The 144,179-nt window shown below is 41.2% G+C and overlaps 3 protein-coding genes across 3 annotated transcripts; 1 reads left to right on the forward strand and 2 right to left on the reverse strand.

Annotated features, from left to right (window-relative positions):
* Positions 1-13,155: 13,155 nt before the first annotated feature.
* On the reverse strand, positions 13,156-62,070 carry NOL10 (nucleolar protein 10). Its single transcript, XM_082758355.1, has 21 exons — positions 61,949-62,070; positions 61,417-61,462; positions 60,006-60,104; positions 59,051-59,128; positions 57,307-57,344; positions 55,448-55,584; positions 54,716-54,781; positions 53,181-53,241; positions 52,585-52,670; positions 52,157-52,235; positions 50,962-51,111; positions 48,586-48,652; positions 43,641-43,693; positions 27,079-27,205; positions 25,458-25,537; positions 25,238-25,336; positions 24,741-24,830; positions 22,363-22,536; positions 21,735-21,982; positions 16,460-16,562; positions 13,156-13,935 (listed from the first exon to the last, which is right to left on the reverse strand). The coding sequence occupies exons 1-21, from the start codon at positions 62,012-62,014 to the stop codon at positions 13,816-13,818; spliced, it is 2,067 nt and encodes a 688-aa protein (XP_082614481.1). The 5' UTR covers positions 62,015-62,070; the 3' UTR covers positions 13,156-13,815.
* Positions 62,071-67,112: 5,042 nt separating this feature from the next.
* Positions 67,113-86,889, forward strand: ATP6V1C2 (ATPase H+ transporting V1 subunit C2). The gene is made up of 13 exons (XM_082757426.1): positions 67,113-67,386; positions 67,543-67,701; positions 69,247-69,314; positions 73,934-74,019; positions 78,086-78,180; positions 78,891-78,982; positions 81,009-81,107; positions 82,836-82,904; positions 83,506-83,598; positions 84,017-84,110; positions 84,430-84,527; positions 84,648-84,777; positions 85,545-86,889. Exons 2-13 carry the CDS (start codon positions 67,573-67,575, stop codon positions 85,638-85,640), a joined length of 1,149 nt encoding a protein of 382 aa, XP_082613552.1. The 5' UTR covers positions 67,113-67,386; positions 67,543-67,572; the 3' UTR covers positions 85,641-86,889.
* A 154-nt stretch (positions 86,890-87,043) lies between these two features.
* PDIA6 (protein disulfide isomerase family A member 6) lies at positions 87,044-99,032 on the reverse strand. The gene is made up of 13 exons (XM_082757425.1): positions 98,958-99,032; positions 96,455-96,596; positions 96,075-96,132; positions 95,245-95,371; positions 94,647-94,753; positions 93,395-93,528; positions 92,863-92,977; positions 91,795-91,935; positions 90,471-90,555; positions 90,308-90,380; positions 89,109-89,267; positions 88,244-88,340; positions 87,044-87,530 (listed from the first exon to the last, which is right to left on the reverse strand). The coding sequence occupies exons 1-13, from the start codon at positions 98,989-98,991 to the stop codon at positions 87,462-87,464; spliced, it is 1,341 nt and encodes a 446-aa protein (XP_082613551.1). The 5' UTR covers positions 98,992-99,032; the 3' UTR covers positions 87,044-87,461.
* Between the last annotated feature and the right edge of the window lie 45,147 nt (positions 99,033-144,179).

Genomic DNA, 144,179 nt, shown 5'->3' on the forward strand with positions numbered 1-144,179 from the left:
CAACCACATCCTTTACGCTCCGTTTTTTTTTTGTGTGTGTTACACCTGGATTTCATGAAGGCAATAACAAACAAACCACCAAGCAAACAAAGCACACCACGCTCTCTAATCAGTTCAGAGGTTGTCAGCAATGGTTGAAAACAAGATGGAAATATTTTCAGTTGTTGCTCTGGTTTCAAGTGCGTTAGGATCTTGCCCCATATGAAAAGGAGAGAGATTGTGGTGCTGGAACATATTTATGGACTGCAGGGAGCTGTTTGCAATTATTACTTGTAGAACATACCTTAATGGAAGTACACTGAAGTGGTTTACCTGTGGTTCAAAGGCTGGGTGTTACTCATGCTTTACATGTGGTAGACTCTCTGAGGTTGACTTGGGCAGGAGCCATCGAACCCTTTTGACTGCTCAGCCTCATAACATTTGTGAGGCAGCCATGGAAGAAGCTTCATGCTTCTGCACAATAGCCAGCCAGGGCCTGGGATCTGTTTTGCCTCTGAGGAGGGATTTCCAGGCTTGGACGTTTGTGGATAGATGAAGCTCCGGCCTCCTGAATGCGGGGCCGATGAGCTGGACTGAAAGTCAGAGCCTCAGCTGTCCTCCTGTCAGTCCTACTCATCTGTGAATAATGGAGGACCACAGAGCAAGTCCCTAGGAGGAAAAAAAAAAGAAAAAAAAAGAAAAAAAAAAAAGGCTCACATAAATCTTCAGACAGTTTTAGAGAGGAGATGGGGGCAAATACAGAAATGCACTGGATGCTTGTACCTTTTCTTGCAGGTGGTGATTTTCAAATGCCAGTTCTTGCTATGTTCCTTGAGTAACTTGGGAGCTCAGTTACTCTCCATAACTGCAAATACGAAACTTGGTGGTTTTGTTTTGTTTTTGTTTTTTATCTTTTTCTCCCAGCACAGCCTGATGCCTGTTCATATTCAATGCTATCTACAAGGATTGGTTTCTTTTGCTGAGAGGGAGCGGGAGGGACACTCAGCCTGCAGTAGCTTCCCCACGGCATTGCCTCGGTAGGGATGAGACTGCCATCTCTCATGTAAGCCTGTTCCTGTTCTGTCCTTTCTCCCGTGGAAAGATCAGGGGTCAGATGCGTTGTGAAACTGCTCCTTAGGTGCTTCATCTAGGCCTTCGTCACCCGTGCTGTGACCTTATAACACCAGCTCAGGCCTGCAGGCGCAGTGCCTGCAATTCCCACCTCCCAGGGCTCAAAGCAACCTCCCTGTGCCACGTGCACCCCTGGGCTGGCTGCTGGTAGCACAGCAGACCAGCACAACGCCTACAGCCCCGGCTTATGGCTTAGCCTGGCTTTTGAGTCACATCCTGGCAAGTCTGCTCTGGTGCACTTCAGCCGTGTAATTCACCCTCGGCCCCCACAGGGAGAGTAACACTGGGAAGATTACACAAACCTTTATAGCCTTCCCCAGCACAGATGTAATGCTTTGGTGTTCTCCCAGCAGCATGCAAACACCCACAGACCACTGTCAGCTGCCCCACATGTAGGGAAGCATCTAAGAAACAGGACAAGGACAGAGTGATCTTTTTCTCAGACATGCTTCCAGCTTCAGGCAGTCACTGGTTTTGTCAGCTGGAGGTGGCATCCAGGTCTCAGAGTAAGCATCCAAGCATTTATCCCTGGTGAGCATATCTCACCCTTTTTAGGACTGCTAAATACATCTGACCTCATAACAGCCTAAAACAACCAACTCCACAGTGTGCCTATACGTCGGACACGCAAAGTCTCCATGCATTTGTTTTAAACTTGCTACCAGGTAATTTCATTTGATGGCACCCAGACATTACCTTATGAAGAATATTTAACAACAGTTTTGCATTCATCTTCTACAAAACATTCAAACTGTTTTATAGACTTCTATCGCACCTCCACTCAGCTGTCTTCATTTCTAAGCTAATTAGTCCCACACTCTGTAATCTGTACTTGCAAGGAAGCTCTTAATGTCTCTTATGAAATCCTTGTTTTAGTTCAGTTGTACCATACCCCTTCTTAAAGTTAGGTGACCAGAACTAAACATAACACCCAAGGTACAGTAGCACTGGGTATGTTTTTATATGGCACAATATTTTTTTTTATTCTCTTCCTCTTCTTTCATTTCCACTAACACTTGTCTATTGCTGAAATGAATGATTTCAGAGGATTTTCTCCAGTCACAATATCTTTGCTGGGTACCAATAACCAGTGTAGATCTCACTGCTGTGTCTCTGCAGCAAAGTATTTTCCTGCCCGTCTATATGACTCCTCAGAGCTGACACGCCACTCTCATGTCACAGCATGCCACAATGACAGCTGTCACCTTGCTTCCTCCCCACGTGTGCTGAATTCCCTTACAGCTCTTTGCGGTCTTCTTTGCTTTTGACTTTCCTGGGTGATAATTTATCTTCCCAAAGCACTTATAAATACAAGGAAGAGTACAGGGCTCCACACAGACCCCTGGGAAACCCCACTGCTCCCCTCCTTCTGGCAGGGAAATTGCCCATTTACTGTCACCCTTTCTTTCCTCTTATCTGTAACAACTTACTAACCCCCAGGAGGATCTTTCCTCTTACACCCCGTAACAGCTGAGAGAAACCAAGCCTAGTTTCCAAGCAAAAGGGAAAATGCTTCATTAATAGCTTTTCAGCAAACCAACTGCGCTGCACGATTTGCATGTTTACAGAAATGCCAGATATTGGGCAACTTCTGCACCGGGAGTCACCAAATGGTTTACAACTCCAGTCTGGAAAGGAGATGACTTAAACGGTTATGAAAGAAGCCTACAAAAAAAAAAAATAAAAAATATGAAAAACAAAACAAAACAAGAATGTTGTCACAAAGAGGACGTCAGTGAAACAGCTATCTTGCTATTCCCTCCAGTCCGGATGAGTGCACAGGAGCTAAGGCACAAGGGCACAAAACCCATACCCAGATAAATTTGTCCCCAGGAGAAATACTGCCGTAGAAATACTAATAGGTGACTATTAGTCAGAAACTGCTGCTGTATAAAGAAAGAAGTGTCACAACCTTTAGCAGATATGAACCACACCATAACAGTACACAGCTCAAAGTGTTGCAATAGTTCTTTAAAAGGTCACTGTAAGCCTGAAGCCCCGACCCATCCGAATCTGCAAGTGTTCATAGGGTTTTCCTCTCTCCCCAAGCACTCTGACTGTTTGCAGTCCCATCGCCCTTGTCTAATCCTATAACAATGTATGTGATCTTATGCGATCACCTACAGATACTGAGCCTGTTCCCCGGGGGAAAATTCAAAGCATTCTGCATATAAAACCCACACAATGGCATTTCAGACCCAATCTGTTACTGAGTGTGGCAGCATCTCGGTGAGTAGGTTCCATACAATTTCAAGGGCACAAGCCACAAAAAATAGACTCTGCTGATCTCCCTCAGCTCATGAGAAGTTCAAACAGAAGGAAAAAAAAAAGTAAATTGTTTTATTTATTTAAAAATATTTTTAAAGATTCTTTGAAAGAATCTTTTAAAGATTCTTTTAAAGATTCTCGGTGTGTACCTTCCTCGGTATTGTACCTTCTCAGACAAAGAGGTGTCTTTGGTTTAAATCCCTAGTAACAGCAACTGGAGCACAGAGATGTTTTGACAAATACCGTCCTTAATTAGATCACAAATTTCAGAGAGCAGGGAATGTACCTTCTTCTGCCTTCCGTGTAAGGCAGAACGCATTTGCATTTAACTGCTAGTAAATAACTCTCATGAAAATTTCGGCTGAATAGCATGAGCAATGACTCAGGGCCAAAACATGTCTTTGCTGCATTAGCAATAATCCCCACAACACGTTCAGAGGGCTGCCATGGTGGCCATGTAGGAAACAATCTCCTTGTGCCAGGCCTGATCATGGCTGGGGGCAACCACAATCTAGACAGCAATATCAGCATATACCCGTGCTGTTATGGTAAGGGGGACTTGTACATGAGGGTGCATTTCCTCTAAGCCCCTATTATTTGTTAATAAAGATTTCAGTGCCTTACTTCACCCTCTTCCCTCCTCTCCTGACCTAGGTTAGGTGTATGATATGCTGGCCTTTCAGGAAATCACAGCAAAGATGCTAAAAGTCTCATCCATGGGGACGGATGGAAATTTAATCTCTTTCCAGTGCCCAGACAGGGCTTTGAACAGAACTGCCCCATGGATTCAGAGAATTTTACCTTCCTCTTCTGGGATGCAGTCCTCATCTCATCTCCCATTTTGAGACCCAGTGTAGCACCTACGTTGAGAAGGAGTGTGAAGAGAGGGAACAGCAAAAGTCATACAGAGCCTCCAGTGTGGTCCTGCATCCTCCTTCCACTTCAGGAGATGATCTGCAACCAGGAACCGGGGCTGTGCAAAGCACACAACACACTTGAGCACAACTCCACCTCCAGCCTCTGCCCCAGAGTGGGAATCACAGGCTGCTCTGTTTGGGGACAGGCAGCTGCCACTGGAGCTCACCACACCAAGAGAGACATTTTCCCTTGTCCCACTGTGATATACTGTGGTCTGTGATCACCCAGACCCACGCACAATCAGTAAGGCAGGCAGTAACTTGCAGTTGTCAGAGTAAACGTGCAGCCAACACCATCTCGATGGCTTGGTGACAATGCCTTCAGTGACAACGTGGCCTGTGTCAAAGCAGCAGGATTGACCCCGATGTCTGGGGGCTGTGTAGGTGGAAAAGACAAGACCTGCAGTCATAATCAAAGCCTGAAGAAAAAGAATTGAGAAATAATTCAGGAACAGTTCAAAGCCCTGCATGTGGGATGAAAGCCGACTTAAGTTTAATGAATCTAAGAAATGATTCAGTAATAGTTCATCCTGTGCAATGGGATCCCTGTAATTAATGTAAGCAGCATCCACGAGAGCCAATACAAATTAAGTACTGGTCGCTCAAATTAATTCTCTGCCTTTGGGCAGCTTTAGTTTTGTGCCCAAGTTAAAAGTTTTAACTGAGAGAAAAGCGAGTCTTTCTTTGTGAGCACGGTCACTGTAGCTAGCTCTCACGGTATCTCGCCTCCCTGGTAAAAAACACACGCAATCTCTTCAAAATAACAGATTTTCCCTCTTTCAATGCTCTGAAATCCACATTGAAAAGGTGTGTCTAAAGACAGCTTTGCAATTGAAGAGCTCTCAAATTTCTTCCTTCATTTTGAGGCATGCATCACTGCATTGAGAGACTGACACTGAAATACCTCAGCATCGTTGCTCACCCTTGTTTATTTCTGTCCTTCCAACTTCAGGCTTATCCCTCCTTTCCCTGAGCCCAGTGGTCAGTTTTTCCCTACTTTGAGAGCCCACAATATTTATGTGAGGAAAATAACATCAGCTATGGACAGGTTCAGTTTAATGCTTCTCAGAGCAGCGATCAGCAATATTGCTTCAGGGAGTGGGTGGTACCTTTCTGAAACACTGAAGATATTTCTAGACACATTGGTCTCAAAATACACAGAGGTTTTGAAGGCTTTCAAGAAGGAGGAGGAAGACTGCTCAGAGAATGCACTGTAGGAAGGCCAGAAGCACTGGCCTTGCCAAGCTCTTCAGACAGCCTTGCTCTGAAGACTTCAGAGCTGTGGTCAAAGCAGGGATAAGTGCATGCTTTTAGGTTCAAACACTTTTGAACTCTGAGCAAGCCTAGAGGGCAGTCCAAGATCTGGAGAAATGCCTTAGCCAGGAGGCAGAAGTTGTGACCTAAGGGACTGCAACCTAATACAGTAGAAGTCTGTTGGCTGTAGGTGTACCTTACCCAGTGGCAGACTCTTAAGCCCATCTGCTTCTGCAGCCTGATTTAGATCTTGCTGTTATTTGGTTGGATGTCCTGAACGCGTTAGTCAGCGTGAACCTGAAGGAATGCATGGAAAGTAAGAGTTAGGGTTGACTCAAAGTCAGAAGCTCCAAAACTTCCTGTAGTCAAGACATTATTTCCAGTTAGCTCCTGTCAGTTCTCAACAAATCCTAGCTGCACTGAGGGAGAAAAAACAAACAAACAAAATAAACCATCAGCACTGTTGAGAAACTGGTTTGCTGTTAGGAGTCAGTAGCTAGCAGCATCTTGAAGAAATGAAGAGGTTATCTATCAAACTTGCTATTTTGCCCTCTGAATAGTATTCACTAAAGCCATTTTTGGCCAGCTGAAAGAAGTCAGGGAAACCTGTTGCTGACAGCTGCTGTTGGTCACTTTCTTGATGCTGTCAGTGTCAAACTATGCCCACCCAGAAGAAAGGGAAGATAGAAAGGGCTCAAACAGCTCAGCACTTCCATGGTCACAGGCTGGAGGCACTTCAGACTGCTGCTCCGCGCAGCACTCACTGACTGGTGATTAGATAGCGCCCAATTATCTAATCCCCAGAAACTCCACAGGTCAAGGGGAGGCGAGAGGGGAACAAACAAACAAACAAAACAAAAACAAAACATAAGAAAAAGGTTTGAAAGAAGTTGCATTATCATTTGGATCTGACCAACTCCAACAACCTTGTCATTTTGGTTGGAGGAATTTGGTGGGTTTTGCTGGGTTTTGTTTTTTTAAAGGACACCAATGCAAAAAGCAAAACAAAACAAAAAAAAAAAAAAATCCAAAACACACACACACACAAAAACCACACAAAATCCCAGAAAACAAACAAACAAGAAAGAAAACAAGGAAAGCAGAAAAGCATGAAAAACAACAAAGAAAACAAAAAAGAGAGCAGAAAAAATGCCAGAAAACAACAAAACAAAAAACAATTCTCCCAAAAACAACAAAAAAGGAAACAGAAAACAAACCAAAACACACACACAAAGAAAAAAAAAAAGAAAGAAAAAGAAAAGAAAAAAAATAAAACAGAAAACAAAAACAAGAACGGAGCAGGTCAGGACAAGATTCTACCCTCTAGGAGAAAATGGTGGTAAAATTAAAAGCTAGAAAGTCTTCACTGAAAACCAAAAAACAGAACAGGTTAGTTTCAGCCCTTGAAGCTTTGACAGTTGCATTGATAAGCTCTTTTCTGTTGGTGAGTGAGTTAAGAGAAAGATTTGGCCAGACCCCAGATGGTTTTCTAGTTCTCTCTCACTTCGTTCCCAGCTGCTCTATTTATGCTAGTCTTTTTTTTTTTCTTTCTTTTTTTTTTTTTTTTTTTTTTTTTTCCCCAGATTATCTCTTTCTATGAGAAATTCCTTTACTTTCATGGGGATTGGTGACTTCTTTGCTCTGCTTACCAAAATCTTCAGAGGCAAGGAGCAATAATAAATCTTGATAATAAATGAGGTGATGGGTCTACGGCTTCTTCGTGACCTGGATGAAACGTAAATCTCAGTAGAGGGCCAGACATCTACCCACTGCTGGATGTGCCTTTCTAGAAATCCCTTCAGTAGACATCACAAACACTTCACACAACAAGGGAGGCTAAGAAAGCTGCTCTGGAAATACACTGGAGCAAGCGATAACCAAGCCTGCTTGGTTATTTCACCCTTGGTTACACCGAGGTGCAGCGCTCCACTGGAACTTAAAATCCCCCTTGTTTGGCCACATTAAATAGCCCCCACATCTCACCCCCACATCCAAAATGCCACCGTTGATGTCAGCTTTCATTCCCACCACTCCAGGAAGGTCAAGTGCTTGCTGGACGCCCAAAATAGCCTCGTGTCTCATCTCTGCTCTGGAGCAGTTTCTGCCTCTGTCCAGTTTTGACTGGGGCCTCTCACGGTTCGGGAGACCGCACAGGGAAATAAAGAATTGCCTCCTTTGACTCCTCCTAAAATACCTTTCCCTAAACATATCGGTACTTCTAATTCCCCCCTTGACTGGCTAACCTACAGGTAATTTGGTGACACCCGTTGGCCGTGATGTTCCTCGCCCCCATCCGTACTTGCACAGCACGCCAGGCCCGGGCCTAGCGCTGGAGCACAACCCTCTCCTCTCTGCTTCCACGGGTGTTTCAGCTGCAGCAGCGCAGTTACCATGGCATCGTGCAAAAGAGATTTGTTGTAACAAGTCTGAAATATCTCGGATAGAGGATATTTATTTGCCGTGGAGATCTGTTTGAAAATATTGCCTCATGTTCTCAGCACAACCGTGTCATAGTCGTGTTGGGAAACCTCCCACGTGTATCTGGGAGAGGAGGAAAACAGAGTAGCTATGACAAGAGTATCACAAACTTCCCCCCGATCCATGTACTACAGACAAGATAATTACTTTTCACTACGCTGTCATTTGCATAAGAAGACAAAATACTTATACGTAAGCAAGTGGTGTATTATGACCCCCACTGCATGCACTTCACATGAGGTATAAAGCTGCAACATTTCAAAAGTTAAAATACATAAGAAAATACATTTATGGGAGAAACCTAAGTAAACGGTATGGATATAACATTCATTACTGAAATAAGATGGTGTATAATTGCTCTTCTGAATGTTGAACTTTCCGTGTAATTGTACATAATGTAATGTAATTGTACATGTATGTAATTGTAGATAATGCTCCAAGAGCTTGGCCCACTTCTACTAATGCAAAGTTCTTGAAAAATTATAACACGCAAACAACCCCACCCAGAACAGACAGACCCTTGCTAAAGTAGGTTAAAGTAGAGGTACAGAAACACACTGAGCAGAGATAGTGGAATTTTGGGGGGGGGTTCAAATGGCATTCCCCCTGCCTATCCCAAAAGACTTGTACAAGAGTGTACGCCAGCTGTCTGAACCCTCGCCATACACTTTGATGTCCCAGCACTCCAGATCTGAGTTCACACAAATCCATTCTGTCCACCAAGTGCCTATACACAACCCATCCACTACTGCCATTTTTAGCGTGCATTCTCAAAGCTGTCCTGTATCTGTACAAATTTTTACTAAAGCTCCTGATAATAACAGAAAAACCGTAGCGTAGATACAGGCACCCCCCAAGAAATAGCCAGATGTTAAAACTAGAGATAATAAGTAGGAGAGACAGAACAGCTTTGGCAGAAACCGCTGTAGGGAAGGGAAGGGTGGTTCCAGGAATTGGGAGTATAAATTTTGATTAGGGCTGGGCTGGTATTTCCCACTTCAACTGCCTAGTTTTTTCTTTAATGAGGAAATGGGATTTTCACTTTTGCCCCACTCCATGAGTGATTAAGCGGGAACAAGGACTTGCCTTCATCAGTAAGCTGACCGAAATGTCACTCGTAAAGCATGCCCACGCTAGGAACAGCGGTGTTTTAAACTCATTCCTGGTCTTGCTGTAAAGTGACTTAGACTTTAACTGAATGTCACAGAAAACGCAGCACTTCTCTCTGCAATTGCTTCTTCCAAACGGTGAGAGAAAAATGACTCTTTTCTGAAGAGCAGCTGTGTTTGGGGTCAATCTTCACTCCCTGCAAACACACTGGAAGCACTAAGCAAACAGAGAATAGAAGTTGAGATCCTGAAAAACAAGGTCAGCAGAAGATAGGCACAATTCTGAGTTTACACCACAAGCAGTATGGGTGATTCTTGTATAAGTGAATGAAAATCGCAATGACTGACTTTACTTCTGCTATGTGGGAATGGCAAACTAGTCTGTACCATAGGATGCTCACAAGTATTTCATACAGAAATGCCACTTTCAGTACAAACATGGGATAATGTGTGCTTCTTTATCAATAGAAATTTGCCAACAGGTCCCACATAGATTGTGGATCTGGGCCAGTTTCAAGAACAAAAGAGGAAGGAAGCTATACTAAAAGGCTGTTAACAGGAGCACAGTCATCAAAGGGAGGAAAGGGGCAGAGAGAGAGCCTAAATTATAGGTTGGGGAATGGGTGTGGAAATCAGCAATACCCAGTTTTATAGACAGAATGACTTCAGAACAGCGTAGCAAGGTTCACATTTATCCATCTGCAAAGTTTCTAAAATGTGGGCATTCCTTCTGCTCCAGTTGTGTAAACTACAAGCTTTGCTAAATCTATTTTCTGCAGGCTGTATTATAAATTGTTCTGTTTGGTGATACAACAGGACTGCTTCTTCAGGCTCATCACAGAGAGTCAGTTGTTGAGCAATCTGGGCTTTGAAACACGGAGATAATGATCAAGAGCCAACGTTTATTAATAGATTTATGTGCTTTCATTCAGCTTATAAAGCCCATACTTCCCAAGATCAGACAAAATATATTAGCTATGGACACCAGCCAAAAAAAGTATTTAATCTTTATGAAAGAGATAAAAAGATAAAACAGCCAGCGAGTGATGCAGTTGAAGGATGGGACAAAGGGGAAAAATGACGCCAGTTAACGCGGCATGCCTGTTCCTCATACCCCACAACCAGCAGCAGGATCACCAGGCTTGGGAGGTCCTCTCAAGTTCATCCCTTCCTCCTCCTCAGGCAGGCTCTGCTGTACCTCTGCGGACCTTGCGGCTGTTTAATCTGACATCGCAGATCTTTCAGGGGACACCACACAACCTCCCCAGGCAAGCTGTTCTGCTCCTTGCAGACACGTTTGAAAACCTGCCCTTTGAGTCTTTCTTCCTTGAATTCAAGTCTATGACTCTTTTTTTCCCATCTAGGCAAACATAAAGAACAAAAATATAAAAGGCTGATGTAAATGAAGGAGGAATACTTTGAAACCTGTTACACCCTCCCTCACAGCTCCTGAAGTTGGCAATTTCAAGTCATACCTACTTCGATGTCCATACATAAGCAAACAATGTGAGTATAAAAACGTGTAAATACATTTTACACATGTGCAATTATGCAGGGGAATATTTAAAATCATATTACACTATTTTGTTCAGATACTTAAAGAGGTGTGTGGTATAGTAAATTCTTTCACTTGTGTGTGTAAATCGGTGGATGCTCTCCATTTCAGAAAATACCAGCGGCCGGAACACAGCATGCTTCTTGGTTTGTTAATAGCATTTCCGACAGAAAATTACACAAGTAATTTTGTTTCTGTCTGTTCAATGACTAATAGCGTATCTGAAATAAATTATGTTACTTGTGGAATAAGAAAGTACTGCAGTATAGGTGACACTTCAGATTCAGATCTCTTGCTAGTACTTCACTCAAGTTTAACCACTAGCCAGAAATTTACTTAGAGTGAGCTTTTCTAAACCTGATCATCACCAAAAATTCCAGTACATATGAAAAAATCAGTGTTCCCACAACGCTACAGATCTTACCTTAGAGCAGGAACCTTAAATGTCAGAAAGGATCTCAGCAGCTGCTGAGCTTCTAGGAACGGCAATACCGGATCACTACTGGTCTGCTGGCTGGACCTCATTACTGCCAGCTCATGTGCCCTGCTGCTCATGGTCACTGCAATGATTTGATCATCCCTATTTCACTGAAAAACTCCTGCACTTGCATGCACATCAGGCAGCTGTGCACAGGCTACCAATAGCTTGCCAGAGTTCAAGTGCTGGACACACTGAAGAACCATGCCCAACTCTTAGCAAAATGCAAGCATATAACACTTCTGACTGAAGTATGCATAAAGAACACTGCCATTTTTCAAACATTTCATGAATTAAAGCTAGGAAATCCACTTCTCTGGGTATCACTGACTAATGAGCTGCTGGTTCATGGGAATTTTTTTTTTTCATTCATTCAATTCTTTTTTTTTTTTTTTTTCCTCTTTTTTCTGTTTTAGAGACATGCTGGTTATCCATATACCTCAATCAGAACAACGTCCCCTTCCTTCAGGAATATAGCTGCAGCAGGAAACTACTTTTGGCACAAAGACCTTTTACCTATGGACCTTCGGTACTACAAACCTATTTCTGGTTAATCCTCTCTGATCTTCCAAAATCTACATCAGCCACTGGTCATCTAGTAGAGCATGAATTCAGTGAGAGCTAAGATACAGATTGCAAAGAGCGTTGCATCTCCTGTGTCTCACACAGTTGCACTATTCCACCATGATATCATGCAAGCCCTGAGCAATCAAGTGCACTAATGAAGAAACTGTTGCATGAAGAATCATTCGCAAGGCAGATGCTCCTGGGCAAAGACAAGCAGAAGAATTTACAACCCAGTACAAGAGAGCACATCACAAGTGGTGAGTTTACGTATGCTATTCCTGAATATTCCAATTCTTGAGCCAACTCTAACATTCTCATACACAAATACCATCTGCGATCTCCAGTCTTCTAGGATTACTCCCAGGAATGGCTGGTATCCAATCCTCACACTTCTATCTCGAGTTAGCCTTGCATACTTCCATATTTGCTTCCTAAAATATTCTAATCACATTATCCTCATATCTTTCCTGGCATTTCACTCGTTATACCTAGTACACTTAAACACCATTTCATGTACTGGTTATACCTAGTACACTTAAACACCATATCCCAAACGTCTCTTATGGGAACTGAAGGATGATTGACAACCTCACTCCTTTAGGAAAATGGAACTAAATGTTGCACTAGTAAGAACTTTGTCACTTCACTTGGATTTCAAAGGTTTGAATGTCACCAAAAGACAAGATTCTGAGAAGAGGGATATACCCTCAACTGCACTGCATTTTCTCAGTGGCTAAATGAAAGTAAAAGTAATAAGGGTATTTCTTGATATACAGCATAGCTGAGACAGACACTGGAATAATAGATAGATCTGTGTTAAAACAGAAACCACAAGAAGCATACAGACAATGAAGAAATTTGAGATCTGGAGAAAAAAACTAGGTATTGAGAGTCTGTTCCCTTAGCTGAGTGAAAAGACAGAGGTGACAACTGCAATGCATATTTTAAAGAAGCAAATACCATGTGCAAAAGACATTTTAAAATTCAAAAATGCAATTACAACCAGAAGGAAAGTATTAAAGGAAGAATTAAGGAAAGAATTAAATCAGAGGGAAGGAAATAAATTCAACTGTGACCAATTACTCTATGTCTAATAGACAATCAACCTTGATTCAGAAAAAAAAACATCAGGCTATAAGAATGCAAGGTTTCCCCCTAACCAGTTAGGTTCAATTGTAACCACATAATTGTTACTTTTTTACCTACATTCTATGGTAAATACTGTCCAAGAGACCTGACCAAAATTAATAGTCTCTCTGGTTTATAAAGCAAAACATTTAAGAACCTCCAAGCCTCAAGGTAATTTACTGTGATGGGTAGATTCATTGATTTTTTCTGGATCCAAAGTTCAGTTTCTTGGATTTAGCAAAAAGACAATTTATAAAACCTTTGAAAAAACAATACACAAAGCTCTTTTAAGGTCAAAGGTAAAAATTAATTTATTTGCTCAAGTAGTGAACAACTCATGTAGATGAAGGGTTTGCGAGATTAAAAAAGTGTTCTTTTTAGCAACAAGCATTCTGTTGGTAATCAAGAAGACAACATAAAAACAATTATTTTCTTAACATATGTCCTAGGCAACCCAAGAACACAAAAGACAAAGTCACTTTTCAAAAAACAAGGTTGTATGTCATTCTTCAAGAAGCACAGAAGAAAAATTTGTTGTGCCCTTGTAAAGGTAAGTTTTAAGACAAAATAACTCACCCTTGACCTTGTATCTAAGAAGTTACAAATAAAGATTTCAGAAAGCAAAACCCCATATCTCTTAAGTTAAAAGACAGGCAGCTTCACTGTCTACATAAATTCGTATATCAAAAACATTCAGGGTTATACAATAACCAGTTGCTGTTGATTTTTGCACAAATACAGTTCACTCCAGAGTTTATAATATACCATAGTCATAGTGTCCCTTGGACAATGCTTATACTTTGGTAAGCTTCTCAATCATTTACCAAGACATCATCTACCAAGTTCTGTTTTCCGTTCATCAGTGTAAGAAAATACAATTACATTGCTATTGCAAAGTCCCTTTTTCAAATGAAAACTAAGAAAAAAATGTTCATTAAAAAATAACATAAATCAATGAAACCGTTGTCTTCTTCCACGTATACTCTTGAGGTGACCAGCAGAACGCCTAAGAGCTTTCCTCTCTTGACGATGCTGTTTCTCAGCTTCCTGCTGCTTCTTTTGCTGCTCTGACTGGAATATTGAAAGAAAAACAGACTAAGGTTCTTGCAAACTTACATATCAACTCATTGATCAAGTACTTTTATATCAAGTCAGACATTCTTGCAGGATATCTGGAAACGTTATTATAAACGGTCCCATGTTACCTTGTCTTATACTGTACCTACTGGTCTGGCTATCCCCTGACATTATCATTCAAAGTAAGTCAGAGTAAACGTCTAAGACAAAGATACTGAAAAGCACTGAATAAAATCACATATTTCAGATGAAAACCAATGTCTAACAATAGACTAAAATAACAATCCAGAATTTAGGTTTTAATGCCCTTAAGAAGGTAGACCAGAATTTCAGGCTATTTAGTCCCTACTCTGGTTAACTGGTATCACCACCTTTAATATTTGCACAGGAGTATTTTAAAGTGACAGACAGGACAATTAGTTATTTTTGCTGAAGCATACAGGTTCCCTGTGTTCTTAGCATTTCTTGGAAGTATTTGATATACTGTATACAATTCTAGAAACACTTTTCATAGGAAAATAATTGAAAATCTCTGCTCCAGTGGTACATGCTCTGCTAATGTTTTTTCTCTTCAAATATGCACTGAAAGGGTTTAATTTACATACTATGCAGATAAAAAGGCTCCTACAGCCATAAACGTCTCTTTTCTTGGGAAGACTAAGGCTTGTTTTCAAACTAAGCATAAACTGGAACTAGTAGACCTGAACTATCCACTCTCAGACAAGTGTCCACGCTATAAAATACTCCATCAATTAGAGTGATTTCCACTGTAGGTAGCAATAAACCCATGCCCATATTATGGCAATAAAAGCTAGTGGTCTGCAAACTTTTATTGACTCCTGTTTCCCCTGCAAGTAGGGATAAAGAAATCCACTATGTGAAAATGTAAGTGTTTTCTCTCTGTCCCTAGGTGTCATCTGAAACAGTCATGACAAATCTTAGTTAATGTTTCCTGATCCAGCTAGTATGCTGAAATTCAATGATCTCCATTTGCACATAAAGCATTGTTCCTCTGTACTGTAACTACTTGGGCAGTCTATAAAACTTTTTTTTTTTTTTTTTAATATATATTTAAAATCCTCTGAAAACTAAACCGCAAAATATCAATGACAAAAATTCATTGCAAGATCTGTCCATATACATTATCAGCAATGAATTAAAATACTCAAAGCTGTAGCATATCTGATGGAGTCATGTAAAATTGGCATTCTGAACAACTGCTATATCCACTCTCTTCCTCCTTACTCCCACCCAAATCTTCACAAAACTGTTAGCGAAAGATGATAGTTCATTGTTCACCACTGACTGCAAGAAATCTTGTGGCTCAGCACTTCCCCATTTAAAGCTGCTATGAGAGAGACTGCTTTAAAAGTCCCCAAAAGCCTATTTACTTAGCTGCAAGACACTAACATATCAGTTTCAGCAGTTGGTAAAATCCCCAGAACGGTTATCCTCCAGAGCACTGCAGAGGAACCTATAACTCATTTAACAGTCAGCACACTTTAAATTCCAGAAATACAGGAATCAAGCCCGGAAACAGTCAATAATCAAGTCAAGCAAGTGTTGTAGAACTATTCCAATAGATGTGGATATTTAAACATTTTATTCAGGTATACCTAAAGTGATCACTTAACTATTTTCTTGTATTATCAGTTTTACAGATGAGAAGAAAATTTGACCACTGGTAAGGAGAAATGTATTACAGTGCAAAAAAAAGCTTACTCGAAGAAAAACAAGTACATTTTGTCAACTGAAGTATCAATTAATAGGGACCTTCAGCTTCTATAACGTGTCCTTGGTTCAATTCTATAACTTTTTTTTTTTTTAAGCAAAAATTCCCGAAGTGTTCTACAACAGTAGCAGATGCACACATGGAATTCACCATTCCTGCACCACAGGGTGATCAGCTGTCAATGATCTAAAAAATACCTTAGGACAGGAAATAAAAACCCTTTGGAAAGGGTAGACAGGCAGCAGTCAACTACACATTTCCAGTGGAATTTGGCAAGTACAACAGGACCAGAGCTCATTCTTGTGATGTGTTACAAAGTTCAGTGACAAAAGCGGTTAGGAGCTCTGTCTTCATCATGCTGAGACAAAACAGCCCCATCAGCCAAGAGAAAGACTGTCACCTACAGCATCCCGATTGTGTTTGGACCTGCAAACCAAGATCTGATCAGTCCTGGCACTGATGTCAGGTAAGGTCACAAGCTTCTGATGATATGTCTGCGAATGAACTATTAAAAGATGGAAGCCAGTATTTTCCACTGGAACATAAGATTTTATGAGTGCTGCCTGAGTTATAAGGGTATAAGCACACCGAGTGCTACCGGAGGCTTTCATTCTCTTGGCAAGAAGCAGCAGAGTTGGCAGCATATAAAGAAACGAAGAGGGACATTTGTTTGACGGTTTTAAAGTTCCTGTTCCTTCATGCAAAAACTAAAGTTACTCGTGTATTATCTTAAAAGAAAAATAATAAAATAATAAAAAGTTATATATATATATATATATAGCTCACCTTCTTTAATCTGAATGTTGCCTGCTTGCTGCCTACTGTGGTATCAGAGACATTTAACGTGCCAAGTTTTTCTTCAAGCTTTAAACGATCTCCAAGAGTTTTCCTGCGGAGAATAATTAACATTAGTCCCTGTTCTTGCCATCTCTTTGCTACAATAAATGCTGATAATGCAGTCAAAACTAATCTCAGTTTCTCTGAAACCCTGAAATGCCATATGTCGAAAAAATAAGCGCTCAGTAAACAGAGAAGAAACACAAGCTCAAATCATTCCCTCCAGATACTGTTTATATAAATTTAAAAAATGTTTCTACTGAAAAGTTCATTGTCTTCTAAAAAAGCATCAGGCCTCTGGCTGAAAAAGAAACCACATCCTACTATTGCTATAGTTTTCTATGACATTTTAGAAAAAGTCAGGTATTCTGCTGCACTAACAGATATAAACAAAAAAAACTTTAAAGCATGATCTATCCAGTTTGCTTAATAACTTATAATTTCTGATTTGAGAAACACATTTGAGGGAAGGAGCTAATCTTGGCTATACATTAAAATTAATTCATCACAGAATGAATCATCACTTCACCGACAGAAACTACATAGCCCAATTAAAAATGATTATTCAGACACTGCGTCCCGTAACTGTATGATACAAAGTTTTCTAAATAAAAGAACAATGCAAACAAAGCCAGACTGATAAAAAAAAGAGAGAACCTGACCCCACAGTGCTCATCAGGGCACAGTGCTCATCAGTAACTCAGTTTCTCTGAGTTATTTGGTCTCAGGCACCAAATGTGACTTCAGTAAGGGGGTTGCAAATTGGAGCAGCCGAGGACTGAAGACCTCAAAGGACCTGAAGGACCTCCAGCGCAGGGGTGAGGCAGACATGGTTGATCCAGTCTTGCTAAATGCTATTTGTGGTTCCTACTGTAGCAAATCCTTTGTAATTTGGTGCCTACAAGCAGGCAAGGCTATGTGAGAACACAACATTGCTGGGAGGACCAAACTTACTCTGTGACACACTCAGAAAGCATTCACCTAACTGTAAATGAATTTAGATATTGAAAATTGAGATACTGCTATTAGTTAGATCTTCCTGAAGAGGGGTAAGAAACACTTTTTTTGGACAAGTTTTGAAGTGCATGTGTTAGCAGAATGCCAGCATATACAATTCTGCAACTTTTTACTTTAAGGGAATGGTGGAAAATAAATCATCATAAAAATACACATGATTAGCAGCCACCCAAAGTCAATGGAGTTTCTAATGATGAAAGGCTCACAGATCGTGCCCCATGTATGAAGCCTCTGAAGCCTGCAGAATTTTGGTTAATGAGCCATTTATGTAACAAAGACTCTTCAGATTAACAATGAAAAATTACTGTCAAGAATTACTTTATTTCTCATGACTAGGTACTTTGATTGTATTTTTTCTGTAGTATATTTTTCATTCAGTACATGTAAAAACTTGTTCCATCTGTGTGAATCGGGAAGACAAGCTAAGCCTTAGAGCTAACTATGGCAGAAGATCAGTCGCCGACATTGTGGTGGGATTTCTACAAGCAAGTGGAGTTCCATTTTTTCTCCCCTTTGAAAGTGCATCGGAGAAATATGGCTGCTACTCAGCAATTATTGAGCATTGACTGCCTAGATACTGCTTCAGTCAGGAGAAAAACTAAAACGAGAAGATATCAAGAAAATGCTTTTGGTTTGCAATTTTACAGAATAAAAGCAGGTATTGCTGTGCTTATCTGAAGATGTGCAGACCCAAATCACAGTGAATTGCACTCAAACTTACAATAGCTAGGGTCTTTTTTTCCTACATCATCCTCAACAAATTGATCCAATGGATTCCTTAAGAGTGTTACTCAAATCAACTTCTCCCACCCTTCAGTACAAAACCAAAAACTTAAAAAAAAAAAATCGGGCACTTATTTTTTCCTCCTTATAAAGCAAAAGAGAAGAGTTTTCCAGGACTTTTCCTTTCCTGCCATGATGCTTTAGCTGACTTTCCTAGATATTGCTATGTTTTTGTTGTCTTTTCTTGACTTTATTGCCCATCTCAGAAGATGTAAGCACTGATTTATACTTTACAAAGTACAGTTGCTACAGTTTTTAGTTTTGAAATGCTTTAACTTCACTTACAAACATTTTAAAGGGAAATCAAGAAAATCTAAAGAGCTCTTAGCACACTGATAAAAGCCCTCACCTTTTATGTATTCCTTTTAAGCTGTTAAGCAAGGAAATTATACAGAAAGTAAACAAATAAAAGTCTTGCATCTTTACTGGTACGTTCAGCAGGTTTTCACGTGTAAGCATAAGAACATAAAAGGGGGAAGAGAAAGGCAGACAGCTTTGAGACAAACTAAAACACAACAAACGCCTTAAGTTTTGCAGCTTTCCTGCGCAAAGAAACGTGTAGACTGCTGGTCTGCTAAGAAATTTATAGTATGCACCCCTGCTTTAGAAGTTGGGCTTGGAGCCGTGCTGAGTCAGGAACATGTCAAAAGCAACACCCAGTTTTATGTAAGTCATAAACTGTTTCCTCAGGTAGAACATTATACGATTAGAGAAAAAAAGAACATCTAGCCATTAAGTGCATAGTGAAGGTATTAAGGTACTTAATTACATTGGTCACAGACCATCATTCCATTGCTTGAATAAATCAAATCAAAGACAAACATGCCAGCCTCACCGGATTGTACATGCCACTACAGTCTTCCCAATTTTCCGTACATTAGGTGAATTAATTATTTTTTATGCTGACTATTTATCACTGAATAAGGCCGGCAGAAAACATTATTTAGTTTTTTTTTTTTTTTTAATCAAAAAATTCTACTGTGTAAAAGTGCTTAACAGAGCAGGTTAGTTCTCAACAGAGACTAAGTCATGATTCTGTAATCGTATCAGCTGTGCGGTACGACAAATGGACACCTGCTGTTAATTCTGAGTTTGCTCCCAGAATCTGAGGAGCATACGTAGTCAGAACAATGCTTGGACGAGCCCGAACGGCATCAGTGAGTACAGAAATTACTGCCAGAGCAAAAGAAAAGAAGGGGGAAAGACAATTCAGTGACAGCAACTCAAAGAAAAACAAAGGTGGGAGTCACATTTTTGTCATGCTGTTCTATCTTAAATCCCCCCTTCCCCCCCCAATTTTTAAACATTTTACATTACATCCCACCTGTGCTACTACTGCACTGAGGATACATGACCTAGGCAGCCCTAATTACACATCACATATTGCAAAATATTCTGCACAGAACCATGAATCTTAAGACAGATGCTCTCTTCCCTAAAAGGAATCTTTTAAAAGATCTTTCCACTGTTTATGTCATCACTGATATTCTTCCATCCACTGGACAAGACTGTGGTATTTGATTTCATTTTTTCCTAGCTGAAGCAATGATCTTTCTCCCACTGAACACCAGATGAAAGATTTAACTTCATTCTGTGTCATTATCATTTTTTTTCTAAATGCTTCTCTTCTTTATAGCTGTGTTGGCTTATATATCTGACTTACAGTATCCTTGCACATGTTTCTAACAAAATGAAATCTTAATATTTCAAACGAAGAGTCCTTGAGAATTTTGTTCAGAGGTCAGTAGCTCAATTTGATGAAAGAAGAGAGGAAACAGGCTGCAGCCATACTGCTTTAAAGGGAAGTATTTCAATGTCAATGAGAACGCTGCCATTTCACCACTCTTTCATGCTCCTTTCAAGTCACTTTATAACATGACTATGAATTTAATGTGAGAAATATCTTTATCCTAGGACATTTCCTAGGACAGCATCCACACTGGCTATTTTCCTTCTGACAAAGCAGAAGGACTGACAAAAGGAAAAAGCTACATCATCGTCTATAACATAGACAGAAAAATAATCAGAAGAACGCTAGAGAAATCTCAGCAAGCTAGAGTCCAGAATGAATGGGTATATTTACTCTAGGGAACATCAGAAAACCCTGTGTGTGTAAACATTTGCTGATAACAGTTAACATAAATATCACTTGCAGAACTACTAGAAAACTAGAACTATCCTATTTGTATTTAAAGGGATTTTACTGGTACAACATAGAAATCAGACTACTGTAGGAACAATGTACCAGTAATGCTCAGAGACCATATAATATGGTAACTCTAGTTAAAAGCTTGTACATTTAAGAGAAAGGCTGAATTTTATCATGTGTTTCTCTACCTATCTCTAGGAAAAGTCCATCATGAAACATCTAGGCTACATTATCAGTTCCTACTCACATAAAAAGCAGCCCCATTATATATGTTATTCACCTTGAACGTACCATTTTATTCTAAGTAAAAAAATAAAAGGCTATTATGGGATCCATCTAACACAGCAAGTTGTTTCCAATATTAGCCAAAATTCTGCTCTGCCTCCAATGTGCTGCAAGAACTTTGAACCTATTGTCCCTCAAGGTTTTAATGTTAGTGCCTACTCTCCAAATAATAAAAGCTATTAAATCTCATCTTCTGAAGGCCTAAACTCACCTCTGGAAAAAAAAATGTCAATGAGATTTACAGGCATTAAGCACCTCAAAGCCAAGTCCTTTAGTTTGCAAGCCTAAAGGTTAAGCGTGCCCTTTATGCAGTACCTAATTATTTCAGTTGATCAACAATTTAAAGAAATCCAAATAAGAAAACTGAGTCCATTTTTTTTCCTTTTGCATTGCAAAAATAAGAACAGTTAGACCTGACAACAAAAGGACAGCATATTTTACGAAAATTTCTGGATGCCATAAAAATACACAGACCAAATGATTTTTTCTTTTACTACCCGGAACCTGCCTCCAAACAGTGGCTGATCATGCAGTACTAGACAGCCTGGTAGAGGGTCAGCTCAAAAACATCCAGAATGTCAACCTCATATTGACATTGGTGGAGAAATATAACCAGTCTCAGAGACATCAGTGCTGTTATTTGTGTAAGCAGCACTGATCCTGAAAAAAACAAACAAACAAAAAAAACAAACAAAACAAAACAAAAAAAACACGGATGCCCAGATCAGGCTCAGAATACGAATCTCTTACTCATCTCATTTGCATTGTGTCTCTGGCATACTTAAAATGTTATATTTGTTTGGCAATAACTAAAACCTTTCAACAATTATGTCCCTCTAAGTCATATCCCTGAATCACCAGATGTGGCTTTATTAGTAAGTGCTTCCAAGACTATCATGCTAACTAACCAAAATGCCGCTGGCCTGCACTCTAGAGAAATACTTGAGAATCTTCCACCCCCAGATGTTAAAATAGGAATTTTAGTCTTACTTCATTAATTTTTGTTTTTTGGCAGAGTCTTTGAAGCTTCTGAATTCCTCTCCTTCTTTAATCTCGAAAAACTGAGGTTTTAGTAATGTTTGCTGATCCTCCTTGAACCTTTCCTGCCGCTTTACTTTTTCCTCTTGGCGTAGAAGCTTGCGCTGTTTCCTGACCTCTTCAACCCAACCTTTTTCATCATCTGAACTCTCAGAACTTTCTGCATCACTTGGTTTTCCTTCTGGTTCTTCCTCCTCTTCCTGCAGACAAAAATAGATTAAAATGAGAAATCATCAACTAATTTTCTTTTCAAACCATTTCTGCAGTGAGAGTACGTCAGCTTTTACTTAGATGCACTTGAAGAGATCCAAAACCTGAACAAAAGCACTAACAGCAAATGAAGCAGAAATATTATAAAAATTACCTCCACCTACATATTATATGTTTTTCAAACCTATATTCATGAAGACATACACCTGAAAACTTAGATATAATTTATAATATTATCCAACTAATTTAGCTGGTAAGACATTCGTGCATTGCCTTCTTCTTTCCTTCTTTCTAGGGTAAAAAAAAGCTAAACGAATGACATAAAGGTAAAAATATGTCTTTTTCATACACCAAAAGGAAAATATTTTACCTGTTCTTTTGCCTCCTGTTCCAGTAACAGCTTTAGTTTCTTCTTTCTTTTCTCACTTGTTTTAGAAACAAGTGGATTAAGTAGCCTGAATTCTTCACTCTGCTCATCTACCTGGAAATCTGGATTCTCAAACATGACTTTAAAGCGATCATCTTTGAGAAGGCTAGGCATATTCTGGAAAAGAATCGAAGCATGAGTTAGTTATAAAAAAAATATCAAAACAGACATTGGTAAAAAATACCTAACACCACTTTAATTAAACAAAACTCAAAAACTGAATGCAAAGTATCAGTTGCTTTATCCTTCCAGGTCACATAAATCAAGATTTATGGTTATTATACTTTATTACTTTCACAAAGATCAAATAAATATCATTCTAAGCAACCTGTAAGCAAGACAAGCACAGTACAGACACCATAAATACACAATTACTACTATTTCTGAGTTAATATATCTCATACATTCACAGCCAGCTAGTCTGGAGACATGTTGATATCCATTGACTAACCAGCAGTACCTCTGAGGCAAATACCCTGCCTGATGAGGATGACTCTACAGCACGTAAAACAAATTATCAGAGTAAACATGTCTTCATAAAATACTACTATTGTTTTACTGTAAATACGTAAGTATTTCTGTACATCTTATTACAATTTCTTCACTGCCCTCACATACAGAATGGAAAAGGCAGTTTCATTCATGCTGGAAATTAAAAGAACCCAATGTAAATTATGCTATTGTTGAGTTAAGAACAGTTCAAACTACAACTAATGTTCACATGAATACTTGTCGTTTCAGACAGTTGAATACATAGCTTTTTGCAGTAAAAGCTGATCTTATAATTTAACATTTCCAAACTTCTACTAGCACATTGAACACACCCCAGCATGATATGTTCATTGTTACCTACAAAGTAGGAAAAAAGATAGAGGAAACAAGTTTAAATTTCAAGTGCAGAAGCTGTTGCAAATGTGCGACTTGCAATCTCATTTGGAAGCTAGAAGCTCAATCTCAAAGCCAAAAATAAAGGGCTCTTCACAAGACTCCTAGAGCCATTTCAGGAAAATAATCAGACCACACATTTTAATGTACTCTTTTTAATGTACTTTGAGATGCCATCTATCTGTATTCCTACAAAAATCACCCTCCATTTATTGAACTCATTTCCACTCCAACACTGGCTTAGAAATCCTGCATTTAAGGTTTTACCACCACCTTCTTTTTTAGTAGTTCATGGTTCCTAACCATCTCAACCTTTCATTGGATGCCACATGAAGCTAATAGCTGCCTTTCATGACTTATAGAATGGTTTGGGTTGGAAAGAACCTTAAAGACCAGTTCCAACCCTCCTGCCATGGGCAGGGACACCTCCCACCAAACCAGGTTGCCCAAAGCTCCATCCAACCTGGTCCTGAACACCTCCAGGGATGGGGCTTCCACAGCTTCTCTGGGCAACCTGTTCCAGTGCCTCACCACCCTCTGAGTGAATAATTTCCTACTAACATCTAATCTAAAACTCCAATTTTGAGTTTTAAACCTCTTATCCTATCACTATCTGCCCATGTAAAAAGTTGCTCTCCATAGAAGCACTCTTTACGTACTGAAAGACCACAAATAAAGTCTCCCCAGAGACTTCTCTTCTCCAGGGTGAACAGCCCCCAGCTCTCTCAGCCTTCCATCACAGGAGAGATGCTCCAGCCCTCTGATCATCTTTGTGGCCCCCCTCTGGACCCACACTAACAGCCCCACATCTTTCTTGTGCTGGGGGCCCCAGATGTTGATGCAGTACTCCAGACAGGGCCTCACAAGGGCAGAGCAGAGGGGGACAATCATCTCCCTCCACCTGCTGGCCACTCCTCTGTGGATGAAACCCAGGATGCAGCTGGCCTTCTAGGCTGCAAGTGCACACTCATGGCTCACTCACATCGAGCCTTTTGTCCACCAGAACCCCCAAGTCCTTCTGTGCAGGGCTGCTCTCAATGAGTACTTCTCCCAGTCTGTACTCCTGCCTGGGATTGCCCCGACCCAGGTGCAGCACCTTGCACTAAAATGCTAACAAATGAAAAAAGTTTTTTTTTCTCTGAACAGCTTTGATATCAATTCTGCACTTAATTAGCTTCTGGACTCCTACAAGGCCCACCATCATCTTCAACAGGGCATATTTCAGCATTTAAAACTTTTAATACAGATGACAAGGTTATTACATGGCCTTTTTGGTACTCCAGCTACACAAGTCCACTTTACAGTCACCTAGTAAATATTTATGAGACAAGAAACAGAGTTCTGAATCCGTTTGGCCAGGTAACAATAAATTGGTAACTATAAGCATTATTATTTCTGTGTTCCTAGTTAGAGAAGACTTTAAAACAAAAACTTACCTTTTGCTTCCTTTTTCTGGTAAGCTGTTGTTCTTCTCCTTCTTCTTCAATCAGTTTGAGTGCAAGCTCTTTATTGACTTTTGGAAGTTTCTAAAGAATATAGATATAAAGAGAATACGTGTATAAACACAATGATATTTTTATGTATTTCTTTCCAGAGTATTGCATTTCAATGGCCTGAGTCGTTTAGTTTAATGGCAAGCAGAGACTGGAAGTTTTACCTCTGGGTTATCTGCTCAAGCAGCAAATGTGATGAGAGCTGCTCTTTTACAGTTTGATATCAGACTTTCTCATCTGTGGGATTCATATGCATGAGAATATTATGTTTCCATTCATAAAGTTCTATAAATTAATGCCAACTTTACTGTTTGTCTCTAACGATAAACAGAATCAAATCCTAAGCAATTACCTTTCTGAGATACACTTAAGAATATGCTATTTTTTATGTTTTTTATGAACAGTTCTTCCAGAGCATATTCATTGTTCCCAGGATTTACCTTCAGCTGTACTCTCTGTGCACGTGTTTCTTCTATCTTCTGTCTTATTTTCTCTCTTCTGTATTCTTCATAGGCAAAGGGGTTAGCCATCATTTTTGCCTTTGAACAAGCAGAAGGAAAAAATATATATCATTAATACATGATACTGTCCTCTATGTGGGAAAAAAAAAAGCACAACACATTTTATTAAGAGCAGCAGTTTACAAGCATCATTTTTTACCTTATGATAAAGTCTTATATCCATGAAAAAGCCATGCATATATGCTCTGAGCAGCGTCGATCCAATGAGATGCGCAAGGCCTGGGAAAAAAAAATTACAGAGGATTTCAAAGAGCTTTCACAGATAAAGATAAATTTCACTCCTATTCCAAGCTAGCCACTTCACTTACTCAGTTCAAGACAAACAAGCACTGCCAATGCAACACATTAATCTCTTTGATAGTCACATCCAGCACATCAAGACTAAGTAAAACTGCAAAAAATCAAGTTAGGCCAGCAAGAAATCCTAGCTACTTTGGAGCAACAAAATCCATTTTTGTTGTCATAATACATGTTACTGTGCACTTTTTATAGATGTCTACATGTTCTGTGCACCATAGGAAGTCTACAAAGAAAAAGTTTTGGTTTTTCTTTTTGGAAAGTCTGTACATGTTTGACAAGCACTTTTATTGTGTGGTATGCCGAAGTTATGAATGAAAGAATTTCGTCTTGGGTCCCTATCTTTGAAGAATCAATGTGCTGAAAGAAATACAGTACCACATCAGGTTATAAAACTGTCACCCTATGCCCTAACCGACAGTAAGAATGAAAATACTGAACAGTTGTCAAATTGTCCTTCCTTGTATCTTCACAAAATTCCAAAACTGAGAAAAAGGGAATCCTTTTATAGCAAAATATCCTCTACAGATCCCCAAATCTTTAGAAACTAAGAATTAAACCTATTCTAGAACTAAAGGGAAAAAAAAAAGAAGAGAGAGAGAGATAAAGTTCTGTGTATCTCAGAAAGCAAAGTTCTTATTTATTATAAACTGTTTCCAGGAAACAACCCTCCTGCATACTCCAAAATAAGAGTACTTCAGATAACGGGTGCTATACAAAGAACACTGATGTATGAAATGCAAAATATATCCCAAGATGGTTCTTCATTTGAAAGCTTGCACTCAGGGGGGAAGTGAATTTTACTACGTAATTGTGAATATTTACTGTGAAATTGTGAATATTTATTGTGAAAATTGTGAATTTAAAGCAGAAGAACTATTTCCAGTCAAGTCTCTGTGTTGATAATGCTACACTGCCTAATTCCCTTAAGTTTTGAATAGGGATCTATGGGCTACATTCAGACCACCTCCTTCAGAAGATCAGGCAGGTGTTCTGGAAGACCTCCTCCTTGTCCTGCCATATTCAGAGGTAAATGAATTAAACTGGAGTAAAACACTACAATCAAAATACATAGTGGAACGAAAAAGAATCAACTGCCTTGAGTCACACATGCTTACCCGCTCTGCTATGTCATTTTCAGTATTCTAGTTCCACGAAACCATTTTTCCATTAACCCTAGAATGGAGTTTTATTTTCTGGAAAATACTACCCTCAATTAGGGTATCCTTTGGCAGGTGAATCATTTTTCAACACAAACATCTAGTGTTGCACTGGTTGGGAACCAAGGAACAGAAAGTCATCAATCTGGTATACTAATAACCAAGACGACTGGAAGAAACTACTGCCAATGAATTTCAATCAGTTCTCTGCATTTCTTACTGATAAGTCACATCTGAACTAATAAACTTAGATGTGTGATAAAAAAACAAACAGAATAACCAAGTCAGCTAAAGAAATTTTACCTAAATTTTCAAGGTCTTTTCTGGTCACAAATTTGTAGTCATCGTAAACTGTGCTCTCTGGATTCTCTTCCAGTTCTTCAGTCAAGTTGTCCAAGAAGGAACACCATCTGGGGGCAGGTCCTAAAACCTGGGGATATTACAGAAAGGTACAAAATTGTATATAGATACACAAAAAAAAAACCAACACCTAATGTTAGGCTCTCAGCTGCTGTGCTGGAAGAATAAATAAATCTCCCTGAAATCAAATACACCTTAAGAACAACAGCAGTTAGAGAACACAATTAAATCTACTGCTTACATTACCAATAAGAAGTACTATCGATTATTTAAGTGTTCTTTTAACGTAGGTAATTTATTTGAGACCAACAATTTAGAGGTTTATATTCAACAGTTTCAAGTGATCCTAGTCGGACCAATTAATTTATTAAAAGCTCAGAGCTAAACATTATAGATATAATTAACAACGTAACTAATGGCACTAGATATCAACTAATCTGTACAGCACAGCTGGACCATGATCTCATTAGTTTACTACATGATCACATTAATTAAAATAAGTAGGGCAGAATAGGATTTTATACAGAACATTACAGGTATATTTCATGTACTTTTGTTCAAGGAAAAAATCCAGACTGTATGGACAATTAATGGGAAATATTAAAAAAAGATCGCATATTTCCACCATGAGGCAAAGGATTTATTTGAACAATATTACATTGCACTATCAACTTTCTTTTCCACATATGCTTCCTCCAACTTCCCAAGTCAATAATTACCTCCCTTAACTTTTCCCTCCTGCTGTTCTGATTGAAATTCCTCCCTGTCCTGATGCGCACTGACATACTCAACTGTTCCAGTATTATTATTTTAGTAGGTGAACTAGCTGAACGGAAAAATCCAACATTACATTTTTCTCTCCAGAGCAAATCAGCTAAGTTTTAGAATGCAAAGTGGCCAGTTAACTCCTGGAGTGGGACTTCTATTGAGGCTTCCACTTTGTTCGCTAAAAACTCATGTGAAAAACTCAAATCACAAAACAACAATACAAACAGCAATGGTTGCAACTCAAATCTAAGCGCCACACTTTCATATTAATAACAAAGCAGTCTAGAAATATTAAATGTGCTATTGTTTTTCATGCCATTGAAGAAACCAGCAATTGGTGCTTCATTACCAGATCACCAAAACATGAATGTATTAAGGGAATCATCTTTAAAGTTTACCCATTTTTGTGTTTTGGATGACAGTTTGCCCTTGTAAAAAGCAAAACAAAACAAGTCGCTTATTAACTATCAAAACTTTTCCTGTAATCGAATGTAAGTATAAATGTCTGCTGAAGATTATTAGAAATGAGATTAGAGAATCCTTGACTCACTTCCATTCCAATTAAATAAAAAGTTCCCCTTCATTCCATCTTGCTGACGCATTATGTAAAGATCTCTATCACTTCAATAAACTTTTTTCATCACTTCCATTTCTGTGGCACTATCTGTTCAAGCCTTGCACAGTGCACATTACTCATTAGAATTCAAACAACTGTAACCAATTAGGGTAATCCCCAGATGTGATCTTGACTGGTGTAAATCTTTAAAAAAAAAAAACAAAAAACAAACAAACAAAAAAAAAACCTTAAAGCAGAAGTCTCAGAAATAAGGAAAAAATGTTTCTCCACCTTTCAGCTGTAACCCCACTCACTGTTCATGCATACCTGTACTCAAAACCTGATACTAAGATTAAAACTTCTATGGCAAAATGTCAGTCAGTGATGAAACACCTAAAAGCTACATGACCTTAATTTTCTCTACGATGTATGAAGCAAGTTGCAGGACCACATCATAGAAAACAAGGGGGGAAAGTGAGATAATTAATGGAAAAAAAGCAGTGGCAGAATACCAGGAAAAAATATAGAGTTCTGCCATTTTTCAAATTTTGCATGTAAACTGACAAAAATGAAAACCCTACAGAGATGTTTCTGTAAGTTTTATTGCCTCGTTTCCCTCTCTCTCACCCTACTAAAACTTCTTGCCTACCTATTCCAGGACACCTCTAGGAAACCTCTAGGATTTTGCTTGGTATGTTAAAAGGGAACATCTTTTAAAGCTTAGGACAAAAATTAAAAATAAAAAAGGCAAGCGATACCAGACACAGTGCCAAAAATATCAACAAGAAATTTCTTTCCAATGTAACTGTAAATTCTTCACGGGCTTAAAATGCCACTGCATTTCAATTGCAGAGTGATCCACTACCAGCATACCCCGCCCTCATGAAACGCAAGGCTCTGCTGTCTCTGCACCCAGGTACAAGCTCCACAGCTCCAGGGATTTGTCTGTACCATGCCATCAGGTATGCAGCAGGCACTGGGAACACTGCCAGCTGACGCTGGTATGGTCACAGCATGCAGCATAGCATTTTGTAGGGGTATAAGTTTTAGGGAATGGCCTCAAGTTGTGCCGGGGGGGTTCAGGTTGGAAATGAGGAGACATTTCTTCTCAGAAAGAGCAGTCAGGCACTGGGACAAATTACCCAGGGAAGTGGTGGTGTCATGGTCCCTGGGGGTGTTCAAGGATAAGTTGGACATGTGGCTTAGGGACATGGTTTAGTGGGTGAGATTGGTGGTAGGGGAATGGTTGGACCAGGTGATCTTGGAGGTCTCTTCCAACCTTGATGATTCTATGATTAAATGTAGGCAATCGCATGCAACTCAACTGGCATTTACAGTATTTATAACATAACATATAGGTTTCTCTGCAAGTTTTAGAGAAGTTACGTATAGCTAGTGGGAAAATCATTACTAAATGAGTGCACATCTAAACTTGGCTCGCACTCAAATATTTATTCGGCTGAGAAGCCAGACATCATCATCAACAGTGATCAAAACAATATTTTCACTATTTTCCTTATGATTCCATTTTCAGCCGAATTACCACTTCTTGAAACAATCTCCGACAATTTCCAGTGAATGGCAAGACGACCGTCTTCAAAAATATTTTTGTCTATCACCAGAAGGGCCTGGCCTGGCAGCTGGAGCCAGCTGGCAGCAGGCCGGGTGGGATCGTTCCTGCTCTCCCTTCTCCTCTGTCTTCCTCCTGAAGGGTCTGGAGCTGTCTGGAGCTATCAGCTGTGCCAGGACCAAGGGGCAAGGATCCTCCACCACAGGGCCACGTATCCTGGCACCGTGTCGGGAGGCAAGGGTGGTGGGACAGGCCCAAGCACGAGACATGGAGCGCGACAGCCGGCCTGCTGCAGCCCCTCCTCAGCACAGGTGATGCAAATACCTTGCCCTTGCCTTTCACATGTTACACCAGACCACAGGAAGAACAGATGCAGATTTCTTAATTAATATTATCAGTATCACGACATCAACTGCCAAACTTTTGTTAGCACAGTATTAGAATGTCTTTATTTATTTACCATAGATGCAGAAGATGTACGATGAGTAACTGAGCATGTGACTCAGCTGAGTTTACAAGCTGCTAATATGGCCAAACTGTTCAGGAAAAGGAGGAAGAAAAAGCTGACAAATATTTTGAAAACTGCAAAATAAGTTCAAAGAACACCATTGTGTTCTGTTTTACAAGACTTTTACTTTAAAAGTCTTACAGCACCACATATCTTGCTCTGTGAAACATCGATTGTGCCTAATTCCTGAGCACTTCTGTAGAAAACCTTCTGTCATCATTCTGTATTTCCCCTGAAATTAATGAATGCTAGGACTAACTGGGTGTTATTACCAACCCACAACAGACGTTCCTTATCTTCAATCTGGAAGACCAGACAGCACTTGTCCACTTTTAACTTGCCACTCAACAATTTGTCAGCCAGCTCTGCAGAGCCACCAAAAGACTGGGTCTAATCCTGACTACCATTAAGCATGCAACCCACCCAACTTAAAAGCAGCCCAGGATGCTTAGCAGCTTCTACAGCCAGATACCACGAGATTTAAACGAAACAATTCTGAATTCACACACAAATGAGTATTGTTAAGCATCTCTTAAGGGACAAATTTGACAGAAGTGAACCAAACAGTTGGTCTTCTCTGAGAGTCAGAACAGGGTCCAAAATCCAAGTTTTCCAAGACATTAATGACTAAGCCCCTGGAAGACTTCATCCAAGGCAGTGATTAGCTCCTAAGTTGCAAATAAAAATGTCAAAAATGTTTTAAGAGTCAAACAGCAGAAACTCCTCCCAACTTTTATTGATGTACTCTAGCAATTAAAAACATGCAAAAATGCTATATATGCTGCCCAAATCAGATTTGAAATAACTCAATTAAATTTGCCAAGTTTAGATTGCCTAAATTCCCTCTGGAAGACTAACTTCATGTATGTGGACATCATTCAGGAGAACGCTTAGAGCTTCCAGAGAGGTTTTGTAAAGCAGAAACACTGGTTTCCTTAGCTCTGTAAGACAGCAACATGCAGTTTCACAGAAATTAGCAGTGTAAAGCTGTATCACTCCATACCTACAGGAATACAGTTACCAGCAAATAAATATGAGAATATGTTGTATCACTGCTCCTTCATAACAAAACTTCAAAGCCTTCTTTGAAAAATCTTGCAAGTGTTCATTGTGGTATCTTCTATGGATTTTAAGTTAGGCTGTAAGATCTCTACCAGGTAGCAAAAAGGGACTACTATCACTGCCATTCTTTCTGAATAATGTATATTACAACAAAAATGGCATGTATTTAAGGTCCTCGACAGAGCTCTGGTCACAATGTATTGTGTAAAATTACTAGTCAGATGATAATTTTAATAACCATATGGTATGATAGGAACTACCTAATGAGAAATAGTTTATGCTGAAAAGGGAATTACTGCATAGAAAGGAGGTTATAAGTGAAGTTCAAGGACTATCCTATTAAACATTTTCACTAACAACTGCCACAGATAGTGGGAAGATGCCTGTGAAATGTACAAACTGGCAGAAAAGAAGGGTCAAAATCTCTTAAGTGGAAAAAAAAAAAAAAAAGCTACCTTGAAAACTACAAAAGCTGCAAATCAGATGAAGTTTATAGCCAATTACTACCTGGTGTAGACAACAAAAAAAGAAAAAAAGTGATGCTGTCTGATCACAAGACAATAAAATTGTTTTAAAGCCACTGTAATAGTATAGGATACTTGATAATCAGTCAGGGGCAGTATCTTGTAGAACTCCAGGCAATCATGTTCAGGATCCATGAATGCCAAGCTTAATAAGCACACTGAAAAGCTACTGGGATGATATGCAAAGCAATAACGCTCACACAAGGTTATGTACTTGCAAAATTAAAACAGTTACACTGCAGGGTTAGCTGAACATCAGATGGATGTGAATGTCAAACAGTCTGTTAATGAAATATTGAGTAAAAAACAAATGACTGATTTTAAGATGAAATCTGACATATTCATGGAAAAGATTATGCAATCTGATTGCCTGTGATGTGATAGGCTGGGACTCCATGACCAACAAAGCTCCTCCATTCCTCTGTTACCATTAAAAAAAAAGCCTTAAATCAGTTTAACAAAGAAAAAATCTTTTCTAGATTATAATTTATAGAAATGGTATGTATTTTATACATATGACTCAGTGCTCTCACATATACATCTACCTGTAAGAGAGAGACAAAAGGAAAATATTTAAAATAAAATCGCACACAATCGTTTTACATTTTTAGCCAGACATTTGCTGGAGAAAGCAAATGCCCATCTGTGTGTACATATTCTCAGCTTCAATTATGCCATGTAAGAGGGAGATTACAGAAGGTCTAATGAGGGAGGAGAAGAAACTGGGTGATCCCCAGGGTGTGGGCAGTGATTGAAATGTGCAATTGTGTTTTCAACATAATTAGCTCCCTAATTGCACAGCCAGGTTTAATTAATGCAATTACATGAGTAATTAATTACTATTCATTTTAAGAGTACTGTTTTTAATGTTTTGTTCTCTAATTTTAAGAATTAGACAGATCTCAATATGTAAAAATTTTGAAAAGTTTCCATCACATGCATTGAAAAGGGAAGAGGAGAAAGAATATCTCCTTACACCTTCGTACAAGTCAAGGTTACATCAACGGCAACCCATAGCTCTCAAAACCCCGATGTATCATTTCCAGCTTGCAAATATGAAGAACTGCATCTCCATTCTTGTTTCTGGGCTTTATGGGCTTCAGGTACATCCAGGCCAACAACTTCAGGAAAGCCATGAGATTAGCTTGTGCTAGAAAAGAGCCTTGGGATGCCGTTACCTTGTTATGTTCCTGTCTACTACGTTTCCACATACAGTACATTTCCATTAGCAACCAGTGTGCTCCGAACAATTTGTGATTTTCAATATTCTTCTGACATTCCTTTCTATTCTTTTTCCCCTATGAACACTCTACAATCAACTCCAATTGTGCCCTGTTCATCTCATGAGTAATCCCATTTAATTTAGAAAGTAAAATTCTTTCATTTTCTAAATTAAATGGGTTTGGGGAATATACTCCAAACAAATCTCCCATATACTTTCATTTTTCTTAATTTCATGCTTTCATTCACCCTGTGGATTTGATGCTTTTACAGTAACTGAACTTCTCACTGGAGTACAGCTATGACCGAGAGACAGAATAGCACTTTTTTCCTTTCCAGTTTGTTACTAACAACAGCATTGCATTTGGTTTTAAGCCCACGCACTCATAAATTTCACTGAACTATACAACGAATTGGCTCCTTCCCTCATCCCAACTCCAGCACATCCAGACATTTTTGGCAGATTCACTAATCTGAGAGGTTGGTTTTCCTACCTTTCACCGTGCTATGGCAGCTGCCAAATCAACCACTTGGAGGTTTTACTCCTTAGAGAGCATGTTAAAGGAAGTGTTGCTTTTAAGATCTTTCCAGTGTTAAACAAAAACTGCTGCAGGAACTTGCACACATCTTCTAGGAATGAGATACTAAATCTTTCTGGTAGTTATCAGATAGTACATGTAAGTATTTCATTTTCTAATCCTAAACAGTCTAACTTTATAGGTGTTTTTGGTGTTCTTGTTTAATCTCATGTTGTCTGATCTGACAGATAGTAGTCACTTAACCAGCCACAGGCCTGTTCTCACTACCACTGTCTTCCCAGTGAAGCCACCACACCTTGTGAAGAAGGCAATAATCCTGTTGCTTGTAATGCTGAGGGACAAAAGCACCCTCCAGGATACGAATAGCAAATAAATTTTCAGCAAAGACGGACAAGTGCTCCTTAAAACTGTAAATGAAATCAATAATATTTCTCTTTCTCACTAGACAGGAAGAAAAAGGGATGCTTCTCAAGTCAGTTACCAGCAGTGGCATTAAGAGTTAAGCAGCCTAATGCTTTCATCAATATCCCTGTCATGTTCTGACATGCTGCCACACATAAAAGATAAACACTAGTCACTCTTGCTATGGATCTCTCTATTTCTCAAACTCGGTGTGCTTTTTTTAAGCTCTCGAGACAATTAGAGATAAGAAAGTTTGGTGTCAGAAGAATAATAAATAAAACTCGAAGTGCAAGAACCCACTACTTTCATTTTAAGTCACCTAATCTAATGAAGCTATGAGTGGCTTCTCAAAGCATGTGTTACAAAGCATGATCTGCTTCAAACTATTCCATAAATATCATCTGGAAACGCATCAGAAGTTTCCCCAAATTCCCCAGACACACCACCACCCCTGAACCCTGCCTGGTCAGAGAGCTGGATCAGCAAGCAAAGCTTGAACAAACTCCACGACCACCAGCAGGAACCGAGCCACCACCCTGAGCAGAAGGAAGCCTCCGACCACCAGCCGAGCGCTCCTGGCAGACTGAATCCCCGACACCTCGCTGGCACAGCACCGCTGAGTTTTCTTAACAGTGGAGAGAAAGTGAGCTTCAATATTCCTAAAGCTTAAAATCTGACAGCATGTTACAATCATCCCTTTTTAAAACCCATTTTTACCCTCTTCTCCCACAAGAATTCCTCCTGGATTCCAGGATTTTGAGAAATGTTCCACAGTCTGTGAAATGTTGAAGCTTCACTAACCAAAATACTTAAGGACTGCAGTAATTAGTATTACTTCCAAATTCACAGAAGAATGACAAATAGGAGTGCCCTCCACATTTTATATGAAGTCTAACAACAATAAAAAACCTAGCACAATATTCTTCAAATAATACAAACATCACAGAGCCCTCCCCCTCAATTTAAAGCTGTGATGGGGAGAGACAGGGCAGGTGGGAGACTTCACAGCTGCCCTGAAATTCTTTATTATTATTATTTATTATTATATTACAACAAGAAGGAGCTTCCAAGAAGGTCCTGCCTGTTCCAACAAGGTTAGAAACCTGCATCCCAAAATACAACAGCATCTCTTGCAACACTAAGGACACCGGCATGCAATGGACAGCACTCCCAAAACAAGGATGAGGGACACATACGTTGATTTTAGCATGTAATAGCCACGGATTGCAATCTAAATTAACAAGTTAGAAGAATTAAGAATAAGCTAGAAATGCAGAATCCTGGCAACCCATCTTGTCCACCTTTCTGACGGCACAGGAAACTTCCCAGTTGTTACCCTGCGTGGTCACTTGCCTCCCTTTTACGTCACTACAAACAGCTGGGCTCTTGTAATACAAGCCACATAACAAGTATTTTTATAGCATAAATATCTTTAAATGCATGAAAACAAAACTGACTGTACTGGGGTTAAGAAAATGACGTGGTAAGGAAATTTGAGGGGTGCTACAGGAAAAAAAAGCAATGGTGAGTCCAGCTGTACTTCTACCTTATGTAACAGACAAGCTACTGGGAATCCAGGAGTACATGAGGAAATTGCCTCTCGTGGCAGTTCAGCTGCTCTTTGCGGAGCTGGGAGCAAGGCTGCTCTGGGTGTTTACTCAGGAACGGGACGGCAGCTACCTGCTGGGAACGTGCAGCTCCTCCAGACAGAAAACGAAGATACCTTCGGCACAAACCAGTCCACTCTTTCCAGAGTTCTATTTCAGCACAAAGTTTTATTTAACTTCAGAAATGCTTTGATAGATATGTCCTACTCAAAGGAAATTATTTCAAAATGCTAGCTTTCATACATTTGATTGGCTTTATTTATCTATCAGCTTTGTGTGATAGAAATCACAAATCCTCACAGCTTTTAAACTATTTTTGTATAAAAAAAGTTTTAACACACACTTTGATTCACTAATAAGTGCATCCAGAGTATGACAAAAATAAACCACAATACGCTACTTTCAAAAAATATAATATTTAGTTGAAATTATCTCAGAGAAAATTCTCATATTTTGTCTTTTCTCAACTTATTTTTTTAATCTTTTAAAAAAGATTAAAGAAAACACATTAAAACCCCACTAATTCTTATGACACGCTGGCAGACCATAGTATAGTATAAAACTTCCTTCTCAGAAATTTTTATATATTTTTAACATTATTTGTGATATGGTGCTGTCCATTAAAGAAAACTGGACAAGTGCTGTCTATCATATTATCACCCAAAAGAGCAGTAAGCAGTGCCCATACTCCTTCATAATCTATTCATGTTGTTGAACTACTATACCAGCAGCACCAAAAACATCTCTGGCAAATGCTACAGGAAGATCAGAAATTGTTTTCCAATTATCACACGTTGGTGTTTTTCTTCTGCCTATGTGCAAAAAGCAGTCGTTTCTCTTAGCCAGCGCATGGGAAACGGAGGATATCCTTTGTTGGGAATAAGCCCAGTGTGTTATTTTTCAGTTTGAAAGTGTTTAGGTTAAAAGGAGGAAGCTCACATTTCTGTTTGTCAAGATAAACAATTTTTTTTCCTAAGCTTGTTAGTACTGTGAGATAATTGATGTATCATTCAGTAGACAGCCTTCTGTTTTATACTGTTTGCATGATTTTACGTATAAAGGATTAGAATGTCCTGAATGGAAAACCAGAAGGATGATACACTGAGACTCTGAAATAGCTTAAAGGCCAAAGACTCACTGAACTGTCTTTTTGTTAATGGAAAGTTTTTTCTTCCAACACCACTGTCCTTCACAGTCCCAAAGTGCAACTGTAATATGCGATGCCACAACATCTCTGTTTTCTAGTCATTTTGCAGTTTTCTTAAAAATAAATAAATAAAACTATGGTTAAGACCAACATTTCCCATTGTATGCCATAACTGTTGCATTTATATTTTACCTTTTTTTATAATCATTATTGTTTTTTAATTTTTACCCCAGGGAATTAAAGACAGTTTGGGGATAGAAAAAATCTCTTATCACAATTCAGTTTCATGGTTGTTTTCCACCTTACATAAAACTTCTGAGATAATGGTTACATTGAAGTAGATGAACAACTCTAAAAAATTCACCCTCACCATACAACCTTCAAGAAGACAGTTGAGGCAGCATTAATTCACAATGACCGAGTGCTGCCAGTAAGACATGAAAACATCCGAAAAGAAATCAAAATCTCACAGGCTAACACTAGCCTGTTCCATTACTGTCAAAATGCCAGTCACAAATACAATAAGAATGGCATTATGTACTTCAGAGCTTTTGCCATGCTGAGGCCAAAACTCAGGTTAGATGATTTTGATGCAACTCCAAGCTGCTCCCATGAACCACTTGAATGAGGGCTGCTGATACACAACATTGGTCTCAAGTCCAACCTGGGGGGAGGTGTTTGCCTCTAATCACATCCCCACCGTATGAAGACCCAACCAAGAAAGAAAGGACAAGTGTTAGCAGATAGATAGTTTTAGGCACTGGAATGGGCTGCCCAGGAAAGTGGTGGAGTCACCATCCCTGGAGGTCCATAAAAGACGTTTAGATGGAGAGCTGAGTGATATGGTTTAGTGGAGGACTTGTTAGTGTTAGGTCAGAGGCTGGACTAGCTGATCTTGGAGGTCTCTTCCAACCTAGATGATTCTGTGATTCTAAGATCCCAAAATAATGAAATGATGAGCAAGGAAGTCTTAGATTGCTAAAACTGTTGTGAAAGGCCATGACCATAGAGGTAAGTGTGGAACATGCCTCATATGAGAAACCTCAGACCTTTTAAGTGAAAAGCAACAGAATGTAAGGATAGATATTGAATGGTTACAACCCCTTGTACAGCACCAGCTGGTAGCACTGTCACCAGACTGACAAAATTTCTTCAGTCAATTCAGTCACATGTAGCAGCTAATCTGCAAACCTACAATCCAACCAAGCCATGTTCATCGTTAATTTACAATCCAGGATGGTCCCGAACTAGTATCAAAAGAGAAATGAATGAATTAAGGTATAAAACAGAACTGCCTTCATTTGCATTTGCCTCAGTACAAATTCCATCTACTGATTTGTTTCATCTAATATGAAGTACGTTAAATTTAAAGCATTTAATTAAAAAATAAAAACACACGAGCCAGTAGAATTTGGTGCCTTGATGTGGATCTGTGATTATGTTATCTCAGGTAACTACTAAGGGTACCTACAGGTTTGCCTACAGTTTTTAAAAATTGTTGTTTTTTCTCTAAAACTAAGTTTTGTTTCTTTTTTTTTTAAGGAATGTTAATTATTGAGGGCCATTCAATATAAAAGATGGTGATAAAGCATCATTAGTGTAGGCAAGTAGAGGACCTAAAAAAAGAATAAAAAATAATTTAAAACAGCACGTACGAAGGGAAAGTACCCCCAGTAATGGCTGGTTTAGCTGGAAAGCCACCCAATTTGATGAGGCCAAAGGTCATAAACATTTCTAGCAATAAAAAGATTGACACATCCAAAGAGGGTATTGGATTAGAAACCAGACCCTAACTATAAAGATATTCTTGGAGAAACTGAATCATTGAGCAGGCAAGAAGTACTTGCCCTTGAAACATTTCCACGTTCTAACTCCAACAGCCCTGAACTAGGAGAGCACCAGGGTATCAAATGATTTTCCAAAACCACCTGAAAAGAAGCCAGAGACGCTCCAGGATTTATTTTTTCTTAAAGAGCTTAATATCTTCCCTACACCAAAAGTACATTGCTTCTAGCCTCAACAGGGAGTTTTCTGCCAAGACTGCAGGAAAATAAAAAAACCATCCAGAACACAGAATATTACACTCAATTAATTACAGTCTTAATTGCTCTCTTCTTTTAACAGCCTAATGAATAGAGCAAGTTTCAGTTTCAGTATGTATATGTAGCCCAAAGTTTCAAGTCCAATAAAGGAGACAAGACTGGTTTGAAACGTCTGTGCTAAGATCAGACATGTTCCTGTAACCAGTAGTAAACACTCCGAATAAATAACGCATATGCCCCTTGCTTTCTTCCCAAAGGATCCAGGAGGTAAGATGTAGGCTTTTCTCTGTACAGCCAGGAAAGTGAACCTTACAAGTCATGGAAGCTGACAGCTTAGCTTAAATTTAGGAGAATCTGGCTCATTGTAGATCCCAGTCCACTGAACCACCTTGTGTCAGTGGAGCTTCTTCCTCTCCTCATTTCTTTGGGCAGAAGCTGGGTGCACTATTGACTCAACTGACGTTTCTGAGTCAGTAGTCTGAGAAGTATCCCAAGGCACACACAACTTTCATTTCAACCTTCCCGAGACACACTTCAAAGTGAGGTACCAGGAAGCCAGCTGGCAAGAGGCAGGCTCCAAATGTTTGCATAAACTGCAAGTTAACTATTAAACTATTGGCAAAGAGCCCAATTCTAGGCAGAGGCGCTTGCCCTCATTAAAGCCCAACAAAATAAAACAAAAACAAAGTCTCTAAGCTAAGCCACTCAAGATGTTACCTGTGTAAAACAAACATTTCATTTTAGCAGTCATTTTAACAATAAATTGGCCTTTTACTCACCCTTTGCACTGTGTACCTGCACAAGGCAATTTTTTGCTATTTAAAACCAAATCTGCTTGTCATTTCTAGCAAACCAAAAACCACCTTCTTTTCCCTCTAACAGTTTGCACACAAAAGGAACAACTGCTGTGATTTATTTATTTATTTTTTTTAAGAAAAGCATAGTTCTCTCAGACATTCCTAGTCTCGAATGTCATACCTATCTTGCTGAAAATCCTGCCGTGAAAGCTGAAGCATGCCATTTACAGACAATATTATGATAGCTGTTGTCAACTCCTTCATAATCTTGAAGTTCAAGAGACAGTCATTTTTTAGGCTTGCAATGGAAATTTAGCTTTGGCATGAACAATGGAGAGAACGGGCACATGTAGACAGATAATTCATTCAGACATGAGCTCAGTCAGAGCGTACTCCAAGCTAGCCAGACACAAGCCAGCTCCAGTTCAGAAGTCATAGAGCTGTGTTAGCACAGCACTGTGCCCACACTAATAAAACCTGCTGAGAGGCCGGGTATATTAGGCTGGGCACAGTCCTACGCTGTCTGGCCAACTTGAATCGAGGACAGAGGATTCTGGGTCTGTCTGCACCCATCCATGGGGATGCACACTCCTGTGCTGTAAGACTTCTGTGCACCTCTTCTACAACATATGGAAAAAAAAGAAAAAACAACAAAAAAACATTTCAAAGTAGAAGGGCTAGACTCCAGCACCATACATTCTTGAATTTAAGCATCTACCTCAGCCATCACCATGATACTGCTTTAAAAAGAAGACTTAAAAAAAAAAAAAAAAAAAAGAAGTAATCATTATTGGCACTACACGGCAGTAAGTGCTGGGGCCATCAAATTAATTCTGTTTACCCAAAAGCACTTCCAACAGCTCTGAAACACAACTGTCCTCCATAGCTGGAGCTTTTCCCTCAGGCATTTATTCTGTTGTGGAATAGAAGAACTGTAATTTAGTTCCTGTCAACATCTCAAAAAGCAAGGACACCTCTTAAGAGCTATTCATGTCTATTTCAAAGTAAACAAACAAATAGAAAATTAGGCAGTGCTTTGGAAAAATGGTGAATCCTAGTTCTTATGAGAAGCCAGAAAACTTTTCTGTGAAAAGAGATCAGGCAAAGCAGCAAATCATTAGCTCTTTAGTTTTGCTCCAAAACTGCACACAACTAAACTCATCTTTGTCTGTACAAAGGAAATTACTCAGAGTTCCAAGTACAGGAAGAAAATGTGTCTTAATAATCTACTGACATACAAACCAAAGGACAGGTGTGCATCTGAGCTCAAATAACTAGCCCAAAAGATCAAGGAATAGAAGCGTTAAAAGGAACACATTAATAACATTGAGTTTTTCTTAATAACAAATGCCCTGGAGCAGCTTAAGGCTGACACGACTTCTCGATTTTATACTTTCTTCATTTAAAAAGGAGATTAAAAAAAGCCAACAAAAACAGATTTAGCAAGCTACATACTTGATTTTTAGGAAATGCAGTAAGTAACCCTTCAATTATGCAATACTATTTGTGCCAGACCTTTCATTCTTGCAGGGCAGAATGAAAAAGGCAAACAGGGTAAACCAACAAGTTAGCAGAGTGTGAAACTTCTGTTTCAAAAATGTCTTCTACCTTTAGCTTTTCTATTGTCTAAAATTAATATTCCATGTTTTTATACTATCTGAAAATATTCACTTGCAATGAGCTATGGATTTTTGAATTAAAAAAATCATGCTGATACTTAACATGGCTTCAGCAGCCTTCAGATGTAAAGCCACTGACAGGAACTGCAGAAGTTCAGCTTATTCAAACGCCAGTTTTGCCTGGGTAGTACATTTAAAAATCAACTTTTAAAGTTCTCTTTATACACAACAGCATTAAAAAAAAAAAAAAAAAAAAAAAAGGAGAGAACTGTTACATATGTTTATGCTTTAGCATTCATCATCTGGGAATCAACCATGGGTCCATTTTTATGCTCATGTGTCACTGTGACCCTAAAGCCCATAAAAAGGTATGATTGAGAGAAGTTCAGGTGGACTCAGGTCATCAAAGAACACTAACAAAGGAATATAACATAATGTTGATTTTCATGGGAATAGCCTGTACTCCACAAAAATAATAGACAATGGTAGGCAATATTTCAGTTTGTAGTTAATGTCTGTTAAGTGCAATTTGAGATCTAAAATAATATTTATACTTCTTAGCTAAAAAACATTCAATATTCACAGAGCCTTCTACAAAAGTGAGGCTTGAAGAGAGCAAAAAAGAAGTATTTTCCATTTTGATTTATAGCATGTGCAAGAATATTCAAAATAATACTTGCTAGAACAAGTTCCTACAACACCCATTGCTGGTGACAAATCAAGTCTGAAATATTTTTTTGGCTCAGTGGCAATGCTGGATGTGTACCTCTGATGTGCTATACCAGTCAGGTTCATATATCATGCATACTTGCACAAAAAATCTCAATGCTCAATTTCCAGAGAGAAGCTGAACCGTAGGCTTAGTGACAGGAGGAATGCAGGTGGTTGTTTTTTTTTCTTCCATGTGAATTACTTAAATTCAGTAACCAGTCTATTCAAGTTTTACAAAATGAACAGACTTTGAAAATAAGGGAGTTTGTCTTCTCCAATCCCCTAATTAAAAGGGAGATAGATAAAGGCTTGGAGAGCTCTCCTTAAACTTTACAATGAACAAGATAAATAGAAACACTGTGTGTTCAGCTTCTAACTACAGCTAATACATGGTCTTAAATACAAAAATATTTGTTGTCCCTACTCCCGTTATCTCAAGCATGGAACAGCTTCAGTAAACAAAGTGGTTAGAAACGGGTTCAAGAAATTGACAGTTTCCATCTGAAAAACAACCGGATATAAATGAAACACAAAAACTTGGTGTATAAAAATGTACATTTCTTGGAATGCAAAAACTGATCTCTGCATCAGCTACTTATATAGTTTAAAATATTTTTCAAGTTTAATGAATTTTGCAGTTTTTCCAGAACGTGAATAAAGTGACTTATGGAGAGTTGCACACAATTTTTGAGTGCAGTCTGCTCTTCTGCCTGGAACATTTGCTTATATCCCCTAGTATTTATCTCCTTTCAGGCCATAACAAAATAGTGAGTGTAGTGTAGAACCAAAAACATAGCTAGAGAGAAATACAGGTGTAGTTTTCTGTGCAGCTCCCTAACACCAGAAGGCATGCTGATAAGTCTCCCTAAAACCAACCCACAGGAAGAAAACACATGCTTAATTGTTAAGCCTTTTGAGTGAAAAGCTTCTCAAGTGAAAAGCTCCAATTCAAGTAGGGCACTGAGCAGAAGCTACTCCAAAGAACCACACACAAAACCACACCATATTTCTTCATCAGGACAGAGAAAAATATTTAGTCCATGGTATACAGTGGCGTTAAAGACACTAATGAAATATTTTTCAACAAAGCAAAACTATCACCTCAAAAGCAAGCTATACAGTTTCCTTTTAGGAATCCTTTTCCCATTAGCTATCTAAAGCAATTTTTCCCCATCAAAGCTCTACCTGAACTTCCTACTGCCACTAACCAGTTTTGGAACTGGCAGGAAAAGACAAATCGAAAGCTTTTTTTTTTTAAATAATAATTTAGTATATAATATAAATAAGTTATGGCTAGCTTAACTTTATCATGAAAAGTCAGAGAATGTAGACAGGAATTTGCAGAAATCATTTTCAAACATGAAAACCTGACTGGCACCAACTTACTGACAGTTTTAAAAGAGCAGTATCAGCAACAATTTGTATTACTTACTGGCATGTAATAGATATTCATTTTAGGGGCTTCATTTGCAGTCATTAGCATTCCTAAAAAGAGATTTCCACATTAAAAAATGTTGGTCACAAGAAGATAATGTTACTTTATATAAATATGTATACACACAAACACACAAACTATTTAATTCACATGTAGTAGGTTTGTACACAGGACTAGGAAAGAAAAGCCTGATAGCACTGCAATTAATAAAGCTTAATTTCTTATATATTTGTGCCTTTTGTTCTCTATCTTAAAAAAAAGCTCAGCACAACTTAAACAACAAAGTTCTAACACCTGCAGACTGCCAATTTTCATAACAAATTTAAATAGTTCATCCCATAAAACTGTTTAGAACAAATCCAGGTAGTACTACTTAAAACCTACCTTGGGCATAAACCGGTGTTATTAACACAAGGGGGTTTTGGGGATTTGTTTTGCTTTGTTTTTAAACACACATCTATGGTCTAAACAATGTCATAAATCATAATATGGTTTGCTGCTTGCTTCGTATTTCATCTTGGAAATCAACAGTAGATTGTCAACACAAAACATGAGGCAGGATATTGTGGCATCAAATGCAAGTGATTATTAGCCAAGTGGAACAAATAAAATATGAAATATCTGTGAATATACCTAGGGAATGCTGTGAATACTCTGGATATAAAAGAACTATTGCAGAAATATTAAAGTCCACGGAATATCTGGAACTGTCACAAGACTAGGTATACACTCAAAATCAGAAACTCTCAGTTTCATTCTGCATGAGATCTTTGTAAGGACATTTGGCATATAATTTTATTTCAGCTTTGACTTTCCAGCATAGGTGATCACCATGTAATACAAGAAGATGCAGCACGAAGAAGAGAAGAGCAATCAAGTTAGATAACATTCTGATCCAGAAGTAACATATGCCATTGAGACTATGAATAATTGGGGCAGTTACCACATACCCAGAGGGCAGAAATATAATTTACACCCAACTAGAGGAACGCAATTAACATGGGTGGAGTAATCCTTCCTACCTAATCCTTTTTATTAAAAATACTCAATGCAGCTGGACTTTTAATGTCAGAAAAAAGGGGGCTTGCTTTCCTGGCAAAGCAAGAAATTTGTGAAAGCTTAGTCAGCAAACTGAGGCTTAAAACCAAACCTGGAAATGGTTACAGGCAGTTTAAGGAAAAAGCACGAATTCATAGTATATTTTGTTAAGTTTTGTGCTCCCTGAACTTATCAGCACTTTTGGTACTACTACAGGAGACAAAGCATTTCTCCATTGACTGCATATGAATCACTAGAGATAAAACGATAGAAATTAATTCTGCAGGTGCTTCAAAGATGACAGCAAAGGGAAAACCTCCTCTTTGGGAGTCTTCCACCAATAGCTGAACGCAGGAAAGTTGTCTTCAGAATTTCAGCACATGGGTGGGCGTATAGTAAGGGGAAATACAGAAACCAAAAAAGGAACAAGCCTGTGAAAGGAGAAGTCTACTGTGCACTCTTCATTGTTTCAGCTCATTAGTTCTAACCAATTTTTACAGGAAGGGAGACCACACCCTAATAAACTACACAGCAGTCTAGTGCGATTTCACTTAAAAGGGAAATAAATGAGAACTCTTCTATTACAGAAGCCATTTTACTAAGACCATATCTAGAAAGTGGTCAGTAATACAATATCATTCATTTGAAAAAATGAAAAAAATGGGGATGAAGCGGTAGTAAATGGGAGAGGATGTTTTAGAAAATGCAAAGCTTTTACTTGTAAAAAAAATAATTTATAATAATTGAAACAAATGATGTACAAATTTCTATACACTGAAAATGTTAAGTTGCAAAAGAGTTTGCTTCCCATAGAAGGCAATAGCACTGAAAATGGCTGCTAAAATAATTTAACTAAAAACAAAAATAAAGCAATGAAAAAAAAACAGAAACACAGCTACTGAAAAAGATTAATTCACATTATACTGATCCACATCTTACCATATTTCAGAATGTTGTTACAAAATGGTTTCACTTCTCCATTTTTTTTATTGCTTTCATAATTGAGACAACACAGCATTAAAACTGTTTCATTCAGCCAACATTTTTACGTAAAAAAAGGGCTGCAACTAATATGAGGTAGCAGCTACTTTGTTTTTTAAAACAAAACTGGAATATTACAACTATTCGAATAAAATTATAAATACAAGATGTAAAAGTAAAATATCTGCATGTACTAGATAGCTTTTCCTTAGGGGAAAACTGCTTTCTAAATGTAGGCTTAATGACTTCTGCTTTGTGACATTTCTGACATTATTCTCCTTAAGTCTGAAACAAGACCTGGGTGATTTTCATGAATCAACTTCTGAATTTTGACCCACATCAGTGAAATAAAGTTGGAAGAAGTGTTTTGTTCCATGCAGTGATGAACAGCAGAGCTGTTTTAAGTGAATGAAAGAGCATAAGGGAAAGATTAGGGTACAGGCTTTCTGAGCAGTAGTTTCACATGAAGTCTGAGCATAGACTGGGCAAAGGTCTTGGGATTTGCTGTGCCACGCCAGCTTCTGAACATCCCAGGGTGCCCTGAGTGCTGAGATCCCAGTGACAACACTGACCGACACCCATACTATCAATTAAATGCTATTTCCTTTCCTGCTTTCCTCAGCTGCAACATTGGTATTACTGGAAGTATTTTCTGATTTTCAGATGTTCAGATGTAATTATTCTTTACATTCTAAGTGTGCATGAGGTATCTTAAATTTTGTAGAAACAGTATTTATCATAAACATGAAGTGCACCACCTCTCACCTTGAATCTCTTCATTTTCACTGAAACACCTTCAAGTTTTTTCCCCTCTGCCTTCACAGGGTTATAAAATACAACCTAATTTTCATCCCACAACAGCTCTTAATAGAAGCCCTCAAGACTGCTCTCCCTTTAGACATGGTCAAAGAAGAAAGAACAGAAATCAAAACTGACTTATAAAGGAATACAGAACTGGAATGCAGAGTCCACATGACTGGGATCACACACACAGAAAACCAATGTCCCATAAGCAACTTTAAATAGACAGGTGCATTTAATTCTTTAATGTTATGAGATTCTTCCTGCAGTCACACAAAAATCATTTAAGCCTAAATCAGCACTTGAGGAAAATCTACATATCACAGAGACTGTAGAACATCCACAGTTGTGTAACATCCATCCTTATAGATGTTTAAACTTGGCTGATTATGACCTGAGCAACCTGACCAGACTTTGAAGTAGGACCTAACTTCAAAATTGGCCTTGCTTTGAGCAGAGAACATACAAGCCCCAGAAGTCCCTTCTAAATTTTGCTAAGATTCTAGATAACTTAGTTGTCTTTCCCTCCATGCCATGATCCCTTCGTTATTAACACCGCATGAATGTTCATTCACTCCAGGACTCATTTGGATCAAATCGCTAAGCTCAAAGGTGAAACCTGGATGAGATGCTAAATGTAATTCACTTCAATGACCTTTTTCTGTAGTGCTCTTCCTGGGGCCTCTGTGGAAGAGGGAGGACCAGGTTTGGGTACCCGTGTTGCACAGCCCACACTGTTACTACAGCTGCTCTCCAACACCCCCAGAAGAACTCGTGTACAATCAGAGCACACAAGATGCACCCTCAGCGCCATGCTGTAAGCTCCCTCTTTGGCAGGCTTCAATTTTTTGCCTAAAGTATTTCTGGCACATTAATCTGGGAAAAACAAATATATTAGATTGCTATTGATACACTATTGAAGGCTCAGGAAAAAACAAACAAACAAACAAAAAAAACAGTCCAAGTGCTAAGTACTGGAAGACTATTCTTTTTCAAAGGGGTGAATCTGAGCAGCATGGAAAGGGGCTAGTAATTTCACCAAGATCCTGCAGACCCTTACGTTGCTGCTGCTGCATAAAGTCAAAAAGGCTTACCTTCTCAGCAGAACTTAGTATTTAAGTTCTCATCTTACCAAAGAAAAAAAAAAAAAAAAAAAAAAAGACATTCTTAACTGAAGTTGGCAGAAAAGACAAGATAAGTTTTAACTCGTTAGAAATCTCACTTATCTACAATCTTGAAATTGAGCTGCTGGTATGAATCAAAGTCTAAGTCGCTCTGTCTTCACTGCTACCTCTCTGAAATTAAGATAATAGCAGAGTGCAACACAGGCATTCTCTGATCAAGAATTTTGTCCTCTGACATCTTAAAGGCCCTAATTTTTCTTTCATCTTATTTGGTGCTGCTTTCTAAACAGGAAATGGGTGTTGTATACTCCTTAAGAACTAAGCAACTAAAAGCTAAAAGTTTAGTGCAGTACACGCAAAAATATTTTACACAATACAACCACTACTGTGTGAAGTATTTTTTCCTCACTAAGTAGGATCTGGAAACTAGTTAAAAGTGGACCTCTTTTTTGACCTCAATACATGGTAGTACAATACACACCAAATTTGAGAAGTCCAAAAAAAAAAAAAAGCACGCAGATCTGTGCATTTAGAATTCTACACTTACAAATAAAAGTATTGCAGCTTAACCAGGGCACAGTAAGTACTATAACTAAAAAACAGGAAAGATCAAATGGCCATAAACATTTGTAAAAATTTGTAAACTCATTGTAAAGAGGTTTTTTCCTATCTCTAGAAAGCAAGCTCTAACTGATCTGGAGCTTAGCCTAGACAAAAGGCCAAAATTCCTTCTCTTATGAATGACTTCAGGTATTTGAAAGGGCAGAAGAGGTCAATCACTCAAGTGACAGCACAACAGCTTCCAACTGCAAAGGTCTTCGATTTAATAAAGATGAAGAGGAACCAATGACGCTAAATAGCATGTAACCGTTTTTCTTAGTTCTGTCATAAGGAGAAAAGTAGACTTAATTTGCATCGCCTAAATAAAAAAGCCACAGTTTGGGTTAACACACGCTTTCCCTTTTGAACTTAATAAGACATTAATATATCTAATGTACCTGAATTTGGATAAAGACAGACATCATTGATGTCATATTCTGGCTCCATTGAAGTAAAAATCTTCCCCTGTAATTGAAGGAAGATAATAGATTATAAAGAATTCCAAACAATGTAATTAAATTTAGTAAATATAAACATTATGAATAGCCATTACAGAAGCTAAGAAATATGATGGTATCAAGATGGCAGAGATTTTGCAGAACAATAAAATGTTATTAAAGCATCTGATCATAACATAGAAACCTTGTACTGTGTTCTGTCTCCTATCAGATCTCTTACAAGGGAGTGTTGTCTACTGCTTATCAAGGACACAGCAATGTACTGTGGCACCTCTGATTTCTTGGCTTACACTTCTGTGTTGAAAATTCAAGTCAGTTCAGCTTCATTTTATTTTATTTTATGTAAAAGGAGGATGAGGTCCATAAGTTCGTGGTACATTGCCAGTGTAACCCTCATTTTGTTCAAGTCTGAATGCGGTAGTTTTAAGTAATTCCATTTTGTTAAGTACATTAGCTGAAATGATGGATGGGGAGTGGAGTTTCATTCTGGAGCTTGGTTCTTCCACCCTGCCCATGTCTACCTAAAATGAAATATGGCTCAGCACTTTATTTGTAAATTACAAACTGAGTATTAAAGAGGTCTAAACACAAAATTATATAAAAATAATGTAAGCATCCACTGGGATGTAGCTTAGATCAGAAATGAAGTTTTAATGGTTATTTAAGAACATGGTATAAGCAAGAAACATATTTAAAAAACTTAAGAATTGGAACAGAGTCTGAAAAACCCAGACAAAATACAGGTGCTCTTGTAAGCCAAGATGCAAGACAGCCAGTTAAAGAAGTGTGTCTAACAACTGGGCCACAGAATCCGAAGCATGAGAGTACATGCCTACACGGTTCTAAATGAGGGACAGGAACAGAGCAAATTTTCATCCTATTCCTCTTTTCTCTTTCCCTGCAGCAATCCCACCTACCTTTCTGGGCCCTTCCTTTCCCTCCCAGTTATATGCTGTTACCCCACCCACCTCTGGTCTCTCCCCGATGATTAATAAGAGTCCTCCCCCACGCCAGTCTTAGCAGACAAAAGCCTCATACTCCCCACCCCAAGGCACGTCTCAGCATGGGGCTATTCTGGTATCAAAGCCATATGCTCTCCACCCCACAGTCTGCCTCTGCAGTTGGTTCCCAGCCAGAGATAGTCAAGAACCAACATCTGGGAGAGGTGGAGCCAGCTGGAACATACTCTAGGAAGGAGTCCAAAGCTATCTTTGCCTTCCAGCAGTAAGAAACCCTCCCTTTTCCCACTGCAGAGGCCACCTGACAAACCTTAGTGTTTCATTCTCAGAGAGGAAAATATCTATACCTAGGAAAATGAAGAGAGGCCACTGCAGATGTTTTAAATAATAACCAATAATTTATTTGCCCTTTAAAACAATAAAAAGTAACTGAAGAAAAGCTTACAAAAAAAACTGCTTGCGATCTCAGAAAAAGAGGCTGTTGAAAGTTCATGAAGAAATACAACAATAGAGAAATGACTGCCTGAAATAGTTAGAAAATAAGTGCCTCTAAACTACTATAACTGCTCCTGATATGTTACTGTTACATTACACAGCTAGAAAATCATAGATAGAGAATGGAGCAAGTTTTTGGGACTAGAATGATTAATGATAGTCCTGTAGACCAGACCAAATTACAGTGGTATTACTATGAATGTATAGGGTAACATATCTTGTGCAAGCTGCATTGATGGGGGACAAGAATAGCGTAAGGTAAGAAAAGAAAGTCTTAATCAGATCGCAACTTCACTTATAGGTGCAAAAGACAGGGATAAAGATATTGTCTATTGCAACATAATCCATTAATACAGCTTAATAAACATTGTAATTTGAAGCAGGTTTTATGCCTAGATACAAAATTTAAATAAATTTATGTGAAAACAAGCGGGACCTGATTTTAACAGTTCATAAACTGATCTACCTTTGAAGTTGCCCTTTTTTGAGCAGAGAACTGGAATGACCTCTGATGAAAAGTCAGAATCGGATGTTTCTAAGCACACTGAGAAACATACAAACTAGAGCAATGGCTAAGATACTTTGTGTTTAAGTCCCTCTATTGAAAGAAGCATCTTAAGCAGATATATAGTTTTTTGTTGTTGTTGTTTTTGTTTTTTTTAGCTGTTTGTATATCTTTACACCTGACAGGCTATTGAATACCTTCCCAGATACCAGCTTTTTTAGCCAGACAAGGCCAAATGCTATGTAAATTAGGACACATTAAAAACCCAGCTTCCCACCCTCAATTTCAGCCTCATTATTCAAGTTGCAGAAGAAAAAAAGTGAAAAAATCTGAATGCAGCAGCAGAGAAATACTTACTGTATCTTTGTTCCACATTTTTATGATTCGAGAATCTGCAGAGATAATTAAATCCAACTGATGCTGAAACTCAATTGACTTTATAGGCAGGCCATATTGGTGATCTTTGACTATTAATGGATTATTAGACCGGAGGTCATATAATAAAACCTTGAAGAATAAGAGACAGATTAAACTTACAATATTATAAGATCAAGAGGAAATCACACACACTAGGCCTTAACTAATGTTTTTGAGATGAGACATCTTGAGATGAGAAAAACAAATGAGATTTGTTTGCTTGTTTGTTTAAAAACATGGACAGGATCTCCATAAAAGAAATCATTTCAAGTTCTGAAAATGACTTATTAAGCGAGCCCTGCTTATTCTGACAATATATTTTAACTATGAAATACTTCAGTCTAGAAAAATTAAATACGAACTCAAGAATTTGCCATCTTTCTAAAGTCTTTTTAATTTCTATTGAAATTAAAATTGAAAAAAATGACTCTTTTCAAGACTCTTAGTATTTCTTAATTACTTGTATTTCACTTTTAGATTATTGTGTTATTCTTACTCACAAGATTAAAATTTTCAGATGCCCTTCTAGATTTTGTGAGTATCACTTTCACTCAGGAAAACACCACAGAATGCAATTATTCTTTTGAGAGAAATGGAGAGTACAGGCCATCTTTCAGAAACCTGTGTTTTTATCTCAAAAATTTCCTTTGCAACTTGAGAAAGACCTCAAATCTTTCATATGCCAAATATGAATACTAATAATTTGGGGGAAAAACAGTAGTTGAAAGACAATTAATTCTGCTTCTTCAGCCATCATCAAGATACAGCTTATATTTTGCATTGAGATGGCACTGGCAGAGTCTCTAAAAAAAAAAAAAAAAAAAAAAGTGCTGTAACTTCCTCACATAATTGACTGTTAAGTCAAAACTGCAGAATTCGAAGTTACCTAGGTTGGAGGTTGTGATGATTTTAAGCCAACCCTACGGTAATTCTAAAGAACAAGATAATCTGTTAAACTGCAAATTAATTTTGCCAATGACTATTGCTGCTCTACACGTGTAATTTATGGTCTTAGAAATACTTATCTTATTGTATATCTATATTGCATTAAGTGCACTCAACGTACAAGAGACCTGGACTGGCAACTGCAAGAAAAGGATCTTATAAGAACTGTTGCAGAAAAAGTTAAGTCTACCTGCCCAGTAGACGTTCCAACAGCCATTTTCAAAGCTCCATTAAATTTCAGCGCCGAAATAGATGGTAAACAATCTATCCTGCAAAGCACAATGCTTACAGTTAGACATTCTACCTGTAAGGATGCAAATACTTTAAATGTTAAAAATAGCTAAAGTAGTATCTGTAAATTAATTTATAGATACCACTCAAATACTACTTCAAGAAGCGAAATTGTTTCCATTCACAACTTGCACAGAAAATTAGTTATTGATCTGAGCAGTAATAGCTCAGTTTCTTTGTGACTAAAAAAACCCTCTATTCACACTATGAGAGATTTTGATGGAAAATGGGAACGGTTTCTAAAAGCAAAACTTAAAAAAAAAACAACAAACACACACATAAAATAAGAAATAGAAGAATGCACTTTGAAAGGTAGCCTTTACTCACTCTGTATCTGCTGTCACACTGCTTAAAGCACAATCCAGCAGCCCAACTCGATTTCTAGTTCTTGGATCCCAGCATTCCACTTTACCCTGAACAGATCAGAAAATATATTTCAAGCTTATGCAACAAATACCTGATATTGTGTTTGAATAAAATTATAAATTATTTCATCTATGAATAATTAATCAAATTTCCTAGTTTGACATGAGTTGTACTAATAAACACAGATTAAATATATGGAGCTTATATGCATTTAAACAAATGTGATCTGAATGAAAATGATTAATGCTAAATTTCCCCATAACTGGGTACAGAGGCTATCCAATTTCTACAGATAGCTATATTCTTAAGCAAGACAAAGCTATTTTTTCCTCATCTGCAAAATCTCACGCATCTCAGCAATGAAGACAGTTCCAAAATTGTACCTTCACCACACTCTAAAAAGTCATCTTGTTTAACAGATCTATACTTAACGCAGCAAATGAGATCAAATTAATTACGTAGGTTCCTGTTGTGATTTCTTCTTATCCTCATGCAAACTAATATTAAAGAGATACAAACACTGCTGCCCTTTTAATAAAAGGAATGCAAACATTTACCTCAGCTGTCCCTGTAGCAAACAAGAAGTGTACAGGATTTATGTCACAGACATTATTCTCTCTAAAACAGAAAAATAAGTAAGTTTAATGACCTCAGAATAATGTAACTAGAAAGATTTCTGTAATCACATATTGTTTAGCCCGGAGAAGCAAAAGCGGTGGGGGGAGGAGGGAGTACATGTGCGGATGGCAACCTAATAACAGATTCTCATACTTAAGAGGAGTTTATCAAGAATTCTGAGCTATCAGCAAAAATCAGAGACAGTGCTGATAACTTGAGATGGGTGAGGTTCCAACTGGATGTGAAGATAATATTTTTTATGCCTTGAGGATAATTAACTATTGGAATGAGCTGCCAAAAGAAGCTCTGGAATTTCTACACTCGGAGCCTTCAAGGCCTTGTGGGCAAACTCATTTCAATTCAGTGTTGACCAAGTCTTGAGTAGGGGACTTAAGACTCAGGTTCTTTCAAACCCAAATGATTCTACAATCCTCTGCCCATGCCCACCACCCACCACCACACCTTTATATATTGCTCTGCTCACTGTAGTCTTAAATGACTCAAGTACATCAGAAGGTCTTCCTGATGACATAAGTTAGAAGCACACATCTCCAACATATTCTGATGAACAGCCCGTCCTCTTCTCCCTCAACAGCTCAACATGGAGCCCTCTATTTCTCCAACAATTCTTTCAAAATACAAATATTTCTGATTATACTTCTCATCCCCCAAAAAATCCAAGTGTTCCTATTCCAAGACCTCCACCTATAACTCATCCAATTCCCCTGCCTAACAGCCTTTTCGCATCTTCAAGTTTCTTCTCCCTGATTCAGATTTCATGCTTGAAGACCTAGCTCACCTGCTCCAGGATTATCCCCCACACCCCTTTTTCTTTTTGCTGCTACTCAGTTTATACAGTAGAGCCTGCCCAAATACCTCTTCTTCCTGTAAGCTCTCCTACCCACTGAACACCAGCTGTTGCTCACCAACAAGCCACTTTTATCTTCTCAGGTCTCTACTTCTCATCTGCCTCTCCCCACACAAAAGAAGCCCAGCTGCTGCTACTGTCTGGTTTTCAAAAGTATCAGACACATGTTGGTGATATTAAATATATATATATATTTAAATATATATATATTTAATATCTTTGGGCTACTCCAAGAGCAGAAGGACAAAGACATGTCTGAGAAAGTACATACCCTGTGGGCAGATCTCTATATGACAACTAAATTGAGCAGTAATGGCAAAGTTTTAATGAAATGCTCTTAAGATCAAGTTATATAATACCTATTACATGTCTACATTAAGCAATTTTAATTGAGTTTTCTTCTGTGAATGTTTTAAAATGTAAAAACTTGAACAAAGAATTACAGAACATAAAATAAAGTCAAGCTAAGGCTCGGCATATGTTTCTTTTCAACTCTACAACACAGTTGGGAATATTCAGATACAGTAGAGATGGTGAGCATATTAGGAGTTTGGTTCCACCTGGTGGAAAGAAGACAGACGGATATGGTGCATTACAGACACTTACGAAGCATCAGTTTGCAGGGAGTTGAGAAACCTCCCTTGTTCCAGATTTAGCCTGAATACTTCAGAACTACGAAGAAAAAAAGAAATCACAATTACTCCTTTCCCTTACAAATACTGAAAAAAGGATAACATGTACGTTCACCAGTGCTATTTACTACTCCGCAGTACCCTATCAACTACTCTTTTGCCAGGAAAAGATGCATTAATCCCTTTTTTAACATCCTTAAATTTCCTACAGTTTGCATTACAGCTTGGATTACTAAAAGCTCTTCTCAAAATGAGATCTTCAAAGTTTGAAACAAATTTTATTTTTACTGTCTTCTCACAAATTCTGTTAATTATTTCATGTGATTGAAATGTGAAACATTGAAACAGTGAAACACTGTTTTACTCCTATTCTAACAGTAAGAAAAAGCTATGTTGGTTGTTTTATATCTCATTTTCCTTACTTAGATGTCAAACACTTTTAAAACAGTACACTGAATTGCAATTTTGTTAACAAAACAGCTAACAAATCATTAAAGGAATGAAAGTCTTAAAACAATGAAAAACTAAATTAATCTTAGACTTATACTTTTTTTTTTTTTTTTTTTTTTTTACATACACAATCTCTATTTGGAAAGAAATACTGCTTTTTCAATAACATTTTTAACTTTTCTAGTATTTTAATATTCATTCTGTTGTTGGAAAACATTCCTAACAAGTGAAACAAAACAATCTATGTAATCAATACCTTGCTCCTACAAAATACAGGTCACATGATGGATAATGATAAGAGAAATCTCTACCAAATTTTGGTATTCTTGTCCTGTAGTAATGGCCTTGTTGTGAATGAAACTCCACAAATCTGTCACACTGCAGGAAGACAATCTGAAAATAAAATAGAAAGAACTGAAACATACCAAAGCAGATGACAGCAACTCATAACACAACCTCAGATTTTTCCAAGCTCACGCAGGCTAGCCATAACCCAGTTAAATAATTTCCATTAAAATAATAGAATTAACTAGTGCTTCTTCATTCTCACCAACCACAGCAAAAGCTCCATTACCAAAGATATTACTCTCTCCTAAGTCTAAGACTTAGTCCAAGTCTAAATTTTAGGAAAGCACTGAGACGTTAACTGGTCTTATGGCTATCAACATGAATGAGAGCCAAGTGTGCTCTCACTGTGAAAATGCCAACAACCCTCAAAATGATACCTTAGGAGGTTAGTGGGAGCAGACGGGGGAGAATGTGTTTTCATTTCTCCACACAGTGCTCATTACAACAATTTATTCAGTGAATTTGTGGAACCTCAATGCTTGCAGTTTTTGAGATTACTGGCACAAGTCCTGCTTCAAGCATTAAATGAACTCTAGGTGTCCCCTACCAATAAATATTTTTTATATTTTTTATGAAGTACCATTCCCTATTTTTACCATGCTTAAAAAATTAAGACAGCTACTTCAAATTAATTTTATTTCTAGCTATTTAGTAAATTTCAGGAAAATGAAATTGAAGCTAAGGTTGTCAAGGCTTCAGTCTGCAATACAGTACCAATTTCAGTTTCAAAAAACACAGAAGCCTTACTGTTAGTAATAAGTCAAAAAGACTGCTGAACATGTTGAGAATACATTTCTCAGCCTCTCAAATAACTGTTTGGTCTTTACAACCAGAAACTTTATCCCACAGACAGGCAGGAGGTGACTCTACTGTACCAGTCACCTTCTTCATCCACTTGTGTTCACACACATTCTTGGGAAACTCACAGGGGAAAACTTTGAGAAGACCTGAGTTAGAAGGTTAGATGATAGTGCCTCTGATTAAATGAAAATTTTCATTATGACAAGCCTGTACCAATAATGCTAAGGTCTCTTCTAAGAAAAAAAAAAATACCATGACAAATTAAAAATGTCTTGTCCTAATGGAAACAGAAAAATTATGTGCTTAAATTGTGTATTTCATTTGGCACATAACACCTTGATGAATCAACAAAGCAAAGTTTAGAGGAGGAGGCAATCTGGTACAATGTTTCACAATTTTTGGATCCTGAACAAAATTTGAATTGATAACTATGAACCTGAAAAAGGCTAACCGTTCTAAGAATTCATCTGTTCCTTCCTGGTACAGAAGTTCATAAAAGAACACATTACTTTCTTCCAGTTTTTGCCTCATTCCTATGCTTATAATTATCATTTCTACAGCAAATCAATCTAACCCAGTGGTAGCTATTCTGTATCTCAAAAAAATAACAAACAGTATGTGGGCTACGGTCACAAGTGATTATAACTGAATGTTATCCTGACAAGAGAAACTAATTATGTTTTTCACATTAGTTTGGTTATAGGATAGATCGTTATACGAAGCTTTTCTCTACTGCAGACAAAAGACTTGAAAAGTGGTAAGGCAAATTATAATACAAAGAGGTAAAGAAAACAAAAAACATTTTAAAAGGTACAAAAAATGTTTATCCTGTTTGATTTGTGTTTGTTTTTTTAAAAAATCTGTTCCAAAAGTTCTTGATTGACTGCCTTTACTATATATGAAAATACATTTTAATATACATATTACACAATTTTCTCATTTATACATTGAAAACATTAAACATACCTTTGAGTAATCATCTGATAAAATCTCAAATGTAACCACTAGAGGAGAGAGCAAGAGAATTTCAAGTTAACTAAGTAAGCAAATTTATTTGCAAACATTGGCATATATCCTGAAAATATTTACACTTATTCTAACCTTTAGTCATATAAGTATTCCCCACAGGTGTCAATGCATAATACAGACATTGTGATAAAATCTTTAATTATATAACTTTATTTGCAAAATAAGTAGTTTCAGAAAACTTTAGAAACCTATGAAGCATCTTGTAATCTTTTTAGTCATTCTTGTACATTTGACATGTTCCTCAACACAATGCTCAGCCATGTATTTATTGGCTTGGGGAATGTTTAATGAAATGGTTTTGAGTGAGCATGTGGTCCATGGATCTTTGGTAAACTGTCAAAAATTATAAAAAAAAAAAAAATAAATAAAAAATAACGTGGGGTCAGATGTACAACATGCAGATCTGCAGACCTGACGTTTCTAAGGAGTCAGCTTCCACAGAAAAAGCTTAAAGGGTCCAAAATTTAATAGCTACTGTCTATGCTGAAGACCGCAACGTATTGAACTTTGCCTAGTTTTAAATAAGGTGGGTCAGGAACATTAGGGAGTAGCTGCTTCATCTAAACCGTTTCCATTTAAATGAGGTAACTCATTTAGGATTACCTGAAGTGACTCTATGCTACAATTCAAGCTAAACATACTTGACAGTGTAGAAGCCAGTTCAGAAAAATTAACTTCAAGCTCTAATTAACTGCAACAATTTACTACTACAGTGACTTCTCTTTCAAAGTGGGTCTCTCTTACCTCACCTTCCTCTCCCCAGCTTCTCCTACTGTCTCCCCTCATAGTACACTGTAGCACCTTCTCTTTACTCTACTAGACTCCTTACAGTACTGAGGCACCATTTAAGGAAACATTATCATGCCCTACTCCTCTTTTCCTGACCTAATTAAGGCAGTTTTCATTTTTATTTTATTTTTTTTACATCACATATCAAAGTCAGAGCAATTCCATTTCTCAGTAGAGATTCAGGTCTTCCTCTGTATTAGTCTTCTGCCATTGGTTTAACAACAAACAAAATCCTTCTCCAACACTATACACCCTAAAACTTCAAGCTTCAAAGCTGTAACAGCTCTACCTCCTCTCCTAGCCTAAGTTTCAGCAGATTCTCCCTTCTCATCCTCTAGATGACTCCTCGCTTTCACCACCACAGTTGTTCTCCCTCCAAAATACTCCCAAAAAGGGTGAAGTTAGGGCCTTCCGCATGCTGCCATTTAAGCCTTGTTTCAAAAAAAAATAAAATAAAATAAAATAAAAAAAAAACAAATAAAAGAAGACCAACCAATCAACCAAAAACCAACCAAAAAAACTACCCTCAGAAAGATTTCTCTGTTTCACAGAGGGAAGAAAAAAGATGTAGAACTGGACACTACCCAACCATCATAAGCACACAGCACTCCCCAAACAGAGCAGCCTTCAGCCACATTCACTCTCTGAGCCCCACGCTTACTGGCTCAGGGTAGATCTTACTCCTTTCATACAGCTCCAAGAGAGGAAGGAACTTTATAGAAAAAGAAGGAAAAATACAGAGATAAAGACTAGATGGGATTTTACTCTAAACTCCTGTGTTTCTCTGAAATATAATCTGTCCCCTCAGCACAGGGAGAGAAATTTGTATTGAAGTCCAACTTGAATTATATATGAAATACATCATGCACTAGCAGCCATAGCTTATACTAACCTTCAGCATCTAAACACCTTTCAAATTTCTGGGATAACTGATAGGTATCATAACAGCGGATCCTTGGCTTGTAAGTTCCTGAAAGAACAAATTGATCTTTAGTAAAACACTTAAACAAAAAGATAACATTAAAGTATGTATCAAACAAAAAACAAACAAAAAAAAACACCAAATAAACAAAACACTTATGCATACAGTCTTTAATGCACCTCAACTATGAATATTCTCATCTTAACAAGGCCTCAGCAACTGGAAAAACAATCCCTAAGGTTATATTTCCAAAAAGCCTGTTTGTTGTTTTTTTTTTTTTTTTTGCTTTGGTGTCTGAAAGTACTCTCTATGTACATTCTTGTACTGAATACGTCACACAGTACTTAGTAGTATCTTCCAGTAAATCTGCAAGATCAACTCTCCTTCTGCTATTAAATCCGACTAAAGTATTCATGTTAGGATCCTGCTCTGACAGTTATAAAATTTAGCATAACCTTCCATCCTTTAGAAAAAATACTCAAACAACAATGTTTAGAAGTTATTTAAGCAAGTTTATTAACACACAATAAAAATCACAGAATCATCTAGGTTGGAAGAGACCACGAAGATCACCTAGTCCAACCTCTGACCTAACACTAACAAGTCCTCCACTGAACCACATCAGTGAGTTAGGATATGTTAATTTGGATATGTAAGTTAGGATATATCCTAAATAATTTGGAACTTAGTGTTCAACTGTATTATAAATAGAAGGGTATCTGTATTCTAAAAATAAACCTTTCACAACATCACTATTAAGACATTCATTGTGTTACATCTTAAAAATAGGCTTCCAAAATCTATTCACAGCTCCATTTAAAGCAGTGAACTCCATCAATTTTACCTGAAATATTAAAATAATTCTGCATTAAAAAGTTTCTAGTACTTTTGGCCTCTGCTACAGAGGGACCCTCAGTTAACTCACCAACTGCCATAATATACTGTCCATCTCTTGATACCTTAATCTTTGTGCAAACTGTGGGCATTTCAAAGTCTTGAATAAGTTCAATTCTTCTACGGATATCTACAAAGAAAAGAAATATCAAAACATAAAATTATTTCAAAAGCTAGTACTATTGTATCGGTCCCAAAAACTGCAATGATTTTTTAGAAGCACATTGAGTTCACTGAACACAGGGAATATCTTTCAAGATCTTTCAAATGATACTTAAATATTCACCTTTACCACACACTATCAGGTAAACTTTATTATAAAGTTTGCTAACATCCAGAAGCAGGCTATCACCTTGCAAAACATGGTGTCTAATAGACATTCTGAGATGGTAATTAGGTTACAAATTGTGTAAAATATTAGTGAATGTGTATCACACATTCTACACAACAAAGATGTTGTATAATATATTCCATCATTGTGTTAAAACCATGCATTTTTTTTAATTTGTTTTATACCATGCTTCTTACAGTATGTAAATAGCCATATTTTACTTCGTATCACAGAATGTTAGGGCTTGGAAGGAACCTTGAAAGGCCACCTAGTCCAATCTCCTTGCCAGAGCAGGAATACCTATATCAGGTCACACAGGAACAGGTCCAGGCAAGTTTTGAATGTCTCCATAGAAGGAGACAATCCCCCTGGGCAGCCTGTTCTAGTGTTGTCACCCTCAACAAAAAAAACGTTTCGTCTCACATTTAAGCGAAACCTCCTATGTACCAGCTTGCACCCACTGCCCCTCATCTTATCATCAGATGTCAGTGAGAAGAGCCTGGCTCCATCCCCCTGATGCTCACTCTTTACATATTTATAAACATAAATAATGTCACCCCTCTGTCTTCTCCAAGCTAAGGAGACCCAGCTCCCTCAGCCTTTCCTCATAAGGGAGAGATGTTCTGTTCCCTTAATCATCCTCATGGCTCTGTGCTGGACTGTCTCAAGCAGTTCCCTCTCCTTCTTGAGCTAAGGGGCCCAGAACTGGACACAATATTCCAGATAACAATATGACATAACAAAATTCCATATAACAAGTTTAGCCTAAAACGACGAAGTTCCTGCACTCTAATAAAATGCATGAAGGAGCATACAGTCGGAGGTTATCATGAACTATACATGGAATGCATCCATCACATTCCATGTATCTCTACAATCTCTCAATATTTAATGCCAGAAACGTAAAACAATAGCAGTAATGCTCTATTCACACAGTACTACATAGGATGCTGAAGTATGGCCTTCTAACATTACCTATAGCTTTATATTTGCACTGATTAAAATGAGCTCTGCATGAATGTCCTGTATTTGTTAACTGCCTGCTTCTGGCCTTGCATGGCATTTATGTGCCACCTCGTACTGCTGAGGACCAAGTGACGGAGAAACTCACCCACATCTTTCTTCTGTAACGCTCTTTTCTTCCTGTCCGAGAGCCACTGTACAGAAACACGTAAATCACTGTTAAGTTTATCACATGTAATGGGCACAGAGAACTATTAAAGCCTATCACATTGGAAAAAGTAGGAAGTTTAGGATCTGTCTGGAACATGAGGCTTTGTTTTTTTTTAACTATATTAAAAAAACTAGTAGTAAGTTTAATCATTACTAAAGACACTTTAAAAAACAGTGTTTTAGAGGCTGTAGAACAGCACACCTAAAGTGAGAGCCACACGTGTTCAAACTGTACTTTAACACATGAAACATTTAAAACCGTTTTTCAGCTACACATCCTCCCCGTTCCACACAAGAGGGTCAGGCCAGGCTTGCGAGCCGCTTTAGGACGAAACATCACCCCAAATATTTCCGCAGCACGGGGGCCAGCAGCTCGAGGGGTCACAGCGGGCCTCGGCCCCCTCACGGCGGGCGGCGAGCGCAGCCCTGCCCGCCGCGGGGCGGCCCCTGGGGAGCGGCCCCTCGCTCACCTCCGGGAGGCTCCTGCCGGCGCTCAGGCTGTAGATCTTCACCTCGTTGAGGCTAGAGACCTGCATGGCGACGGCCTCGCACGCCTCTTCCTCCCGGCTGGAGGGGAAGCGGAAAGCGGCTGGCTTTCCGGGCTGCCGCTTTAACCCGGCAGCAGTGCGCCGTGAGGCGGGCGCTGCTGAGGGGACGGGGGTGGTGTGGTGTGGTGTGGCGGCTGTGCTGCGCCACAGCTCGTAGAGGGGGAGTGGGGACGTTCACAGCCCGCCCCGAGGTGTAGATAAGTTGTCACTGGGTGAGGGAGGTGTTAGGCAAAATCCCATTTTATAACCTTAACGCTTAGCGCCTGCTGTCTGCCCGAAGTGTGGCCATTCCTCACAGCCAAATGGCAGAGGTAGGAGCAGCCTGTGCAGACGCGGCTGAGGAGGTTGATTTTCTTGCCCTACAGCGAACCCTGCCCACTGTCGATGAAAATCAATCAATCAGAATTTGGTTGAGCAGCATCTTGCCAGCAAACATAAAAATAAAATAAAATAAAATAAAAAATTGTTAGTGCTTTGTACCATCACCGTCTGAATAAGACTGGACACGCAAACGTCCTACCATTCCTATTTTAGTTTACAAGAACAGCTAAGACAGAAATTATATGTATCTAATTTGTATATTTTCTAGAAACAAAATCACAACTGAGCTTGTATCACAACAACACAATTCTGCTACAAGTTGCAACGACTGAGTTTGTGTCACAACAAGGCATAATTCTGCTACAAGTTATAAACTGAAGCTGTGTCAAATAAATCTTTTGTATGATATTCCCTGGATGATGTATTTCAACGACAGTACCAATTTCTTGACTAGAAGAAACTCTTCTGCTTCATATCATTAGAGGGTCTTACAGCTGAGATTCACACAAGATCAACACACCAAAATATAGGTGTTTGTGTGGGTGCTAAGCTCCTGCTTCAGAGAGCTAAGTCTTCATAGACTTCACATCTTCATAAATCTTCAAGTCTTCATAGTCTTCAGAGAGCTAAGTCTTCTTAAATGTGGGTTGTCTAAAGGCATTTGAGATGCCGCATGGTATCCAAGACACCTAGATAGTGTTGGCACAAGACCTATGGAAATCCCATGCCCTTTGCAGCATGAGCTTGAGGCCAGGCAGGTCGTGCAAGGACATCTCAAATGGCACTAGAAGCTCACACCTGACTCATCCCTAGTGAGTGCAGTTAATGATGCCTGAGGAGCAATGTAGCACGTTAGCCACCAGGTGTCTACTTCGGGGTGAGCTCAATCTTTTTTCTAGGTTCTACTGTCTAATAACTTAGACCATCACTAGCTGAGAAATCTGAGCATGGCCGGTCACACATTTGAGACATTTTATAAAGTTTAAAGGTAAAAGATCAACTAGAATGTGGACTATTAAAGTTTCAGTCCAGATAATTTTGGAGCAGCAGATCTGTGTGTTACAGATAAGTTCAAAAAAATCAAAATCTGAATGATGCGGTTGAAGCTTTGATTAAACTTTTTGCTTCATATGTACAATGAATCTTTCTTGTATGTAGTAATCATATACTTTCAGATTTTTAGTTCAATTAATATAGGTGAGTAGTTAGGTGTGCTGACTGCAAATAGGTGTGAGAGCTTTCAACTAGGAGCAAATAATTTCTCTTGGTTGCTTTTTGTTTGTTTGTTTGTTTTGTTGTTGTTTTTCTCTTCTTTTCTGGTTTCAAAATCTATTGTGGACATTACCTTGTGACATACAAGATACAGTGGTGTTCTGGAATGTTATTGTGATAAGCAAACTGAAAGGGATCTTTGCTTATTTTATTGGTAACTAGACAATATCCATTCAGTATATAAATGCATAGAGCTAAGGAATTATGATAGAGAAATATTTTGCACGTTAATCCTAAAATAAGTGGAAATGTTTTCATTTAAATAACAGTATTTTACTATCTACTATCAAGTCATTTTAAGAGTTCCTTCACTGAGATATTTGAGACTAATTTAAATACATTACTACTGTAATACACTTGCAGGACTAGGAAATAGGATTTTAAAAGATTCTTTTTAAGCAGAGGAAAAAAAAAAAAGACATTACTGGAAGACTATGCAGGTAATGTATATAGTAGCTGTATAAATTGTTTTATAGAGAACAACAGCTCTGTGGTTGCTGTTTTGCAAGACAAAACATAAGCTTTTCCATTAAGATCAATGTCATAACTGTCTAGGTAATTAAGTTTGATTACCTGTTAGAGAAATTTGTCTGGGGAGATATTTCAAATAAGGTATTAATGCTTTTAATGACTATTTGGAGGCTGTGTTTTGCACACTAGTGTGACATATGAAGAAGTACTCATAAACATAGAGAAAGGCAAAGTCACACAAAGCTTCCTTGCATTGATGGATCAAAGGGAACAGAAAGACACATGATGATCACAAGGGAATGAAGTGGCTTTGAGGTCACATGGCACAGCACGCAGTCCGAGCTAGGGAAATGGCAGGGGACACAGGAGCTGCCATAGCCGTGCTAGCAGCGGTATGCAGCACACTCCTATATCCCATGGTAGGAGCTATGTTGCTGCGTGATCCTTCCTTCCACCACCTTCACTGCTGCTTCATCCAGAACTGAAAAATTTATAATGGAGGGTGGGGGGAGATTAAGAAGTCAGAATAAAAGTGGAAAAAGTGATAATATAAAACATTCAGTTCTATTTTGCTTAGGCATTAATATCATGTTTCCTTGAAAATTTCCTACCAAATCAATAAGTAGCATAATATTTTTCATTATAATAAAAGGAACCAAGGTGAATGTGAAACTATAAGAAACAAAAAAGTGACATTGCTACAACAGAAACATTTAGGAATAAAATAGTTTGAACTGTAGAATCCATAAATCTGACAACCCTTCAGCTTGGATGTTACCTTATTCACTATAATATCCATGCATACAGAAGTATCCTCAAAAGCTAACACCACTACAGCAAACAGCATTTCTCATCTGTTAGCACTGGTGTCAGCTGACACAATTCTAACCTTAAGAAGCTTATGAGAATATAGCTTTTCTAAAATTAATCATGCAAAGCATTCCTGTGGCTTGAGACTACAGCTAGGATCCAATGCAAGCTCTGTACTTGGTTTGAAATGGGAAGGGGCTGAAGAACTGCCTTACCCAGATGATGTGGTTTACTAAACTTTTACACCTTTCAGACCACTATTCTGTAGGTTGTACAGGATAGTATAGGATGTACATACCTGAACTAACTAGTTTTCATTATTAAAATTAAATGTACAGTCCAAAGAAACAACAACAAAAAAAGATTATTTTTTTTTTAAATCAGTTTATTTAAATGACAGACATGGCTTTTTTTTTTTTTTTTTTTAATAACTTCACTGAAGTCCTTTTGCTGTGCCCTAGGGAACACCATGTTTGTAAAGAGCTAGAATAATCACAATCATGAACAGTGAATTTTTAATTTCCCTAGACAGGAAAAAGAATAAACCAAAGAAGCAAGCAGACAAAGTGAAACGGTGGCTATTTCAACTGCAAGTCTTTGTGTTTCTTTTTGGAAAGCTGTTAGTAAAGACTCTCCTCCTCCACACAAATATTTCTTTTTATATACCACTAAAAATGTTAAAAAGAAGCAAGGGAGGATGAATCCTGATGGTATATCTTGCCTAATGTAAAGAACCTATAAACCTTAACTCTGAACTGTTAGTTACCTGAAGTGTGATTTAGATGGAATGAATCTATCCAAGTCTAAGACTACAGACTTGTCCAAATCTAGGACTTCTCCCATGAGGTGCTTCTACCTAATGCCAGAGATACTTGAACCCATTATGGGTCTTCATTAGGGTAATTGCAAGCATCAAGAGGTCTGAGTTTGTGCATGATCAGAACTGCCAGAACCAAGCAATGCAAACCCCTTGGTTTAGGACAGATCGTGTGAAAAAACAAGGGCCATCCTTCTAAAATTCAATTTCTTGTGGGTCTTCATTTACATTTGGTACATAGGAACATGAATAGGTCCAGAGGAAAATGCACTATCTTCTAAAGAAAGTAAAACACCAACTACAGGTTTTTGGAACAAGTTGCCCAGGTAGGTAAAGTCACTGTCCCTGGGGGTGTTCAAGGAAAGGTTGGACGTGGTGCTTAGGGACATGGTGTAGTGGGTGACATTGGTGGTAGGAGGATGGTTGGACCAGGTGATCTTGGAGGTCTTTTCCAACCTTAATGATTCTGTGATTGTACAGGAAAGCTTACCCAAGTGACAGCACAGTGATTAGAGCACTCAGTCAGATGATGAGAACTGGATGCACCATAGGAGGGGGCTGAATCCCCATCTTCAGAGGTGCCCCTCACAGGCAGCTACTCAGGTATTTAGGTGCTCCTTTCCTTTAGAGCACGTCTAGTTTAAAAGGGTCTCCAGAACATTACTTCAGATGAGCTACAAAGCATTCCCAAGATCTCAGGCAAATTTAAGGTAATTTATGACAAACTTAAGACTGAGGACTAAAAGCCACGACTGTATTTTGCCAGCGAAGCATCACCTAGCAGCCTGCATGAGCATTTGCTATGTAAACCACCCAGGGCAGCCCCAGAAACAGAAGCTGCCTCAGAATTTAATTATTCCAAGTCCTTCCGGCTCTCTCAAGTCGTTTTTTATTGAAAGCGAGTGACAGCCGCGTTGTGTCTCTGGGTTTAAAAGCGCCGAGGCCTCTGTCAACAGGGCCCCCCCTGCGCTGCCTCGCCTCAGCTTCCCGCCGGGCCCGGCACTGCCTCAGCGAGCATGTCCGCGCCCGCCCCGGGCAGCGGGTGAGGAGATGGGCACGGTGAGGGGGGACACGGGGCAGGAGGAGAAGGAGGAGGACATGGGTGAGGAGGTGGGCACGGGTGAGGACACGGGTGAAGAGGTGGGCACGGTGGGAGTGGAGCCCCGGAGAGGCGCCCGGGGGAAGAACCGGAGGTCTCCGTGTGCGGTTTGTGCTTCTCTGATCTATTCACAGAGTAACAGCGGCATAGCTGTCCGCCAGTGGTTTTTGTAACTGTTTTCTGTCTTATTCTGCTGACAGCATCTCTGCTCATCTTCCTCCTGCTCCTTCCTGTCCAGCTGGAAAGGAAAACGCAGGGAGAGCGATATTCCAGCGGTGCCTTTTGCAGCCTCCAAGTTGAGCAGCCTTTCTACATCTCGTTCCCACATCTGCCTACGGGTGCCCGAAGAAGTGAGAGGCAATACTGATCAAACACAAGTCCTGCATGGTGTTCGGCCGTCAGTGAAGTCCACAAACTCTGCGACGATGGAGACTGTGCTCAGCGATGCGAGTGGACTGGCATGGGAGGGACGAGGGGAGGAGGAAGCTTCAGCTCCTCGTCCAGAAGCTGGAGGGAACAGCCCTGAGAAAGGAGGAACTGCTGCGCTCCCTCTCTGACATTGTGCAGAAGGTCGTGTTCCAGTTCAGTCTGAGGCATAGGGTGACTCACTGTACTCGTGTTTCAAAAAAAATAATCAGTAATTCACCCTAGCTCTGTCAGTTCTTAGGGAAGAGCACGTTCTATGTGGGACTTTGTTAGCCTCTTACCTGCCTTGTGTTTCTACAGTGACCAGGAGTGAAGGGAAAATATCAGAGCATGTCGGAGTTCTGGCTAATTTCTGCCCCAGGAGATAAAACAAATCTGCAGGCATGGGAGAGAATGAATACGGTGACACTGAAATCCAACTTGTCCAGCAACAGCAAGTTCCATATTCCGGACTTAAAGGTAAGTGGGGAAGCGGTTTGGGTATGGGTGATGAAACAGCCCCAGGCAGGACTAGAGACTTCTGTGGGATTTTTCATTTGGGACAATGTGCAGAGAGCTGAAGAGGATTGCGACTGGGGAATGAGTTGTGTTCAGTCAATTAAAAACTGATCAGAAAGGAACAGGAGTTGTTTTGCTTGAAGCTGACTTTTGTCAGCTTCAGTATGTGTAAGGAGTGAAGGTGACCAGTTAAATAACTAATGTGTTGCATTTGGCGTACCATTTTCTTCCAGCTGTGACAACCATATAGCATTGTACATCTTGGATCACTAATGCACAGGGAGTAGTGAAGTATCTAGAACCATGCCAGTAAGACCGCTGACAGAGAAGACAGTGCTATAATGCACATTTCTCTATGGGAAATAGATGTGTGTGGATATTCAGCTACATTAACAGCTTCATAGGAACATATAAATAGGGAGAGTATTAATCCTTGATTTTATTATGTCTTTGCCTCATTTAATCCTTCTTTTATAAGATTTGCACCTTATTTTTTTTCACTTGTGGCTGTGAAAAGTCCGAATATGCTTCATTAAAGTTAGTGGAGCTACAACAGATGTAGAACTTGATTCCCTGGGGAGCTGCCATCGCCCATCACTTATAAAGCTACACTTAGTCCAGGATCTGGCTTTAATCCAGAAAGATTGTTAATGGTTATAATTTGAGCTATTTCTGTTACATAAGGATGCAAGTGAAAGGGGATTGTGGCCTCTTCTCAAGTAAATAACCTACTGAATTAGCACATGAATGCTGCAGACTGGAGGTGCTGCTTTTTACACGTGCTCAGAAATTGCTATGATTTTACCTTCTGTGTGCCTTACAGTCACCAACTCAGCCAGCGTTGGTGAGAGTCCATTAATGTTAAAGAAAATGTTTGCAGCATCTGAAGATGCTAATTGTTCTATGTAAAATTTGTTTCTTTGTTCCTTTTTTCCTTCAGCTTGACCCTTTGTAATGTTGAGCTGACAAAAGTGCAAGAAAAGGTTCGGCAATATATTGTAATGCCATACAATCACATCCTAAATGTAGGATTGTGACAGTGACAGAGTCACACAAAAAGCAGATGTTGGTGTAGGAGGAAATGGCTTTGTGAGAGACTTAGTTCTTGCAATTAGGAAAGAATGAGAATGAAGAACCTCTTGAATACATACTGCTTTGCTTGGTTCTCTCAGTACATCAGACTTGTATGTATGTTGGGCATGTTTCTACCTAGCATTTTATCAGGAAAAAGGCCAATATGTTCTACAAGATCATTCAGGAATGAAAACAGGAAGGAAAACATTGATGTATGATCTTGAGATGTCATATACAGCTTTTCCTTTATTGAAAAAGGCTTTTTGTACCCTAGGCTTTGAGAAAAGGAATTGCTTCTATTTTCTACTGAGTGAATGAAATTCTGCAAAACTTTTGAATTCACACATGCTAAATACAAGTCAAAGTCCCTAAGAAAGCCAACGGAAGCCTTAGACTTGTGTATCTTTCACCTACTTCTCGTCTCTTACACAGGTGGGGACACTGGATGCTCTTGTTGGTCTGTCAGATGAGTTGGGAAAACTTGATAGCTTTGCTGAAAGGTAAAATAGATCTTATTTACTGCCTACAAATGAGAAACAGACATTGTTTTTATGGCATGGTATGTCCTTGTGTTCACCTCAGTCTGACTCAGTTTAACCCAGACTGCGACCTGACTAAAGTGGACAGGTTTGTTTAACCCTTCTGTCAATTGCCATAGAAAGGACTATTCCTTAAAACCTGGCTGCACGAAGTCAGTGGTACTTCTGTCTGTACAGTGATGTCTGAGTGGCAATACTAGGGAAGCTGTTTCTCAAAGGGAAACTGTTAAAAAATGTTTTTTCTTTATTTTATATTGTACAGCAACTTCCACGCTATCCAGAATCTCAAATTAATAAAATATTTAGATAATATGAAGCCCTCCCTGATTTTCTTTTTCCAGAATATTATTCTTGAGATTTCTCTTTTCCAACCAGATTTAGGAGTTCTAAGCAGTAAGTTCTCCTGAATGAAATCTGGGACTCCCCCTCTTAGCCTTTTAAACTCCCAAAACATTGACTGTTTGACTATTAATATCAAAATATTGACTGTTTGATACATGTTGTATCAAACCTGTTTATGCATAGACTTGTGGGATCTCCTTGCTGACCATCACCAAGTTTGCTGTTAGGGCCAAACTGACCTGGGTGTACAAAGGATAAAGAACAGCAAGCTGAGGAAATGACAGGGTTTGATATACTTCATGGCACAAAGTAGGCTTTGTTGAGGAAGCAATGAAAGTACAAGCTGCTGCTTCTCTTTTCTTTTCTAGCTTTGGAGGGATACCTCACATATTGCTGTGGTCTTGGCCACAGAGCCATATGTTAACTCTGAGGCTTTTTGCCTTTTATCCCCCAGCCAGGACTGATAAGGAGTTGCTTGTCTAAATATGCTTGGTACTTTTCATGAATTTTGTCTGTTGGATGCAAATGCTTACAGAGACACTGATATAAGCTGTTTACATCTATGTTAGGCAGTTTGGGTAAAAGTAAGTCTGCCAGAATGCATTTCTCCACAGGACAGTGTAACGATTTTACTGGTACTCGCAGCAGCACTGATTACGTTTGATCACCCTGGGTTACATGCAATTTTAATCTTTTTAGAATTGCTTTTTCAGGATTTTTTAGCAGGACAGAGCAGCTTAATAGTTAATTCATACATAAAACCTTCTCTGTTGCCACTCTGTCCATCTGGCAGGGAAAACTACCCTGAAGTCTCTGTAAACACGTCCAGGTCCCTGGTTCATACTGCAGGAGATTGTCTGTGCTGAAATGAAGTGGGAATGGGGGTAAATGGAGAGACCCAGTAGCAGCTGCCTATTCTAATGCAAGATTTCTCTATTCAGGGCAGCAGATAGCCAAGCAATTGTGTGATTCTGCTTTGAGGGTTGCAAAAATCATGCAGAATTGATTTTCAGAAGAGCTTAACTGATTCCAAACTTTGTACTGGAATAAGATTTCTGCAAAGCCTGCTGTAGGATCAGTGTATCACTGAGGATAGTTTATGTGACATATCATCATGAGCTTCTTAATCTCCCACTGTTACCTTTGTCTTAACTCTTCAGTGTAGCAAATAGCTCCTTGTTCAAGCTGAATGCCACTTTACTCCACAAATTGTCCCTTCAGTACCAGTAGTGACACTCACTATATGACATGCATATGCACTGAGCAAAGGAGGCAGTGAAACTTCTGCAGAGTAAGCTCCTGAGGTGAGGACTCTTCCTATTTGTCTTTGAGCTAACTAATCAAGAAGAAGCAATAAGATTTAAAAATAAGAAACATGCTTAAAAAATAAGAAAAATGAGTTAGAGGAGAGCAATAGCAGAGAACAATCAACACAAATGTACTGGAAGTCCAAAAGTGTTTATTGTTAAATAGATGCCAAAGGTCTGGAGTATAAACTGGGAGTCAAGGGTTAAAATGCCCAGTACTTGTACTTAGTGGAAGCAAATGGCATCCAGAGGGTTATGAGGCTGCTAAATGACCTGAGCATTTACATTCCTGCTCCTCTGTGGCAGCTAGCTACCTGCTGCACTGTTGCTAGATAAACAGAACTGCTCGTAAAGCCAGGCAGCACAAACCTGCCAGCGCTGCCTCCTGCCAGGACAGCAGAGAAGGGGCAAGAGTTTGCAGGATCTACTGTTTCCATGTACTTTTATTATTTATTTACATAGGAGGCGGAGTGTTTTTCCATGTCACCGTATGGTAGGTGCCGTGGTGCTCTCCAAAGCTGACATTCCCCTCCCTTACTCTTATCCAGGGGCTCTCCAGGATCCAACATCTGCAGAGCCTGAAATTGAAGGGCTTCTGCTGCCTGCAGCCTTTGGATACCTAGCTGCTAGTGCCAAATAATACACAGTATCATTTAAAGACTGATAAACTTTTCTTTTTTAATTAAGTAATTACATTGCAGCATTTTCACAAGCAAAATGTGTGTTTTTTCCAAGCTATAATAATAAACTACAGGGAGTTATTTTTACAGGTTTTCTCTCTACAGGTTTTTATTACTACTTTTTAAAGGCAGTCTAGTTGAAACCCTCTCCTTTTATAACACAGCATTTGAAGGTGATATTTGCTCAAGGTGAGACTCACCTGATCAAATGGAGCGGTTTAAGGGCTGCTTGTTAAAGCTGTGCGCTGCTGGATGCTGCTGTAGCTAATGGGGCTTCTCCAGGGGTCTGATTCCTCTCGCTTGCCTCAGCCATCAGTGGCACACAGGGTGTGCTCTCTTTCATTGCCCAGGGAATGTATTAAGTGAGTGAGGCCCAGCTGCCTTTCCCGGGATGGAAGGCAAGGTGCAGAGACCAAGCTGCGACAGGAGAACATCTCTCTAGCCCAGCTTGTTCTGGCCATACCCTGCCTGAGGGGACCCTGCAGCACATGGGCTGGAAGGGCAGGGAGCCTTGGCTGGGCAACTAGAGCTGTAGGGTGCACAAAAGCACATACCTGCCCCACCATCAGTCTCTAAGGTGAGAGACCAAAGCTGTCGGTCTCCCAGCTATCAGGTTAGCCACCAGCTGCACTCACCTGTAATTAAAACACTTCAGTCCCCTTGGAAAAGTTACTGGTTTATGTGCTTTCACGTTGGCTGCTTTCTCTGTTACATGCCCAGCCTCCTGCTGTGCGTTGTTTTCCTCCAAGTTCCTTTGGGCTCTCTGGACATCAGGAAGGAGCTGAAAACCAGCTGCATCTGCCAGCTGAAAATTGCAGAAGTATTTGGCAAGGTGGCAGCTGACACAGAACGGCTTGGTGGGTCCCTGCACTCTCCCCTCAGCCCGAGTGTGGGCAAAACAGTTCTCCACCAGCAGCTCTCAGCCTGCATGGGGTCCCTAAGTGGCTGCAGCTGGACAGTAAAAACCAGGGCAGCCCTTAAAGGGCTGTGAGCTGGTAGAGATTCCCCCCAAGGAATGGGGCAGCTCTGTTTGGTGCACCAAGCCTAGACTCTGAGCTGCTCCTGTCTGGTGTCATGAGAACAGCAGCAATTCTGCCCACTGTGTTTTTGGCAGCATCAGCAGTCTCTGATCTTTCCTCCCTGTCACAGGACTAGAAAACCTTTCCAGAAACTGTGAGCTTGTTCCCAGGAAGGGAGGTGGGAGAAATCTTTACCTCTGTGAATTCCTTCTTTTAAATGCCCTGTAAATTAGCTTTGCAACACATCAGAGAATCATTATCTCTGATACTTTCATAATATCTGTACCTGAAATCCCTTTCCTTAGCTCTTGAAAGCCACAGGATGTCTCAAGACACACTGTCATTTAATGTCACCACCCCGTGGTCCACTTCATGTCTCTGCGAATGTCATGATCAGGCGGTCAATTTTTAGCTGTTGCTTTGTTTACGAGGAGTAGTAAACCCGGTACTGTTAGGGAACTGAAGGCCAAATTCTGAGAATAGTTCTGAGTACAGAAAGATACAGAAACAACCAGAAATGCAGTTTGGCCTTTATGACAGAGGTACTTTGTCTGGGATCAAATGATTCAATTCTACCGCTGAAGGGATGTGATGACACTTTTTTTTTTTTTTTTTTTTAATAAACTGTCTAGAGAAAAATCTTCAGAAGGAGATTTGTCCAAATCACTGCTCAGAATCAAAGGAGGATTTGAAGCTTGTTCTCACACATCTTAAAGCAATGTCTTGTCCACCATGCTAAAGAGAGGGGACAGAGTCCCCTAAAGAAGAGGAATAAGATGGAAATTCTCACTGTCAAAGAGAACATCTTTGTTTTCTCCTGAGTACCTAGTCAGAACCTTATTTCAGCAACCACAAGGGTTTATTCAGCATCCTGTGGACCATGTTTTCAAGCAGGGCTAGACTGGATGGTTCTGTGTGTAGTCTTGTCACTCCATCACTTTCAGAGCTGTAAACATGGGTTTCATGTCTTGTGGTTTCTGCTCTAAGTATCATGACTTACAGTGTATTTTTAGGAAGTCTAGAGCACTGGGAAGAAGATATTATCTATGTGTTTACAGAAATCAGTGTATTTTAGTTCTGCTATATGCCACAGGTTGTTTATTATCATTTTTATTGCAAATTGACCTGCCTTGCTTCAGAGTTTTGTTGGAGTATCTCCATGTTTATCAGATCATTGTTGTAACTATTTTATGTTGTTTCTTCACTAACAATGTTTCTCTGTTACACTGAAGCGTAATAAAGAAAATAGCCCAGTATATAGGAGAAGTCATGGAGGACTCCAAAGATAAAGTCCAGGAGAATCTTCTGGCCAATGGAGGTAGGTGCTGTGAATGGGGATATCTTAACGTTAACGCTTTGGTGCTACTGGTATTTGCTTCAGGATGTGAACACCTAGAATTGAAACACTCACACATTAGAAAGGACAACAATCAGGGATACTTTTTAAGAACATATCTGGCCAGATCCCTTTTTTTTTTACTTCTCAAAGTTAAGAGAAGCTTTATCCAGTTCCAGCTTCGCTTCCTGCTTCCAGGACAGTATTAAGCAGCTGGTACCCCTTTGTGGAATAAACGTTTTTAGCACCAGAGCTAAGGAATGAAGAGCAGAGAAGGAGATATCCTCCTTCATTCCTAAAATGGCCAAGCATCTTTTTGTGGCCTTCATGGACCGGATCACTTTCAGGCAGATAAATTGTATTCTATACAGCAGCATGGCATCTATGAGTGTTTTGCTTTCCCTCCCTCAGTGCTGGGATAGATCCCGTGCTCTGTTAACCATGGATTTCTGACACCACAAGTGGACATTTGAGGCCCTGGCTCCAAAACATGACACACTTCATCTCCTGGGGAGTTAGGAGTTGGTTGTGAGCAGCAAGACCAGAAACACCATGTTATACTCAGTGCTGCAGTTACAACCAAAGCCTGAGCAGTTTCCTACACTGATAACTTGGCATATGTAGGTTCTGTAGTGGAGCTGTGATGCTGTTCAGCAGCTGGGTGGGTGAGGACTTCCCAGGCCAGCACAGGCAGCAGGACATGAGGACTTTGGTTTCCCTTCTGATGTCCTGCCCTGGCTGGCAGCTGTTGCACAGCAGAGAAGAAGACCATGCAGTGACAGCAAGGACACTTCTGACGTGATGAATTTGGAGCCCACTGCTTCACTGCATGCTCCCCTGCATTGTCTCTAAGTACTCAGTGTGGTGTTTTTGTGACCTCCAAGAACTTATTTCCTCACCTTATCCCATAGTATGCTACTCAAGGCCCTAAAGGGAACTTGTGTTAAGGACAAAGTTAACACTCAGGAACAGATCTCTACGCATTTTGTTAGACCCTGAGTGGGTTTCAGAGCTGCTGCAGAGCATGTTCTTCCCAAGCCATCCTGTATTTGTGAAGCTGGACATGTTACACGTGCTACATACAGGCTTGTAGAGTGACTGTCAGACAAGAAAGCTAACAGCACACACCCCATCACCCTTCGATTGTCTGCAGTGCTGTACTTCAAATCTGTATGAGTAAAGGATAAAAGGGGAAAGTTCTTTTAGAAATGTCCTTTGTGCATGAAATGAGACTGACATTTAATGTGTGCAACTATGTAACAAGTACAATAATCCCACTTATTACCTTACAGGGCTAAAGGATAAAATGAAATGTCTGAAAAGTATGTTGAGAATCACTGGTTGCAGTGGTGTTACAAGCATGCATCTGTGTGTAGTAGTGCTAGAAACGAGTCCTGGTCTGGTTGTAGAGATACAGTGATCAGGTTACGATGGATTTCTCAAGTAACAACCTCGTAGCTTGATCACGATATCCCTATGACTTGAGAAACATCAGGTTCAACTTATTTCCTTTGTTTCCTCTTTTCACACCCTTTTCCTTTCCTGTCAGCTCTGCATGTGCTGTAATAGAGGGATGTGGAAATTATTTGCGTATGTTACTAGTTTCTGTCCTTTGGTCAGCCAAGTGAGTCACATCATAGAACTCTTCGAAAATTACTCACTGCTTCTTAAAAAAAAAAAAAAAAAAAAAAAAAAGAATAAATTTTAATATACAAATATATATATCTAGGATTCCCCTAATAGAATCCCATGTCATTCCTCATAAGCAGCAGCAATACTGCTGTAAGAATCCTCCCTTCCCCCTTTCTGGTTAACAAAAGGACCCCAAAAAAAGGTCACAAAATCAGAAACAAAATCATAAGACGTGATTTCTTGCTGTCTTGTCCCATTTCAGACAATTAGACGGTCCAAACTGAGGTTTAGTTTTTCAGTTATACCGTACAAATGGTCAGGTTTTAGCTCTGATGTATGTTGCTGACAGCAGTTGGGTCCACCAGGTGGTTAAAATGTTGGCTGTGTGTAGCAGTTGTCCGATTAGATTTGTGTGAAGGAAAATGAAAATACCAGAAACACAGCACTTTTGGTTAAATGAGCACACACACTGCATTCCAGCGGGCGACAACTGGAAGCAGTCACTTGGAGATGTCTCTCTCATAGAAGAAAAACTTGGATTTGTGTATATGGGAAATTTTGTTATATCATGATAGCAGGAGGTTCTTTTTTGCTTATTGACCATCAAAAATGTGAAATGTAAGTAAAGCTTTTCTTAAAAGATCTAGAGCAAATTCTGTTCCAACTGTAGTAACGCTGACCCAGAAATAACTTTAAAATTTGGTTAGTCATGGAATTACTCCATTTATAATGAGCTCAAAACTGAAATGGACAAAAAAAAAAAAAAAAAAAAAAAAAAAAAAAAAAAGGAGTAACAATTTTGAAGAATCCAGCATTTTTGGGGAAAGCTGTTCAAGTTGCTGCCTAGAGCTGGGTGAGTGAAGCAGAGTTGGGAAGAACTCAGCCTGCAGGGTTCCTGGGCAGCCGTGAGCACTCTGGGGAGGAGGCATCTCTCCTCTCCTAAGTGCTCCTGTGAACTTCAGGTGTTTTGACCCCCCTGCCTCCTCTCTGGAGGTCTGAGCAAGCACTGCCCGAGGATGAGGCGTGCAGCAGCCCTGCTGCAGCTTTGCCCTATTCCTGCACGCTCCCTGTGCTGGAGGATTTGCCAGCTCCTGGTCAGATGTTGGCAGGAGGGACCTTCGCCTCCTGACTCCTGTGCTTTGGACGTGTGGGAGATTTACAGCTGTGGTTCGCAAAGAAAGGGAGGGAGAAGGTGGTCGTGCCAACGCTCTCTGCCTCCTGGGCAGTTTGTCCTTTGATAAGAAGCTGGTTTCCTCCTAATGTAAGACTTTCCATGCTTCAGAAATCTAATAGGGTAAGCTGACTCTGTTGTGGGGTGAGAGAAGCCCGTGGAAAGGATAGAGCTCTCCTGCCAGGGTGTTCGATGTCACGCAAGGCAGGGCAGCACCCCCAGCCTGGCAGTAAAGCAGTTAAACACCTTTCCACATTCCTCCTCGTGCATCTCAATTCATACAGCATTCCTCTCACCCTGGAAGTCCATCCCACAAGAAACTGTGCTCAGACCTCGCTGTGGGAGTGAGTTAACTCTGGGCAAGGCACCAAAGAGCACTGAGCAGCCCCAGCGTGCCCCTCCTTCCCTTAGCACCTTGGTCCTATTCTGCTTCCCATCTCCCCAGAGCAGCTGCCCAGATATTCTCCATCCTTGTGGGTGTGGAAGGAAGCCCATCCTGCAGCTGACAACACCTCTGGCTTCTTTGTCTAGCCACTGAGACTGGGATCCTAAGGGCTCCCAGGACTCAGCGTAGGTGAGGAGTTGTCTGAATTCATGAGCTGCTGGAGGAGAATTTTAACGTGGTGCCGTAATGCGCCAAGCTTAATGTCCTGAGGTTAGGGAGCCTTGGATTTCAGAAGTGAAGCAGTGCCATCCTACTCTAGGGGACATCCTATGCATCATTTCCCCTTAATTCTGGAAGATGCCAGGGCTCCTAGCGGTCCGAGGGTGTCTTGTTTTGGAGGGCTGCATGCACACAGGGCTTTGCTGTGAATTTCTGATGTATGGTGCAGTGGCTAGACATTTATTTGGATTTATCCACGTAGAAAAACTCCGTATGGCTTTGTGTGAGATGGGGAGCTTTGTGGGCACAGTGAGGGAGGAATTCCCCATCACATCTGGATCGCTTTGATTTCTAGTGAGAGTTTGCCTGGATCATGGATAGGCAACATCAGCTATGCCCTGAATATCTGTGTTCAAACTCTCAGTAACCCGTTTCTTATTTTGGGGGTGTTGATTAGATTGAACACACGATTTGTGCAGATTTGATCAAATTTCTGTGAGGATTTAGAGCTGAGCCGCTGGTTCACAGCCATCTCTAATGCTAATTAAAAGTCACGTGTAGGGTATAGCGAGGGAAGACCCCAATTCTTATTACTTAATTTGGTAAGCTGTCAGCTTTAATGCATTTCTTTGTATTTTCAGTTGACCTCATTAGCTACCTGACCCGGTTTGAATGGGACATGGCCAAATATCCCATAAAGCAGCCGCTGAAGAATATTTTGGAAGCATTATCAAAGGTAAATTGTACTCCAGGTTACAAGAAGATATTAGAAAGGGGAATTGTGTCTTCTGACAGTTTTTGGTCCCTTCCATCGTGGCAGTCTGTGAATTTTGCCTTCGGTGCAAAACAGGAGCAGGCTCAGAAGCACACTCAGATGCATGAAATCAGTTAATTTAATTGCTACTGCAATAACAGGGATCAAATATTTATATAAAATAAGTATCTAAACTTATGACATAAACATATGGCACTTTATCAGATTTACTAGGACATATTGATATGCTTTCTGTGTTTTAGTCCCGTTATTGTAATATTTTATTGCTTTATGTAACTAATATTATTCTCCATGTCAGTTTTCTTGTGAAATCACTGGCTTTACCTTAAATCAAACACACTGCTGGTCAGACGAGTTGCTTACACTGCCAGCCTATTCAGGAAGGAGTGATCTGTTGTTTGAAGTAGATAACAAATGGAATGGTGAACTAGCTCCTTAGGTACACCCATGATACACACAGTAACAGCTAACAAAATCCTTCTGGCTGCAGGGTCCGTTGCCACAGGGCACCTGCAGAACCCAGAAGTGATGTGGGTTCCCTCTCGGCCGTGATCAGCTGGTTGGTGGGGGGCTGACAGCTCTGTCCCCTCGCCACTGTGCAGAGGTGGAAGGAGGAGCAGGAGGACAATGCCTAAAGCACCTGATTGACTCTCAGTTTTTTATTGTTCTAGCAAATGACTCAAATAGAAACAGACCTGAAGACCCGATCAGCTGCATACAACAACATTAAAGGAAATTTGCAGAACCTGGAGAAAAAAACTGTGTAAGTATAGCATGTGCCTGTTCACCTCTGGAGTGCTGCATGGCTCAGGAGAGGACAGTTCATGCCCACGTCCACTTCTGTCCAGCGGGCCACGTGTGTTCTGATGGGAGCAAATTTAGTGCCTGGCTTTGGGCCATGCTGAGCATCCACAGCTGCAGGGGAAGCTGAGGGGTAGCTGATGTGATCAGCCTGTCTTAAAATCAGCTCATGGGAGACTGAAGTTCCTAATATGATTTTGTTAGCAGGGGGAGCAAACAGTCTTGGGAAAGGGTCAAAACTGAATGCCACTGTATTGCTCTGATGAGATTTCAGGGAGTCAGAAATTAGATCATCTGAGTCAACTGGCAGATTCCTTTGCAACACAGAGCTCTTTCCTAGGGGAGCTCTGCAAATGCTTTTCAGAAAGTCAACTACAATATTCGAGGCAAAAGCATTTATTTTCCTTCCCTGCTGTGCCTACTAGCATCCCACTTTCATTTTTCTTCTCTTTATTTCATTCTGCTGGTCCAGACAAAGGCTAGCAGAATTCTACAAGTCTCTGCCAGGGCTTCTCTCTCCTGCCTTCAGTTGATTATGATCTTTGCCTATGTGCTACTACCTGAATTTTGCTGCTACCAAAATTGCTGTTAATCTGGATTTTCTCTAGGGCAAGTCAGGCACCAACTCAGTTAAACCCAACCAGAAGCCATAGAAAAAAGTACTTCCAGGTGGTGGTTCAGAACATTTGTCAAAAAATGTGTCTGTCCCTCACGGAGACCTACTCAGCATGGGGACCGTGGTGTCCCCAAGGGTCAGAAGAGCCCTATCACAGTTGCAGGCCTCGGCTGTGTTTGTGTCCTGTGCCACACCACTGCCAGCCAACCCCACTGGCCTGTGCTTCCAGCTTGGTATGGATGGTGTTAGAAGCGTTTGTCTTGGGCTGCGTAATCGTGGACAGGATGCACTAATGAGACAACAAGCTCTCATTTTCCTTTTCTTGTCTTCTCAGCCTGCTCCTGCAGCATCTCTCCAGCTCCACAACTCCCAGGTCAGGTTAAATCCCAGGAGAGAGGCAGCTGCTCTGTGTGGGCAATGTGAGCAGTGCCGGACCTAGAGCAAAGGGGTGAGGGACAGGAGCTGAGACCTCATGTTCCAGGCACTTCCTCTCAGTGCTGCCCACCTTTGAATGCTGGTGCCTCTGTGTACACTGGTGCCAGCTAGCTTGGGATTAACAAGCATCTAGTAAGTTGTTACTGGCCAGTTCATGTTCCAACTGGCACAGCAACCTCAGCTCCAAAACTACTGGCTCAGGTCCTTCTTCACGCCTGCCCAGTGGAGGAGGGAGGGAGCTGCTCTCTTCCCTCTGGTTCTTACCAGCCATGTCCAGCCTAGTCGCATGCATGTAGTAGGTGTGCAGCCCCGTGGGGTCTCAGGTGATCAACAGGGCTGTGAGCAGGCAGCTCCTGCAGGCCCCGCAGCACCTGTGCACGAGATTTCTGTCTCCACTATCCTTCAGCTGGAGGGAATCTCCCTGTGCTGCTGAGAGGGGCAGTTTGTTCTCCACCGTCCAGGTTTGCTTGGATGGCTTAGGTCAGAACTGACATCGCTCGCTGTGTCTGACACACGGCCCCACAAGCAGCCTTGAGAAAAGCAGGTGCCTCCTGCAAGGTGTGGTGCTGCCTGGCAGAGGGGTGGCAGCTTCAGAGGAGCACTTTCCAACCACCTACACCCTCGCTATAAAAACAGTGACAGCAGCATGGTGTCATTTCACATAGAGGAAAAGGATAAACTAGTGCTAGTTGATGACATTCTGGAATTAGCATTAGTTTTTTTTTTTTTTTTTTTTTTTATTATTAAATACAATAAAGATAAATGAACGGCCACTTTAGAAGCACAGATGTGTCCTTCAGGCACCGCAATCCTGATGATTTTCTACCCCAGTGTGCACTGTTGGCAACCATACTTACAGCATGATACCTCCAGCATGCTGCTGCTGGGTTCCTGCTAATGTTCTTTTTTTTTCTTTTCTTTGTTTTGTTCACTTTAGGGGAAACCTGCTGACCCGGACCCTAGCAGACATTGTGCATAAAGAAGACTTTGTTCTGAACTCTGAGTACCTCATCACGCTGCTGGTCGTAGTACCAAAGTAAGGCAATAGCGTGGGCACGTGCGCTCAGGTGCGGCGTTGAGTTTTGGGCCTAAATGCTGGATCCAGGCAATACTGGATCAGGGTGGGGAAGCTGATCCTCACCATGTCTGAGGAATGGGTGGATTTCTTAGCAAAGAGAATGGTTTCTGCCAAGGGTGATGCTGGCACGAAAGAGAGAAACAAGGACGGCTCCAAAGTCAGAGCAGGACAGAAGTGGGATGTAGGTTTTTAGCTGTTACAGAGCAGGTTCTCAAACAGCCTCCTGCTAGGAACAGTAGGAGTTAAAAAATAAAAATAAAATAAATAAATAAACAGAAGAACAGATTTTTACTGGAGCTTAGCCAGTTTATAAAAGGAATTAGACCTGCCATACTCACAGGGCCTCTGCTGGTCATGTAGTTGTTAGTACCTGCGTGTAGGATGGTTGCTGTCACCACCAGTTGTGAAGGTACAAGACGTCCTTCTTAGAAGCCTACACAGAACTTGTCCTCTCAGTATAACCCTATTCCGACACACACACACGGTACCATCATTTTTCTGTCTGTGAAAAACACGTTATGAAAAGCTGTTTGAAGTAAGTTTGTTGAGTTTATTATTGGCGAGTTCTTTCAGATTCCTCCTATAAACAGATGTCTCGCTTTGCAAGCTCACCCTTCCCTTGACCCCGTTCTCTGAGTGCTGGCTCTTGCCATGTTTCCAGCATAGCACCAGATCAGCTCTGGGCCTGCGCTCACAAGATGTACTGCACCTGCCCACGGACCAGAGGCATCATGCGTGGAGGTCCTGGAGCATGGGACACTGTGACAGCCTGTACATGTGTGCCAAGAGCCTCGTTCTTCCCACCTTCAGCTTCCTGCTTCAGACCCTTTCTCATCCCAAGACACTATATGAGAATTGAGGGTGCAACAGTGGAAAAACATCTCTCTAGCTGATGACTAGGACAGGAAAGGAGAGAAGACTGGTCAATAGCCAGCTGAATGTGAGCCAGCAGTGTGGTCAAGTGGCCAAGAAGGCCAACAACATCCTGGCTTGTATCAGAAATAGTTTGGCCAGCAGGACTAGGGAAGTGATTGTCCCCCTGTACTCAGCTTTGGTGAGGCCATGCCTGAAATGTGTTCAGTTTTGGGCCCCTCACTACAAGAAGGACATTGAGGTGCTGGAGCATGCCAAAGAAGGGCAGTGAAGCTGGTGAAGGGTCTAGAGAACAAGTCTTACAAGGAGCTGTTGGGGTTGTTTAGCTTGGAGAAGAAAAGGTTTAGGGGAGACCTTACTGTACTTCACAATTACCTTAAAGAGATTGTAGCAAGGTGGGAATCTGGCTCTTCTCCCAAGCACCAGGTGATAAGAGGAGGAGGAATGGCCTCAAGTTGTACCAGGGGAGGTTTAGGTTGGATTTTAGGAGACATTTCTTCACTGAAAGGGCTGTGCAGCATTGGAGCAGGCTGCCTAGGGAAGTGGTTGAGTCGCCATCCCTGGAAGTCTTCAAGTATAGAGTTAGAACTTAGCAGCATGATTTAGTACTGGAATTTAGGTTACAGGTTGGACCAGATGACCTTAGAGGTCTTTTCCAACCTGACTGATTCTATGATTCTAAGAAGCTTTATGTGTTTTTATCACATAACCCAGCTCCTACTCCAAATCATTACCGTAATTAGCTATGATTATCAATACATTTGCTTTCTAGTATATAGTATTTATTTACTCTACCTCATCTTGTGCTCAAAGGTCAAGCTACATACAGTGGCAGAAGACGTATGAATCCCTCTCTGATATGGTAGTGCCTCGCTCCACCAAGTAAGTGAAATTCTGAATTAAGGTCCTGGCTGGCTTCAGAGATCCCTGACGTTCCTCAAATTGTTCAGGAATGACTTGTCTAACACATGAGCTCCATGTTAACATATAGATTTGCCCAATCTCATTTGAAATCAGAAATTACACCATTGAAGGAAAGTAGAGGTGAAAGAAAAAAATAAAACAACTCTTTTTTTCTCTGCAATTAGCATGTGGTTCCCTTTTCCACTAATCTAGTTCTTTCCACGTGCAGTACGCACATGAGCAATGAGCCAGGTCTTTTGCTTGTTGTATAACAGAGACAAAAAACTAGTTACAATAATCCAGGCACAATTCAGAAACATGTAATCACGTACATCTTTATAAAAAAATATATATGTTTTACGGAGATCAAACAGTACTTTTCCATCTGTAATTGTTTTCTGCAGTAGAATAGAATAATCCAGTGTACTGCCATTTGCATTATCCTTTCACCTGGAATAAATAATCCTGTAAGTAATACTGTTCAGTATCATAAGTGAAAGAAAGAACTGCAAAAGGAAGGTGAAGAAAGCACAAGAGGTTTGCAATGTCGAATCACAGCAGCTGTTTCTCCCTCCCACAGGATGATCGCTGAGGATGCTGAGGGAGGACTCTTCACTGTGACACTATTTAGAAAAGTGATGGATGACTTCAAGGCTAAAGCTAGAGAGAACAGGTAGGCAGTCACGGATTGAGAGGCACATCAGGCTAACAAACGGATGATGAGGGTAAAGACACTTGTTCTCTGTGCAGTACAGCTGAAAGCATTGCTGTTTTTTAGGACTTTACTGTTTGGGCTGCTGCTGGCCCTGAAGCCACTGAGAAGGCAGTGGGAAGGGAAGGAGCTGTGACTAGTTCGAGCAATTCTTTGAACACCGAACTGCAGATCCTGGAATTGTTCTGACTGCTCTCCTGCTACTGGCAGCAGGAAGTTTGCTTTCTGGGAGTGACTTCAGCTCCTGCCCTCCAGATACTTTAGATGGCTCAGTGGCTAGCACCTTTAAACATACCAATCCTGCTTCTCCAGATGCAAAAGAAATGTGTGTTTATTGCTTGGACTAGGGCTTGTGAGAGCAAATGTCACTCAATTGCAGGTTCATGGTTCGAGAATTTTATTTTGATGAGAAGGAACTGAAATGTGAAAAGGAAGAGCTGATGAAATTAGCTTCTGATAAGAAACAGCAATACGTAAGTAGCACATCGAGTTGATGGTGCATGTATTTAGGCCCCTGGTGTTGGTGTGTGTAAGGATCTCACTCAGAAATGGTTTTATAGTTCCAGCAGATTCCTGCGAGCTCTATCTAGCACCAAGAGCTCTATCTAAAACCAAGGCACAGGACAGATAACAGAATTTGCCCAAGGTTACTCAAGCTTCTGATAAGCTGGGAGCCAATAATGGGTTGCCTGAGAACTACCTCAGCAGCCCGTGGTGGGTTCGATGGTGTTAGCTATGGAGCAGCTTCAGGGAGTGAAGGGCATCACAGTACCACTACGTTTGTCCTCATAGGGCCCTCTGCTGCGCTGGCTGAAAGTGAACTTCAGTGAAGCATTCGTGGCTTGGATTCACGTGAAAGCCTTGAGGGTTTTCGTCGAATCTGTCCTGAGGTAAGCGGGCAGTGCTGGCAGAGGTTCCTGGAGAAGTCAGAGCGTGCAGCCCCACAGAAGGGCGGGGGTGGAAAGCTGTGCCCCCCTGGGAAATGACCCCGTGTGTTGGTGTGTCCCAAGGTATGGCCTCCCGGTGAACTTCCAAGCGATGTTGCTGCAGCCAAATAGGAAGTCCGTAAAGCGCCTGAGGGATGTCCTGAACGCGGTCTTCAAACACCTGGATGAAGTCGCAGCAGCAAGTATAATGGATGTGCGTATTTAGGCTACAACTGCACGTGCTGTAGGGTTCAGTCAGGATCCCTGCTGACAGCTGTAACCTCCGGTGGCTACAGAATGGCTTGGGGCATCGGGCAGGGGCAGGTTATCGTGGAGATGTGCAGTGTAGTTTCCATTGAAGCAGCCACCATTAACAGCTACCAGGCTGAAACTGGTCTGCTCAGTTACGGCAGTTTCTTCAGGTGAAAAGCTTCACGCCTTCTGTAAGCTTTCAGATCAACACAACAGCAGTAATTCAAAATGAACCCTAGGACTGTGACAGCTCCCTGGCCAGTAAGTGGCTGCCACTGACTAAACTTCTCAACCTGGGCCTTCAGCAGGCAGCAGTACTTGCTTTCTCCCTCCCCACATCTTAAGTGCATAAAGGATTTAGGATAAACCAGTGGAAACCCCATGGCTTAAAGCCAATAGCTTAGAACTGCCTAAGACCAGGCAGGCATAAGAGTCCCAGTGCACGAAACAAGGAGAAAGAAATATACTGTTTTAGAGATGAAGCACCACGAAATGCTGCAATGCACATTTATGAAGTTACAAACAAGCATCAACTCTCAATGCTGACGGCATTAGACAGCCTAAAAATACCAAGCAAACATCAGATTGTGTGTGAAGTCCCAGTGTTAAGCACAGCAAGTGCAAGACTCCATTCCCCCTAAGAAAGTGAAGTACAAAAAGCAATCCAGGTTAGCTTGGAACAGTGCAACGCTTTCTTTACTGGTACTGAAGTCATGTTTTCTTTTGCAGCCTGGCATGGACATCCCTGGCTTACAACTGAGCAATCAGGAGTACTATCCTTATGTCTATTTCAAGATTGACCTCAGCCTTCTTGACTGCAGTTAAAAAGAAACAAATCACTCAAGCTTAACCTATTCAGGACCCTAATGTTATAATAAAAGAATCGTTAGCTGCTGAAAGTCAAATTAAAACGCAGAAGCTGTAGCAGGATAACCACACAAGATTTTCCTAACACTTCCACTAAGGTTTAAGCAACTTCAGTATAAACACCTTTTGTTCATAGTGTTACAGAAATGTATTTCTGAGGCAGGCGGAACTACGGTAGTATTTATTATTTTGTTGGGAAGTTACAAAGATGGAGTCTCTACTGGACTGGAAATAAAACAGTTTTAAATGTGTGGTGGCTGATGGATCTATTAGGCATGTACAGTCCTGGTACTGCAACAACAACTTAACAGGAAAAAAAAGCATCAAAGCAGAACGCCATTTTTTTTTCCATATAATTTAACAAAAGTACTTAAGAAAACTTGCCAGGATTGCTTTGAACCTTACTGTGATCTGATTTACAATCCCAAGCACTCCCAAATGTAGTTTTTGCCAAGTTAAAATATGTCAGTTAGAAAATGTCATTAGGAGAGCTCATGTGCTAGGACGACTTGAGCTGGAGCACAGCTCCTGCCCCACATCAGTGGTTGTTATTACTGGCTGCCAGCAGTTACTACATCGACTTTCAGAGGAATGAGCTAAGGGCAATCCCTTACAGACACCACTGGATCACAAATATCCACATTTTAAGTTATTTACTTGAAAGGATGGGAACTTTCAGTTCCTTCACTTGGTACTTATAAACAAGCTGATCACATGAGGGTCACTCTACTACTGACACACGAGACATGGAGAGCAATGTAATGTAATAGTGTCTTTATTAAAAAAAAAAGCAGCAGTAACTATACCCATGCCCAATCCTGTTTCCTCTTGCAAGGAAATTGCTGTTTCAAATCCAAACAGTGCCAGATGGGAAGTGAAGAAATATCAGATCCAACCTGCTGGAGACAGCACCTTGGTTTTTCACTTTTAGCACCTCATGTCCTAAAATGGGATTAACTTCACTGCTAGTCCTGGGGAAAAAAAAAAAAAAAAAAAAAAAAAAAGAGTACCAAAGAGTACCAGCTCCCAGCTCAGCAGCAATTTCTAGTGGATGGTGTCTCCCACTGCAGCAGCAACACAATTTCCATTGTACTAACAATCATATGATGTCTGGCACAAAGAAAGAGAAACCCCCTGAGAAAGAATAGAAAAAGGAAGACTAATGAGCATTTAAACTAAGATTGTCTCTCTAACCAAGCTTGAGGACAAACTGCCAAGACCTTTCGCAGCGAGGAGGTATGGTTTAGGACTCCCTCATTCTCCAGGCTCTCTTCTGCCATTCATTTTTCAAGAGTCACCCAAAACAGGATAGCTTTTACCATGTGCACCTCTGTCACTCTGTACAAGACTAACACTGTGTGTCAAAAATATCGTTTTATTCTTTACTTGAAACAGAAGCTGACCAGGTTCCACCTCCATGGAAAAGAAAAAAAAAAATCACATTTAAAATTGGTTACACTAACAGCCTTCAGGAACACTCAAACAGCACACCATCAACAAAATAAACCCCAAGATGTTTCAGAGAAAAAAAAAATCCATGTTGTCCTCAAAATATTTGTTACACAGAATACAATCAAGTTTACTGGTTATGACAATTCATAGAATTTCTGCAATGTTTTCTTGAGTTGCGTACAGTTCACTGCTGCAGTGCATCACGTAGCACAGTGTGTCGTGCGCTACTTCTCCATAAAAAGGCCACTGGAATATCCATCTGAATGGGAACCAGGTTGCAAACTGCTGCGCAAACTCTCCCAAGAAAAGAAGTCTCCTGAAGATCTCTCACAGCTCATCTTTATCCCAGTCATCCAGATCCACATCACTGAGATCTATATCATCTTCAACTGGAAGCTGTGAAAATGCGAAAAAGCCAGAATTCTGAGCAAATGTTTGTCAACACACAACACCAAAACATTACTGACTTTGATTCTTTCTTCATCCTCAATATAAAGCTCCCTCCTGTTATTTTTCATTCCTAAGAGCTCAGTGGTATTAAGCAATGGATAACTGATCAAAATTTAGACTAGAAAAAGAACTTTTTCTACTAATTATATATACTCCAGATAAAGTCAAATACAAATAGACCATGTAACAGAACTACTACCATAGCCTATATTTTAATTGACCATTTAATTGACCATTAAATTGACCAAAGCATGGTAGTAACTGATTTTTACAGCAGCGTTGAACTTTAAACAAGAACACAGTCACTGTGTGGGGCTAACAAACTTTCCAACATTAAGGTCAACACATCGCTTAACCAAAATCTCCACAACGTTTGGGTCTTGCAGGCATACATGCCTTCCTTACTCAGTATGGGCAGTAAAATGTTTCAGTCTCAAGTAACTGAACTTTTAGATTGCATCCTAGTAGCTTGACAGAAGTGCCATGTTCGTGTCAGACAATCAACCTGCTGCCTGTTTTCCCATGATCTAAATCCTGCCACCAGACCACCAAGATCATTCTTATTAAAAAACAATTTTCACACTACTAGTTCTTACTCTGCCCAGTTGCTTCTGAACCTTGCAAAGCATCAGCACTTTTACAGAGAGAGCTTTTCTTACCTCACCATCTTTGCCATCCCAAGGTTCAACTGTGTAAATTTTAGGGAAAGCTCCGCCACCCACTGGTGCTGTTGAGCCGCGACCAACAGACAGTTCCCTGAGATGAGACAAGTAAAAATTAATTTTAAGAATTTTCTCCAGTCTCCATCCACCTGAACAGTCTGGTTCAACCCTACCTTAGAACAGCTCGAGACCAAGTTTCTTTTAAGTGGACTCTTAAGCTTCTGCTGGCTGCAAGGGCTACAAAACCAGCTCCTGCTGTGAAGCACCCCATCCTGCACTTGCTAGTTTATGCTTGCTTTAAAGGCTTAACGTTAAAAAGCTGAAGAGCTGATCAATCCTTTTGCATTTTCAGGGACAAATCAGATGTGGCACAGGACCAGAAAGATGACTAGCAATAGGCAAAACCTCAAGAACCTCAACAGCACTGATTGAGATTCATTTATATAGTTGTGAAATGACACTGCTAGCAATTCCCAAATTAGGAACTTCCCAATTACTAATGATTAACCAGATCTCGCCATTTCAATTAAACAGCATTGATTACCACATCCCAATTTACCAGTTTATTAGAGAAACAGAATTTTTCAAGATCGGAGTTCACTTCTGTTTTCAAGCTATTTTCAAAAGTCTTTGCAAAACTACCAATAAATTCTAAACAGCCAACTTCCTAACAGTACCTGTCACACAAATGTAGACTGCTTTAGTAATTGCAATCCCACTGAAATCATTCCCTTTCTCCAGTGAATGCCTTTTATATTTAACTGTGCAAGTTTCATCTCATCCGTGACAGCCTGATTTTGGTCCAGAGAGACACAGCACCGGATATCCAAAGATTTGCCTCACTTAAATAAAGATTTAATACCTGAGAAACTCGTTGATCCCTTGCTCACTGAACGATCCCTTCAGAAGGGCAAATTTCATCTTCCGAGCATTTATAGCTGCCATTGCTGGATACCCAAAGCCTCCAATCCCCAAAGAGCTCTCAAGGTCTGGCTGAGCGCTTGCTTCTGTCCACAGCCACCTGGAGGAAAACATAAGATAATTCGTAATTAAAAATAAGTATTGCCCTTGTTTTAGAGTCACACACACCCTGCAGAGTTTGCACTGGGTTCTGAACTGCCCTCAACAGCATCAACCCATCCCTAGTTGTTATTCCAGTCAGCAGGGAGTATTGGGGTCCCAGATTTGAACCACCAAACAGAAGGAAGCCCCTCCTGAACAGCCCAGCCCCAGTCCCAGCTATTTTCTGGTGAATCAGAACAGCCACCTAAGCCATTCCAAGGCAAGAACAACACTACCAGCCTGAACAAGCAGCTGCACCTATAATAAGCAATGTTTAAAATGGCTCAAGTCACAGGTCTCAAACATGACAAAGTGCTGCCTAGGTACCACTGTAGATTTCTTGCCAAAGACTGGATAAACAACCATTCACCCAGTATTATTTCCTCACTGGTCAGGACTCAGTTCCCCTAATGCTTGACAAGTCTGCTGAGGATCCTTTGGAACCAGCTTATCTCAGCATTTCTCCTCCAGGCTTTCAAGCCGTTTTGCCCCTTTTTCACAGCAGTCAGTGTCAGAACAACTCTCACTTCCCAGAGAGGTCAACATGCACTCTAGAGAGGAGCAAAAAGGCTGAACCTGCTGGCCTGCTCCTTCAGGAACATGAAAACTGTTAGCAATTTATTTATTTTTTTTTTTTTTTGAGAATGCCAGGCACACTGACAGACTTAGCCATCAGCAAGACCCTGAAAGAGTCCAAAATATTGCCCCAAAGTACTGTAACATTCATGATAAGAGTATAACATGCTTAATCTGATTTATTAATGCTTGGATATCTCTTGTAAACGCAGGGCTTGAGAGATGCACAGAGACAAGAAAAATACAGCTGTTTATTCTAGTGACACAAGGCACCTCCAGCCCCAGCACAGTTAGTGAAATACCAGGATAGAGGATCCAGGAACAGCTCTCTGCAGATAAATCACTACCATACAAGATTCTCTCCCATTACCTCTAAAAATGCCCACATCTTTTCCAAAAACATGAGGCCACAATGCCACTCACCCCCACATCTTCTTTTTGTATTTTTCAGCCATTTTTAACATGACGTCCAGGTAAGAATTCCTCCCTGAAGCTCCTGTTTGTCAGACAGAATTAAAAATTAAACACACTTCTACGTGCGTTAAGGGACAAGTTCATATAGAAGACTGCTTGCTTGTATGTTTACCTGTGTCAAGAATATGAGGCAGGACAGAAATGATGCACAGCTGATGAGCATCACAGGTAGTCTTCAGAACATCCTCACTAATTATCTAGAAGACAGAGAGACACAAAGTCAACAGAAGACTTTTGATTACCCAGCTGTGTTTGCACTTCCCTCCAGCAACCACCGACTCCATCCTACCCAGTAATAAGCATCTGAAATAACACAAAAGCTTGCAAGCCCCACCTACTTCCCTGTCCCCCAAGGTAAGGCTAATTACAAAGAGTTCACAAAGCTTTCTGTTAAGACTTGGAGCAAATTAAGCAGTATCAAACAAGGCTTGGAGGGAACACAGTAAGATGCCACTTCTAGCTCAAAATTTGTGCCCTTAAACCAGGGCTTGTGTAAAACAAACCGCTGGTCTCACTGCAGGTCACCGCAGACTGCACACCCAAACATATGCCTGTGCCTGCAGTTCCCGTTCACACTGTTAGCATAAGGAGAGCCAGCAGGGAGCAGCATTTGCTAAACACAGGGAAATTTAGCTGACATTTGATGGAGCAATACCACTTCTGTTTGATCTACCACCTTAAAAAACAAAGGAATCAATACATTTATGCAGATCAGTGGTCACCGAACTTTGACTCCACACTCTATCAGTAAAAAATATGTTTTCAGCACACAGCCCCAATACACAACTAACATACACCTGCTATTGTACGAATACCCTATGCATATAATAAAGTATGCAAAGAATTGATATTAAAAAAGGATAAGGGTGAAATAAGCACTATTTAAGAATATGTATTTTTATTTATTTCATTAATTGTACAAAAGTTTTTCTTCCCATACCTCAATGTCTTAGCACACCCAGGGAGGTCCACATGCCCCACTCTGGAGACAACTGCTCTCGATCACCATTTCCATTCTACCCCCACCAAGCCAAAAGCAGAAATCACCATTCTGAGTGTAGAATCCTTTGGACCACAAGTTGGGTCAATTTTCATGCAACTCCTGAAGGAGAGCATACAGATGCTAAAACCCTACCGTCTTGTTCTTCACTCAGCTTTTCCTTCATTCCCCTAGAGGGTTCAGGCATAACGGTACCAGCGCTGTCAGTGCCTTCACTGTACCAATTCTGAGTCTTTTAGTGAACAGCGGATTCACAGTGAATTCACAGAATTAAAGAACCGAAAGCAAAGTGGTCAGAATTGTTATCCTTCACTATTTCTGTCTCAAAAATGGTACAGAAGCAGCATCCTGTTTTATTGACAGTCAACATAGTCCTCTGAAAACGCTACAAAGGTTATAATGGAAAAAGCAATTTGAAAAAAAAATGTAGAGGTACCTCCAAGAGCTCAGGTGGTGGTGCATTATCAGAAAACAGATCCAGAGCACGAGCAACAATATCAGATCTGGTTCTCCCACCATCATAATCAACAGGGTCTTCTCCTTTCTGGAAGATTTTAATTGTGGGAAATCCACGAATCTGCAAGAGAAGTTTAAGTCACCAACTCAGTAAATCTGGTCATCTGTGGTGGAAGGCATCGGCTACCCTGATGTATCCCAGATTAAGAAGAGATTTAACTTGTAGATGAATCAATTCTTGCAACATGTTACAACTGAACTTTAACAATTCTGTAGCTTCCTACTTATGCAACAACTCAAAATAGTACCTACTTGCTGAAATACCATTTCAAGTTTTAGGACTGATAAAGCAGCAAGGCTTTCCATCTCCCTTCAGAGATACCAAGCACTGCACGTTAATTACAGAAGGACTACCATAACCCTAGTCATTAGTTTCTCACACTTAAGTCTCTGGCAAAACAGCACTGTGCCTACATGGAAAAATCAAAAACATGAAAAAAAAAAAGACAGACAGACCTTAGGCTCCCTCCTGCTACGCTTCAAATACAATTTGTTCAGTGCTCTTGCTTATTGCCAGCCACGTACGCTTACTGGGAACCTAAGCAGCACACTGTAAGTTCCCTCACACCATATTAAAAATCAAGACTACCAGTTTGTTTGGGCCCACAGCAAACTGATCTGGGTCCCACTGGTGAAGTGATCCCTGGTAAGTGGCTCAAAGCCACCCGTGTGTGTTCTGGAGACACCCAGAAAACATACAGGTGTGAAAGGAGAGACCTCTCACTACAATGATAAGGCTATTCAGGATGCTATGGAAGTGAACAGCCTTCTTCATCAGCAACCAACAGGTTTCTTCCTTCCCTCTCACCCCTTTTACGTTGTTACTGATGTTCAGGAATGAATTCATTGTGTAAAAATTTTATGTGCCAACATTTTTAGAACAAAACATCTAAGTGGTGCCAGGCTGCAATCAGTTTGGTAAGACCGAAGGGAAATCTGACTTACTAGGGACGGAAAGGAAATGATAACCACTGCCCGGCACACTCACCCCATACCGGCTCGCCAGCATCTGATTGACTGTCGCGTCTACCGCAGCCAACTTTACTTTCCCCTTGGTTTGTTCTTTCACCTCAGTGGCAGCAGCTGCCCATTCTGGCTCCAGACTGAAAAACAACAGATTATCAGTGCTCAAAGTCCTCTCAGGGTTAGAGAAAGCATACCACATTCCAAAAGTATGGAGCATACATCACACAGAGGGAAAATAAAAACCTGCAGGACAAGACAGCCAGCTGGATTATTAAAAGTTAGACTCAAATCCTCCATCTGAAGGAGCGAAGAGGTTAATCAAACTTCTGGATCTCCTTCCCGCTGGTAACTGGGAGTTTACTGCTAAGGGAGAGAGCAGCCAGAACAGCATCAAAGGTGCTCTATGCTGGAGAAGCCCACACATTTTTGATGAAAACACCTTATAGGTATATCAGAAGTGTGTTTTTCTAAAGTCCCTTTCAGGGACCTAAGGGTATTGCACATAAATGAGCACTAATGGGAACCAAACCGTCAAAACAAACAAACTCATTTACTTTTTGCAGTGCCCACACCACGGGGCATAAAACTCCACCATCCACACATCGTCGCTGTTTATGACGTTCTTATCAAAGCTGTCGTCAGTCAGCTCAATCACGTCCTTCTTGTCTCCACCTCCGCTCTCTCTGCTCTGTGAGAAACAAACAGACCCTCACATAAGCAGCAGCCAAAATGGGCTTCCCACACAAGCTCTCCCACCTCATGCTGCACCAAGCGCTCTTTATTTGAGTTCGATACAAACCAGGCAGCGTTAGGTCATACAACTTTCCCATTTTAGAACTGACAACAAATATACGCAGCCTATTCCCATGGCACTTTGAAGAAACAGCAAGAAAATCTTCTATTAAAAACAGCTTTTGGGTCAAACTGACTAACAGGAACACGTGGGAATGCTTCCCAAGTTCTTCACACCCAGATCAGTCCAGGAATGAAGGGCTCTCCTCCACAACCCACCTGGGCCACCTCTGTGCCCTGCTTCTGTACAGAAGATGCCAGTGGGACACACACCCCACGGTGCAGCCCACCCAAACCTTGTATCTGGCCAACCTGAGGATGTCAAGAGACTTACTCGATGATTTAGAAATTGTAGGATGAGTGAGAAGTGTTTCAATTTACCTTCACGGAGAAATCCAGCAAGACAACTACAGCAGAACGTTACCAAATTTAAGAACAAGGAAAAAAAAAAACACTAGCTTAGACTTGGACCAGGCAAGGGTGGCCCCAGTGCCAAGCAGGCTCCAACACCACCTTAATCCCTCGTTAAGGTAACAGCAAATCCTCCTGGAAGGCATTTCCAAGCATACCAAGGACACAAAAAGGTCACTCACTAGTAGTCAGGTTTACTATAGAAAAGCCACACTGCCCAACCTGACAGCTTCCTCTGAGGGCTGCCCAGTTTGGTGGATAAGGACACAGCAGTGGATGGTCCCTGTCTTCACCTCCTAAGGCTTCTGACACAGTTTCCACTAATATCCTCCTTCAGGAACTCATAAAAGTGTCAGTTTGATAAGGAGACAGTGAGCTGCACTGCAAATAGGCTGAACTGCTGCAGTCTGTCCAAGAAATCCATTTATAAGCATGAAAAAATGTTTCTACTGCGTGGGTGGTCAAACACTGGCACAGGTTGCCCAGGGAGTGCAGTCTCTGTGGAGCCCCTGTCCTCAGAAATACTCAAAACAGGGGGCACAACCCCAGCCTCCTGCCCTGGACAGCCTCCAGCTCAAAGCACAGCCACGTTTCCCCAAGTACCTGTCTCCCAGAACTATATCCTCCACTTCTGCCGCTGAGACGGTCTTTCACCAGGGACCGAAGAGCACTTAGGGCAGCATCAACGATGGCATCACTTGTCCTGCCACCTGTGACACGGCAAAACGAACGATTAGAACACCAAAAAGCCAGTCTAAAGCTGACTAAATTACAAATTTAAGGAACACATTCTTTCCCTAGGGTTCCTTAGGACAAGCAGGACTGGGCTGTGAGCAATACAGCACCAGTGGTGGGACGTTGTTGACTCACAACACAAGGATTCACTCTCGCTCTGCTTTTCAAACATCCTCCTTATCTGATGGAGGGGGTGACTGGGGTGAGTTCCACTGAACAGCAGGGAAGGAGAAATTTTCCGGAGCTGCCCATCAAGCTCCACCAACTAAGAACTGCTGATGGGACACCCAGCCTGAACTAAAATATGCACAACTCGGCCAGCAAATCCCACCCACCTGTCTCTCCCCGTTACTAAAAGCACTAGACAGGGAGGAACTGCAACACAAGACGGCACTAGCAGCTAGCACAATTACTGCATTCAGGGATGCTTTTAGCTGTGCAGCACACGAAACAGGATCACATTTACCCTGATAATCTTCTGCTTTGTTTTTGTTGGCTCCAAATATCTTGATAGTTGGAAACCCTCTGACGCCGTACTGTCCACCCAAGGACTGATGCTTATCTGCGTCTACTGCACCTACTTTCACTACGCCCTATGGAAGTAAAAACAAAAATTAAGGCAAGCTTTCAACAGTCATTTAACACATTTTGTACTCTGCACTTGCTGGAGACAGTTATTAGGAAGCTAAGAGAAGAGTCACTGAAAGCTGCTGTAACCCAAAAAGCATTAAACTAGGGAACACCTCTGATGCTCATTTCTTTCTTTATCCTAAGTTTTAAAGTTTTTTTCCCCCCCCTTAAAAAAAGGAATATGTATTTTATATAGGAAAGAGCTCAGCACATCACTGAATGACTAAGGTTTCTGTAATGAAAGAAAAACTCATCACCAACAGCTTACAAAGCTGTGTTCAAATACTCAGTTCACCCTGTTCCTGTATTTCAGTAGCAGGGAACAGGACAGCAAGGAAGAAAAGATGAACGTGCTATTTTGGGAGATGGCTGGATTCTACAGTCCTGTGGTGCTGTTAGAAGCAGACCTGGAAAACAGTAATGGAAACTTGCTGGGACAAAATTGACTTGCTTCCTTCTACAATTGAATGGCTTTTTAGAAAAAGTGAACTTTTAAGTGCCTGTGTGTCACCTTTTATGGGCTACTTCCACAGCAGGACAAGTGTAATTGAAGGGCTACGATTCAGGGTATTTCCATTCTGCCACCACGTTTCCAAGCAAGATGAAAAACAGACAGATTCTCCTCAGTCCTCTGCCGCAAGTGCATTTGTGAAAAGTTAAACTTACTTTTAATGCTGTTGCGGCTTTCTTCCACTCAGGGGTTAGTCTTTGACAGTGACCACACCTTTTAGAAGGAAAAAAAAAAAATAATAATATTCATTCAGATTGCAGAACTATTTGATGAAGCAGAAAGCAGCCTTGTTGGGTTTGCAAAACAAAAGATTTCTACCCGTGAAGAGGTGAAGGGGCTATGCCACATCACATAATTGATCAGACAACTTTAAAAAAGCCAAAACCCTCCATATATATATATTATACAGATACATATACATACATACACACACTGCTCTCACAAGCTACCTGGCTTTCCAAATATATGTAAATGTGAGCACCAAAATCCAGATTTACACACAGTCCCATCTGATTACATCTGATGTAATTCTCACCATGGGGCGTAGAACTCGACGAGCCACAGGCTGTCGCTCTGAATGACCTCCTTGTTGAAGTTGGTTGGTGTTAGCTCTATCACATCGTCGCTGGCCGAGTACAGACCGTTAACTGCCAGGAACAATGTGCAGCTCACTGTGCCTAGAACGAAAAGCAAAGCAATCAGCATTCCCACAGACCATTTATGGCACTCCTGTTTCCATGACTAAATCATCTCCCCTCCCCTAAGCAAGCTTTCACGTCAGCAGAAAAAAAAAAAAGGGGGGGGGGGTGGTGAGGAACTCCGGCCTCACCAGACGAAAGAGAAATAAAGGCAACATATGCAGTCTCCCTCCCCAGTTAAATCACAGTTTAAGAGGATCATGTAATATATTCTCCGTGCCTACAGCACGGGGGACTCCTGCTAAGCTGAGGATCTCCAGAGAACATTCAGTCAAAGCTGCAACCCTAACTTCTGCTGGTACCAGACAGGCAGGACTTCCATGTGGACCCCCAAGATCGGCTACAATTCCTTCTCAGTTTTCTCATAGGACCTCCTAAGCCAACTGCCCGCACCTCTGTTAAAACATTTCTTACTTCTGGTCACTTCTGTATCTTATTATTACTTGAGGCTTTCCAAGTAAAACCTCACAATCCTTCCTTCTACCTTGTCTGAGGATTAAGACCTGACTTTATGAGAGACAAGCATCTTTGTAAAAAAGTCCATAAAGCAGAAGATTTTCTTAACCCACCAAAGTCTCAGGGGAGTAAAAGCTCAGACACTGAAGTCGGAACTAATGAAAAAATAGTTAGCTTTTTTTGCAAGTGGTTAATAACTCGCATGGCAAGCTGCACCTTGTCTCTCTTCAAAACTGAAGATATGGCTCAGTGATGCAAAACTCTGCAGCACACGGCACACAGACTGCACAGCATCACCTACGCTTTAACAGTCCTGCTCGAAAAAAGGCAGTTTCATTATGTGTAGTCTGCAGATGAGAGAAGCAGAAAGAAAAAACATCTTTCAGATTGCTCAGCCAGAGGTCAGGGCTGAATCACCCCACAGCAAGCCAGCACCTCACCCAGCGCTCCACGCCCCCTCCTAACAGGCTCTTCTAGCCCTCTTTTAGGGTGATCCCAGCTGGTTTCCACCACCGGATTTCCCTGTTATATGGGCTCTGTCCCTTCAGTTTGCCCACACACAAGCAGCACTTCATCAGCACAGATCAAGCAGCTTCTAGGGCGATATGTGGCTGTCACAGCATGTTACGGTGCCCTACAGTAACAACTGCCGCCGGGGCAGAGTAAGAGCACAAGGATGCAAAACGGTACTTGAATGCCAAAGCCATTCCCAACAGAAACTCTTCACACAATGGAAAGAGATTATTAAAATTAACCCAGTGTATTTTATCATCACCCAAGAGACCTATGGCAAAATACATTCAGAAACCAAACAGAGCTCACCCAGCCATTTCTGTCAGCTCTCAGACACTTCAAATAGACAAGTTCTGCCTCATGCAAAAAATATGCCAAAGAGAGCTTACACAAGGTAGCACGTGGTAAAATTTACCTAGGCACATACCACTGCATTTTGATTTTTATTTTAACTCTGACCCATAAGCCAGCAGTATAGTTTTCCTTCCTATTGTGAAATATGCACAGTTTAATTCGTTTTTAGAAAATAAAAAGATTATTTTCCTACAATCCTTTAAGCCAGGAAAATGCGAACCTGGGATTGCCTGATTCTTAGGGGTAGAACCAACCTCAGATAATCTAATTTCAAAAGTTGTTCTCCAGTGTAAGCAAACTACACAGCCAGGAGCATTGTGAAACCAACCAAGGTGGCTCCACAATGCTATTACTTGTTCCCATCGAAAAGCCAAGCTCCAAGCCTGAGGAGCTGGGCAGGAAAGCTTTTGCTGAAGCTCGTCTTCGTGAACTCCCTCCTTAGGGACCTTCTGAGGCCCAAACTCACCCTGATAGGGCGAGAGCCTCCCCTCAGCGGCTGGGCATTACCTGCACCTTCAGCTCTTGTACACAGGGCTGCAATGGGGAGCGCTGAGCGGATTTAGGGATTTATTCAGCCCAGCAACAGCGGGAGCGGGAGAGGAAGCGCAGCTCCCCTGCGCCTCCTCCTTTTGGCTTCCATTAATTTCTTTCCTACAGTCCTTAAGCCCAACTCAGGGCAACCAGACAAGGTATAGACAAAGAAATATCCCAGAACAAGAAAACACAAACAGAAAAAAAACAAGTTACTGGAGACGAGAGTAGCTTTTAGAAGTAGAATAACATAATTCAAGCATTTTTTTCCTGCTGCCTGGGCTCCTATCACGCCCCCAACCCCTCCCCGGACCCCCCCCACCACCTGGAGCCCCCGTAATGGCGGCCGGAGCCCCCCTCAGACCGCCCGGGGCCCCCGAAATGGCGGCCGGGGGCTCCCCGAAATGGCGGCGGGGGGCGCGCAAAATGGCGGCCCCCCCGCTCCCCTCAGCGCCTTCCCGCCCTTCCCCGGCGCGCGGCTCCTACCCCACCAGAGGCGGCCCGCGGCGCGCGCCCCCATGGCTGCCCCCTGCTCCCTCCGCCGCCGCCGCCGCTCCTCAGGGCAAGCCCCGCCCACTCCCCCACCGCCTGTCCCCGCCGTGGCCGCCGCTGATTGGCGGAGCGGGCGCGGGCGCACTCGGCGCAGCCAATAGGGGGAAGCCGCGTCGGGAGGAGCTGGGGTGAGGGAGGCTGGGCGGGGCGGGGTGGGGCGGGGCGGAGGCCGAGGGGAGATGTCCTCCCTGCCCGCCCCCGGAGTCGGCCCCGTGGTGGGGCTGCCTCCGCCCTGCAGAGCGGGGAGAGGGGGCGTGGGGCTCGGTATAGGCCGGGAGTAGAGGCTAAAGCAGCCCGTGTTGTCCCGTTTGTAGAGCCTCGCCGTGAGGCGAAATCTCACGGAATGTTGAGCCCAAGTGGCTTTCTTGTGAAAAGCAGACTCAACAAAACGTTCTCTGCAAGCCACAAGCTTGTGTGTAAAAGTTCAAATAAAAGTAGAAAGTCACACAATCATGCAGAATTGTAGGTGTTGGAAGGGACCTCCGGAGACCATCAGGTCCAACCCCCCTGCCAAAGCAGGTTCCCTAGAGCAGGCTGCCCAGGCAGACGTCCAGACGGGCCTTGAATATCTCCAGAGAAGGAGACCCCACAGCCTCCCTGGACAGCCTGTCCCAGTGCTCCGTCACCCTCACCGTGAAGAAGTTCTTCCGCATGTTGGTGCGGAACTGCCTGGGCTCCATTTTGTGGCCATTGCCCCTTGTCCTGTCCCCACAAACCACTGAGAAGAGGTTGGCCAAGTCCCTCTGTCTCCCACACCTCAGGTATTTATACACATTGAGGAGATCCCCTCTCAGTCTTCACAGAATCACAGAATTTATAGGTTAGAAGAGACCTCAAGATCATCCAACCTCTGACCTAACACTAGCAGTCCCCAATTAACCATATCCCTAAGCTCTACATCTAAACGTCTTTTAAAGACTTCCAGGGATGGTGACTCCGCCACTTCCCTGGGCAGCCTGTTCCAGTGCCTCACAACCCTTTCAGTGAAGAAGTTCTTCCTAACATTCAACCTAAAACTCCCCTGGCACAATGTAAGCCCATTCCCCTTGTCCTGTCACCAGGCACGTGGGAGAACAGGCCAACCCCCACCTCGCTACAGCCTCCTTTAAGGTACCTGTAGAGAGCAATAAGGTCGCCCCTGAGCCTCCTCTTCTCCAGGCTGAACAAGCCCAGCTCCCTCAGCTGCTCCTCGTAGGACTTGTTCTCCAGGCCCCTCACCAGCTTCGTCGCCCTTCTCTGCACCCGCTCAAGCACCTCCATGTCCTTCTTGTAGCGAGGGGCCCAAAACTGAACACAGTACTCGAGGTGCGGCCTCACCAGAGCTGAGTACAGGGGGACGATCACCTCCCTAGCCCTGCTGGTCACACTGTTCCTGATACAAGCCAGGATGCCGTTGGCCTTCTTGGCCACCTGAGCACACTGCTGGCTCATATTCAGCCGACTATCCACCATCATTCCCAGGTCCTTTTCTGCCTGGCAGCTCTCCAACCATTCCTCTCCCAGTCTGTAGCTCTGCTTGGGGTTATTGCGCCCCAGGTGCAGGACCCGGCACTTGGCCTTGTTAAACTTCATGCAGTTGACCTCAGCCCATCGGTGCAGCCTATCCAGATCCTCCTGCAGAGCTTTCCTACCCTCAAGCAGATCGACACACGCACCTAACTTGGTGTCATCTGCGAACTTACTGAGGGTGCACTCGATGCCCTCGTCCAGATCATCAATGAAGATATTAAAGAGGACTGGCCCCAGCACCGAGCCCTGGGGAACGCCACTAGTGACTGGCCTCCAACTGGACTCGACTCCATTTACCATGACTCTTTAGGCCCGGCTATCCAGCCAGTTTCTAACCCAACGAAGCGTGCGCCAGTCCAAGCAGACCCAGGTCGCTCAGTCTTTCCTCATAGGGAAGATGCTCCAGGCCCCGTATCATCTTTGTGGCCCTCCGCTGGGCTCTTTCCAGGACATCCCTGTCTTTTTTTGTACCAGGGAGCCCAGAACTGGGCTCCATCTAACTCTTACCTGCAGGCGATATTCAACACTTAAGTTGTGCCAGGGGAGGTTTAGGTTGGAAATGAGGAGACATTTCTTCTCAGAAAGAGCCGTCAGGCATTGGAAGGAAGGTGGTGGAGTCACCGTCCCTGGGGGGTTCAAGGAAAGGTTGGACGTGGTGCTTAGGGACATGGTTTAGTGGGTGACGTTGGTGGTGGGGGGTGGTTGGACCAGGTGATCTTGGAGGTCTCTTCCAACCTTAATGATTCTAAAGCCGGTGAAAATAAATACCTGATTAATGATATAACAGTAATTCTGTTTATTATAGTAAGTAGATTGATATCATTAATTTGTGATGATGACAAGATTCACAGTGATTAATCTACTGCATATTCAAGTTGCTAAATCTTAGCATAAATCGGGCAGCTTTAAAATTTAAAGTTTCATTCATCAACATATGTGGTTAGTAAGGATCTCACCCTCCAGGAGTAACCTTGAGAGGCATCCCTCCCTGCCCAAGGGGAGATCACTGCAGCCCACTGCTTCAGCAAGGAGACTTCAAATTAGGCTTTCTTTCGCTGCCATACTTACAAGGGAAAATGTTTGGCTTGTAGTCAAGCTTACCATATTGCTCTCGACCTCATACAATTCATTATTTCACCATTTAGGATTTCAGTGGTCACTTGCTCTAGGGCTGCGCCCCCCTTTGCTCATGATCATGGCTATGAGCATTCACCAGGTGCTCTGTTATTCATGAGCTGTCCAGGCTAAGGAATGGTCACATCGAGGCCTACTGTGGTTCATGGATGCTCCATGTATCCTTGGCATAGACTATCTTAGAAGAGGATACTGCAAGGACCCAAAAGGGTTCCGGTGGGCTTTTGGTATTGCTGCCTTAGAGACAGAGGGCATTAAACAATTATCTACCTTGCCTGGTCTCTCAGAGGACCCCTCTGTTGTGGGGTTGCTGAGGGTCGAAGAACAGCAAGTGCCAATTGCTACCACAACTGTGCACCGGCGGCAATATCGCACCAACCGAGACTCCCTGATTCCCATCCATAAGCTAATTCGTCAATTGGAGAGCCAAGGAGTGATCAGCAAGACTCATTCACCTTTCAATAGTCCCATATGGCCAGTGCGAAAGTCTAATGGCGAGTGGAGACTAACAGTGGACTATCGCGGCCTGAACGAAGTCACGCCACCACTGAGTGCTGCAGTGCCGGACATGCTGGAACTTCAGTATGAACTTGAATCGAAGGCAGCCAAGTGGTACGCCACAATTGATATCGCTAATGCATTTTTCTCCATCCCTCTAGCAGCAGAGTGCAGGCCACAATTTGCCTTCACTTGGAGGGGAGTCCAATATACTTGGAATAGGCTGCCCCAGGGGTGGAAACACAGCCCTACCATTTGCCATGGGCTGATCCAGTCTGCACTAGAGCAGGGGGAAGCTCCTGAACACCTGCAGTACATCGATGACATTATTGTGTGGGGTGACACAGCAGAGGAAGTTTTCGAGAAAGGGAAGAAAATAGTCCAAATCCTTCTGAAAGCCGGTTTTGCCATAAAACAAAATAAAGTCAAAGGACCTGCACGGGAGATCCAGTTTTTAGGAATAAAATGGCAAGATGGATGTCGTCAAATCCCAATGGATGTGATCAACAAAATAACAGCTATGTCTCCACCAACTAACAAAAAAGAAACACAGACTTTCCTAGGTGTTGTGGGGTTTTGGAGAATGCACATCCCAAATTACAGTCTGATTGTAAACCCACTCTACCAAGTAACTCGTAAGAAGAATGAGTTTGAATGGGGCCCTGAACAACGACAAGCCTTTGAACAAATCAAGCAGGAAATAGTCCATGCAGTAGCCCTTGGGCCAGTTCGAACAGGACCAGATGTAAAGAATGTGCTCTATACTGCAGCCGGGGAGAACGGCCCCACCTGGAGCCTCTGGCAGAAAGAACCTGGGGAAACTCGAGGTCGGCCTCTGGGGTTTTGGAGTCGGGGATACAGAGGATCTGAGGCCCGCTATACTCCAACTGAAAAGGAGATATTGGCAGCATATGAAGGAGTTCGATCTGCTTCGGAGGTGGTCGGTACTGAAGCGCAGCTCCTCCTAGCACCCCGATTACCGGTACTAGGCTGGATGTTCAAGGGAAGGGTCCCCTCTACGCATCATGCAACTGATGCTACATGGAGCAAGTGGGTTGCACTGATTACTCAGCGGGCTCGAATAGGAAACCCCAGTCGCCCAGGAATATTGGAAGTGATCATGGACTGGCCAGAAGGCAAATACTTTGGGATATCATCAGAGGAGGAGGTGGGTCGTGCTGAAGAAGCCCCACTGTACAACCAGTTGCCAGAGAATGAAAAGAAATATGCCCTGTTCACTGATGGGTCCTGTCGTATTGTGGGGAAGCATCGGAGATGGAAGGCTGCTGTATGGAGTCCTACGCGACGAGTTGCAGAAGCTGCTGAGGGAGAAGGTGAATCGAGTCAGTTTGCAGAAGTGAAAGCCATTCAGCTGGCTTTAGACATTGCTGAACGAGAAAAATGGCCAGTTCTCTATCTCTACACCGATTCATGGATGGTAGCAAATGCCCTGTGGGGATGGTTACAGCAATGGAAGCAAAACAACTGGCAGCGTAGGGGCAAACCTATCTGGGCTGCTGCATTGTGGCAAGATATTGCTGCTCGGGTAGAGAACCTGGCTGTGAAAGTACGCCACGTAGATGCTCATGTGCCCAAGAATCGGGCTACTGAAGAACATCAAAACAACCAGCAGGTGGATCAGGCTGCTAAGATTGAAGTAGCTCAGGTGGACCTGGATATACTTGGTGGGTGATGCAAAAGAACGGAGAGGTCCGGTGTGTACCTCAAGGAGATTTAATACTGGGTGAGAATAGCCCATGAACTGAATTGCACCATGTTAAATAGTATATTATACTGTATGTTATCACTACCATGATTACTATAGGTGACTAATTAGAATGTATGGAAAAGAGTGTAACCTGAGCATGACATAAATGGTATGGAATAAGGGGTGGATAGATGTCCTGGTTTCAGTTAGCACAGAATTAATTTTCTTCCTAGTAGCTGGTGGAATGCTGTGTTTTGGCTTAGAATGAGAAGAGTGCTGATAACACCCCGATGCTTTAATTGTTGCAGAGCAGTGCTTATACTAAGCCAAGGACATCTCAGCCTTTGCTCTGTCCTGCCAACGGGCAGGCTGGGGGGTGCAGTAAGAGCTGGGAGGGGACAGACCCAGGACAGGTGACCCAAACTAGCCAAAGGGGTATTCCATACCATCTGACGTCATGCTAAACAATATATAGGGGTGGCTAGCCGGGGGGAGGGGGCCGGACTGCTCGGGGTTAGGCTGGGCATCGGTCAGCGGGTGGTGAGCAATTGCATTGTGCATCACTTGTTTGTACATACTATTATTACTTTCGTATTATCACCATTGTATCATCATTATTATTATTGTTATTATTATTTTGTTATTTTTTTTTTCCTGTCTTATTAAACTGTCTTTATCTCAACTCACGGGCTTCACTTTCCATTTCTCTCCCCCGTCCCAGAGAGGGAGGGGGGAGGGTGAGCGAACGGCTGCGTGGTGTTTAGCTGCCGGTCGGGTTAAACCACGACAATAACCTAAGCAGGACTTATGTCAAGTGCAGGCATTGAGCGTATCCATCACAATCTGCTGTAGGCCAACAGAAAGAAAAGCAGGGAAGAGGAAGGCTGGTTCCTGCTGACATGAGCACTGTTTTAGTCTTCATAGCCTGTCTGCATCCAACAGAGACATGAAAAATTTAAGTCCAGCAGCACGATATTGATATAGCTAGTTTGTATGAAAAATCAGCATCCCGGTTCAGAAGCTCTGGAAACAACTGACTGAAAAAGCTGAATGTTTTTTCCCTAATGATTGCACACCGCAGGAGGGTATGTAGCCCGAGGCAATGTTGTTGGTGGGCATAGATCCAGATGAAGGCTTCTGCAGAGCTAAGATTCAGCCATTAAGTGAGCTGTGGATTTCTAGTGTAGTAGCAGCTAAACTTAATGTGCCATTGAAATAGTAAGTATCAGAAGTTGTATCTGAAGTGGTCTAAATTTTTGCCACATCGGCATGCCTGTCACACAAGTAGCACTTCTCAGTGCTATCAAGTCCTGCTTTTTAAGAGTGTGAAACTTAAGCACAGTGGTGAGAATAGGCAGCCATTATCAACAATCAAATTTTTCATGTATGGAGGAAGACAGATGCATGACATAACAACACTTTTAATCAGAATAGCTGCATAATATTGGCATCTTGACATTTTCAAGCATGTAAGGGCAGCCTGCAGAGCAGGCAGATGCATGTTTGTGATGATTCCTGTTTCTTAAGTTAACACATACCTCACCTCTTACTTTTATTACTCTGAATCTGTGTGAAAAAAACATTCATTTTAGGGCAGTTTTTTATATTGGCACCAAAATGTCTTTTCTTTACATGAGATGCTGGCTAATAAGTGAAAATAGCAGCCTTCTGCAGTCACTTCATTGGTCTGTAAATCGAACAAGAGCTGCTCTGCAGACCATCCATCCTACCGGGGGAGAAGTATTTATTTGAAGTTTTTCTTATATACCACCAGCATGATTAAAAAAGTAAATATGACACCTTGGGGCACTATACTACTAAGCTGTTAGTGTGACATTAGCTCCAGGAAAAAATAAAATAAAAAAAATTAAAGGATAGTTTTATGGCACATAGATACTGTCAGATAAAATTGATCTTGTTTGGCTATAACCAAGGTGTCTTTTGTCTATAAAAGATATAAAAGATCCTGAAGATACTGTAGTACATTTGGTAGTACATTTGATTTATTTATTTTTAATCAACATTGTGTGACAGTAAGTTGAATGTCTGTATTTCATTTGTTCAACAGTAAGTTGAACGGCCAACATTTCTGTAGTACTAAGAAGCATGTGTTGAAGTATCTATTGAAGTACCTATTGCCAAAAACAAAAAACACCCTTTTAACACATCTATATTTAATCTTTATCATCTATTTAATCTTTACAGACTTGGTAAATTCCTAGTGAATTTCTACAGGAAACAGTACACCAGCAGCTTTTCAACATTTTTATCTGGGTTCTGGAATTACACATAAGGTAGTGCTGAAAATGCCTGCATTAACACAAAAATTAGTAAAGTGGTAAATATTGGTGAAAACAGGACATGGATACAGGCTCTTTGATGAATATGCTGCATTCAGACACAATACATTAAGGGTTTTAGTTTGTGTGAGGCTTTTCTCCCTCAGAGAAGACAGAACACTCTCCAGTACTTGGATGGAGCCTCTGAAAGAGATTTCAGCGCTGTTTCTCCATTGCAGCATGAATTTCTACTGTGACAGTGCTGGTAATAAAGCTGATGTGATTCATGGCTACATAAAAAGGGGAATAAAGGAAAGATACTTTGTCTGCAGAGGTTCATGAGGCAAGTTATTGGGCCTATATTTAAAAATATATCCATAATTACAGGGGCAGGGTTAGAAGGGACTTTGCCAGTTTCCTGGGTCAGCACTGTGATACAGCAGCCCCTGTTCCACACCGGAGTCTGTGAGACCTCATGGATGCATCCACGGGTGCTGCAGGAGCCAGCAGATGCAAAACCTGAAATCAGGTCCCTGAGACATTAAACACAGTGTCTGAAGAAACACACACGGCTCCTGACTGGGAGAGCTGGCTGATGTTCTCTGTATGCACACAGGCTGCTGCTGTGTGCTGTGGTACGTGATCTGGTCGTACATCACACCAATGAATACACTTCCCCCCAAAAAACGACCTAGAGGATGCTTGTATCTGAAGTGCTGAGAAGCTGGGTTACCAGCTCAATTTTAGGCACCTCCCTGCCTCAAAGGTGTTTGAAATTTGTCAAAGTCTCTTCAGCCATCGTCACCATGAGCTTAACGTAAAATGATCTCAGTCTTTCCCAGGGATCAGTATGGTAGAAGTGGGGTGAAGTTAAAAGCCCCATGATTTTGAGCTGTGGAGAGCTTTTAAAAGTCCTCTGTAAAACCATGATTTTTTTCCAGTATAAACTAGTAAAAATTGTTGCAGACCTGTCTTTGGCAGGGTTACTGTGCTGTGGTCTGACCACTCTTGGTCATGGTAGAAAACCTGAACTTTACTGACACGGAAAGGCAGATTTAACTAACAGCTCTGCCTTTCTATCTTGGTTTTGGTTTATGCAAAATCTCATGTAGAGGTCACTGAAGCAAGTACCCACATAACACAAGCCTGGGTGCTACGTATCAGTGAATCCTTTTTTAGCTTTACAAGCTAAGCCCCAGCTGTGTTGCATGGATGTTTTGTCCTCCCTCCGTGCGATGTCCATGTAACACTTGTACAGACCAGATAGCAAGAGGATTAATGATAAAAAAATGTGAGAAATATTCTTGTATCCCATGGATATCTTGTATCCCATGGCAGATGCACATGGATATAAAGTGCAGGGATTCTGGCTTTACAAGTTTTGAGTGCCTCCTAACCCCAAATCTGAGACATAGTTGAGGGCTCCTGGAATGCAGTTTGCAGGAAAGCAAAGCTCACCCAAAGGAGCATTTTTCATTTGTGCTATTAGCATGCTTTTAATCTTGGTGGCCTTTAATTACTAGACAGAAGCTTTTACTGGAGACAGAAAAAAACGGGGGAAGCCTTAGAGCTAGAAAAAAGAGGTGGGGGTAAGGTAGCTGGCTTTGCTTCCAAAGAGGTGAGAAAGCTGCCACTAGGCCTCAGCAGCAACAATGGATGGAGCTTGAGACAAGCTCTTGTCTCCTTAATGAGGCTAATTTTCTGTTTAGGATGAGGCTGAGACAAGGGTTTGGAAGTTGGAAGAAAACCTTTTGCTGGGATAATTTAATACACATGACCAGAACTAACCACGTTTGAAGAAGGAGGGGAAGACGTGGAGGCAGCCAAAACGTTGAGGGGCCTTCACTAACTTTGTATTTGAGGCCTTCACTAACTTCACTAATATCTGTAGGTGTAGCCCTGCAAATATTCAGAGATTCAGCAGGTCCCAGGATTAGGTACTCAGGACGTGAGCTCACTTTGAGTTGAATATGTGTGTCGTTACAGGACAGGCCCTCTCTCCTCTTCCAGGAGCAAGGCGAAGCCAGGATATCTGCTGGAGCCCAGCACCCTTTCTGATTTTTGAACAAGCACTAAACCCTGCACATATCCCAGTAAAAGCCTCATATGAACATCCTTTGGAGAGCCTGCTGCTCCCAGCTCTCCCACCTGCCTGTCCTTGTGAACTGGGGGAAGGCACGCAGAGGGCAATGAGCACACGCAATCCACCCAGAGGTCTTGTTCCTACCTCAGACTCTGGCTGGCCTCGCCTGAATCCACACCAAAAAGGGAGCTGGGAGCAGTATGGGTTGGGCCATCACGTCATGGGAACTTTCCTGAGACATGGAGTGAGCCCTCAAATGTCTCCTTTCCCAGGGTATATCCTGATAACAAAGGGGCTGGATGGCAAAAGACACACACCGCTGTAGGAAGTCACCAAGAATTCAGCTGGGCCATGTGAGAAGCAGGGTGACTGCAGCATCCTTCGGAAGGATTCCCTCTGGCCTTCTCCAGATCCTGGTGTGGTGGGCTGTGCCTGCAGGGGGTCCATCCCCGGAGCTATGAAGCCTCTGCCACCCAGATGTCTGATGACACACCCACCCCTTTAAAATAACAACAAAAAAACGGTTCTTTTGGGAGATTCTACAAACAGTAAAAATTTGAATGGATTAAAAAAGTGACTGGGCAAAGTCATGGAAAGGAAATTCCTTCCCAACTAGCTGGCCATAAACTCTGTCTTGGAAAGTCCCCTAACCACATAATGATGGGGAGTGAGACTATTCTGGGAAAATGGCTCTATTTTTTGGTTTTATTAACTTCTTCCTCGATAGAGAGCTTGATGGCTTTTTGATCTGTTTTCATATTGCTGTTTTTGCGTTCTGAAATGCTTATCCATCTTTCATTAAGAAGTTGATTATTTGGGGAATGGAAGTGGCAAAAGCTCATGCAGGGCTCTAACCACCAAGTGTTCGTAATTTCTTAGCCTGAGGTGCTAATGGGAATCAAAAACTCCTCTGCTAGCTGAACGATGTATAAACCTGCATTTATTTTTGATGAAAAATTGAAATTGCTTTGTTAAAAAATGCCAATATGTTTAAAGTGTTGTAGAGAATGGCACCAAAGCAGTGGAGGTTTAGAAAGATGAAGTGGAATTACCCATTTCCTACATAATGAATAAACACTGAGTAGGTATCACAGAATCACAGAATCACAGAATTTTCTAGGTTGGAAGAGACCTCAAGGTCATCGAGTCCAACCTCCAACCTAACGCTAACAGCCCTCCACTAAACCATATCCCTAAGCTTTACATCTAAGCGTCTTTTGAAGACTTCCAGGGATGGTGACTCCACCACTTCCCTGGGCAGCCTGTTCCAGTGCCTCACAACCCTTTCAGTGAAGAAGTTCTTCCTAACATCTAACCTAAAACTCCCCTGGCTCAACTTAAGCCCATTCCCCCTCATCCTGTCACCAGGCACGTGGGAGAACAGGCCAACCCCCACCTCGCTACAGCCTCCCTTGAGGTACCCATAGAGAGCGATAAGGTCGCCCCTGAGCCTCCTCTTCTCCAGGCTGAACAAGCCCAGCTCCCTCAGCCGCTCCTCGTAGGACTTGTTCTCCAGGCCCCTCACCAGCTTCGTCGCCCTTCTCTGCACCCGCTCAAGCACCTCCATGTCCTTCTTGTAGCGAGGGGCCCAAAACTGAACACAGTACTCAAGGTGCGGCCTCACCAGAGCTGAGTACAGGGGGACGATCACCTCCCTAGCCCTGCTGGTTACACTGTTCCTGATACAAGCCAGGATGCCGTTGGCCTTCTTGGCCACCTGAGCACACTGCTGGCTCATATTCAGCCGACTATCCACCATCACTCCCAGGTCCTTCTCTGCCAGGCAGCTCTCCAACCATTCCTCTCCCAGTCTGTAGCTCTGCTTGGGGTTATTGCGCCCCAGGTGCAGGACCCGGCACTTGGCCTTGTTAAACTTCATGCAGTTGACCTCAGCCCATCGGTGCAGCCTATCCAGGTAGACGAACACGGATGCCAAAAAAATGTGTGGTACAAATATGCAGATGATGGATGGCATTTTTTTTTTTGGTGGAGTATGGACGAGTATATGGACACAGAAGGAGAGGTGAAGAGAGACTAAATACGAAGAGCTTATGGCCAGGTGCCAGCCATACAACGAATACCCACCAGATGCCACTGTGCCATCTCTCGATCTGTGTATGCCCGTACCTCCTTGACAGACTGGAGTGGAATATGTCACTTTTGGTGGCACCTTTCAGTGCTAACAAGACCATTGTACAATAGAAAGAGGCAGTGCCCACTGCTAAGACCTTTGTAAGGATTTCCTACAAAGCTCCTTGCGCTCAGCGTGCATTGCCTCATGCCCATGTATGTGAGCCTGGGGACACCCCTGGGATCCCCCTGAAGGTGGAAAGGCACAAGAGCTCTGTAATGCACCTACACATTAATAAAATAATTATGAATGGAAACTTTGTTGTAACAAATTGTCACCTATATAAATTCTTCTACCCTCCCTCAGCTGCATGGGGCTGACTCTTTCTCTCAACACCCAAGGTTAGGCTGACCATTGGCCAAAGAACACAAATCTGTGTTGAAATCGTTGCTTCTAATTCATTTTAGCTGGTGAATCTCTGTCAATAAAATGTGAGAGTAGACTTGAGTGGATGTGCCTGCTTGTTGAGTTTCAGAGAATTTGCAAAACTTAACAAAGTTGAAAAAAAAAGCGATAAACCAACAGACCACAATAGTATAGGTCACTCATTGTTACTCATTGTGCAGCTAATACTAAAATGAGAATAAGTAAATGTTATATGTTGGAAAATAGAAGAAAGTAAAGTTATTTATCTCATAAAGTATCTTGTGACTTTCTCCTATGCTTGTAGGATTGCTCATAGCCTCATTTGCTTCATGTCTGCATGAGTGCTATGTAAAGCATTTAAGATAAATTAAAAACCATAAAAATGTACAGACACACACATATATAATCTTCATACACACAGTAAGAAGTTGTGACATATTTTAGCTTGTTACTTGTTACCTGTTATATGGTACCTCCTTGTTACTTTGCCTCTGCTGTGTTGCACCACCTCTCAATTTCAGGAGTTTAAGAGAATAACAAAAAAGATTGTATTAGTGTTAAAAAAGTTATGGTGGGGATCCACCCTGGTATTGATAGGTAAGGTCTGATCTTCAATTCAGGAATGCTTTTTATTTTTATTATTTTTATTATTATTATTATTACTATTACTATTATTATTATTATTATTATTATTATTATTATTATTATTATTAACTGCAAGACTAAATATTGCCTTCTTTTATGTATTTAAACCTGGGAAAATTGAGGGGTTTCTGTCAATTGGATTAAGGTCTTGCACTCAGTTGTGACTTAGGAGAGCAAGTATGCCTCACTGCATAACTTGCTGCAAAGATGGCTTGTTTTATACCTCTCCTGGCAGTGAAAAAGGGCAGTGGTCTGGGAGCACTGGTGATGAAACATGGCGTCACTTGTGTGCCCTGATGGGGACTGCCCAGCTGTGATTTGGGTTTCCCTTTCAGAGAGGTGCTATAAGGAGTTTAGCCTACCTGACTTTCTGTCTTCATGTCCTACCTGTGTGAAGTTCATCTTTGCGTGCCACTCCAGCTCAGTGTGTGCATGGTATTCATGGGCAGATTGATTTTCTTTTCAATGCACTGTTATTACTGACTCCTTATATCAGCGCTCAGACAGCTCGGTGCCTTTGCTGGTGTCTGAATGCCACAGGACCGTGCATGAAAGTTGGTGACCTGAAACAAAGTGGTGTTAGCGGGTTGGAGAGGCAGTTAAAAGGCAAGGTGAGAGGCAGATCAGGCTTCAGCAGCCAGGCAGTGTGGATTTATCACCTTGCTGTCGTTATTTCAAGTCAGGTGTCCTTGCTCCACATTCAGATGCTCTGAATAACAAGGCAGCAGCAGTGCCCAGCACTAAGAATAGCAGTCTTTGGGTCCTTGGAAAGCAGGAAGCTTTTAAAGGCAAGATGTATTTAGCTTCCATTGAATTGGTTGATTGTGTGTTATCAAATATCTTTCCAATATCTTCCCAGCAGCCAGTCTGCAACTGAAATAGGTTTAGAAATCTCTTCAAGAATCAGGCAATAAATAAGTACACTGATCAGTGTAAGGAAATAACAATTTCTTCGGGCCTCAAAGCAGATAAAGTAATAGCATTTCTAGCATTAGAACTATATTTTACTTGAATGAGTAGGTCACATACTGCAATCCCTGTCTTTATTATACCACCCATCATTATAAAAAGACATAAATGCAGATCTTTGGCTAAGTGTACAAACAAATAGGTGCAACACACTGTAAAACAACTGTGTGTTTGGTACTGTGGCAAACGCATTACAGATACTGAATTTCTCAGGAAAGATGCTACCGTGAAACAGCAACCAGCTTCACCTGAACTCTTCCAGTGCAAAAAGACCCATGAGAGGGCAGGAAGAGAACCCAGAGCCATGATGAAAGCTTCAGGGTCTTGGGTCTTGCAGCTGCCCAGGCTGCTGGGTTGGTTCATTTGCCTCGTGCGTTCTGCAGTTTCTCATTTGAGTGACAAACAAGTTACAAGCAAAAAATCAAAGCATCTTATCTCCAGACACCAGCTGGTACTCTGTCTGGACTAAACTGATGGCATTTAGGAGTACGGAGAAGAACTGTGTGAAATCTGTATTAAGCATCTTGACAAGGAACGTGTTTTCCTTGTGCTGGTGGTTGGATCCTGCTGGCTCCTAGCCCTTGCTCTGCCACAGGTTTGCTGTGCCTGAGTTTGCAAGTCTGCATGCAGAGCAACTTACCTTTTCCTCTGACTCGGCCTCCCATTGTCACTAATTAAAATATGGAGAAAACTAATTATTGTTACTGTGCAGAGGAGCAAGCTGAGGAAAGGGCATTGCAGGCAGATAAGATCTGTGGTGTGTTTATATTTTTTGGCAGAGAAAGGTCTGGAGAACTCTCTCTTTTCCCCCTTTTCTCTTTTCCTGGGGGTGGTGGTGGTTGTGATGGGGACTTAGGTCAAGACCAGAGGAGTTCTGGGGTCTGTTTTCCTAAGTGACCTCTTTGTGTGCTACCAGAAGATGCATTGCTTCCCAGTAAATAAAAATAAAATAAAATAAAATAAAATAAAATAAAATAAAATAAAATAAAATAAAATAAAATAAAATAAAATAATAAAACAAAATAAAATAAAAATAAATGAAATTCTCTATCCTGCTCCACCTGAGTAGGGGAAGCTTCATTCAGATACACGCAGCCGAAGGGTTGTATCTGGGCAAAGGGAGGGAGGGAAGGAAAGGATGGACTAATGACTCCCCCCTGCTACTTTTTAGAGAGATTCTCTGGGAGAGAATGATTTTTCTGGGACAAGATTTATCCTTTTCTCACCCCCTGCTGCCGCAGGATTGCTCCTTGCAGTGATTGGGAGTAGCTGGCAGATGGTGCTGTTTGCTTTGCTTTGAGCTTGCCTCTGTAGAGCTGGGGCTCTGCCCAGACGGCCTTGTTCGTGCAGGGAAGGTGTGCTGGGGAGCCGAGATCAAGGAAGGAGGAGAAGACTGAAAACGGGTGAAGGGGAGTGAACCCTACAGCCCTTAACTTCTTGATCAAAGGCACCAGAAGTAAAACTGAGCTACCGTGATAACATAAGTTGCACAGGGTTTGCTAACATTCAACTGAGGCAAGATCAGACCTAGTGAGTCGTTTTTTTTACTGGGTAGTCTTAAGTTGATATAGACACCAACCTGAGGGCAAGAAGGTTTCCTTCTGCTAGTCTAGACTAACCTGGGTTAAAACAAAGTTCCTCGAGCTTCTGCAAGTAAATTTCTGTCGGAACCAGTCCATATCTTTTAGACAAGCAGACAACCACAGTTTAAAAATGAGCAAAGGTCAAGAGGTAAATGCTATTAATTCATCCCAGTTAAGCAAATGACACTTCCATTTCATGCACTGAATTTTACAGTGCTCCTGTGGAAGAAAAAGATCCCACTGCCTCATATTGCATCATATCACTGTAGGAAATGACGCTGCTACACTGTAGGAACACTACAGTAAATATGGAGGGAAAGGTTTTCTATATTTACAACAACATTTACAAAATAAAACAATTGCTCCCATCCTCATGCCTGTGTGGTCTCAAGCACCAGGACACAGGTGTCGAAATAGCCCGTCCAGCATTCAGGCACCTGATCTCGTGGATCAGGTGAACACAATTCCTTGTGGTGGAAAGAATTCCAAGACACAGCCCAGAATCCTTGTGGTGAAAAAAAAAAAAAAAAAAAAAAAAAAAAAGTAGAGAGGACTCTGTTTTCAAACAGAGAACTCTGTTTGAAAGTTCATTATGATTTCTGTGTCCTCCCTAGGTTGATAAACATTTGATAATTTTGGATAAGCTTTCGTGCACACAGGTGCTGACGGTGATTTTGATCTTTTTGCCACACCACCGTGAGTCACCTCAGTCATTAGAATTTCCTCATGGTCCTTTGTCTCCTTGGGGGGAGATTTTAAGGATCCAGCCCCATTACAATCACAGGATGTCTGAGGTTGGAAGGGACCCCTGAAGGCTGCCTAACCCTGCTCAAAGCAGGGTTAACCAAAACAGGTTGCTTAAGACCTTGTCTAGTTGGGTTTTGAGTGGAGACCCCACAACCACTGTGTTTGACCACCCTTTGGGTTAAAAAACTCTTTTTTTTATGTTTAAATGGAAGTTCCTGTTTCTCAGCTTCTCACCATCACCTATTAAAAGGCTTGAATCTTTGTATTAGACTTGAAATAAGCTCTACCCCAAAACCCAACCCCACCTGAGGGTTGGTAGTAAATGCTCTATGGTCTTGATGATGCTCTAACTGAGGTGCTATCATCACCTGCCATTCTTACACCTCCACTTCTTCCATGCATCCTGGTACACCCATATCCAGACATTTCCCTTCTGGAACCCACCCTAAAGTTCCTGTTACCAATCCTGACATCATCAGTATCATGTAAGGTCATCCGTACTTGATAGGGACACCCCACTAACAGGCAAATGTTAGTGCTGTGTCGCCAGGTATAAGGGAAACTGAGATAGTAGAGTAAGAGTGAGTGGTGGCATTTTCCTTCTCACCCAACTTAGGGAAATTAACTTAATTGCAGAGAACTGGGCGATGTTACAAATTAAAACCCATGAGTTCTGTCAGCTCGGTCTAGGACAGAGAAATAAAATCTTGAATGTTAATTTAGGAGGTTGACAACGTGATAATGAAGGGGAATGTTAGAACATGTCCTTACAACATTGCTAAAAATTGTAGCAAGTGATTTCTTGAATGTGGAAGAACATTTGTTTCATGAGCAGGGCCCTGTATGGATGCTAAGAGATTCAAAAGGAACTCATGAAACCGAATGTGCTCATCAGTGACTGCTTCAAAACGTCTCTGCTCTATTCAAAGGAAATAGTAACCATGTAGGAAGGTTCATGTATGTGTAATTATCGGGGCTGATCTGAATTTCTGTTGTGAAATGTGAAGTCTGAGGAACACAAAGCTCTTCTTTGCTTTTGTGAGTTCCTTGGGGGGGATGTAGAGAGAACATTTATGTACTCAGCTGATTTTCTCTGATACTGATTGGAGCACAGTCTTGAAGAAAACTTGCAGGACATTTCACTGCTTGAGACCTGAGCGCCACAGCTGGTCACAAAATTATTATTTTATATTTATTGGCCTGTATTCACCTTTGGGCTTAACAGCACTCCATAGCCATACAGTTCTCAGGTCAGCAGCCAACTGCATGCCACCCTTCAGCAGGGCAGAGGAGAAAACCTGACTAATTACAGCTGATCAGACCCTCGTTTTAAAGAGTTTTGTGATCTTTAGTGCTCAGCAGAGACAGAAAACGCCAGTTTTCAGAAGTCTCATCAGATGTCAGTACAGCCTCTTTCCTGCAGAGCTGCCTGCCAGAGCACTGCTCAGCTGCAAAGGGGCTGCTGCACCGTGAGTGGGATTTGATCCCTGAGTTTGCCACTGCTGTGGTTTTAGGTGAGCCACCAGGCCTGCAGTGCCCAGGTCAGGGTGGCTTCAGTGCCAAGACTTCAGGGCATAAAGGAGAGGTCTGCTTTTCACAGCTCTCGTACAGCTACAGCTGCTGAAATCACACTGACAGGGCAGCAGTACAGGAGGCAGATGGATTTCAATGTCTGTCTGCTATCCCTGGGTTTCAAATTTATGCCTCTGGAGGTGCCTCATAAGAAATAAACAATAAGAACATACCAGCTGGCCCCACAAGTCAGCGAGATGAATGAAAGCTCTGTGTACAAGTACGTACGATCAGGAGGCAATGTATGATTTGTACAAGTGCCACTCCTGCTAGAGCCTGTATTTGAACATCTGACTCTGTGCAGCTCTGGGGTTGCAACCTGGCTCTTTGCTCTCGTGGTAATCTGCCCGGGATGCTTCTGTTAAACCACTCAGAAAGAAATCGGGTTGTTTTCCTTACTCTGCTGCATGTGAAGATAGTAACACTGGCAGGGAATGCAAAATCCAGAGCTTAGATTTCACAAGACAGATAAAGAGGGGAATAATTTATGGTTAGTTTCATGTTGTATTCTCATCCTTAAGCATATAAGTCAAAATTTTCCCATTTTATGACTGAATTGATCATTTTATGACTGAATTGATCATTTATGACTGAATTGGTCAAGTTCAACGTACTTATGCTAGAACTGCTGAGGGAAGCATATGACTTTGGTTTCCATTGCTTTGGGTTGTTGACGCGCTGCTGTTATACCTCTGTCAGTAAGCTGAGCAAAATCCGGATCCCTTTTTGGCCTTCGGGCCAAATTGGCCTGCTGTGGCCACTACCACACTAGGGAGCTCTTTAGCTTCTGAAAAATGTTGTTTGCATCTGGATTGATGCCTGGCTTGTGTTTACTCCAAAAGCAAACCCAAGGACTATCTGTGAAAGTACTAGTTGGGACAAAATTGCCTCATGGATTCTTCCAATAATGAAGCCACTCCAGAAAATCAAGTGCCTCTAGCTTAACTTATTCAAATGAACAGTCTGACGGGTTTCAGCATAGCTTGTTTTCTCCCTGTAGGTACACTTCTTACATGGCTTCTAGAGCCAGGAGACAAGATGCAAAGCAAAATTTCAAGGTGAAACTTTCCCTTCCAGAAAACCAATAACTTTTTTTACACTTAACTTGATCCAAAAATTTAACTTTAATTTAACTTTAAACTTAACTTGATCCAAAAAGTAACACTTGATCCAAACCCATTTTTTAAAACTGTTTATCTAGGTGTTTTTCTTTCTGATTAGAAAAGACCAGGGGAAAAATGCAGAAAAATAACCATCTATTATGGGAGTCATTTGCCTGTCCTCCACGACAAAGTTACATGCATGATGCAGGCTGCCTTTGTAGCTAAGAAAGAGAGATAACTACTGATTTCAAACCAAGAGAGATATCTAGATAGGTCAGGAGAGGTTCATATCACAGAATCACAGAATCATAGAATATTTCTGTTTGTTGAGCAAACCAAGAACCTGGGTGAACCCAACACCTAACCTTCAGGTAGATGAAGCCTGTGCTTCCTAGATGAAGCCTGGGGTTCCTGCCCATTCTGTTTAACATTAGCTCCTCCAGATACTTTGCCCACATATGGCAAACTGTTCAGTTTTGGAAACCTTCTGCTGGGGAGAACTCAAATTTTGGTGGCCGTGGAACGTGCCCATGGAAACACCTACCCCTGCTCCCTCAGGGGTGTTTGAGGCACCGCCAGAGCTGTGAGACACTGCTGCTTCCCCTTCGGTTTACATAAGCCATGCAAAGAGAGCCTTTAAACTTGCTTTAATCATCAGTGATTCATCTTCCCTAGTTTGTGTCAAAAAATAATTAACTTTAGTGTGCTAATCTGCATATCTCATTAATGCAGGCTCTAAAGATGGGAAAATAAAGAGCTGTCATTCAATCCCACTTCATCCTGCTCACGCTGTGAGGAGCTGGGGAAGGGAGCTCTCCAGAGGGGACAGGTGGACACGGGAGCCAGCAGCTTGGCTGGCTTGGAGACAGCCACACTCTCCATCCCCCTACCTTAGTCCTATTTTCCATTCCTCCTCAGAGAGGCCAGTGCAAATCTGGTGTGCAGATACAGAGTCTGCACTCACAATAAACCACAGAATCGGTCAAATGAGTTGTGTCTAATGAGGTGGAGGATAAATCCTAACTCTTCCCTCCCGAAGCCCCTGATGCCAAGCAGGAGGGAGAACTTGCTGTGGAGGGAGAGGTTTCAGAACAGAAAAGACTGTTAACTTGCTGCTCTGCCCTGCCAAATCTGAGCTTTTCCCAAATCTGAGCTTTTCCTGGCATAGAAAAATTTGTTTGGGATTCCTGGCAGGTAAATGTAAGAAGACCTCATTCTTGTGTGCGCTTTGAGCTCATCTCGATTTGAAGAAGTGGGCTAAGGATGTATGGGCTGCAGGTGGTTAGGAGACATCCTTCAAGCTGAGACTAAACTCCAAGATGGTGAAATTAAAATCGTTCCCTAGCAATAGCTGGGGGAATATTTTTCTAAAAATATGATACAGACAATTTAATAGTCCCCCAAAGAGTTTCTGCAGGAGACATGGAGTCAAAGTTTAAGCATAAAAGTATGAACTAAAGGGATTTTATTCTGCTTTAATTACAGACTTTAGTGAAATGTCTGCTGTGACATTGTTACCTGCTCCTTCGTGCTTGGCCACTACACGGGTCATCCTCCCAGGGACGAAGTGCACCTATTAATTAGCAAAGGACTTCACATCATTTGAAGAGGATTAGAATAGAAAATTACTATTTCCTAGGAGAGAGAGCCTTGGAATTTCATAGTAAAAGCAATAAATACCAAATAATATCCAGTAAAAAATAATCAGCTGCTCCTGTCCCAAGATGAGCTTACCTTTCTGTGAGTAAAGTGCTTTTTGAGGACTGCAGGTCACCGACCAGACCTTGGCCTGAGATGAGGTTCCCTGAGCAGGATGTGGAGAACTGCATGGTGTGATGTGCTAAATGCTGCATGTTAACAGTTAACGACCTGAAAGCCTGCCAAAAGTTAAGGATTGCACTGTGAGAGAAAGCTGGATTTCACAGGTGGCTATGTGAGAAATAGCCCAACGTCACAGATAATCGGAGGGACGTACCAGGGAGTGCTGGGGACCTTTTGCAGAACAAAATCTTGCAAGTCCAGCAGTGCCCAGGGAAGCATGTCAGTCATGCTGCTATGGAGGTCCAAGGTGACCTACGTAGTGGCATCAAAATAGTCATATTTGGGTACAAATGCAGCAAAATGGGGACAATGAAAAAAAAAAAAAGCATTTAGGGATGGGTTTATTGTGTGAAGGCTGAGGTAGAGAAAGAGAGGTACAATGGTGGTGAAAAGGAGTGTTGAGAAATGGGAAAAGGAATAACAAGGTGCACAGATCTTGTGAGAGGAGCTGTCTAGGAGCCCCTGTTGGGCAGTGCAGTGCTTGGTCACTGCAGCTGGAGTGGGACCATGAACCATGCTCTGACCGCGGCTTATCTCTGTGGTCAGGGGGCACTAAAACCAAACAGAAGTACATCTTTTGCCATTCCAGCTTCACATCCTGACTGTCCTGGAGTATATACCATCCCGGTCAGTTGGTTCTGTTCCTAAACTCACAGCAAAGCTGCAAAACTTGTGTGCAAAGACAGCAAGGATTCAGCGTAGAGTCCTGTCTCTGGCACCGTTCTCATATTTCACTGCACAGACTGAGCATTCCCATTAAGATAAGAGCACAGCTGGATTCATTTCAAAAGTTTTTTTTTTTTTTTTTAAACATGGGAGATAGCTTTTTTTTTTTTTTTTTTTTCAGCTGCATCACAGACTTCAGTACATGGTTACATGACTGGTTATAACAAATGTTTTGGTTACATCAGTGTTACTCTACAACACATGTACAACGGTGACTTTTCCTCTAGTCCATGGAGCTCAGGATCTATGACAGTGAATGCACTTTACTGACCATATCTGAGCAGCATGGGAAAGTCAATTGCAAGCTAACATGATCAGGCTGCACAGTTTCTTCAGGGCCGTGGATAAATCCAGTGGTGACGAGACCTTCCAGCTTCAGCTGTGCCAGCTGAAGAGGGCATACAGCAAGGGGAACAATTCCAAGCGCTTGACAGAGGGACATGGAGGACTAAATTTGAAGGGAAGTCTCTCATGAGTGCTGTGTTGTACTGTTTCCGATATGTTCCAGGAAACTGGACTTCGTGTACACACTTTAAGATTTAATGGGGTCATGTTCACTTGTCTTCTACAGCTGATGTTGCCTTTTTATTGAAACAGACCAGGAAGACCAGGAAGGCCTTTCATACTCCTAATGGGTTAGAGCAAAGGAGTAGGAATATCTTAATTTGGGAATGCAAACATCCATGATTAATCTTTCTGTAATAGGTAATTGAAGACAAATTCTTTCATTTGAAGTTCTTTAACTACATGGAACTTTCCTGACAAGGTGAATATGTTACCTCTTGGATAGCTTTGTACTAGGTTGCCATGGTAATTAGAGTCACAAAATCTAATACAAATTAAGGTGATACACTAATAATAAACCTTTGAAGTTCACTGATAATAAAGGAGAGGGGCAGTAACAAGGGAAAATGCTGACAGCTCATAGAAGCTTTCAGAATCTTCCTGGTAGCCAGGTCTAGGAGGGAGATACAAAGGACTGAAGGACCAGCCCTTTGACCTCTGCAAGCCAAGGGAGGATGAAGGTTTCAATCCCAAGGTCGAGGGCACAGAATTAAATGGCAGGTTAAGAGATGAATAATTAGCATAAAGAGCAGTGCAATTTTTAACAAGCTTTGAAAAGGGGAAGGTTAATTAACAATCTGCTTTGGAAAAGAACATCTTCAGTGCTCTTTTAAACATTTTTTTTTTGATCTGTCTTAAAATGAACCTCTGGAGCAAAGAAAAAGGATAACCCTTAATTATCTCCAGGAAATGTTGAATTGTGGTGAGCTCAGAATTGTAAAACAAAGCAGTGCAGGATAGATTTTTTTTTTTTAAGCTACCTGTTAAAATTCCAAAATATTGTGAAACCCAGATTCAAATGTTGGTGAATTTCTCTGGTGCTGCAATGTAACAAACAACTGAGTGAAGCTCATTCCTGTCAAGTGCCAAAGTCCTGATTGGAGGAATCCTAGAAAATAATTGTACAGGCTTGAAGCTCAGACCTGTGACTTCTTACATTCTGCAGATGATATCAGTAGATTATATTATCTTTATGCCATGAATGGCAGATACAAGTTGGCATTTATCTCTGCGTAGTTATCTGCCTGAAAGATGGCTAAGTCAAAACTAATTAACTGAGACCCTCTAAAGTCATTGGACATAAACAGGCTCCTCCAGAAGTCAGCTTCTCTCAATTTAAGGTATCTTCATATCAAATGATGATGATATCTGCATATCAGTTGAGGTCAAATGAATTACCCTCTGCAATTGCCTATTGACTGGGAAGTGAGCATGGCTGACATGTAGGCACCTAACTTTCAAACATCTACAACTGTATCAGTTAATTCCTGCTATTTTTACTGTTGCATGGTGTGTCATACTGGGTCTTTCTGTATTTCATTTCCACAGTGGTAATGGGCTTGAGAGGAAGACAGCAATCATCAACAGATGTTTAGATGGAAGCCCAGATTTGAATGCCCTTTGCTAGGAATCTTTTGAGTTTAGCTGAGCCAAGGCAGGATTTGACAGAGATCCCAAATTGCAACTTTTCCCCAGTACCACCTAAGATTTGCACAACTAAGTAGAAAAACTGAAATAGCAACAGACTGATCCATCAGATTTGGTTTGATTCAAGTCCTACAGAGGGAAAAAAAAGAAAAGAAGGAAAAGAAAAAAAGAAAAGAAAACAAAAAGCCATTACAATCTACATTTCCTTGGGAAAGAGCTGATTTCGGTGATAAGTGCAATCTTTGCATTCAACTATTACCCTGAGGTTCACAAAGGCAGCATTTATCTCTGTGTTCACAGAGAGAAATCACAGAGCTCAAAACAACGATGAGAGATTTTGAAACAGCCTGCTACCTACCTAGATGGAGCAATTGGATATTGATCCCCCTTTTTTTTTTTTTTTTTTTTTTTTTTGTATTTGATGAGTATGGCAGATAAGAGTGGCTCAAATTCGCTTTTGAAGCCAGCCCATGGAGCAGTGAATTGTGTAACATCTACACAGAGTAACTCCCAGGGCTGCAAGAAGAGTCCAGACAGAGCCACATGGTAAGACTTGCTTCTGTGAAGATAATTGCCCTTTATCATATAAAGGAGCACAAAGACAGCAAACTGAGTTACATCCCGCTGCAGTGCTTTCTGTTCAAGTGCCGAGTACTCTTCCTTCCTTATTTGTGACAGAAAGGAATGTGATACGGAAATAATTCATGTTATTTTCCAGCCATAAAGCCCCACTTAATTAGCAATTGCAAGATAAGGCCACCAGTTGATCTTCTGAGAAAATGACCACGTGCTTGTTCGATTGGATATGATTAGATTACGATTTGATTAGTAGATTATATTTTATCCTCTTTTGTTCATATTGTTCATCAGAATGACAGACAACTGCTTAATGAGAGACTGTGGTTAATAATTAGCAGTAGTATCTCTGCTAAATTTAAAGCTTCGTTTCTACTTCCTACTGTTTAATGAATTAGGCAATGAGCAATTTTTTAATTGGAGCAGGCTTGATGTGTACGTAAGTCTCCTTTCAGCAGGTCCTTTGACAGTGCTGGCTTTGATTAGCACAATAACTAGAAGCCCTGCTGTGTGGAGGGTTTTTTGGGTTTTGTGCGTGTGTTGTTTATTTTTCATTTGTTTCTTTTTTTTTTCTTCTTTCCATTCCAGTGGCCAAGCGCAGGGTGCCAGCTAAGCACCCAGACTTTGAATCTTTGAATTCATGCAGAAATTCATGGAAATCCAGGGGGGTATGACTACTGCAAACAGCAGACACAGTTCCAAAACCAAGAGAAAAGTGGGTTTTGGATCTGCAGATATCCCATGAACCAGTGTCCCTTCAGGAATGTCAGCATAGGATTATATACAGGCTGTGTTTCTACCAGTAGGTCCAAAAAATGCCATGGCGTGAGGCCAAGTGCTGCAACACAGTCATTTCCACTGGGGTACTCCACTTCCATGTCATTAAGACCAGGCCTCTTGGTTACTATGGGCTTTGAGTGCCCTGTATAATTTGGGCATTTAAATTTCACCTAAAACATAGATGTCTAGTGAAGCCACCCCAGAAAGCACTTAGTGGAGAGGAGGATGTCTCTGAAGATCTCCAGAGGAAGCCTGTCTGTCTAATTAAATTCGGGGAAACAATTTCCTTAAATCTCCGGTCTTTTAGTTAGTTCAGCAAGTTATTTAGATCTAGTCAAATGAGTAGCTACATTTAATAAAAATAGCTAGAATGGGCTGTAACTAGACTTTTTATCTATTGAAAAGCTTGGAATGAGTACCCAAACAAAAAGGAAAAATCAATAAAAAAAAGAAAAATATCAATTTATTTTGCCAGAATGAGACCAAATTCAATTCTGAACAAAACCAGCCATTTTGCTTATTCTCATTTTGATTTTTTCCATATAAATATTTGTACAACAGCATTTAGAATCAAAGTAATATAATTAATTATAATCAGATTAAATATTTGATCATGCTTACCTTTATAGAAACAGAGAAGTACTGTGAAAAGCAGAAGGAAATGCACTACAGCATTTTACTTCCAACTCCTTTGCTGTCAGCCTCAGAAGCAAAACACAAGCTCATCAAGTACGGACAAATGGTTCTGCAAATGGAGCCCTATACGTTAAGTAAATTATGGCATTAGTCTTTTTATATTCAACTGCATGCACAAAATTGTCTTCTGAAGCTGTAACATGGATCCATTATTAAACATTAATCTGAGTTAATATTCCTTACAATTTTACATGCTATATATAAAAAAAAAAAAAGGTGTTTACATGTGGTCACCAAGACACAAATGTTGTTAAATTTAAATTCTGGTGGCTCAGACTAAGTACATTTTGCTGTAAGACACGTTTCCTTATATACGAATAGTATAAGGCTTATTTACGTGCGTGCCTGGGTACAGTCTGTTGTCTGCCTCACTATTAATTTCCTTGCCCAGGAGTGCCTGAGTGCTGAACAATAATGATAGGAAAGTACATTGCCAGCACAAGCTATAAAGTGAAATGTTTTCTTTGTAGGATATGAACGTACAGTCTTGATAGGCTTGCTAATGCATGTGAGCATATACACAAGTGCTCATACACACACACGTAGGGTTAAGTTTATTTTACTGCGTATGTTTTATGGCCCAGCGCCTATGCACTGTTAAATATCTGGTTGTTCCCTCCATTTTCTCATTACTCCACAGAGACCTTAAAAATTAAATAGTACCTGACTTTTACATGTAGAGAATCTACCTTCTAAAACCATCTTAAAAATTTACTGCCATTACAGCTGCCAAGGTCTGCAGTTCCCAGGATTTATATTTGCTCACAGAAATGTTTTCTTTTCTTCTTGCTGGCTCTGCTATGTACTGCATTATATCCTACAGTGACATTTTTTATTTTTTTTTAATAATTTAACTAATGTGCAAAACAAAATTCACCTGGCTATTATTCATTCTAGCGCAGCAGAGAAGTACAGCTGCTTCTGTCTTCATTTCGCTTCTTTGAAAACACAGGGTTGTACTCAGCTCCTGGAGCTCCTGCTCTTGGCTGGGTGTCCCCTCTGTGAGCCACTCACCACTTTGCAGGGATGGAAATAGCTTACAGCAGCCAGGCACCATCCGTGTGGGTTGTGAAAACATCCACAGAACTGGTGCCTCCATCTCAAATAGAAAAGGGCTTTCTTTCTTCCAGAAAGTGGCTAAGGAATGGTAGGTTAAAATTGGTGTCAGCGATGACAAGGCACATGCAGGGGAGGAAATTGCCCTGACTACAAGTACACAGTAAGGGGCTCTCACTTAGATGCTAGCTCTCGGGAGAAGGCTCGTATCCAGGCTCAGGGGCAAAGGGAACATTAGGGATGACTGGGGGAAAAAGTGAGAACACACCTGAGAAGAGCTCCACCAGGGACTATTAAACATGAATCATCTGGACACAGCCTCTGGCTCGGGAAGCCCACAAACATCAGTCTGACAGATTCTGAAAGAATATCTGATGTATACAAACCTCATCTTCCTCAATGCCATCTACCCGTCACTGTCTGTCACTGGTGGAGACAAGATGCTAGGTGATCGGGGCATTTCAACTGACCAAGGCAGTCCTCTCATTTTTAAGGATTTAAATGTGGTTGGTTTTCCGTCTTTGTAAATGAGACCTAGCCCAGGGAATGCCACTTAATTCCCTGGCTATTTAGGGTTGGTGGGTGCAAGCTCTGCACAAGGTTTCTGTGTCCAGCAACAAAAGATTACTTAGGGGGTTCTAGCTGTCATCTTTTTTCCAGACACTCAACACTAATGTGTATTTAAAAATCCATGAGGCAGAAAAGAGTCTTCAGAAACAGAGCACTAAGAATCAGATGGCTACTGGATGCACTCTGTATGCTGAATTTCTTTGGAGTTTTATTTAGAGATAGAAAGTATTAAAAATACACAGGCAGGAAGGAATGCATGGGCAATTAGATAATTCAAGCTGTCCCACTTCTCACCAGAGTGCCAAGGGGAAGTGAGTTGTGAGTAAAGGTTTACAGAAAAATTAATGTATTTTCTTTCTGCATTTTTTTTTTTTCCTGGAGATTGACAGCACTGCCATAGAAGGCAACCTGTACATACGGGGACGAGATAGAAAAGGAGAGAAATAATGAGATACAAATGTTGCATTCTCTGGAGGTTTAAGTTCTAATAAAAACAAAACAACATCAAGCCTCATAATTATGTCTGAACTGCAAGGTCCACGTTTTGACTTTTCCCTGCCACAAGGTGCCTGTGGGCTGATCCGGTCGAGAACTCGGGGTATCTACAGTAAGAATATAAAATGCTCTCCTTACCCCTATCACTTGCAGGACTATTGGATGCACTGAGTGCTCTCATCACCTTTGGCAACTTTAGTTGGAATAATACAGGTGTGAAAGGGACAGAAAAGGATTTAAGAGGGAAAAATGAAGCAGAAGGACTGACTGAATTATGGTAAAGGATAAAGATTTATTTGGATTTGGAAGACAGAGTATCTTTTAGCAATGTATACTTCCTTGGAAAACCAAGGGACTTCTTGTAAATACTTAGGGGAACCATTTTTGTCCCTGCTGGAAATGCAATATGTTGTCTGTGTTTAGGGAAAAATAAATAAATAAATAAAGAGTGGATAATCCCTAACAGAAATGCCCCAGATTAATTTTGGTGTGCGCTCCATACCTTGTGTCAACCCACCTCCTAAGCAGATAAGCCTCTGCCCTCTGTCCTTCCCCAAGCAGAGCCTACTAACAACCCTACAAGATGCTTCCAGCATCCCCATCCAGCAGCCTTCAGGGGCGATGCCAGCAGCCCCGCAGGCAGCACCAAGATCCCCTTCAGCCTTTCACAGAAACGCTGCCTGCCTTGCAGGAGCACGCAAGGAAGCATAACGCTGGCATTTCTCAAATGTCAAATAAGGTAACTCATTATCTGGCACATAATTATATACTTTAAACATTACTGGAAAAGGAAGAATTGCTGGGGCATAAGAGAGCCCATCTTTGAACTTTCTGCAGAGCTCTGCTCAAGGCATCAATGCTGCGATGCGGTAACATGACTTTGTTTAGCTTAGTGGCTGTTAGACAAATGCTTTGGAGAATAGTGCAATTAGAGATCCGAACAATAAAATCAGAGTAAATAATGAAGGGTGGGAGTGGGGGAAGAGAGAGAAAATAGCATCATGTTGGCAGCTGCCCGTGACAGTGGATCTGTGCAGTAGTATTTGTCTTTGTGTCTTCCTTCTCCCTCCCTGTTTACACGTGGCACCCTGCCCAAATTCAGCAGTGCAGACTCTGGCCTTGCTTTATGTTACGTACTGCCCAGGGGCATTCAGGGGCTCCTGGTCATTATGTGTGGTGTTGCAGCACAGTCATGGCAGTGCTGCAGTAACCTGCCCTTGGTGGCAGCAGGCAAAGGAGAGAGGAGGTGACGGGGAGATGTAGGGTGCCTGCTGAAGGTGATGCTGTGGAAGAGCTGGTCCCAGTGGGACAGGCCCTGCCCAAGGGCAGCCTTTGTTCATCCTCGTGGTGCTGGGCACCCCTGCTCTGGGTGGCCCTGCTGGAGCAGGGGCTGGGCTGGGGCCTCCTCAGGTTCATGCACACCTCAGCGCTCTGGGGTCCTGTAAAATGTCTGAGAGGCTGCCTATTTAAGTCCTTGTTAACATTTATATTTCTTCTCATGAAACATGGACTTATCTAACTGCCTCACGCCAATCCCACAAGTTCAATATTTCTCAGACTTGTCTGTGAGAGCAGCTCCTTGGCAACTTAATTAAAAACCAAAACCTTTTTCTGTAGAGGAAGCTTGTGATCTTCTGCCTCAGGAAAGAGAGTAGTTTAATTATAGCTGGCAGCTGAAAATAGTATCTTTCTAACCAATGGTCTAGTTGCTGTTCTCTGCCTCAGAGTGACTTATTTAGAGATGTCTTGTACCTGTTTTTTTTTTCCTGCTTCTATTTCCTACCAGGTCTTTGAGCCGACCATGTGGCAGAATGACATATGACACAAGCAAACTGTACAGTATATATGTTTTCTTGTATCTCATAGATACGTAGACAATTTTTTTTTTTCTCTTTGGATTTGAGCAAATGGTTTCCATTCAATGCAGGTATGAGGACAGGCTCCAAGACTCCAAGACACAAGGCCTAACATGCAAGCCCCTACAGAGCTGTGCCAGCAGAGAAGTGGTGAAAATAGATTCATACAGTAGTAGAATCATTTAGGTTGGAAAAGACCTCTGAGATCGTCAAGCCCAACTGTCAACCTAGCACTGCCAAGTTCACCACTGAGCCGTATCCCTAAGCACCACAGCTACATGCCCTTTGAATAACTCCATCCCCATGTGAGAGCCAGGTAAAACCCCTGTTTGTTCTAACTAGCTGCGAGGACTTCTCCTGGTGGTCCCTTCAGTTACACCAAGCTCCTTTCTGGAGCAGGACTGATAACAAGTGCTCCTTTGAGACCTGGGAGTTTGTAGTGAAGCTTGCTGTGAAGGGTTTTACAGCATGTTGCTGAGTTTTATCTGATTGTCCCCTGAACAAGGTGTTTCCAAAACGTGTATAAGAACATCAGCTATGTCCCAAGGGGTTCAGGAATACATGCGCCGCTAGTCACTTGAATCAAATGTCTCTTTCCCAAGGAACACAAAAACTGACTTTCTCATCTTGTGAGACAGTATCTTCTGGCTTTGCTGACCCCAGAGACTGCTTCTTCAGCTTCAAAGAACATGGGAGGAGGAGCAAACCAGCTCTGCTTCGTCCCCCCTAGTACTTCCCTCTGCACAGCTCCTTACACAGCTGCTGTTCTTTAGCAGTGCTGGCAATCCAGCTGTGGGGATCACTCACGTAGCAAAATCTGCCTGCTTATCAGCACAGACAGCGCAATTTACTCATAGTCTGCCAGTGTTTTGTTTTATATCCTGGAAAGTTTCAGCACCCTGAGTTAAGCTAATGTGAAGTGAGCTCTTGTATTGCCTCAGGAGCAAATTCTATGGCTGGTAGCTTCTTGCTGGACCCCTGAAGTGGCTGCAGCAGCTTATAGAAGGAGTTTAAAGCTGCTGAGGTACCTGGGGCTTTAGGCCAGCAGTAAGACATCACAAGGCACAGAGAATAAAATGATGTTAATAACTCACTCCAGACATTGCTGTTTTTCATCTCTCCTAGGAATTTGGGCAGTACAGATACTTATTTTTTTAAAAAAGACCTCTTAAGGGATATGCTAAAGACTTTCAAATAACATTGATGTCATTAAACTGTCTTTTGTGACTTGGCCTTGTCTAAAGTGCAGCAGCAAACATTTGCGTATGGTATTATTATTATTACTATTATTTTTGTACCACATTTTGCTATCTCTTTTCCTGTTTTACCTTTCCTTCCAGAATATCTGTCAAAGCATTCACCAGACACTTACCATTGTATGTTTACATTTCTCTGAGTCGTAAAGATGAATGCCTACAAGTTATTTGTTTTAACCATCCCATCAGTCTGTTGTTCATTGATTAAACTGGCCTGATTGATTTTGATTTGGCATAGAAATGCTAAGGGCAGATTTTGTGTAATAGACTAGGATCTTTGCCCTTGGTTTCCACAGCAAAGCAAAGTTATTAAGATACTAAATTAAATTCAGACTTTGAAGCCTCACTTTCACTTATTATACTGTTCTCTTTAATGGCTCCATTGAAGTTAGTGGAAGCATTCCCTTTAAGTCAGAGGAACAGAGGTTAGGACAGAAGTTGGGAAGTTCATCACAGGATTCATAGCATTTCATGGTGGGAGGGAAATAAGGCTGAGAGCAGAATCCAGCCCTTGCAGGGTCATGCTTCTACTTACTAAAAGTAGCATGAGCACTGTGGTAGGTTGCTTGTTTTTGTTGATTTTTTTTTTTTGTATCCCTGTCCTCCTTTACAAAATATTTTCTTCTGTGGCTTGGCATGAAAGCACTCAGAAACTGGAGGACCATTTAGATTCAAAACTTCTAAAGAGTGTGGCTGCTAGACTGTGTCTTTCATTCCTGTCAAAGAGCCCCTCACTCACAGTCCAGGGAAATAGTTTTGCATATTCAGACCTCTTGGTCTCAACACAGCCAGTGTAGTTTTCACGAAGACAGAAAGAATCTGTAAAATAGCCCTGGCTGGATCTGAAGCAAAGATCATGTGGCGAATCTAAATGCTCCCAACAAAACTGCATCCCCCATTAGCTGGTACTAACCCAGCAGTGCTAAGAGTCGAGCCCCCTTTTTTAACTGTGGTTAAAATCCACTGGCTCTATCGTCACCTGCGTGGGCAAAACCTGAAGCCTCATTTGATATCTAATCAAATTAAGCACATATCTTTGGGGGGTTCAGTGCAAAGTGAAGAAATGAGCCACTCAAAATAGCAAATTTCCATCGGTCTCCCTGGTGGTTGTAATGAAAAAGCTGATTCATGAAGTCAGAGACAAGAAGCTCAAATGTTTCAGAAATGTGATTGCCCTTTATTGCACAGTCTGAGTAAGAGCCTTTTCCTGCTGCCGAGTCCCAGTGTCTACAATCACTTTTTAAATACAGCTAATTACATGAGGCAGCTTCTCCCCCACCCCCTGAATGGTAGTCTAGACTTCATTTATCAGGAATACAGAGATGAATGAGATGATGCATTCAAGTTGCTGCGGTTTGGAGAAATGTCTTCTGTACTTGTAAATGAGGATGTCTGCTTTGGGGGAGATTGTTCTGAGATAATACAAAGGCAGCTGTGGCGCTGATCAGGAATTTTGTTAAGAATTCGCTTGTAACTATTTTGTTATTACACACAAATATGCTAAAAGCTGCAGCTGAACTGAGAAGTATGTCTGCCCTAAAGGTTTTTAAGTATCCTACAGGATCATGTAAGGAAGATGTTATCCCTGTAGCAAGAAGGTTGCACTTACGATAGTTTTGCAAGGATATAATCTTCCTGCAGATTAACAGACCTTTCAGTCTGTCACAGCTTCAAATTCATTTTCCTTATCTAGGGTCTCATGTCACAGACATCGCCATGGTGCCTTGGTACCTATTCGGAGAATACTATGCATTAACCAATAACTATTACAAATCCAGCAAGAAGCTAAACCAAGGGAAAACAAACAAACAAACAAAGAAACAAACACAACAGGATATCTCCACTGAATTTTCCGTTAAAAAAAAAATAAAATTCCTTGAGAATGCACTATAATATTTGGGAAAACCCAAAGGTGAGAAAAAGAGAAGCTTTGCTGCCATAGGAGACTACTGTTTCTAGTCTGCATAGAGACAACTCATTACTCAGATTTGTCAAAAGTAGTGGTCTCTGTGTTCAGCTGCTTCTCATCACACAGAAAGATGACTCTAAGACTGCTATTTCTCAGTAAGCTCATTTAAGAATAAGGACAGCATAGGGTAACAGCTATAGATTTGATGAGGCTCATGCTGAAAATATGAAATGCAAAGGGTTTTATGCTTCATATTTTTAATCGCTTAAAACTTTCAAATATACTAAATGATCCCTTACCAGAGTTGTTCTTAGTACTTTTGTACCAAAACTACCAGTGAGTGTGAAGGTTGCACAGGTGTGCATCAGGTATGGTCTATATGAATTATGGAAGGCTACTTCCAGACTATGAAATTAATAACAAAATAATAAAAATGTGGTGTGATTAATCACAGGCCAGCTAGAGTTCTCCCAAAGGATTTCTGGGTGTGGTCTGAAAGACATCATGAACCAGGGACTTCTCCCAGTAGGCAACTGGGATGCGGTCACAGTGTGTTTTTTTAATTACATGGATGCCAACTAACTGCCTAACTTACCTTAGGGGTAAGCAATGGCCTCTAGCATTGTTTAGGGGATCAGTATAAGTGAAGGAAAAGAAATCACACCCCATTTTGCAAGGAACTTTATGTAATCTTTGTTCAGAGAAGATAGCCTTGAAAAAATGTTAAATATTATAGGGCAGTTGGCAGAAAGTATCCTGGATAGAAATATCTTTATGGTTTAAGCCGATCATCTGAGGGCAGCCCATTTAGGTTTTCTGACGTTATGGTTTGGGCTAGGGTTAACACATTTGTGACCTATGTTAGATACTAAGTGACTGAGTTCATGCTAATGCAACTCAGTCTCAGTGAGCTGAAAGCCATGATGGGGTGGTCCCCACTGCAACAAGCAAAGCATTTGTTTCAGATGTCCCCTTGGGTGGAGGAGCATTGGGAAAGATAGTGTCTGTGGTCCTGGGAACCAAGGACTCACAGTGATGGTGGACAGGCAATGCTGCCTTGCACTGTCTCAACTCACACCCTCTGGGATAAAAAAGAACAGCAGAAAACCCGTTCCCTCTCCCCAAGGCTTTCTGTAAGTCACACATAACAAAATGTTCCCTTCCCTTGGTCCCTCTAAAGTCAATCCCTTCTTATCACCAGCTCCCAGCTGCCCTTTTTTTGCAAGGTTTCTAGAGGTTTCAAGCTCCAGCTCATCTGAGCAAGGACAGCATCCCCAAAGGCTACTAAGAAAGCATTAAGGACTTCTTTGCTTGCCTTTTGAGTTACCAGCTGCTCTTCACTGGATCTGCAGGAGCTCTGCGGGGACTTTGGCTGGCGATGTTCATGCCCGTCTCCAGGCTGATGAGATCGCAGCAAGAAATCCCAGGGCTGGTGCGGCAGTGGGCTCATGTTTTCATCCTGTCAATACAACAGCCACTGCTGGCTGCAGCTGATTGATTGGAAGAGCAGCAAATTACTGTACATTTTTAACTACGTTGCTTTTCTTCCTGAGAAAGTAATAAATCAGCTTCTGAAGCCAGTAGAATAGCAAAGTTTCCATCAGCACTGGAATGCAGAAACCTGTGGTACTGCAGATGTACAAGGTAGACGTTCTTCTTATCCACCTGTGCTGCTCACAGCCTTAAACTGTATGATTAGCCAGGAGCAGGAGGAGATTTATAACAAATAAGGATGCTTTTCATATTTTAAGACACAATAATGAGAAAGAAGAATAATAGGGAACAGAGTCTCTGGTCTCATTAATTAGTTTCTGGTGAGTCCCCTGAGGACCACCAGCTCTGACTTGCCTGATCAGACAGATGTGGTTACCCCACCAGATCTGTGACACTGGCACTTGGATGAGTGATGGATCCATGTGGGCTGAAAGAGAGAGCAGGGTGACAGGGAAACAAGGCAAAACAATTATTTGCTGCTTCATTGTGAGAAGTTCAGTTTTTCTATGTTCTTCATCCTCCATGAGGAAGGCAAAGCTTCTCATCTCCAACTCACTAAATCCCATGCCAAAAAAGATTATGGTTTATCTTAACTGGGCTGCAAGGGCCCAGATCTGCTCCTGGTTACATCAGCACATGCTTGGGATAACCCCACTAAAATAAGCACAATATTCAACGAGTGTAACCCTGAAATGCTCTGTGTCTGAAGGAGATGGAGCAAAGAGACCCCAAGACCTCCGTCGAGAAGCCTGAGGGTCTCTGTTCTGCTCACTAGGAAGAGTTTGTTTAGCAATCCTTCAGAATTTGCCTTCTAATGCTGTAATCTCAACACCCTATCAACAAATTACCAAATCCCATCCCAAGAATAATGATGCTGGCAGTTTGGAGTGAATTCCTAATGCATTTTACCATTTCTTTAACAATTACAGCTCTATTTAAAATGAAGAGAATTATATTGCTATTCAGTTTTAGAGTGATAAATTGCAGGATATTAAAAGATTCTTCTCTGAATGCAAACAATAGAGAACTTAATTATTGCTCAGAGTGTCACTGTAGCATTATGGAACAATTTGAAATTCAACTTGCCTGGTTAGATTTATTTTAAGTCTGACATTTTCAGCCCTAGCTTTCACTCTCTGGGTCTCTTTTTCACTCTGACAACACATCAATCTATTTTCTAACAGTTCTAGCAGTAAAATAATCTCTCTTAATCTGAAGTTTTTCTCTATTATTTTATATTGTGAGATAAAAGTTTCCTTTCAAATGCAGCCTGGTACAGGAAATGGGTTTATATGGGAGAAAAATTCAGGCCATCAGCAGTATTTCTAATCCATATGTGCCTTTTGCCATAGATAAAGCTGCCTGAGAATTCTTGAAGAACCATCTTGCAGTTAAACACAGTTTAACTGACAATAATACTCTATGGGAGTATACCCATTTCTCTAATATTTCCAATGAGAAACCAAAATACTTCATTATGACTTTATCAATACATTCAGCTACTAGGCTGCAATCTGGAGTTCTAGATTTAAATATTCATTTTAGTAACATACACATATTTCCTACTAAGTATGTAGCATATTTCTTGCAATATAAAATTTGAAGGGATACATTTAGAATATTTTTTCCACTGATCCCAAATACAATATTTTACAATTTATTTATTGGGAAATCTAAAAATGCTTTCCTTCATTCTGATTCAGAACAATCTGAATGCTAGGAAGATGGCATCCCCAGCTGACAGCGTACTTCTTGGGTACCTTCATCTGAAGGCAATGGACCCAGAGGTGGCGTGATCTGTAGAGCACAGTAAGACCTCCTGCACTGCACAACACAATTTTTCTTTCCCCAACAGGCTGAGGGAAGGGTTTGCAGGCAAGTTTCTGCTGCAGGCAACATCTTCGGTAGAGCTCAGACTGAGATCTGTGTGCTTGGAGCTGGCCAAGGTTATCCCCATGACAACACCTGAAGGAGAAGATACACCAACGTGAGACTGAACGGGACGCACTGCTGTTCCTCGGGCAGCTCCATTCTCTGCTCCCCCTCCAAAAACATCTGTGTGAATGATATTTCACCCAGTCTTGGTCAGATAACAGTGTGTGCCAGTCACCCTGGGCACATCCTTCTCGCCAGTCCCTGAAGTCTTTCAAGGACTTCCAAAATCTTCCATTGAACTTCAGGAAAAGAAAAAACACAAAAGGTGATTCTGAGTGCAGTAAAGTTATGAGGGCAGAGATGATTGAGAGGTCCCGCTGCCTACTCATTTTTACAGCTTATTAACGAGTGCTCAGTTCTTCCAGTTGTGATTTATTAAGCATCCTGTTCTAAGGAGATGATACAGAAGCGTAACACTGTTCACAGTCCCTAAAAATCTGTAACTAGAAACTCAGCAAAGTGACTTAAGGAGATTTCAACACCACTTTGATAAAGGGATACACTGCTAAGATTTAAAACACCTCTTGAGGAACACACAGTACAAAGCACACATATTGTAAATAATGAAATTTTATTAATGATCTTCAAGGCCCCATAACGGGGACAAAATATCATTGTCAGGCTTCCCAAGTGAGCTGGCTGTGCCCTGATTCTGTATTTGGGTTTATTATGTCTCATTCTTACGTGCCCCACTATGAAGAAGAAAAAGAAACCCTGCACGAGGAGGCTGAGCTGCCTCCACACGTGTGGCTGGGAGACACCTGTGTCACCAGCCCACCTCTGGCCCCAGGGGTGGTCATCTCCTGCCTTTTACCCCTCACAGGGGTTATTGGAGGTACCTGGAGAAACCAGCTGCATTTTCTCCTGTTGTTGTGGAAGAACTGCAGCAGGAGGTTTTGGGAAGCTTGTGTCTCTACAAAAAAGTCAGCGTTTATTAATCTCCTGCCCTTTACCATTGCTGTCATGCTTTTATGTGACAATGGCAATAAAATTTACAGCTGCTTTCTTCAGCACCAAATGAAGTATTTCATGGAAAAGCAAAAGGTGGCTGTCACTCCAAGTCATTCCTTCCCCTGCTTCACCAGACCCAGCTTCTTCCTTGGATTTTTGGAGCCCCTTAGCTCCAGTTTCCTCCCCTAGATGCAAAGAGAGGATTCACTGTAAGCTCCTACCCCTTCCTCCTCCTCTTCCTCTTAGTTACAGACACGGCTCATTTCTTTTGCAGGCACCCTCTGAGTCACTGCTGATTGCCTGCCCTTCTCTGCAGGGGGAAGCAATCGGAGTGAGCTGACTTGAGGCTTGTGCAGCTCTTCAAATTCTGACACCAGCAAATTATACTATGTATTAAAGCAAGTTCTCTTTCTTACCCCTAGGCTCCAGACTGGGTTTGAGGAGAACATGGTTCAGTTCCCAATTTTCTTCCACTTCTCAATAAACAATTTTCTTTAAAAAATGTAAAACAAGATGCTTTTCCCACAGCCTCATGAAATATTTATTTACTGTTTAGAACCCTTCAGTAAGTAGCAAAGGTCTCACATTTGGAAAACATAAAAGTTTCTGTAAAACCAATCTGTGCTTGCTAGCTGAATATTAAAATGCAGGATGGGTGAATTAGTAACTAATTCATGCATAATAAAACCCATACGCTTCGAGAAGTAATTAGCCTATTGTTTTGATTCAGGGAATGTTTGCTTAATAGTCTCAATAACCGCTCACTTTCCCAACCGGATCAAAATTAACATGCAGGGAAGACATTCAGATAAAATCAATCATTTCGATAATAAGAAATTCATATTTCGTTGCTGTTTCTGTAGATGGTCTGAAATCACTGAATTTTAGTTTTCTGCATCTAGGAAATTTGTGGTTATTTGATTAGGGCTACATGATCTCCTTAGCACACTCCAAACAGCAAAATGTTATTAAAAACACTTGGCAGTGCATAAAGTAAACACTAACGACAACTGCTTATACATTATGTGCTCAAATGTTTAAGTGGATGAAATTCCTCAGGGAGAGGCGAGCGGTGGAGTGAAGATGGGGTGAAGGGAGAACATTTCCTCTGCCCTCTCCTGTAAAGAAAGCTGAGAGCTCCCTTTCTCCAAAAATAAACAGAAAGATGACCTAAGTTTCTACTCAGGAACTGCTACCTTTCCAGTGGCTGAAGTAAAGGCCTCATGTAAAGGTCTCACCTTGTGTGAAGGTCTCACAACCTACAGGACAGGTTAGTGATCCCCTGACTTAGTTCCTCCATAAGCTGTGGCACGTCAGGCTGCATCCTAGCAGATGGTAGGGTCAATATCGTGTGATGTGGCACCATAAGGTATAATACAGGTGTCCTAAAGGATTTTGCCAAGTTAGGCCCTACTTTGAGAGGGACAGAGCTAGATGCCTGAGAAATCAGGTTCAAGAGCATTCGACATCAAATTGCCTGGCCCAGGGAATGCAATAGGACCTAGAATGGGATTCACAGGAGGTCTGTGAAGCATATGGGGCCTTATCCAATTGCAACCTGAGCAATTAGTAACAGGTGCCAGAGGATCACCTAAACAACTATCCAAGGTACACCTGCCTACTCTAAATTTGTGTCTAGAAAAAATACCACCACAATTCACTTATTTGAAGGTTCTCTTTTGATCATAAATGGAGGTAAAAGAGCTGAAAATAAGTTAATGTGTGTTTTCTTTAAAAACGTTCAACTGTAGCTTTCATTTTTATGTCAGCACTAGAAATCTAAGTCACTCGGGTACAGAGTAGTTAACATTATTCTGCGTAGAAGTTGACAGAGAGGGGATGGATTCAGATAACGATTGACATGACTACATTTATGTGTTTGCATATAGGTATCTACCAGAGCTTGAAGTGCTTAAGCAGTCTTTATAGTCAAAGGAAATCTAGAGTGGGTTAAGATGTCTAAATATATGGGTCTAGTGCAATCTGAGACCCCCTGGGACAGCTAAGATTCTTGCACAGGTGTAGCTGTAGACATACAACACAGGATAAAGGCTTCACTCACTTGCCTGGATACAGGTGTCTGTTGACCAATTTGACCTCTGAAGATCTGTAATTCCCAATGGACTCTAGGAATAAGTTCCATTGGTCATAAAAATCTCCATCACTGCTGTCATTGTGATCGTGGCGGGTCTGAATAGCTTTTTGGAAGCAGAAGACATCCTTTGACCACTAGGCCAATATACTCTTCTCCAGAATGAGCTGGGCTATCTCCATCTTGTTCTCATCTTGAACTGGTCACGTGAGCAATAAGGGGACTTCTTTTTCTAAAATTGCTATGCTCTGGAATTAAATCTAGTCAATATTGTGTATAATTACATATAATCACATCAATTAGGTTAATTTCTCTAAGGCCATTTTGTTTTGTTTATTTACAGAACTGCAACATGGGTGTTGGAAAAGTGGTACAGTGTAAAAAAAAAAAAAAAGAAAAGAAAAGAATAAATAAGACTGGTAAGAGTGAATTTCTTCAAACTTTTGGGAGCTTTGAACAGCTGCTAAGTGCTACAGAATGCAGGACAAGAATTGTATAACTATGAGCTGTGACATTCAGTATATTCTTAGCTCCCAAGTGAACAGGCTCCCTCTCTCCCCCATAGAGTCCAAGTACAAATATTTGTTTGCCTGTCGGTAAGTTCATTTAAATTGAATGTTACCAGGGTTTCTGAGAAAGCAAGGAGGACTTTGGGAGGGTAGGCTCTGAAGAACCCCCCAGACCGAAAAATCATCCTAAATCATGCATGGAGCCTGATTCTGAGTTCAATTACATGTGTGTAATTCCTTTGGTTTCAGTGGAATTAGTCCTTCATTAAGCAAAGGAGAATGGATCAGAATTAATCTCGAGAATATTAATTTAATTGTAGCAAAGATTTACATGTGAAAGCCCACTTGTATAATACAGCAAGATGATGATCCCACACTGTTTGAAGTGGTCCTGACACTAAGTACTTTTTTATCTCCCTGGGGCTCTCCTCGCTGCAATGTGATTTCATGCTTTGCATAACTCCAAGGTGATAGCTTGCCTTTGGTTTTAGGGAAATATTTTGTTTCCAAAATCAAAACGGAGCTAAGTTAGGCAGAAAAAAAAATTAAAAAATGTCTAAAAGTCAGAGTACATCTTTCTTATCTGAGGTTGGCATAACCTGCTAGAATTAAAAATTGATAGACTAAAAAAATTTTGAACGCTCATTACGGCTGCAGATCAATGTTGAAAACAAGGGGTTATTTTTAGTAGCAAGGTGCCCTTGTCTTTATTCACATCGCTTCCCTGGAATATTTAATGGTAATTCACAATTCATGCATTTTGACATCTTGCTACTCTAATCTTCATTTTCTTGTCAAAGAAAATGTCTTAAAATCTGATCTGGTTCACATATAGCATTAATAGTGTGGTGAATGTCCTTGAAAGTCAACCCTGATCCTAAAGGGATCAGTCACTTTGCTAAATGGTAAATGGCAGTGCATAATTTGCTCATTTTCCGTTCCTTGAGCACCCAGAATGCATGTTGACTTGAGTGAGGCTTTTAAATACAAAAAGTTCATATTTCTTCATGTAAATCACACTATTTGAGAAGGAATCCAGGCTGTGCTGAACATCTGGAAATGGAGGGGTGACAGGAGGCAACAAGAAGCTTTAGAAGTCACATATGTGACAATCGCTTGTGCTGCTGTGCTTTAAAACACTATGCAAACTCAGCTAAAGTTATTCCCACATCAGAAGAACTGTTTTCTTACACAAAATGGCTATTAGGTTTAATTCTGACTGTGGATATAAATGTTTGAAATGCATACATCAAAACTGCAGTTTTCAGGTAATTTTAAAAGATTCTCCTTTAACTGAAATCATTACTGTGCTCTTGAGCCAAATTGCTACTCTGAATTTTTTCAAAAATGAGCAATATGAGGAACACGTGGAATCGTTTCCTCTATTTTCAAAAACTAGATGTTGATTTCTTGTAAGGCTTATGTTGCACTGTAAAAAAACTGACTTCTTAAAAATGCTTTAACATGGACATAAACCCTGTGCTGTGTTAGACAATGCTGCTGGAAGATTTATCAAGATTTTTGCTTTCTTTCTTAATTCCAGGTATATAAAACAGTTAATGAAGCTGAAAGCTGTTATTAAACCTCTTCATAATTTAGGAATAAAGTATTTTAGAAGGAGGTTGAAAAGAGATAATTAGATATTTGAAAGCCTACTCCAGGGCTAGACCTTACCTGTAAGTTTCAAGCAGTTCTTTGCACAGTGCTGTGGCATAAACAAGCCAGGTTTTCATTACTCAGTCTTGGCCAGTTAATTTGCATCCCTACCAGTGCCCTGGGTGAGGGAAGAGAGAGAGATTTTTGTCAGCAGAAAGGTGTTCCTACTTTTGCCAACTTCCAGTGCTAGCAGCAGCACCCCCAGACATGCCCTGCAGTAGGGACAAAAGTGATTCTCTTCTGGGGAAGGGAAGGTATAAGAAGAGGGTGGTCTTCTACGGAAGCAGCTTTCCATTGGGGAATTTCCCTGGAGGAGGCAGCACATGGGGAGGGGATGATGGTTGGTGGAGTCAGTGGGCTGGATGAAGGGGCTCAGCTCTGCAGTTAGCTTGTGGAGGTGCCATGGACCACGAGTTAAAGCCACTCTTCCTTAGATCAAAGGTCTATCTGCCCTCGTGTCCTGACACTGAGATATCAGTGTGTATAAAATACAGAGGCACATCCTGCATAACAGGATATGGGGACATGATATGGACATACACCATAGTGGTGCATGATGGACAGCCTCTGACTTTCTCACTCTCTCATGTGGTCCAGGATCTACAGTCATCAAAATGCTTGGCAGGAGATGGATCAAAATAGATGTGCTACACTGTCAGCTTCAAAGATGGTAACTGCATATATGGCATCGGGCTTTGCTGTCCATGGCTTTCTGAACAGTCAACTGTGCTGCCATAGCTAAATGCAGTACGTAACACAACCCTTTGCACTGCTATTTTAGTGCACGTTATCCTATCTGCATATTTGCTAGGAGGGAAGTGCATGAATATAGGAGTGATGATTAGTGGGGAGAATTTTATAGAACAATGAAGAGCTGAGGTGACTGACAAACAGATGCCATGAATATTGCATTTGCATGATGATGATTTACAAGCACCAAAAATTGCACCCGTAGCTCCAAAATCAAGAGATTTTATTTTAAAAACAGGAGGTCATTTTTAGATAATCTGTTGTCTGTTTTATTTAGTTTCTAGGTTTACACCTTTCAGGTTAAAATGTATGCATTTTTTCATGCTTTTTCCCCATTTTTTCTTCTTTAGAAGTGCAAGACTACATTCCTGTGAAGTCTCTATTGACATTCTTGCACAGTCTCTATATTTCATCATCCGGATCCTTCTAAGAGACACTAAATTACAAGGTGCATGAGAAACTCATAATATGAGTTGTCACGGAGTGATGACTTGTTCTTTCATACAGATCAAATGGTCCAGCTGAAAAGAAAATAACATATTTCTTTCCTCAAGATTTAACTGGGTAGATTAAGTTGATTTTACAAGAAAAGATGGCATGAAATAACCAGAAAATGTACTGTACACCTTCCTATCTTGCAGTTCAAAAGGAAGATCTTCCATGTTCTAGGATTGATGATAGGAAGACCCCTTTATGCATCTTCTCCCTGCACACCTGGAATTTCAGCTAACCTTGACATCTTCCTTCCCCATGTACCCCAACTGCCTGTGGCTTGGATGTGCCCCTATCAGTTTATTGGTGTTTCTGTGGTGGAGGCCAAGACATCAAAGTCACGGAAGGGTTTTGGGGGACAGCAGAGACCTCTGGGATAACATCTGCAGAGGTCATCTATATATATATGTTTTATTTATTTTATTTTATTTTATTTTATTTTATTTTATTTTATTTTATTTTATTTTATTTTATTTTATTTTATTTTATTTTATTTTATTTTATTTTATTTTATTTTATTTTATTTTTTGGCGCAAATGACAGCAAAGAAATAAACCCAGCTATGCATCAGGAAGAGCATTTAATCTTGAATACAAAGGCTCTATCACTCATGGAGCTACTTTTAGTTTTAGGGCTCAGTACTGTGTCAATAAAACTAATGGGAATTCTGTCCTTGCCAGAAAAGAGATCAGGATTTGGCCTTTGAGAGCAACATACTTAATTCTAGTGTGCATCCTGGCTTCAATTTTTAATGAGAAAATGGGAATAAACAGAACAAAAAGTATTCCACAAGTCCCAGATCCTCAATAAATGCGGCATAATGGTAGAGCTAAAATTAATGCTATTTTTTACAATCTGGATAAGAGGGTGAGAGAGTGAGGAGAGTTTGCTACATCACACAATACAGGAGAGCTCCTTTCTTCTTCCTGATGTTCCCAACTTATTGGGTGTCTGAGTTTGTACCTGATGAAGCACTGTTATTCCAAGGCAAAGACTGACAGATGTTGGACAGTCATGCTGGGCTGATGTTGTTAGGAATTTTAATTTTGTGTCAAGAAGAGGAAAGGGAACCAAAGGAACTAAATTAAATCCCTGGCACTTCCAGTATAATTTACAACAACAGCAAAACTTTCAGCAAATCAATGCCTATGTGTCATCCTTTTGGGTACCTGCCCTATGGCTTCCGAAAGTGTAATTCCCTCAGTCCTATGGAGATCTTTAAAAATCAGATTAAATATCTGCCCAGTCCCTTACCATGGTAAATTTTGTAATGAAAGCCACAAATTGATCCCATTAAAAATAAGAGCACTGACAGCTTGTGGCGATGGATTTGGGGTGTTCAGAGGACCCAAGCGTAGTGAGTCTATCCCTGCCACAGGAGGAAGGCAGTGCTTATGGAGATCAGCAGAAATGCTCCTCCTGAGGGGTCCAGGAGCATCCAGCTTCTCCTGGCCTGAATACACCTCCAGCTGAGCCTGGAGGCCATCCTGCAAGCATAGCCCATGAGCTGGATGGGGCTGCAGGACCCTGTGCACCCCTGCAGCTCCAGTGGGCTCCTCTCAATTCCCAGAGCTGCCCCCAGGGCACAGCAAATAGCAGCACTGCAGCACTTCAAGAACCAGCTATGGGAAACAGGAGTGGTTCCTAAATATTAAGCTGAACTTGGGCTCCTAGATATGTAACAGAGAAGCACTGTAATTTATTGCTGTGTTTAGAGGATAAAACATGAGATGCTTTCCATTTGCTAATAAACTCTTCTCAATGGGCTTAAACTGCAGCAAGAGAGAGGTAAGCTAACCACCAGGAAAAATTTCCAGGGATAGGAAGAGCCAAAGGAGGTGGCAGTTTGGACAGGGAGGCTGCAGCATCCTCTTGCTGAGTTTAACAAATATTTTGGACTCACCTCTGTCAGAAAAAGCCTGGGGAGAGCTGTTTCTCCTGTAGGTAGGACTTGGATTTGATGTCCTCAAGAGCTCTTCCAGCTCTGTTTGATGGGAATGTACTAAGAAGGTGCAGCTGGTGCAGACACCAGTTATCTGAGCTGCTCCAAGGTTTCGTGTCCTCTGCACGTGGCCTCCAGGCTGGGGATGACTGGAAGGTCCTAATGACGGGAGCTGGGATGCCAGGAGCAGGGGCAGCTGTTCCATGAAAAGATAAAACTTAGTGAAATCCGCTTTATTTGAAACTTTCCCAAACAGTATAAGCATACTTTCCAAACCACTTCTGGTTTTCTGTTCCAGTAAATTTGAATTAAATACTTCCAAGCTCTCACACCATCCCCAAAAATGTAGTGGAAAATGTTTAGAATTTAATGTAATATCCCCCAGATTTATAATGTCAACTGGCATCCTGATGGATAAAGTCAGTCAAATGCTTCTATGACTTATAACAGGGTGTTCAGATCAATACTGTCAGTCTGATAAATGCTCTACAGAATGACAGATATTGATCCTGAAACATGGGCTAGCTGATTTTGGAAAACAGAGAATGTGCTGGAATTTAGACCAAATGAAAGCAAACAATGATATTTTAAAAGTGTTTAAACCCCAAATTTTAATTCACCTTCTAAAAGATGCACATTCATATTTATTTTTATCATACAACCTGAGATTTGTGGCCTGCACAAGAAGCCCAAGTCACCTTGCTTCTGTCAAATATTTCATGTGTGTCTCTGCCACACCTGCACTGAGCATCTACTGTCTCACATGCTTAGGAAGTAGCTTCAGGCAGAGGTGGTAAGAGCTGTTCATAGGAGTATAACATCCCAAGGCCTATAGGGGTTAAAAGAAACCTTCCCATATATACTTCCCATATATACTGAGCATTAGAAGAGAGGCTTTCTGTGCCATTATAACAGCTATGGTAGACAGCTACTGCAAAAACTGCCTTTGGACAGATGTGCAGGGGGAAGACGCTCCCAGCAGCTCCTGGCTTGTCTTTGTTAATGGGGGACACTTGTGCCATGTCCCTGGGGTGTTGAGCAGTGTGGCACAACCCGTATGTGCACAAATTAAGATTTGCATTAATAATCCTATTATAAGTACAAATGCCACTCCAGACTTGGACCATGTAGTGCCTGCAGTGTGTAAAAACCAAATACTTGTTCTTGTAGGAAAGGGCTCCTTGTTATAACACCCTTAGCCACGATGACCTCAGATTTATTTCCCAAGCCACTTCACCATGGCACTGAGGTGGTTTCTGGCATGGAGAGGCAATA

Source organism: Aythya marila (genome assembly GCF_965140915.1).
Source record: "Aythya marila genome assembly, chromosome: 3".
Classification (NCBI taxonomy): domain Eukaryota; kingdom Metazoa; phylum Chordata; class Aves; order Anseriformes; family Anatidae; genus Aythya; species Aythya marila.

Coding starts and splice junctions, on each gene's coding strand:
- PDIA6 (XM_082757425.1), bottom strand. CDS start 98,991: ATGGGGGCGCGCGCCGCGGGCCGCCTCTGGTGGG. Junction 90,556..91,794: donor CACCACCTGAGCTCTTGGAG/GTACCTCTACAT, acceptor TCTGTCTTCTAG/ATAATTAGTGAGGATGTTCT. Junction 90,381..90,470: donor GCCTCATATTCTTGACACAG/GTAAACATACAA, acceptor TCTGACAAACAG/GAGCTTCAGGGAGGAATTCT.
- NOL10 (XM_082758355.1), bottom strand. CDS start 62,014: ATGCAGGTCTCTAGCCTCAACGAGGTGAAGATCTACAGCCTGAGCGCC. Junction 52,236..52,584: donor AGTGTGACAGCAGATACAGA/GTGAGTAAAGGC, acceptor TGTGCTTTGCAG/GATAGATTGTTTACCATCTA. Junction 16,563..21,734: donor AAAAAACAAAAATTAATGAA/GTAAGACTAAAA, acceptor TATTCTCCGCAG/GAAAACTCTTGGAGATCGTT.
- ATP6V1C2 (XM_082757426.1), top strand. CDS start 67,573: ATGTCGGAGTTCTGGCTAATTTCTGCCCCAGGAGATAAAACAAATCTG. Junction 74,020..78,085: donor GAATCTTCTGGCCAATGGAG/GTAGGTGCTGTG, acceptor TTGTATTTTCAG/TTGACCTCATTAGCTACCTG. Junction 84,528..84,647: donor TTCGTCGAATCTGTCCTGAG/GTAAGCGGGCAG, acceptor GTGTGTCCCAAG/GTATGGCCTCCCGGTGAACT.